The sequence below is a fragment of the Phalacrocorax carbo genome, chromosome 3 (assembly GCF_963921805.1).
Source record: "Phalacrocorax carbo chromosome 3, bPhaCar2.1, whole genome shotgun sequence".
Lineage (NCBI taxonomy): Eukaryota > Metazoa > Chordata > Aves > Suliformes > Phalacrocoracidae > Phalacrocorax > Phalacrocorax carbo.
The window spans coordinates 126,330,722-126,449,999 of record NC_087515.1 but is presented as its reverse complement, the minus strand read 5'-3'; the positions used below and the strand labels follow the sequence as shown (position 1 = coordinate 126,449,999).

General features: G+C 45.9%; 2 protein-coding genes and 1 long non-coding RNA gene across 3 annotated transcripts; 1 reads left to right on the top strand and 2 right to left on the bottom strand.

Annotated features, from left to right (window-relative positions):
- Nucleotides 1-43,711: 43,711 nt before the first annotated feature.
- SOX7 (SRY-box transcription factor 7) lies at nt 43,712-48,833 on the bottom strand. The gene is made up of 2 exons (XM_064448271.1): nt 48,577-48,833; nt 43,712-46,114 (listed from the first exon to the last, which is right to left on the bottom strand). The coding sequence occupies exons 1-2, from the start codon at nt 48,800-48,802 to the stop codon at nt 45,216-45,218; spliced, it is 1,125 nt and encodes a 374-aa protein (XP_064304341.1). The 5' UTR covers nt 48,803-48,833; the 3' UTR covers nt 43,712-45,215.
- A 733-nt stretch (nt 48,834-49,566) lies between these two features.
- LOC135312698 (uncharacterized) lies at nt 49,567-56,546 on the top strand. Its single transcript, XR_010372390.1, has 2 exons — nt 49,567-50,307; nt 52,161-56,546. It is a non-coding gene; the product is annotated as an uncharacterized LOC135312698 (long non-coding RNA).
- Nucleotides 56,256-118,383, bottom strand: PINX1 (PIN2 (TERF1) interacting telomerase inhibitor 1). Its single transcript, XM_064448270.1, has 7 exons — nt 118,309-118,383; nt 112,582-112,691; nt 110,189-110,281; nt 109,379-109,457; nt 105,686-105,778; nt 102,989-103,065; nt 56,256-57,597 (listed from the first exon to the last, which is right to left on the bottom strand). Exons 1-7 carry the CDS (start codon nt 118,325-118,327, stop codon nt 56,998-57,000), a joined length of 1,071 nt encoding a protein of 356 aa, XP_064304340.1. The 5' UTR covers nt 118,328-118,383; the 3' UTR covers nt 56,256-56,997.
- Nucleotides 118,384-119,278: the final 895 nt, after the last annotated feature.

Here is a 119,278-nt window from a genome sequence, read left to right as displayed (position 1 = left end):
AGGGCTTGAATGGCAGGGGCAGGGTAGCCTTGAGGTGGCTACTCAGAAGTCCTCATTAGCGACCTGGATGGTGACAGAGGACACCCTCGGCAAGTTCCCCAGTAACACCAAACTGTTGGGAGCAGCTGATGTGCTGGAGGGCAGGACTGCTGTTTGGAAAGACCTTGAAAGGCTGGAGATACTAGCCGACATGACCCCCAGGAGAAGAAAACACCAACCTTGCGTCAGGGACAGTAAACCCCCATGCAGCAACACAGGCATCAACACATGCTACATCAACACAGCAACACATGCTACAGACTGGTAGCATCTTTGCAGAAATCGTGTCCCAGTGGACAAGAAGTTGAACAGAATCAGCAGTGAGCCCTCATGGCAAGGAACACCATTTACATCCTGCAATGTAGTAGCAGGAGTGACCTGAGCAGGCCAAGAGAAGTCATAACTCCCTTCTGCTTGGCTCTTTGGAGGCCACATCTGGCCACTGTGTCCAGGTTTGCTCTCCATAGCACAAGAAAGAAACCGGCATACTGGAGTAAGTCCAGCAAAGGTCACCAATGTGATAGAACAAAACAGAAGCACATGATGTACAGGGGTAGGGTGAGAGCACTAGAATTGTTCAACCTGGAGAAGAGACCTGGAGGCATTTGTATCATTGCCTGTAACTACCTAGGACATGGTTATAGCTCTGGCTCTGGGAAGAGCCAGACTCTTCCCAGAAGTGCATATTAAAGCGCTAAGATGTGGCAGATACAAGTAGCAGCACGCAAAATTCCACTTAGGTATTAGAAAAAATTCTTCCTGACAGCAGTCAAAAACTGGGACCCACGAGGTGGAGGAATAGCCAACCCTGGAGATATTCAAAACTCAGCCGAGCAACCTGATCTATGAGTGAGTGGCTGTGAGCGTGTGGACCAGAGAACTGCCAAAGTCTCTTCCATCCTAGATTATTCCTGTCAGTGAAGGTAAGGCAGTGTCTTCAAAGGTTGTCTGCACTCTCCTTGGCTCAGGCTCATGCACTAATTAAGATCCAGCTAAGTGCCGGTTTAATATGATCCATCCATTGTAGCAATCTGAGATGTTCCATCCTCAGAGAAGTTTTCTGTCATCTGAAAGAATGTTCCACCTCTAATTAATTTAACACTATCAGCTCTCCCCTTTTGTGATTACTGGATTTTCTTTTAAGAAATTTAAATATTAATTTATAAATGCGAGGGAGATCTTAGTAGATAAGGGGTTTTGTTGTTGTTCTGGGGTTTTAGAGGGCTTTGGTGTGGGGGGGTTGTTACTGTTTTGGGTTTGTTTGTTGTTTGTGTGGGTTTTTTTCCAAAGAATGTGTTGCTTTTTTCTTTATTTGAGTCCATATCAGTTGAAAACAAGTCAATCTTCAAAGCACAGCAGTTCAAATTTCCAGATATTCCCTTCAATGCAAAGGATTACATTGCACTTAACCTAGGTAATCAAGAAGCCCAGCTTTCTGGAGGATAACTTTTAGTCTCTAGTATAAGATTCACCTACAGCAAATCTCCCTCCTATTCTAGATGCATTACCTAATTAGTTTTTCAGCCATAAACCACAATTGCAAAGCAAGACAACCCTGTGAAATTGCTAAAAAATAGGGTTTTTTCAGTGCTCCTTACTTTTAAAAGCATTTATTCTGTAGACAGCATCTCTGGTGCTGATACATCAGTCTTCATGGACTTAAATTATGAACTTGAGTCCCTTCAACATGACACAAAAATGCAGTTGAGAAACATTATTACTTTGCCAAGAGTCACCCTCACCATGCAAGTAACAGGTGCATTTATGAAGTCGAAGACCAAAGTTCATGGTACCAGTAGCAGTTCAGAGAATAGGGACCGAGCCACAAAGACCTGGTTACAAGATCAGGACCTCAGACCAGACAGACCTTATCGAGGTTGGGTCCTCAGCTCTACACCGAGGCTTTGTTCAAACTCCTGAGTAATGAGCTTTGCTCTCTGCTTAGAAGGAAACATAAGGATAGTTGCACATGTGCATGACAATAAAACAAGATGACGGATGCCACACAGAGCATCTGCTATGTTCCCTTGGTGAGCAGAAAGAGACAGGGACATGGTGGTGCGCGTTCATTGTTCCTTCCCCTCCATATCCTGTTGTCTCCCATCAATCATTTCTCTGAGTTCCTCAATACAATCATACTGTAACAGCTCTCCTAGGATGCTGTTAATCACAGTCCTCTGTGAAATTAAAGCATTCCTCCACTGACGGGATCAGAGAAGCCCTAACAGAGGATTGTTTTTTCCTTTGCTAAAGAAATGTAGGATTTGTATTTCCTAAAATGGAAACAGGGGCTTAAGAAACCAGAGGCAGAGAGGCCAGTTCTGCCACATGCTCACACCCAGCTGTGGTCTACAGAAGTAACAGCTCCGAGACACAGCCCTGATTGCGCGTGCTTCTGCAACAGGTTCCGACAGCAACAGTCGCGTCTGGTGTTTCAGACTGCACACAGATCAGCTCCATCAACAGTTCAGAAATACTGCTAGAAGTTGGGGACAACACTTTTGTTTCAGAGGGTACTAATGCCGTACTCAGGCATTTCCTAAGAATATTGCTGTTTTAAAGATCCAAGATTTTAGGTAACCTGAACTGCCTTTTACTCACATTTCTGGCAATACTAGGGAGAACAGCTTTGCCTTTCCTTTTGAGGTGGGCTTGAAGTTTTATGTCCAAGCTGATCTGCATGTTTGTTTGTGCCAGGAAACTGGTAAACAGATGTGCTGTTTATCACATCAGATGCAGGTGACAGCATGGCAAGATCGCAGCAGCTTGCCAAGTTCTGGGCCAGAACTGTAGAATTGACACAATTGACTACATAAAAGGAACAAGATCACAAGAACGTATATGTATCGCAAAGATTAAGTGTGGTGTGATTAGCAGGGTGTGAGCAGACAAAAGTCTTCTCATGAGGACTGCCTTGTATGCATGTCCCTTAATTATGTGTTCGCAGCCACACAAGGGGGCTCTTCCACCTCCCATTTCTCATTCCAGGGCTGTTTCCATCTCCATGGAGGATATAAAAGCTCAGGCACAGAAGAAGTTTTATAGACAACCAGCTGGGATTTCCTAGGCTGGGTAACTCATACACACCCACTCCCCTTAACAACCCAGACTTTGCTTCCTCATCTTCCTGTCTGTAAAGGGGAATGAAGAAAGAGATTGAGCAGAGCTCATTATCCAGGAAAGCAAAACAGCTGACTAGAGTGAGCAGCTGAAGAACTAGGAGTATGCACAAAACCCAGGACCTGAGGCAAAGCATGCCTAAAAAGTGACACCCAGGAGCCAATTACTGAGAGATGAACGAAGAAACTCACCACAAGCTTTGAAGAGGTTTCAATCTACAACAGGATCTGGACTTGGCAGCTAAAGGCTATGTGCCAGTAAAAGAAACTCACTGTAGCTTCCAGCAACTGCAGGTGTTGGAAGCTTTTTTCCCAGTCTCCATGCAAACCCACTCAACCCTTCTTCCTCAGGACAGCGCCCAACTCTGCAAACATGCAGGCACTTACTTCAATGGCACATACCTCCCGAGTTCAATGTGGGGCTAGCCACATGCGCAACAAAACAACCACTTCCATCCTAGTGTTTTCATCTGCCGTAAGGCACAAGTTCATTTCCTCTACACCACCATCATTTCCCAATTTTACATTTCCAACAAAATGTTTCCTTGATATTATTAAACTTTTGGTGGTGACATTTGCTTTTTTCTACATGGATCTTGTTTTTCTGACCATTTCTAACATTTCTGGCCTCCTTTATACTGTTTCTCTTTCCATTCTAACGTCCTCAGTTCCTTCCAAATTATTATCAATTTTGATTTTTATTAATGTGGGTTTGTGCTCTCAAAATATTATTTCAAAAGATATAAAAAAAAATCAGATCCCTCCACATTTCAACATATACTCTTTCTCTCTTACTTTTCCAATACGTTTATTACTGAATCTGTGGACAGCTTTTATTCATCCAACAATATGTCTTCTAAAACCCTTTGAAAGAATATTCCAAGCCAAATTAAGCACTGTATAAAATCTGATGAAAAGTAGAAGCAGTCAAGTTTCTCTAGCATCATGTATTTATTTGGCCTTTTGTCTACAATCCTTCTGCCATACAGGTGTGTACTTATATCTGCCTTAACATCTGTTCCATTATATTAAAAGACACAATTTCTCACCTGGAGTCAGTCTCTCCTTTGCCTTTGAGTAGCAGGGATAAAGAATCAGGGATATTATCCCAGCCCTTTCTCCTTTATTCATCCCAGTCAGCATCAGTCGCCTTTGGGAAGTGATACAGTTGGTTTCTCAATTCAGTCTCTAATGTCCAACATGCAAAGCTAATCTTTGTGCTTTCCATTTTTTTCAGGGATTCCTCCACTTGTTCTTTATAATTTTTTTAATAGTGACTTCCTTCCTCACTTTAAATCCTGTCCAAACTACTCTCCTATAGTTTTCTTCTTTAGGAGACCTTTTTTTCTAAAGGCATTCAATAACTCAACCAGTTTTGAACCATTGTCCTCCTTTTTTATTTACTAATGATCCTGCTTTTTCCACTACTTGGTCTACCCCTGAGATTTACAACCTTCCAATTTTACTTATTCCTGATTTTAATTCATGTCAGCAGAACTTTGACCCCTCATCAAAGGTAGCATTGATAATACTGGTACCCTGGCCAAAGTCTAAATTTGGCAATTTCTGCATGCCTACAATTTTAACACAATAAACTCTTCTTTCTTTTCCACAGCTATTGAATCTCAGTGCCAGATTCACAAGTTGGATGAGCCAGCCGGACTCACTGGACCTTACGAGATCTCCTGGGATCAGCGTTTGCCCAACACCTGCTCCTTTCGGGCACTGTGCAGGAGCAAAGGGACAATGCTTTCTCTCCGCCGCCAGCTACGTGACAATGGCGGGTATTTCCTACGCACAGAGTCTCCTCCCAGATGTGTTGGGGCCATTCTGGAAGAACAAAGTGTTGTGATGGGGTAGTACAGTCAGGTGGCTCCACAACTGGTCAACCCCAAACAGGGTCAGAGAGCTCATGTGCGACCAGGGAGCAGGACAAGGAGCAGCCTGGGCACTGTGGGACAAATATAGAATCATAGAATAATAGTTTTGGTTGGAAGGGACGTTTAGAAGCCATCCAGTCCAACCCCCTGCCGTGAGCAGAGACATCTTCAACCAGAGCAGGTTGCTCAGAGCCCCGTCCTGCCTAACCTTGAGTGTTCCCAGGGATGGGGCATCGACCACCTCTCGGGGCAACCTGGGCCAGGCTTTAACCACCCTCAGCGTGAACAATTTTTTCTTTATATCCAGTCTAATTCTCCCCCCCTTTAGTTTAAAACCGTCACCCCTTGTCCTGTCACAACAGGCCTTGCTAAAGAGGCTGCCCCCACCCTTCCTACAGCCCCCCTTCAAGCCCTGAGAGGCCGCAATAAGGTCTCCCCGCAGCCTCCCCTTCCCCGGCTGCACAACCCCAGCTCTCCCAGCCCGGCCTCGCAGCAGGGGGGGCTCCAGCCCTCAGATCATCCTAGCCAAGCAGGATACTTTGGGCTCGATGTGGATATCTGTAATGTTTCTACTTGAGACAGTCAATCCAGGCTTCCTTCAGAGTCGCCAGAAAGATATGGTGTCTTTTAGGCTGCGTTCATCTCATCATGAGCTAGACGTCTCAGATGAACGGTATCTTAAAAGTATTGTTTCTCACCACTGTCTAGAAAAGAAGCTCAAGGTGATAAACACAGACAGTGACAACAAGGATGTTTCATCAGATATGTATCATTCCTTGTGTCCTGTCTCTAAAATACCAGAAATGAATACTTGAAATGCTGACTAAGAAGGGAGAGGAGGGAGATTCTCTGTGGCTTACACAGACCCTTCAAAAAACTTTTTTAAACATATCTTTTTAAAAACTGGATGGATAGAAATTACCAGAAATGAACACCTGAAACACTGAGGAGAAGAATGAACCAAAAAAAATACACATTTTCTCCCGGGTTGATGTTTTAAATAGCATTCCTTTGATATTTGAGAGATTAGAAGGTAAAAAGAGCTTTTTTAAGTTAAAGGAAAAATTTTGCTTTGCATTTTTCCTTTTACTCTTTCAGAGCAGCTGAAAGAGTGTTTGGGAAAAAAAAAATAAAATAGAGATTTCATAATGAAACATTCAAAACTTCATGACCAGAATGGTTCAGGCTAATTTCTAACTACAAAAATCTCAAAGTGATAAAATACCTAGAAGGCTCCACATTTGAACTTGACATAAAAAACACAGTTTAGTAAAAGCCACCTCCTCTACTTGAGCTGTAGCTGAGATCCAGCTCTCCTCCATGGCAACGGACACAGTGTTTGCTACCCTTGGTCTGCTCTGTGAGAGACTGGCCATCTTCTGCGGCTTTCCCTCCACTCCTTCTCTGAACACCCCGGTACTTCTTCCTCTTCCTTGTTCTCTCTCCCACTGACATCATCCTCCCTGTGATGTCAGCTGGTGACATCATTCTCCACATTCACATTAGCAGGTGTAACTCTCCACTGCTGGGTCTCTCCTCTCCTTCCTCTGAGCTCTTTCCCAGATGTGGGTCTGCCAACCTTTATCACGGTTGAAAGAACACCTCCTTATCTTTCACCACAAACTCTTCCCTCACCCAGCCCTCCTTGCTGCGAATAGCCCGCACTCGTATGACACTCAAACTCACAATCTCCGTGTCGTGTTCAACACCTACATCTCCTTCACACCAAACACTTGTATCTGGATTGTTGCCAAATCCTAAAGATTCTTGACTGTAACCTCTCCAAAATCTCCTGCCACCCCTTCCTGCTAAAACACCTATCTGTTTCTGAGTTAGCTTATCTCAACCTTTATAAACTTTAGCAGCTTTTGCAATATTGTGCAAGGTCTATTCAAGATCCTGCCCATAAAATTATTTGCTGCTGCAATCTGGTGGTTTCCCTTTGATTTTCAATGTTTTTACATCTTCCTCTACCAGCCTCATCAGCTCAGAAGATCTTCACCTTCTTTCTTGCTCCTGCTTCTCCTAAAGACTGCCAGGGTTGGCCAGTTCAGCCCATACCTTGCAATCCACGGAGCAGAAAGCGTTCAGATACTATGGTAATAGGTGACATGTGAAAGCGTAGGGGAGATTTAGTCCTTGCTGCCGTGCACCTCCCTTCCCTGGCCTCATACCCATCCTAAAAACACAGATCTTCTAAAGCATGTAGGAGTTAACGCAGAGCATATATAACACCGCAGTCACCAGTCAGCTCTTATCACTGCCATTCCCCAGCCTACATCTGATCCTCACCTGGATTCAGATGTGAACACTGCCCCATTTGTCCCGTCTCTCACTCAGAGGCAGATGCGATAAGAAATAGCAAGATTATTTATTAAGGAGCTTTGTGTGCCTTTGAGGAAGCTTAAAGTGATAGCGTGTTGAAGTGGGTAAGTGAATCCCCAACAAAAGGAATAACAGGTCTGGAAAAGTACTGCAAAATATCTAGGATTAATTGCGCTAATTTTTTTTTCCATGGGTTGGCCAAGTGCCACGTTTTTCCGACTTCAGCGTTCACTTTGCCTGAACTTTAATGGCAAAGGCATCTGCCAAATGTGCTTATGGGCTTGCTGAGGTGTTCATGGAGGGCAAGTCAGAACTATCTCCCCGCAAGACCTCATGGCCAGATCTCAGTGACACAAGACTGGCTTGTGCAGTCAAGAAACGAGGACAACACCAGGTGACTAAGCCGGGTTAGCTAATGCAGAAAGAATGCAAATATGACGAAACCAAGCCACTGAGCAAAAGAAACCTTTGAGCCATTTGCATGGGATAATTCCGAATAAGCTTTGATGCAGCAGTGAATATTCCCTCAAGTAGGTCCAAAAAAAATTCCACCAAACTGTTGTCATTTGTTGAACCAACTGTAGTGGCTGTCAGTTAACTCTTACGTTTAGGATATGTCTCATTATTCTTAGGTGCAATTTTAGTACCAAAAGTTACTGTAAATGTGTTTCTTCCTAGTAACGCTAGATCAAATATTCTAAACTTACAACTCCGTAGTTTATTTTTATCACCTGTCAGAGCCTGATTGCTTTCTGGGCTCTGAAAGGCAGCCTCTGCTCTTCTGTCACTCCCAGTACAACTCCACACAGCCACTGGAGGTTAACTGGCACCTGCCCTTATGTCTCCATAAGGCAGCAAAGAGTCCAGTTTTCACTCTCGCAGCTTTACCTACTGCACCAGGGTAAAAAGTCTAAAACCACGTTTTAGTCTAAAACCATGTTTGTTTAAGGAGTAGAACTGGCACAATGTGGCTCTGGGATGTGCATTTGGTCTGTTGAGTAAGCAGATATCATTTCTACAGATTTATTGCTCCTTTGGATTCCAGCAGTGCTCTGGGGCTGCTGCTGAGATGGCTGACGGTAAATGCACGTGTTAGGACATCCACACCACCAGCCAGCACGGGCCCAGGCTTGCAGTCAGGAACAGACTTGCCAACCACCACGCTGTGATCAGGCATGCGTGCACAGAGAGGTCACCTCTGCTCTCTGGGTGTTGTAACACGAGCCAGCCTCTCTTTGCTGGGCAACATCCAGGTGGTCCTGCATATGCCATAACCAGATATCCAAGCCTGGCTCCTTCCAAGCGTGTTGTGGATGCTGAGACCCAGCTGAAGTCCAGCACAAAGGGAGGGTAGAAAGCAGGCAGCTTGGGGAGCCTGCAGTGCTTAGGCTGTCCCTCCATCTCGGAGCTGTGTAGACACAAACCTTAGTGGTAGTCACAGTGCCCTGAGCATCGTAGAGAAAAGGCAGGCAAAGCTTAAAAGGGAAACTGAAGTCCTGGCAGATCAAGTGATTTGCCCAATACCAGTTATCTGGCCATTGGGACAGCACTAGGGACACAACCTTTGTCTCCTTGGTCCCAATATAGCGATTTACACTACCTCATTAAAGCAAAGAGAAAGAGATAAAGCCAACTTCTGACAAAAGTACATTGTTTCCTGGCGAGCTGCTCTGAAACAAGCATGGAAGGATTTGCACCACCATCTCAGTAGCCCACCTATCCTGCTAAGCCTTTAAGTATATGCAGGACTCTTCTCATGCAATCCAGGGCATCAGCGTCAGTGGAAACACCTAAGAAAGTACCGCAACAAACTTAACTTCCATGCCCTGCAGGAGAAGGAAGACCGAGAGTAACATTGGACAGCCACAAGCCTGCAGGATGCCGACAATTTTGAGAGGCTTTGGAGAAAAGCAACAAAATGATTGAAGGGTTGGTTAGATGAAGGAGAGAGAAAAAAAATGAAAGCACTAAATATACATTGCTTGGCCAACTAATGCCCAGGGGAATATAAAAGAGTTGGCAGGCAGGAGGGAGCTGAGAGCCAAGGAAGAAGTAGGATCTCCATTGTTAAGAGCCCTCAGCCCTTGTAAGTGAACAATGAGGAATGACTGTGCTGCAAGCCAGGAGATAAGTTAGGCTGAGGGGAAGCTGATGAGTGTAGGCACTACACAAATAGATGAAATCAAGTCCCTTCTGAAACAACATTTTTGGCACTAGCTGCACCTGGGTTTTGATTTTCTCCTGTGTTTTTCATTTTCTATGTGGTCAAAATGTTAAGGCGCTAATTCTTCCCAGGCGTGCAGAGAAACTGCTTAATGTAATGGGATAAAACTCAGAAAAGGGCAAGTGAGGTCATTTAGATTGGAATAATCTTCAAATGAAGTAGTGGAAGCCCCTTCTCACAGGTTGTTTAAAATCAGACTGGGGGTGGGGGAAAAAAAAGTTGGTTTTTTTAATGGAGAGTAGACCAGGGGAAAAAAAATTGCACTGTGAAGGGAAGAGATGTTCACCTCTCCAAACAGACTTTTTAATATATTAAGACCACCTAAGCTGTATAAGCAACATTTTACACTTCAATGTACAGTTTGTCCCTCTTTTACATTAATGGGCACAAATGAATAATAACAATTGATAGCAAAACCTCACCTATTGGCCAATGATTCAGGTTTCTCCAAGGCACAGAAGAAGACATCCATGATTACAAGGAAATAAATTAAAGAGACGGGGAAAAAAAGCTATTAAAACTCCAGAGGAGAGCCAAGGGAGATCCAGTGAAGCAGGGAAACAAACCAACAAACAAATAAAAAAAAACCCAAGACACCCAAAACTAAACAGCAAGAGATGGAAACATTATCCTGTGGCCTCAGTTGCTGTAAGGAGCAATTTGAGGGAGTAGAAGATAAATACCAGTCAATCACCATCACAACCAATAACTCATAGTGATTATAGGCAGGCCAAGAACCTACTGTAGTTTCAAATGTTCAAAAGCAAATATAAATCTTGGTCCCAGCCTCACAAGAAGAGTCACAGAGATGGAGAAATTCCCAGATCAGGAGTGTGGCCACCAGGCAATATTCTTCCATAACAGACAGATGAAACCAGGTGGGTTTTGAGCAAGAGGCAATGGAGTATTGCCAGGTTCCTCTCTTCAAAGCCTCAATGGGCTGCTAACCTATGACCTCCTGGTAAATTTATATCAGTACTACTCTTCCCTTCTGTGTTAGTTCAGCCCCTAGCGATATGCAGCCCTGATATTATGAGTTTCCTAACACCATGTATAAAGACCATAAATGAAAGGCCAGGAGCTACGGGATAAAATTCAGTGCCCTGTACTATTCAAAGGGTCAAATCTGATGATCTAAATGACCCTTATGTCATCAACTATATGAACCTCTCTTCAGACCACTAAATTATTTCATTTCTTAATAGTAATTCACTAAAGAACTGTCAAGGGTTAATGACCTTTGGTTTGTATTAGCCAAAAACCACAAGACCCCTCTTTTAGCTGTACTTAGAAAGACTGAAGGGTTGCCAACAAAAGAAAAAGAAAGAAAGAAAGGAAGGGGGAGGGGAAAGCGCCTTGTGGGCTATTCAGGTCTTACAGAGAAAATCAGAGCATAAATTCTGGTTTAGACTTCAGCTGGGGTTGTGGTGAAAGTCACAATCTCTCCCATCGGGGACCAGTGTTGGAGCAAGTCTGTGACCAGCCTGGCTCCTTGCCTGGGCAGCACTGCTTAAAACGGACAGGAGTCCCCTCTCTGTGCACATGGGCCCATACCTTCTTACGGGCTTGATCCACTCAATCTCCTGTTGTCCCTGAATAGCACAATAGAGACTTGAAGTGGCCATAGTGAGTTATATCATGAAAGCTGGAATCCAGCTCTGGTCAGAAATGAGACCTGTTTGTTTGGGAAATGCTTCAATGAAGATGGACCCAGAGCCCGCTGCAAAGCCTCCCAGGAAAATACAAAAGCAGCATTTGGAAACCTTCCAGGGATAAGATCTGCATTGCTCAGCAGAGCAAAATACAGCCACAGCTTGATCACGTCAGCCACCTTCCCCCGTAAATATAAACTCTTATTTACCATGGGCACCTATTTCTCCCACATAAACCTCAACCACTTCTTACTTTCTCAGTAAGAAACAAAGATGTAAGAAAAAAGGACAACAGAACTACTGAAAAAAGGCAATCAATGCTAAATCAGACCTCCTGCTGCTGCCTGCTCTACATCACTCCCGTATCTCTCTTGTTGCTCCTTTTCCCTGTATTGATTCGCAAGTGTATAGAGGGACAGAGAGAGGCAGACTCAACTCACCACAGCGAAGGTAATCCAGGTACATAACTCTGTTTGGGTCAATAATCCATCCCAGGTCAGGCCTCTCTTGAGCACTCACAGCAGAGATCAAAAGGCAGGCAGAGAAATCTCCCTGCTTTCTGTTTCTTAGCCCTATAAATGAAAGAGGGAACACTTCTGCTCACTCGCTTCCCACACAGGGGGATGGACCCCCACCTCCCTTCCTAAAGCTTTACATCTCTCCCCTTCTTGCAGCTTTCTCTACCGCCATGTGCTCCCGTGCACAACCACTTCTCCAGATAAAAAAAAACCCCAGGCTCTCCTGCTCTAGGGTAGCCACTTGGAATGGGATTAAGATGAGCAGAAAGGAGCTTAGAGCTGGATGCCATCTGCGGTGTCGATAATTAACTAATGAGGTTTTAAAGGTGTTTTTTTCTTGTTCCTCATACACATCTCATGACTGAGAAATTTGCATCACTGTGTGCATCATGGTCTCTGATGCTTGACAATTCTGACCCAGAGGCTCCTCCTCCGTACGCATGTACTCAAGTCACGAGCTTGAATGCAGGGGAAAAGCTAGCTCCTAGTGGCAAAGGCTTTCTTGCATTTTCTGATCACAAAGGCCATGTATTAAGTCTCCAGCCTGTGATATGCAGTAAATAAATCAGATTAAATGATTGCAAAGGTCCCTCCCAGCCTGAAGAAGACTTCATTGATGGCAAAAAGAAAAAACTCAGAATCCAGGACAAAATTTCATATATTCCATCAGGGAACATTAAAGGGGACCTATAAATGATAAGGAATGACAAAAATCACAGCCCCAGAGAGGCAAGGGGAAACATTTTTGCTCATTCACCAGTGAGAAAAGAGGCATCTTCAAATTCTGGTATTGTCTCCAGTCAGGCCAGATGCAAAGCCCAAATGTCCTAATGCCCAGCTCAGTACCTTCACCCGAGACCATGCTTCCTTGCCAAAAGACTCTCATTTTTTTCTTACATAAAAACATTGCCTGTCCTGCAAAGCTGGAGTGCTCTGCAGTCCCTGTTAATGATCATTCACCCAAAAACTTTCCACCTAGTGCTGAGGCTCCATTCTCATTTCCTCATCTGGGCTTCCTTTGGGTTGGACCAAGAGCATGTGGAGATGATGGTGCATGGCTGAAAAGAGCCCAGCCCCATCCCCCTGACACCCACCCTTTAAGTAATTATAAGCATTGATGAGATCCCCCCTCAGCCTTCTCTTCTCCAGGCTGAACAGACCCAGGTCTCTCAGCCTTTCTTCACAAGGGAGATGCTGCAGCCCCTGATCACCTTGGTAGCTCTGCGCTGGCCTTGTTCAAGGAGTTCCCTGTCCTTCTTGAACTGGGGGGCCCAGAACTGGACACAGTACACAGTCTGAGATGTTAGGTCGGATACTGACCTCTACCCATAGGCATCTAGAGTTAAATGAGATGGGTGCCCACTTTCAGCCTGCCCAGTCATAGAGGGCACATGGGGAGAAGCACTTTCCAAAAACTTTCTGTACCCTAGAATGAAAACAATTAGCTAACTGCAGATCTATCATCCAATAATTGTTACTATTCTGGTGGTGATCAGGAATCCTAATTGCAAATATGGCTTTGGTGATGCCCATCTCTGACTTGTTACTCTGGTGATGTTACTGTTTGGCGATGCCCATCTTTTATTTGTAACTCTTTTAACAAGGTCAGGTGCCTTCTCACCCCACCTTAGATGCAGACCAGCTTCAAGCCCAGCAGCATGAAAGCCAGCAAACATCGAAGAGGGGTTCAACTCTGTTACAACTTTAGGCTCTGTTACAACTAAGCCTAAAGACAATCTGTGGATGCCTGTGAAATAAGTTAGAATTGTGCTGAAGTAAGAAATAGTACTGTCCTCTTTGGTAGCTGCTGTATTTTTCTTTCGGGGAGGGAAAAATTAGGGAATAAAACTGCAAGTATTGGAATTTCACCTGGGTGAAGACAGACACCTCTGGGCCCTCTGCTTCAGAATGAGCTGAACCATTTTCCAGCTTTCCAACCATTTCTGTTGACCATGTCTCACTTAGGAGGAGCAACATCATATGCAAAATGCATACAGTATAAGCATAAAGAGTTCAATATTTGAGTTTATACAATGAATCCCATCCTTACCCCACATGAACTAGGGCCATAAATAAGTAGTCCCAGCAATTACAACCTACCTTCAGGGGCTTCTGTTTGTTCTATGTGAAGATGACAGGGAGAGACCTCAGCCAGCTCTGAATGACCTTTGCGAGTGACTATTCCCCCACTGATCACAGACCAGAGGCTGTTTGCAACGTATCATTCAACGGTCGGAACTAAAGCAGGATCTAATTCTGCTTGATTTGCCCAAAATAATACTCCAGAAGACAAGGCCAAAAGAATTGTGGTGTAAAAAGGTTTTCCTTTTGCATCTTGTACCCCTGCCTCCTTTTCACCCTGTCCCATCTGAAACTTAAATCACATCTGCAGTGACGTTCAAACTGTAGCTGAGAACAGGGCTCACTTGAGGCATGTGTGAGGGCTCCACATGTTGCAGGCTATAACTTCAGGCAGGTGTCATGCTAAATCTCTCAAGGGATTGCTTGCTGTTTATCATCGGAATGAGGGGAATCGCTCCAGCTTTACTCTGTGCAATGGCTTTGTAAGTTAAAGCTGCACATGATCAGCTTGACCTTATGCTGCTGTTGTTGGCTGGGTTTTTTTTTCCAAAAGAAGATTACACATTGAGTTGCTCAGAGTGGGATTTCCAGCACTTTCCTGCTCCAAGATTGTCTTAATAATTAATTGTTTATTATCATTAATTGCATTTTGGCAACCTCCCTGGCCTATTTTAGCTGTAAATCTCCATGTAACTTCAAGGCATTAATGAAAACGGACTCAACTGCAGAAGTGGCTGAGGATTTTTTATTAAGTGTTAAGGGAGAATTTGGGGGGGGAAAGGTATTTTGGAAAACATGTTAAGTTTGAGAAAACTCCTGCTGGCAACATTTCTCAAAATCATGGCTGAATCCTAGTCAAATCTACAGGGGAGAGGAAACACCCAGAGTGGGTAGCTATTAACCCAGATTCAAGCCTTTTTAATAAATTAACAATCACGCTGTAGGTCCCAGCTCTACACCACAGTGGCTGACCTGACCCTGTCTCCTCGGTGAATAAAAAGTCCTATAAGGTCTTGAGCCCAAAATAACACTGCAATGTTCACCTGCATTGAGAGTGAGAGAAAGACAGATGAAATGGCACGCTGAACGTGACACAGCGGCAGGTCATGCAACACACCCAGGGGTCTCCTTTCCTAATCCCCCTCCTCCATTAATAAACACCTCTTGCCCCACAGTGAGACGTTTAGCAGAAGACAGGAGAAATTTGCTGACTGAGAGACAGGGAGAGCCTAAGCTCTTTGACTCCCATAAACCCCTCCTTACGTTTGGGTATTATTAGCACCTGTTTCTAATCCATTATTTAAAGGTTTTACGCTTAACAGCTGAAATTGCCAAGGGTCTTAGGTCTCACTCAGAAAAACTGAGTACAGTACAATTGGGGTTACTTTGGGCAAATCACTTACTCCCTATTCACAAAGGAATATAAGCCAGCGCCTCATATCCAGGAGGTGCTTAGCTTCCTCCTGGGTTGTCCTCTGCTGAATAGGGCCTCACTGTCTCTAGACAGCGTTATTTTACACATAGCAAAAGGATCTTGGTCCCAGACTCCCAGAGGTATTAATCTAGATGTAATTGTGCTGCACAGCAGAAGAGAATGAGCGTAGACCTCCCTGTTTGTCTCAGTTATCAGTTACTGCTCTCTACCGAAATCACTCCCAGAACTAATAATGCTCATTGCAGTCCTCGTGTGTATGGCGGTATGTCAATATTGTATAATTTTAGGCAGACTGTACTTAAGGACTGGTTTGCTCAGATGATCCCAACTGTGGATGACCAACTTCTAGGAGGACTATTAAGCCTGGGTTTTGTCAAGACTAAATGAGGACCTCTGGAGAGTCTAGAAACTTAGGAAATACAGCTGCAGGCAGACCTCTCTCCTAGCTACAGCAGATTCCTCTTTCCCGTTGAGACTAAATGTATTTCTTTGCCAAATCTCCCCTCCACACCAAACACACATCCTACTTCAGCATTGCAGGGTCACTTGAAAAAGCTTTTTGTTCACTCCTGTGTTTTATAAAAATAGAAACACTTGAAAACGAAACAAACTAGGAAACCCAGTTCTGTCCTGAAATGCAGCTGTATAAATGCATTAAACTATTGGGGTCAGCACGAGTGAAAATGAAGTTACTCAGTTGCCCTCTGCTCACGTTCATAAAATGGCTCTGGACATGCACTGCTGGGAGTGGTGGAGGAATTTAGCCTTCAGCATCTGAAGGGATTGTCATGTTATTCATTCAAGACAGGGGCAGTAAAAATGAAATTGTTAAAGGAGCACAGGTAAAGTCAAGCACATTGGATGAAGTTTATCACAAAGGTGTTGCTTCCCCTAAGGTGGGAAGCACCTTTCTGAACCCAGCTAGGTGGCTCTTCTGAACCAGACCACAGGCAATGGCCGTGCTGTCTTCTGCTGCCCACCAGCACCAAAAAGACTAGGCACATCAAGGGGCATAGCAAGGAGGCCAAAACCACAGGTCTCAAAATGCCTATCATCTTGATGACATTTGACTGGCAGGATGGTGAGATTACCTTGCTTTGGTCCGTTAGAGAGATAAGAGATGGCAGTGGGATGCTCGAGCATCTCCCCAGAACTCACCTTCTGCCTGGGCCCCTCTCTAAGACCAACTCCAGGCTCCCGGAGGGGCTGTGACCACAGTGGGAGGTCTGAGCAGGACCCTCCATCATCAGTGACTCTTTTGGGTGAACCAAAGGGAGAGCTGGAGCTTTGCCAGGCTTTGCTGCACTTATCTTATCTTGGCTGGAGCGCAGCCTCTGACATATCTTCACAGCTTCATCTCTTAGCCCTGTGACACAACCAGGCAGAGCCTATTGACAGATGCACAGGGTGATATCGCTGCCTCGGTCCAACACCCCTGCCCTTAGCACGCTCTCTATGTGGTGGGCTCTGAGATTAGGATCTCGGGTGGCCGTTGTGAGGCAGCTGAAGTACCACAAGCCATTTTGGGCTGAGGTGAAGGTCTCTGGCCTTACGGCAGTTACACGTGCAGTGGGTAATGGTAAGGGTTTTCAGGGCTGGATTTTTTTCATCCTCCAAGGTGCTGTCTCTTGCAACAGACTGTACAATGCAGAGCGGTGGGTGCGATGCAGAACACAAGGGCAAGGGATGATAGACCTTCCCTACTAATCTCCTTGTACCCAAAATCTGTATAAGAGAGAACTGCCTTATATGCTAAGGCATTAATGTATTAGCATTAAGAGCATTAGGGACTTGATTAGTAGCACAGCCTTCACACCCCCACCCACCACATGACCGTGCCTTAAAGGGCTCCATCCTTGCCTGGTCCTTGTGCCTTCCAGCAATCATTCATCATCTTCTGCAGCTATACTAAAATACAGCCATGTATCAGTAACAGGCTTGATGTCTCCTGTTCTCCTTAGGTGATGCAAGCTCCTAGCAGGAATCTGCTGCTTTGCAAGCAGTTTTGACTGATTCCTATAGCCATATCATAACACTTCCACTCTGAGATCTTGTTTTCTCTTTCTACAAAACAGAGCTTTTCATGGATAGTTTTTTTCCACAATTTCCACTGCTTCGGTCTGAATTCACCCAACCAAGCTGTAGGCATTTACCAAGTAAATGGAGATCTTCCTTGAGGAAGAGCCTTGCTGGGAAAAATGCAGGCTATGCAGAGGAGGTGGAGGTGGTGGGACATCGGATGTGGAAAGCTCCTGTATTCTGAGGTACAACGCATCTTTCTCTAAATCTGAACCTGAGGATTTGGCCCCAGTCATATCAGCACATGGGGGAACCTCTCCCACTCATCCCAGGAGCTCTTTGCTACTTTGAACCGTCTGAACTCCAAAAAGTTGTGATGGAAATGATACTGCTGAGTTGGACACCAAAATCTCCAGTGCACTCCTGGCTGTGGCGTAGTCTCAGAATGTTCTAGCGCATGTTCTGCAACTGGGACACGAACTCTGACTTCAGCTCACCTGGTGAGCAAGCCATGGTTAACCAGAGGATGTAGGACTTGAACACACCAGCCAGACTTTGTGTAAATGCACCTTCTCGTGCTGGAGGATCTCCTTTTTCCTCTGGAATGTACACACAAATGACCACAGGAGCAACTATTCTGATAAACAGAAGGACTGGGAAGGGACAGGCTTAGAAAGGTGGATAATCCCAGATTTCAGTCAAAACTGCCACTGATTCTTGGTTTAGAGAGGAGGGGTAATGATAACCATGATTTGCTCGCTCCAACATTTTCATGCACCAGATTTGGAGATGCAATAATGATACAGTGCAGGAAGATGACATCTCTAGTAGGAAATTAAATGGTGCTTGTAGTCATTTTCTGGTCCTGAAGCCAATTGTCAGAGCTGGCAATGTCCACAGTACTAAATTTCCACCAAAACAAGGTGAACGCTTCCTAAGTGTGAGGGACCAGGGATGGTCTTTGGCCCATGCTAGCCCCCCACTCTGGGCCTGGGACTTACTTGGCCTAGAACAAAGCCAGACCTGGGATTGTGCTAACTGTGGAACAGTGTATATACACCTGTTACCCCGTAGCCTGTGCCCTACTGCTGATTAATTTGCCAGTATAATCACTTTGCTGGATTCAGAGAGAAGAAAAAGCTGGAGCCTAAAAGGAAAGCAAGTAACATGATGAAGAGGCTGGAGAGGGTTGAACCTTGAGAAAGAAGGAAGCTGACTATGGTAAGGCTCCTGAGTGCCAGAGGGGGTGTGAATCAGTGCAGAAATGCCTCCCCAAGGAAATGCTACCACATGCAAACAGGGGCTTCTTGCCTACACATCCACCAAACTTGGCCCTCTTGGAAAAACTTGTAGTGGGAGAGATTTATTCACAACTCTTGCAGCTGAGGACATTTGACACCTCCAGGGGAAATGGCCTGGATTTCTCCTGGCTGTGTTGGAAAGAGAAATGCCTTAAAACTCCCCAACACAACATTACAAGATGTACCATATGTCCTTTTGGGATACAAAATCCACCCCATCAGCTACTTCACTGAACCTCTGCTCTTCCCAGATTGTGTCTCTTTTTTTTTCTCCCTCTCAATTTCCTTTTCCCCCAAGGACAAATCTGGTTCACTTCCCCTTCCTCTGGAAACAGCCACTAATAGGAGTCAGTAGTTTTTTAATGGGGCACCAGAACTTGGCTCTGGCTTCCAAAAGCCTCTCACAGAGCCCAAATACCCCTCCTGACCACAAAAGGAACCACTGCAGAGAGATGAGGTGGGAGCCCTGGGTGGGAGCCCTGCAACCGACTTTGGGGGTCTGCAGCATAGTGTCCACCTGGATGTCTTCTACAACAGCGGTGGGGAAGATGGAGGAGTTCCTCAAGGGGATGAAAGGAAGTGGAGGGCTAAACTCATGTGGTCTGGGATGATCCATTTGCCTATTGTGTCTCCCAAGGGTGGGAGAAGCTGAGAGGAGACTAGCACCCCAAGACCAGCAGAAGAAATAACCCAAAGTGTGCACTTTTGATGCACAGTTTTCATCTGAGCATTCAGTGATTTGTTACACCTATAGAATGGTGGTCAGTGGGCCAGATCCAGACCATGGGATGGCCTTGGCTCAGGCCCCTTTTGGGTAAGGCAATAGGGGATGCCTTTAGCCCAGCACATGAAACCCAGCCTCCCAGTCTAGCACTGCCAACCTTCCCTACCCTATCACAAGTTCTGCACCTGGTCTCCCTGCAAATCACCATCTGACCTCTGCAACTTGGTCATCCCCAGGTTCATCCCACATACACTTAAGTCCTTCCCAAGGTGTCTAAGTAAGGCATGTCACAACCTTTGGGCCTTCCCTGCCAGTGGAAAGGAAAAGATGCCTCCAGAGAGGTTTTACGTAAAGAGTATGAAATGGTTAGCTCAAAATCCAGGCCATATCAGGCAGATGTTGCTTCAGGGAGGAAGAAGAATTTGCATCATGGGTAAATACAGGGAGAAAAGTCCATGGTGGTCTGAGAGATGCCCCGGGCTGGGAAGGGTTTGTTGGAACTGTGGTTGCTGGGGACACCAGGAGCAGCCATGCTCTGCTATGCTCTGGGCAAAATGTCTGGGAGCGCAGCCTGGCAGAACAAGTCTGATAGGGTTGCTGGCACATTCATACCGGTGTGATTGGTATGAAATCATGCCCTCACCCTACCTCCCAGTGAGCTGCTGAAGAGCTTCCCTGTTTTGTAATAAAGATGACAACATCCATCCATCACCTGCCAAATGGGGATCTCAGTGCGGCGGGTAAACATCCCTGCGCTCTCCTGAGGCCGGCAGGCAAGAGGGGGTCCTTCCCACTGCTCCTGCCGGTGTGAGGCAAAACGGTGCTCACCCCTACGCGTGCCTGTGGTTCGCTGTGGCAAACTACTTAACACACACATACTTGCAGTGCTGAGGTGTGTGAGAATTTGCTCCGTCGTAAGACTGGCACAAGGGATTACTGTTTAGCTTAAGCAACGTGGCTTTGGGCCCCGGTCTCAGGTTCTGTCCAGACGCTTTCCTTGTGATGTCCTTGTCCCAACCTTTTCAAAGTATACTTACACCACAACAGAAGTGAAAAGTTAAATAAATACTGAGACTTCAGTCCTTTGCATAACAGCAAAAAATATTGCTACTTCTTTTACTTGTAGCTTACATTGTTTTGGACTTACATATGTCCTTGGACATCAGGTCTCGATACAGATTCCCCATCACAGTAGTATTAATCTAGAGTAAGGAGATTACAGTTGAAGGAGCTACTAAGGTTTTACACCACTAAAATTAATCCAGAATTCAACCCCTCGCTTCACTCTGAGTATTATAATCACGTATGACAGCCTGGCCGGGAGTAAGAAACTGGCTCTGCAGTTTGGCAGAAACCTGGCTGTGCCACTGCTGCAAACCCAGCAAAGTGCAGATGGGCTCTTCCCAGTGAACAACGATAGCCTTTACACTTTTCTTCTTCCAAAACCACTGTCTCGATTTGTTAACCCTCCACCCCTGCTGCTATAGGCATGTTACTGCCTTGCCCAGCTCTCACTCTTCACTGAAGTGGCCCCGTCAACTCTTTACTGAGATGTATGAAGATTCTTAATGAGGTATTTTCTACTCATTTCCAGTAGTGGAGTCCCATGAGAATCACTAGGAGCACACTGGTAAATATAAGGAGTGAATTAGCCCTAAAGTGTGTCTGAGTGTGTGTATGGATGACCAGACCACTTACTTGAGTCACTGGCAACTTTGGCTACTACTATAACTAACGTCAGGTCCCTGACATGGTTTCAGCATGACCTTGCACCACTCCCACAAACAATTTCCAGGTGTGGATCAGGGATTACTACAGACCACCCTGCTTTGAAGGCTGAATTTGACAGTGTGGACACGGCCAAACCATATCAGGTGGACCAAGGCCCAGAGAACGGACAAGGCACTGTTTGATTTACAGATATTTCAATAAACTCTGTTGGTCGTGGCTTTGTTGGATATGAATTGGTATCTTGAGGGCTTTACCCTGCAAAAACCTCAGTTTCCATTGTCTTGGTTTCAGAGCAGGCAAAACCACTCAGTACTTTAGTACTTTGAAGTATCTGCATTGTTAGGGCCATTTATAAACATCATCAGGCAGTTTATTTCTTTCTCACCCCCACTTGCTGCCAAGAAATAAATTAGAGTTAATACTTCCCTTGTTTGCATATGAGATAACAGAGTCGCTTCACACCGCTGGGTGTGCCCAGTGTGTACTCAGCACAGCTCTGAGCAGCGATGGGCAGTCACCTTTGACTGTGGAGCTTGGCGTGCACTTCCTTAAAGCTTCCCTTACTGGAAGTGCTGGGAAGAACACCTGCAGCTGGGGGCTTGTCTTGGGCTCTTTGCAGCTTCACGGAGTGATGCAGTTCAGAAGGGACCTCGGGAGGTCTCTGATCCAACCCCCCCCATTCAAAGCAGGGTAAGTCTGAAGTTAGATCCAACTTCACAGGTATAACATTACTCAGGGTCATACCCAGCTATGTTTTGAGTATCTCCAAGGATGGAAATTCCCCAACATCTCTGGGTACCTCCTCCAATATTTTATTGTCTTCATGGTGAATTCTCCTCAACCCCCACCCCCCAGTGGCTAACTGGGATTTCTGTTCTTGCAATCAAAGTCCATTGCCTCTTTTCCTTTCCCTGTGGATGTCCAGGAGAACCTGACTCTGCCTTCTCTATGCCCTCCCATTAGGTAGTTGAAGACAGCAATAAGATCCTCTGTAGACATTTCTGCTTATGGCTGAACAAGCGCAGTTCCCTCAGCCTCTGCTTTCGCCTCCTAACCATGTTGGTGACCTTCTGCCCGGCTCTCTCCAGTTTGACAATCTCCTCCTTGTGGAAAAGGCCAAAACTGGGAAGGCCCAAACCAGATACAGTATTCTGGATGAGTCTTACAAGTACCAAGTACTTCCATACAAAGCATAAGTCTTCTATTACACTATTACACTCTTCTATTATACTCTATTACACTCCAGAAGGTGTAATAAGGATTATCCTCCTCCTGGGCTGGTTTTTCATCTACCTCCTTGGTATTGTGAAATTCTTTCTTACATGAACTGATGCATGTAAGGAAACAATCAGATCTAAGCTAAGAAAGAGGCAAGGATGATCCCTTTCTCCTTCATCCCTCCACTGAGAATGAGGAGAATGGAGCAAGGGACGAAAGAAACTAGCAGCAAAACCACATCAACACAGCTCAGCAGGAGATGTCCACATAACGGGTGAAAAAACAGTTATCTGCACTGGATGGAAAAAAAAGAGGGAACAGTACTATGGCACAGAGATGTTTTGCATGATATGCGGGTTGGCTTCCCGTCTCACTCACCTTTTGGAGGTGGTCCATGCCCACCACATGGCTAGAGAGAGATAGCAGGCTTTTGTTCTGATGCTGGAGTAAACCTGTTTGCCCACGGGGGTTCTTAGGGTACTTCTGAACTAAAATTAAGATGCCGCTAATGCGTAACGCAACACAGAGATGCTGCCTGTGCCTGAATAGTACTTGGATCCTCTCCCCTGCCAGGCCCTAAGCATCATATTGAAGGTGCTGAAGATAATGTACTAAACTGTCCTGGGTTAGACCCTGCGCAGGGAAGCCTGAGAGATTAGGTATTTTGATGCTTACAGAGCTGTTTAATCATAAGATAATGCATGGCCTGTTCACAGAAATTAGGGTGGGTCCCGTTTGCATAATGTTGATTTCAGAGGCGAATTAATCTCACAGACAACTTGTTTCTGCTGCAGATTTCATCCATTCAGCATATTCGATACGGGATCAGATCTCAGTCTGATGCAATTGTTGGAGGGTGGATTTTGAGAGGAAGGAAGGAGGAAAAGAGAAGCGCAGCCAGAAAGGTAGTTGGACTTTACTGTATAATTGCTCCTGGATTGCTAGGTTTAGGCAGAATTTAGCCAAGGCTTTATAACTTGAAGGGGATCTTTGTTTCTTGTTGATCCTTCCGATCGGAGGAAGTTTAATAATAATTCATTCCTTGTTTGTTCTGCAAATAATACAACTTCAGTCATTCATAAAGTATCCACCCCCAACACTCCTGTACTTCTTGCCCCACAGATCTTACAGTCTGACTACCTTCCTTACAAAAATGCATCCATTCATTACTTTCCCAACACTACACAGGATCAGAGCACCAATTTTCAAGCATTTCCTTTGAAAATCTATTCAGGACATCCACTGCTTCTTAATGAATTAATTAAATTTTAATTAAACATCACTAAGAAATTAAATTTCCCTTCGCAGTCAGCTGGGTCGGGAAGGGCCATGGGGCATTCTGACGAAGTTGCAGCTTTTCTCAGCTTTCAAAGGGGAGGGATCTATGCTGATTCATTCATAATCAGCCCATTAAATAATGTATGGAATGCTAATGACAGACTGAGTCCTGAGAAGGAGCCAGAGTGGATTTCCACAACTCTTTTTTTTTTTTTTCTAAGGGTAGGAGTAGAGAGGGGAATTAAAAAGTCTCATTTCAATTTAAGAAGCCAGGATGGAAAATGCAGCTTTGAGGATTTTGTGAGTTCCTGACAAATATTTGGAGGTGCTATTGTGTGGTGGTTTTTTATTTCAGAAACTGCCTTCTGGGCTCTCTATTACTACATTTTCTCCAACCTCTCACTGTAGGAGAAGAACTAATACTTGAAAACAAGTCATGAGACAGCTTGTGCGCTCACACAACCCCCACAAGTCCCATGAAGGAGGAAATCAGAGATGTGGGCTAGTGAGACAGAGAGAGGAAGCCCTGGGGGATCAGGAGCTCCGAGACATTAGGAGTTGTAGGGCTCCGAAGAGGACTCGCTCTCGTATGACCTCTACAAGCCTAGAAATTGTCCCTGATTAGAAGGGGATTTTTAACAGAAACCCTGAGGTTAATGGCTGTAACTACAGCTTATGGCTTTGGTTAAACTGTAATTTTAGGCTGCCCTAAATGACTTCATATTCAGAAAACAGAAAGGTTCTTCCTGCCTTGTCCCAGTGCAGGACATCTCCAGTGTGAGGGCTGGAGAAGCAAAGCCAGCTGAAGCACAGAAAGAGCTAAGCTTGGCAGCAGCCAACATCTAGATGAAATGGGGATGAAAAAGCAAGTGTCTGAGTAGCAGAAACACAACCTTTCTGGTTCATTCCTGACCTTTACTGTCCTTTTGGAAAGGAAAGGCAGGACAGTATGTCTCCGGGATGAAGCCATTTTAACTGAAGGTTTGAAGGAAGAGGCAGAGGTGAGGAGTTAGGGACAGACTGTGCTCTCCCTCTCATCCTACCCTAGCCTTGGGTGCAGCAAATGGAGGTTGCAGCAAAACGGTGGGTGACTGGTGATGCAGAGTGGAGAACGGAGCAAGTGCAGAGGTCTGTGTTGTGTATGGCCAGGACATCAAGAAAGAGGGAGTCTGTACAAGACCCACAAAAGTCCACGATGGCCATTTGGCCTGAGAGCAAAAGTCTGGTGAGGGAGCAGTGGGCTCAGATGTGTCCTGCAAGTGAAATGTCTTTGGTGGAGAAGCACAGGAGGGACTGAGAGCTGGGAGTATGGGAGAGAAGAGGGTGCTTCTGATCACTGGCAAGAGGGGCCTACCAAAACCTTCTCTTGGAACATGAGTCCTCCCCTCACCGTTAAACAGTAGCTGTAACCATTTAACACACCTCAACCAATTCCCAGATGCAGGTCAGGAGTCAACGCAGACCAAGGACCATTCACAAGAGGCAGTTTTGGAGGGGCCACCTGATTTTGGAGGCTGAATAAGTAAAGGCATGGCCAGATGATGCCCACTGGCATGAGCGTGAGACAGTGCTGTTGCAGTTTTTTTTCACAGCACAGGTATAGCCAGAGGTGTGTCCCAGTCCAGGACACAGCCAGCAGAGGAGTGTCCATGTTGCCTGGGGTGTTACTACAGCCACCTAATAGCTCCCTGCATCCCTTCCTTCCTCTTGACCCATTGCTGAAATAAAAAGATTGGCATTGGTTACCTCCACCCAGCTCTGGGTCTCCCCTGGGAACTATATTCCTGCTTTTTAAGATATGAATAGGAATTGTTCATTCCCATCTATCCTCCAGCATGGTTTCAGCTTGTTCTTCCAAGTCTTCCTACAATTCCCCACTTACCCTACAACTTCTCCCTGCTGTTACTTTGTGTGGGGCATGTTTCCAGACACCTCCCTCCATACTGTGCTGCAGCCATTCCCCATGCCGTGCTCTACTGAACTACAAACCATGAGTAGGTATAAACACCAAAGGTATCAACTTCCCTCATCATTTTTTTTTCATAACTAAGCAATTTAATTGACTTTCATCCCCTCTGGGTTTACACCACTACGTAAGGATCAGCTTCTGGCTGGACCAAGGGCCATATTCTACCCTGGAAGCCCCAGAAGGTGCCAGCTCCTCATCATGCTTCCAAGAGTTTGTATTAAAAGTGCACTGAAATGTATTAAATACAAGTTCTTTGTGCCTCAAGTGTATAAAATACAAGTTCTTTGTTTGCTTTGAGAAGAAAAGGGTGTCACGGAGAATCATAGAATCATAGAATGGTTTAGGTTGGAAGGGACCTTTAGAGGCCATCTAGTCCAACCCCCTGCCATGATCAGGGACATCCTCAACTTAGATCAGCTTGCTCAGACCCTGTCCAGGGATGGGGCATCGACCACCTCTCAGGGCAACCTGTTCCTGTGTTTCTCCACCCTCATAGTAAAAAGTTTCTTCCTTATATCTAGTCTAAACCTACCTTATATTTAGTCTAAATCTGGACCTTAGCAGACCCATGGGCTGTGCTCCATCTCCTCAGCTGCTTCTGCATAAGTACATAGAAAGGCTCAGGTCTCTTACAGACAGTTACCAGTAAGTTGTGTGACCACAGCCCAAAAAGCCTAAACATTAAGTAAATTCAGCAGCTGCAGGGTGCTCAGGACTTTCACTGTGAGCTTGAGATCTCTTTCCACTTCAGCTGAGCTTCGGTGTCCCCTCAGCCGGTTTCTTCCCTGCAGGTCTCAGGGTGGAAATCACAGCACCTCATTCTGGTTTGTGTGGTGCTGCAGTAAATCTAAGGGTAATTGTTTTGGCGGAGCTACCTCACATTGACATGGGTGTGATTAGGTGCTAAAAGGGTGCAAGAAAGGGGTGGAGTAAGCTACATCTGGTGGGCCTGAGCTTACATGGAAGGAGTTGCACTGAACCTTTGGGGGTTGCACTCAATGAAACCAGCATGTGGTCAGAGAAAGACCATACCCTAACATTAATGCATTAACTGAGTATTTGAGCCTCCTGGATCCCCTGTTTGTAAAGTCCTTGGGCTGAAGGACTTTTCTCTTGTTGTTTTGCATTTATAGAGAAGCTGGCATGGGGCATTGCTGGGCCCTGGCTGAAGTCCTCTGGCAGTTCAGTGATGATACCACTACTCACCCAGGCAATAAAACACCGGTGGTGAATCTGGACCTTGTCTCCTCTGCTACAGGCTCTTCGTGTGTTGTCGGGATTCACTGAACCACAGGAAGCATGCTGGAGCCAGCTAAATCCAGCCTCGCTCCTCTTGCTCCCCTTTATATCTTATGGAGAATACGTTGAAGAATACATTGGACTATGAATGAAGGGCGCTTTTACAAAGGACAACTTGTCTTATTCTAAAATAAATGTCAAAAAAATCCTGGCCATCTCTGGAGGAGCTCAGCCCTCCCCTTTGACTAGAGGAAACTTAAATACATTAGCTCAGTTTTAGATTTTTAGGCTATGCCTCTGCCAGCAAACTAGGGAGTCCCAAGGCACCAGTGCTGGAGTGTCTTTGTCCCCTCAGTTAAATAGCGCAGACCTTGGCATGTTTTTTTTCTCGCTGACCAGCACTGACCCAGGCAACTCCTGTGCACGTTTTGGGAGTTTGCACTGACCAGAGTGGCTCCCAACAGGCAATGGAGCTGTACCACCCTAATAAGAGGTATACTATTATAATTATTTCGGCAATGAATAGGATAGTAGTATTTAGATAACTAATGGAGATACAACTCTGAGTGCCTAAATTTAGGTGGGATAAATAGCACCCTACATTTTTTTCTGTGATCCTAAGACGGATGCTAAGGCTTATCCGGCCATTTTCAATACAAGGGCATTCACCAATGCTGTGAAAAGGACTGGGCATAAATTAGAAGCAGGGGGTGGATCTCTGGCCTTCAGTTTCCCTGAAATAATATTAGCAGTAATGAAGATAACAAACAGTGATTAATTCTTTCTCCTCTTGCCTCCCCAGATGTTGTGCCTGTTTCAGTGCTAAGCACTGCAGATTTGGTGTTGCACAGGGTTGTGCTGTACTGTGCACCTTGAACAAATGTTGTTCCCAAGACTGGCTGACACCTGTGTGTCACTGTGATGTTGATAACACCCACATTTCACCTCCTAACCTGCCGAGAAATGTGTGCAAAGCTGCAGGATCTGGGGACTTATATATCATATGTTTTTTGCCATATAATTCCACAAAGGATGTAGGCTCCACTTTTACACATGAACCTATGCTTGCAAAAGGTTGGTGGGGTAGTCAGGCACTTTGCACAATAATAACCTGTCCCCATTCATCCCACAGGATCCCTGACAGATTTTTGTGTCTAGGCAGGATGAGGGGTACACAGTCAATTCCTGGCCTCACCACCCCTAACACCATTCCCATGACATGACTCATCTGAGGATATCAAGCCTGAAGAAAGTCCAGGAGATGTGCCTCCACGTGAGATCCGTGTGCATCAGGCTCCTACATCTTCATGTAATTAAGCTCTTTCAGATATTTCCCATCAATAAGCAGCAAGGGAATGGCGTACTTAATCACCACATCAGTTTATTCAACACTGCTTCACCTCAGTTCCCCAGTGGGCTTGGCTATGCTTTTGCCATGTGTTGCTGTGGATCTGCCTTCCTAGCCAAATATTTTCATGCTAACAGTTTTATCTCCCAAGGCTCAGCCTATTTCTACAGACATTTCTCCCGTAGGACTCCAATCTCTCTCCAACTTATTACTGTCACCTTGGAGGAAACAAACAACAGTGTGTGTTCACCAGCTCTTTAGGATTTTGCAGAGAATAACGGATGCTCCCAGTTCCCTTAAGGAGGAATTATTATTCCCATACTGCAGACAGGTTAGCCAGAGCTCACCAAGGTTAAGGGACTTGGCAAAGGGCATGTAGTGATTTGGTGGCAGAAGCAAGACTGTAATTGCGGAGTCCTGACTCACTCCTTTCATAATTACTGTCTGCCATTAACATAACTTAGACTGTAGGGTTAGGAAGTGGATCCCCATTTCCCTCAAGCCTCCTAACATATGTAACCCCCACATCCAATTTCTAGAAATATTCCCTAATTCTATAGAAAGATACAACCAAAGCAGCAATAAATGGACAGTCTGAATTGTTCTCTCAGTTTAGGTTTTCATAGGTCTTTCTTTAACAAAAAGCTGTCCTTCTGCAAATAAAATTTTTTCTCATTAAAAAATCTATATTTTTTAAAATGGGGAACATGTCTTCTCTGACACAGTTTTGCTTTGTTTAACTGAAAACTGTAATCCATCAATCTTACATGTTTATTGAAAAAAAATCATATTTTTGGTCAATAAAAAATTTGTTCACCTGAATATAGTAAATGTTTAAGTAAAGAGTGCTTAAAGAGGCTTTTTAGTCATAGAATCGTTGAAGGGTTTGGGTTGGGAGGGACCTTTGAAGATCATCTAGTCCAGCCCTACTGCTGTGGGCAGGGCTCTCACTAGAGCGGGTTGCTCAGAGCCCTGTCCAACCTGACCTTGAATGTTTCCAGGGATGCGGCATCCACCAGTTCTGGCAACCAGGCAACCTCTTCCAGTGTCTCACCACCCTTACCATAAAAATATTCTTCCTTATGTCCAACCTAAATCTACCCTCTTTCAGTTTAAGGTCTTTGACTCTTGTCCTGCCACTGCAGACCCTGGTAAAAAGCCTCCCTCCATCTTTCTTATAAGCCCCTTTATATATTGAAAGGCTGCAATAAGGTCTCCCTGGAGGCCTCTGATCATTTGTGCCTCCAGTCAGCTGGGAAGTGATCGTGTGGCAGAAACCTCATCTCTTTCCCAGCCCTGTTGCTGTGATGCTACTCCTCCAAACACTGGTGGGCTTTAAGATTAGGCGTATTTTTTAATTTCCTCTCACTCCCCCTCAAATATTTCCCATTCAGACAGGACATGGTAGGAACAGTCCTATATTAGAAGATGGCCCCAGCAGAAATGTTGGGGTGGGGTGTGATCATTTGATCTCAAAGAGTTTATGAGACAGACTTCCCAGTTAATACCCTTTCTCCATTGTCCATAAATAGTCTCTCAAGACAGTGTCTGCTTTATAGACATTAGAGATAAGCTTCAGCTCGCCTACCTTCAGCTGCCTCTATTATGATCAAATGCCACTCCCAAACTTCGGGAGATATATAACCTACCTGTTCAGGTTCTTTCCTTCCTCCCAAATAACTCCAATCCTTTAACCTTGTAACACCTTTCAGCGCAGAATGCTGAGAAATGAGGATAAGAGGGATGCTATGATTTGCCCAGAGTCCCACAGCAGGTTATGGCATGACTAAGAAGCAGCACCCAAGAGCCTGGCCCATCCTGAGTAATTCTGTGTCATGCAGATGTCATGCTGTGCGGAGCTCACCTCAGAGCACGCCTTGCAGACCATGCACTACTGATAGGTCTTGCCCATGTAGATGCTCTTGTGTCCAGCAGTACAGTTGTGTGCTGTGGCCGTATCCTCAGGAAGAAGAAGTATTATGGTGTCTGAATTCAATGAATATCATCAAAATTATCTGAGTTTCTCATCTTTGGGACTTCTTCCATGCCCTCAGATTGGATTGAAACTGGTAAAAAGACTTATGGATAATGGAGAAGGGGGCAAAAGACGCGGATAAATAGTGATTGCAAAGGTCACACTTCCACGGCACTCTAGGCTTTTTCTATTTTTTAAAAGATGAGAGTTTTTGTGAGACCAGAAGGGCTCACAGTTGGGCATTATTTTATTTTCATTGTGTTCTCCTTAATCTACTAAAACTAAATAGGCCTTCAAACTGGTAGAATCTGATGATGAGAGTGAAGCCCAACTTGACAAAGAAACTATTACAGCTCATGGAAACAAGTAAATAAAGTGCATGGAAACAAAATTTAATTTTCTATTTCCTATGGCTGTTCTGGGGGAGCTTGGGTATTGCTATAAAAAATGTTGGTTTTTTTTAAAAAATATGCATCATGCCTTTAAAAAAAGAACCCAAGCAATTTCACTCTGACTGGTCAGTCACCACTTTTATTTTTCCTTTATGCATGTGGGGCATTGAAGAGGAAAGAAGAATGAAACAGTTTTGCACCTAGAATTTTCTTTAAGTTTCTTTTTTTTTTTTTCCTTAGAATTATGTTTTCTGCAAGGAAATCATCAATGGAAAATGTTTGACCAGCTGTACTCTTATCTTTAGATCTGGAAACACATGCAATACATGGAAATCCCCACCTTACTTGAAGTTTCAAGGAGGTGACTGGATTTTGTCCTCATACTTCTTTTGATATGAGTAAGTGTTGCAGTATTTGCTTTTGTTTGCTATCCATCCACTCCAGTCCAAGTGAAAATACAGGAGAATTTCCCCTTTTGCCATTACAGTGCATGATCACTGTGCAGGGATCTGCAAAGTCCATGCCTGCTGATATTTTGCAGTCTGCTGAACAAAGCCTCAGTCTTGGCTCCTTCTTTTGTCTTCAGGGAATTTTAATCTGGAGATTAACTTCCAGCTTGCAGGAAATAACAGAGACAACCTGGATATATCTCAATATGGACTGGCCATCAGAGCTCAGTCATTTGCACTGTTGTTAGCATAATCCTTGGCTTGGTTTTGGCCTCAGCCTGCTGGCCCAGACCCAGATGATCCCCAGCCATAGGTCAGGAGTCAGCTCAGCCCAAGGACCATTCCTGGTAGGTTGTTTAGATGCAGCCACCTTGCACTGGAAGGAGTTTATCTATACGGACTTCTCCAGACCAGGCCACCAAGGCAGACCAAGGGCACTGGTCCTGGTTAGTCAGCCTGTAAGCAAGCATTTGGGTTCATCATGGACTGGTTTTCTTTCTCTGAGGTTAAAGACTCGAGTGCACCTTTGTACCATGGAGCAAAGTAGCAGAAGGGTCTTGTCCTTCGGTGAATGTTGTCCTACCAAAATCCTTGTCCACCTGCTTTACTTGTCAAAATCCTCTAGGCAGAGGGTACTCGGTTATCCTGGAGAATTCTTAAACAAGAACGGGTTTAACAGTTTTTTGGAAACAGCAGCCTCCCATCCTCTCTCCAGCTCAGGTAGGAATTGCAGGAAATATAATAATAAAGGGGAAGAGGAGGTTAAGTTGCATTTTCCAGTCAAGAGAACGTCAGCTGATGCTAATAGCTGCTTTTTTTTATTATTTTTAAACAGTATGTGGTGATAACTGCAGGATTGTTGCAGGCTCATTTAGGCCTGCATTGACTCACCTTTAGGCACACAGCTAAGGTTCCTAAAGGATTTAGCTGACTAGTCTCTCTCTGGCGTCCATGGAAAGAGGTGGCCTCCTCTGGAAAGCTAGAAAGAACTCAAAACAGGAGGATCACCCTTGGAAGACCCTGTTTCTCTTCACTGGGCTGAATCCAAGTCTCACGAGCCATCAGAATCTCTTTCCATGTCTAACCATCTCCCAGACAACCCAAGTCTTCCAGGACGAAGTCTCAGCCTGTGAGTGGAAGCTGAGACTGCTCAAGAAGAACAACTTGTGTGGTTACTTTCTCAGCGTGTACTCCAAACATTTCCACCTCTAACAATTCTTGCTATGGCATGAGACAGCTGTGGTGGCAGAGCTACACCAGCCTGGAGGTCTGTGTGCCTCCATATGCCCTCCCACTGGAGGATGGCATGGATGTAGATCTTGAAAATCACCATTAGCACATTGCTGTCCTGTTGGACACCAAGACCTAAAAATTCACCTATGTGTTGCTTCTGCAAAGGACGGTGAGAGTGGAGAAGGATATCATCCTGGAGAAAGTATACACAACACTGGAAGACCCAGGAATGAAGCTGTATATAACAGTAATCCCCGCTGTGTACTGAGAGATGCCATTGGTGCAGCACTTGAGGCAGACTAAAGGGGTTGGCGATGGCTCCAGCCCTCTGCCACCAACTCATTGTCCAACCTTTTTACCTCTTCATTTTCACCCATAGGACTAAGGGTGAGGATGAGGTATGGGACTTCTCTTTGATGTAAAGAGATCTGGTTTTGTTTGCCATCCAAAGCTGTTGAGTTTGGAATTTCTTTGCTCCTCTGCTTTTTTGACCAAGCTTCAATAGTAGGAACTAATCTATCTGAGGGCAACTTCTAATTCCTGATCACTGCACCTCCTGCGTATGTCCTACAAAGGGACTGCAGTGCAAAATCCTGCTGTTTCTCCAGGACAACAGCACTCTCAGCAGGAGTGGTGGGTGCAGAAAGTCTATAAGATTTGTACAGTCTGGACTGGATTGTCACCTCTGGTTTTATTTCATACCCCAGCCATGAAATGTTGCTAATGCTTAGGGAAAAAAACCACATGTGCAAATAATAAAAAAAAATAAACCCCAAAACCCCAGACGTACACACACACACACATGCAGACCTGCTTCGGCTTGTATTACAGGTTCTCAGCCCTGGAGCAAATAACTTGGGAAATTTAATTAAACTTTAATGAGGTACTTTGATTGTTGGGCCGTACGCCTAGTGGAATTAATGTACAATGAAGGGGCGTCTCGTCATGCTGCTGGCAATCGCTGGCAAGTTCATGTAGAGCAGAGCATGTCATCCTAAATCACCTTTTGAACTTGGGAAACCAGCAGGGAAGAGGAACCAGGAAGCTCTAATGGGTCATTTAACTACAGCAGATCCTTCACATGTGAGTCCTATAGATGAAGAAACTCCCTCTGAACAGCTTTTGGGACTTTTTAGGAGGCTGGGGAGTGGAAGCCAGGCACGGTGGTAGTGGTGGTCTGGGTTGTGGGTTTCTTTCTCTTCTTTTCCTTAGGTAGGCAGGAGCCTGGATTGGAGGGAGCTCTGGCATGGGAAATCCTGGGAGAGTCAGTTGGTGAGCAGGGACCTCCATGGATCCTCCCCAGGACCCTGGTGCACAGCTACTCATTAACCAGAGAAAAGCATTACTTTATCGCTAGTGGAGATGTGGCTTCTGTTTCACATGAAGGGGTTATTCAAGCCCTCCTCAGCCACCAGGGAAAGGCTGTTTTGTAATGTAATGCTGGTTCCAAGAGTCCCACCTCCTTCTCCCTCAAAGTTAGGCCTCCATCTTGGAGAAGACCTGTCATAGATCCCATATGGGATCTCCATACATCCCTTTCAACCTCACATTTCAGTGAAAAGCTCCCGCACCAGGCTGGATTTGACCATCACCCCCCCTTGGCCTACAGGGTCCCGCAGGGATTGGGACACTGCATTCACCAAGGTATCTTACCACATAAGATGTAGTAAGGTAAGGAAAGGATCCCTTTTTGAAAGGATGCCCTCTCTAGCCATCCAGGAAGGCGAGTCCCACATGCTGGGAGAGAAGAGAGTTATCAGGTTTACAAAGGAGAATCATAGGACAATACGAAGGCACCTCTGGAGATTTCCAGTCCAATCCCCACGCTGCTCAAAGCAGGGAAAGTTAAAGCAGATCACTCAGGACCTTGATGAGTTAAGCTTTGACTCTCTTCAGGGATAGAAATCCCATGGCCAACTGTGGGACCTTGTCCACAGGCTTAACTACTTCCAGAATTTCTCTTGCTGCAATTTGTGTTCATTGCCTTTTATCCTTTTCTGCACATTCTCTCCAGGGACTCTCTCTCTTCTCCAATAAGATAGTCTCTGTGCCTTCTCTTCTCCAACTTGAGCAAACCCAGATCTCAGGCTCTCCTCATACATGTGTTTCAAGAGGATTACCAGAAAAGATAACTCTCTGCTTCGACCTATGTCAGTTTGTCAACAAGAAGGAACTCTAAAAAGAGAAGGCCCAACCTTCCTGCATTTCTGCTTTCTCCTTCAGAGTCTGGAGGCTTCATGACAGAGGTGATCAGTGGCAAGGTGGAATCCACACATGAGATTTTCCAGGCTGAGGTCCAGACCACCTTTGAGATCCTGGAGCTGAGACTCCAGAAGAAGACACTAGTTTTGAAGCCATCTGTTTCAAGGCAAATCTAGAGATCCCAGTTTAGAAATACAGTCCTGCTCTGCACTCAGTTATGTCAGCGTTATAATCAACAGATACGGGAGGACGACCAGGCAGTGTCTTTCTCAGAGGCATGGAGGGGACAGGTATTTTCAGCTCTGGGCCTCACTTGTATCATTCATCACAGACAGGCTCCTGGGAGGACAACGGTGTTTATTTGGAGGCCTGCATGAAGTGTTCACAAAGGGCTTGTTAAGCCTTACTTCATCAGGAAGCTAAGGGTATGTTCTAGTCAGGGCTCTGGTGTTGCACCGGCCATTGGAAAGTTAGAAGCGGGTGAGCTCTGTCTTCTCCTGACTCGCAGCAACCACAGGGACATGGAGGTCTTTGCATGTCTCAAGGTGGCCAAACTGTAATGAATGTCTCTGCAGCCCCACCAGATGCTTCTGTGCGCATTATTGTAGATCAACTCGTTATTGCAGATCAATCCTCAAGGCAAGGTCTTTACTTTCTCTGGTCCTTTTACTCCATGTAAATGAACCGGAGCCGAGCTGGGAACACTTCCCAGGAATGCGAATGCCTAACGCAAAGCACAGCATGAGCTCTTGAAACCTAACCGAGATGTGGACAAAACAGAAGGTTATGCCTGCACATGCCAAGTGATCATGTACTGTGTTCTTGGAAATCTGGAGGCCGCTGAGCCAGTAGCTATATTTCTTGGCATTTCTATAACACCATCCACCCAGTCTTACAAAACCAAGCTGTCAGTGCATTGACACGGCTGGGAGCGACCAACTGGTTTGTGTTCTCCACTGTTTTTTCAGCAAGACCCATTCATTCCTGCTTCTTTTTTCAGCAGACAATAGAACTTTGCTCTCTGGGCAGTTAAGGATGTATGGGACTCTGTCATACATGAGGGTCTTGCTGTGCAGGGCTCTGGATGAATGCAGAACCAAAAATGCCTGCCCAACCTTCATTTCTCCTCCTGGTGCCAGTGTTTTATAATGCAGATTTTTTCTACTTCTCATCCTATTCAGTGTCAAACTAGGATTGCTCTACTGGGTGGACCAGCTGTGTGCAATGAAGGAAGACGTCATGTCTAGGACCCTTGCCTTGTTGGTTGAAGACACAAGAAGATATGAAGTGAATGATGTAGGGAGTCTGAACAGGCATGGATGTTATTCCTCAGTGTTCAGATGGACACAGGCTGCTCTGAGGAACCTGATATGTCTTTACCTCTGCCATTCAGACTGTCCACCAGGGCTGCTAGGGGACCACTCTGCTGGAATCACTGGCAGCAGGTCTTTTATTTTCCAGATTCTCAGCTTGTAACCAGGGACTATGGTGCAACTAGAGTCAGTCTACAGTGTAGACTGCCCTTGCTGCAGGTAAGAGCTGAGTTGCTGTGTACAGATTGACCAGTGGGCATCCAGCATCCCAAGCTGACAGGCAACTCCTCCATCTCTCCAACACCTTGTTTCACTGGGGTCCAAGGAAACGGCTGAGCTTGTGCAGCACCAGGGCATTGGCAGGACAAATATCAGGAAAGCATCCCTACCTGAATCCTCTGCTTTTACAGCAGGGTACATAGAGCAAGCAGAAAATGAGGCCCAGAGCTGTGCATCAGGTGAAGAGAGAATGAATATAACAACTGCTAATTACTGAGGTGCTGTGGTCTAAGTTCAGCCATTTAAATGAAGATTTAAAGGAAGAGATGGAGATTTAAATTAAGCCATTTAATAGAAAATGCCCCTCCTCATTGCAGGGGGTTTGGACTAGATAACCTTTAAAGGTCCTTTCCAACCCAAACTATTCCACCATTCTGTGATTCTAAATGATGCCTTTGTTGTGGTGTTCAAGTTGGGAGCCCTGCTACCCTAGGATCTCAGTGGAGACAGCTGGGCATGTCTGGGAAGTAAATCCCACCTTAAATCACTGATCAGACTTGCCCAGATCTATGCAATCACTGGGGAGGGACCTGGCAGGCTCAGTTAAATGTTAAATGTCAAGTGGATGCATCCAAATCTGCCTGTGAGCTGAAAGAGGCAGTGGTCCAAGGCGGGGAAAAAGTTCATGTGCAATCCTACAGTGTGATCATGCAATGAGTGCCTTTCGCTGCATGATCACATCACGGGGTCTCCTGCAGCTCCAGGTCTCCCTCAATGCTTGGCACCTGGAAGGGGCAGGGAGGTTGCCCAAACATGCTCTAGCTTGGTGTTTCCTAATCCTGGAGCACTTGACTCTGCAACTGTGGCACACTTCTTCCATCCTAGCTCACACAGGGAAGGGAAGCAGGAATGTTTTCTAAGGTTGTAAAGAGCCCAACAGACAAATCCACCCAAATCCCACACTCCAGCATTACCCTAGGGCCCCAGTCTGCATCTATACTCATAAATGAAAAGGTCTGGGCTCAGGAGTACACATGCTACTGCAATGACCCTCCAGTTATTTGTAGCGTGCTCTCTGCTGTGATTTTGGCCCAGGTCAAGTGGCACTGATGAAACCAGTGCCCAGGAAAGGTTCAAGGCGAGCAAAGGCCAGGGCCCATTCGCAGCAGGCTGTTTGGGTGCTGTCGTCCTTTTTTTTGGAGGCTGGGAGGATTTAGTAGGAAGGACGAACCAGGTGGGCTCAGAGCTGACCTGTCTATTTTCCTGCAGAGATGCATCCACATGATCCATTGGGACCTCTGGAACCACCATGCCACTGGGCCACAGTAGGAGGCTGTCACCTTTCCCAGGCCAGCTCCGAAGGGGAATGTGGGTCATGTTGAGGCTTTCACCAGTGTGTGCTGACAGCTGTGGAAAAGGAGACCAAGGGATGCTGCTTTCCCCAGGCCATGGCTAGTCTGGCCTCCGTCCTCTGGCTTGGCCACTCATGGGCAGCTCAATCATTTCTTCTGCACCATTGGTCCCTCTCCTGTCTGTTTTCTATTAACAGCCCTTGGCCCTACTGTAAGGTCTGTCATCACCACCTGGTCCAGCAGATCCTGATGCCACTACTCTCACTTTTCCAGTCCAGTCCCCAGTCCAGAAGGTTCCTTCCACTAGTCTGGTCCTTTTCTCCTCCATCTTCTGGTTCCTCATCCAACGTTCATCCTTCCAGTCATGCTTTGCTCCTTGCCAGCCCTATCCTTCCTTGCCAGACCATGGCTGTTCACACCCACCTCCTCCTTCCTTGGCTGCTTTCTCCAGCCTCTTTCACCATCTAGACCTGTCCCCAGCACCCCAACTCCTTGCCTCCCGTCTCACCCAGACCAGGTCCCACCCCAGGCCTCCCGTTTGCTGCTGGCAGTGCATGCCACCATTCCCACACCCACCCAGCATCCCTCGGTGTCTCCTCCACCCACTCTCCCCTCCCATAATGATAGTTTAAAGCTGTTGAAACTCCACAACACAAAAGTGTCTCTCTGCTGCACCTGCCCCCAGTGCTTGACAAATATTCCTGAACTGAGGCAGACTGGAGCTCTCCAGGCTGGAAGAGAGATGGCTAAAGGGGTGGGATATGATATATGGTTACAGAATCAAGCATGGCCCAGAGAGGGTAAATAAGGAATAATACAACTGGAGAAATACAGCATCAAACAAACCTGGCAGGTGGAAGGATCAAAGCAGAGGGAGGAGGTGGTTCTTCCCGTGGAGTGGGGATGTGAAGGGTACTAAAATTTTAAACCCACAACTGAGCAAATGTAAGGAGGAAAATCCCACTGAGGATGAGTTAAGACAGATTGCTCAGAAAGTCCAGAGCTGCAGGTGGTCTGAAGAGGCAGAGATGCTGGGGTGGATCGCTCCATGTGCCCCATTCTTATATTCATCTTCAGACGTGCTTTCCTTACCCCGTCAGGAACAACATCACAGGCTGCATTGGCCTTAGGTCTAGCCAGATGTGACCAGTGTGTATAAATATATATATGCCATATGTCCTCTGTGCGTGTATATATATATGTCTCTCATATCATATCATATGCCCAGATAAGGGCAGGGGGTGAGTGGGACCTGCTGTCCTGCCTTGGTACCCGATGCCTCCCGCTCCCTGGGATGCTGGGAGGGAGCAGCAGGATTGTGACTCAGCCCCCACGTGAGCGGGTTTCCTTCCTGCACCGCCAGCCCAGGCTTCTGATGTTTTGTTCGCCGTGAAGCTCTGGGGGCCAAGTGGGAGCTCCTGGAAATCAAAGGGAAAGAACAACATCTTGGGCTTGCTGAGGCGGGGTGCGTCCCAGGAGGACACGGTCGGGTCTCCAGCATGAGCCTTCTTAACCCCGAATTCTCCCTGCATGCAGCAATGCTCCTTGGATGCCCTTCAGCTGCCGGCAAGGATCCTCACGGGCTTTCCAGGCTCTGAGGAGAAGGAAGGGAAGGGGCTTCCCCCTTTCTTCTTTCTTCTCAGGGTGTCCCCCAGTCCTCCCTCTGCCCCACTGGGTGGGAAACAGGACCCCCAACAGTTCCTCTTGCATTGAAATGGGAGTAAACAGGGGTGGGGAGCCAGCTCAGCTCTTGTTAACCACGCTGGATCAGAGATTGCCAGATTTTTCTCTGTTATCAGATTTCTATTGATGCCAAAGACAAAGCTCTTGGTCAGAAATTGCTCAATGCTGGCAAAAAAAATACGCCTGGTAGTGCCCAGACTCAACTGTTTGGCCCCAAGGCCCCCCAGGTTGGTCCGGCCACATCCAAACCAGGTGGCCACATCCAAACCTTCCCCTGGGATGTCCCTGCACACCAGGGTTGGGACAGGACTTGTTGGCCTGGGCTGTGCTGGGGACTGTGTGAATGGTAGCATTAGAGGGCTGGGGATTTTCCCTGTTCTGGTTTTTTGACCAGTGTGAGCCTAGTGCAGGTCTCTCCATGTCCCTTCCAGTGTCCAGAGATGACCCTGAACACTTACCCGCCTTCAGGCACTGCAGAGGTTTTGGCTTGAGCCCTGTGGAGAGTCCCAGAAGGGTGGCAGGATCGCACAAGCTGCATTCAAAAGAGGAAGGTCTGACCAGCACTGGATTTTACTTATTTATTGCAGAAAGATGGAGGATATCCCCATTTGTGTCACCCCCTCCGTACCCACTGCACCACCTCTCCTTCCTCCCTCGCCAGCTGGGTGTCACTGGGCTGTCAGACCATGGGCACACCAGCCATGGAGGCTGGTGTGGGTGGCCTTAGCTCCTGCCTTGAAGGGGCCCTTCTGACCAAGTCCTTCCTGGGGGCTGGATCTCCTCCAGGTGGGCACCAGAGGTGACGTGCTGAGTGCAGCCAGGTGGGTTGCAGCCGAGGTGACTCTGGGTTGATGCTGAGCCTGAAGTGCACAGGGTTGAGCTTGCACTATCCAGCCCTGGCCTTGTCTCCCCGGCTCCCCCTGCCTTTGCCTTGGCACCCTCCCAACCCAGCCCAGTGGGGAGGGAGAGACCCCAGCCTGCCCAGCCTACCCATCCCCTCCATCTACCTCCATCTACCTCCATCCCCTCACCCCTGTTTTTCCTATTCCCAGCATTTACCCTCCCGCACGTAGCCCTGGGGGAGCTGAAGGATTGTACACAGAGGGAGAAGTTATTTTTCCTTGACATAAACATCCAAGCCTTTCCTCAGCCCCTTCGCTTGAAACGTGGAGGTAGGACCTGGACTCATAACATCCGGCAGGAGGGGCTGGCCTTATCTGCCAGGAAACACTCAGCTCCGGATACATCCTCCCCTGCTCCCGGCACCCCAAGCAGCTCCCATTGGCAGTGCCGGGCAGGAAACCACTCAGCAGCTTGTCTCATTCCCTCCTCTGGAGAGATGGGAGGGAGGGCCTGATCCTGTCCTCCCTGTGTGGCTCCCTGCGGGGTGCGGCGGAGTCGGGGTGAGATGGGGGCAACGAGAGATGGAGGGGGAAGGTATTTACTCGTGAGCAGAAAGGGGTTGACAGGGACAAAAAAGGATTTTTGGGGAGTTGGTGGTGTCGAGGGGCTCCCCTAAGCTCTGCCACTAATTTGGAGGGTGACCTCAGTCAAGTCTCCTCTCCCCCTTCTCTGCCTCTACTTCCCTCCCCCACCTTCTGTTTTGAGAGTGATGGAGGGAAAATAATAATCTCCCAGCTAATTTCAGCATCCAGAGCTCCCGCATGGCATGGACACCCCTTGTGAGAAGGGCAACACGCACACTTGGTCCTGCTCACAGTTTTGGTAAGATCATGCCCCGGTGCTGGACAGAAAAAGGATGGGAGGGAAGAAAGTAGTATCTCTCTTTTACAAATAAGGAAACTGAGGCACGGAGCAGCCACATGGCTGCTTGTTGTCGGGGTCTACCCCGGCCCGGTGGCACTGGCACAAGCAGATGTGGCCGGTGGAGCGAGGATGGAGAGCAACCACCACCTGCTCAAGGGATGCAAAGGAAATCACCCATCCTGGGAGGGCCAGAGCATGACACACACAGCAGCTCCCGGCCAGCCCGAATCCCAGCACTATCCGGGAAGGTGACCTCATCCCTGTTCCTGACGCCCAGCACCATGACCCACACAGCCACAGGGGCCAAGGGCTGACTGGGGACACCGGGGGCAGAGGACTCACACCCTGGCCACCTCCTGGCAAGGAGAGACCCTTTTTCTGGCCCAACCTGACACCCCTGAGTGGGAGCCCAAATGTGGCATGAGGTCAATTTATCCCTTCCTGCAGCTCTGATTTGATCTTCCGCTGATTCCCAGACAGTCCCAGCCTGGACAAAGCAACCCACAAACCACAAAACTCCTTAGTGTGCACAGAGATAGCCTTGGGCTCACGGGTTCAGGATGAGGAGAGAGGAGAACCATCCCCAGGACTGATGCAGAACGAGTCCCACTTGTGGTGGAGACCGCCTCAACGTCCGCACACCACCATGGCCATCAGTCATCCACAGGGATGTCCACTGTCCAAGAAAAAAAGGTTCCTTCCCACCTCTGTCAGCCACTTATTTTCTGGCCGGTCTCTTCAGCAATGTCCTGCATCCCAAAAACATGCTGTGGGGTGGGGGGCAACCCATAGCATTGCATTTTCCATCCTGCCAGAGAAGGGGCGGATGGCTCCGATCCCAAATTGCATCTCGGCTGCCAGTGTCCTGGGAGGTGGAAGCCAGCGGCTCCCGGTGCTGGGTGTGTGCCCGGATCTGTCCGACGAGGCCTGGCTCCCAGGGAGCCGCACCTCGCCTTGGCTGCGGCTCCCAACGCCCTCGGGGGGCCCCAGCTCCCCGTTGGGGCCTGTAGCTGTTCCTGACGTGCAGAGAGCACGGGGACACACTCCCACCTCTCCTCACGTGGCTGCAGGTTGAGCAAGTGGGGACAGGCTTGGCTCACGGCAGTCTCCGTGCATCCCAGCCCGGCGGGCTCCTTGGGTCTGGGATGCATGAAGAAACCCCTTTTCTCAGCAAAACCAGACTCCGGCCACCACTGCACGTGCTGCTGGGAGCTCTTGGCGTGGGCTTTGCCTCCGCCAAGCCCGATTGTGACTCTGTCTGTGAGAAGGGAATGGGGAGAAGAGGGTTGCAGGGTGTTTCAGTCAATCCCATCACTGCTCGGGGCAGGGGAACAAGGAGAAGCCAATGTCCCAAAGAGAGGGTCCCCTCGGCAGGATAAATGCAACAGCCCAAATCAGGCATGCTGGTGGCGATAGCATGAGCTGACCTTGTTGGGGGGGCTGGGGGATGTGCTCTGTGGTTCCTCACCAAGTTGAAAACTCATTGCACCGTTCTCAGCTGCCCCTGCAGCAGACCTGGCTGAAAGGGACATTTGCAGAGTGCTCTGGGGCGGGTGTCCCTCTGATGCTGGGAGTGGGTGCCCCTCTAACACCCTGGGGGGGATGGTGACCCTCTAACGAGAGCCTGCTTGGAAGGGAGCATCCCCCTGGATTTTCAGGTTGAAAGGCAGATCTAGGTTTGGACACATGCACTCAGGCCACCCCACCTATGAACAATTTTTAATGTCCTTCTGGGGGGGCTGTGAGCATCCCTCAGCCCTGGGGCACCAGCGGGATTGTGGGCAGAGCAGGAGGTGGGAGGAGCAGGACTTCTCCAGCCCTGCTCCTGCTCCTGGCGCGGTCCCACGTGAGTCAACACCACTGGGCAGAGAGGCCAAACAGGCTCATGGCACCTCCTTCCTTCCAGCCCTGTTGGGCTGATTCACAAATCCTCTTAGAAGAGCGATGCTGCCCCACCTGGGCCGCTGCATTGGCCATCTCGGCACTGCACCGAGCACCGCACCCTCGTGCTGTGCTGGTGCAAGAGCCACCGCAGTCCATGGTGCCAGCAGGACACCCAAAGGCATCCATTTCATCCCCCCTAAAAGGGAAACCAGCTGCATGTGGCCAAGGGTGGGTTTGGATGCCCGAGCGACGGGTAAAGGAGGAGACAGCATGTGTGATGGGAGGGCTGTCTCCAGGGGGGCTACGAGTGGGGGACACAGGACGACCATAAGCACAGAACAGGGGTATGTTGGTGCCTCCCCAAACACCCATGCAGCTTCCCACCTCCCGGGACCATGGGCTCCCTGAGTCAGAGATAAGCCATTTATGGGAGTCAAGCCAGCCCAGTTGGGTTGGGTTGCCTTGGGTTGGGTTGAGTGACCCCTGGAGACCCCTTCCAGCCAACACATAAGCTGGCATCATGAGGAAACTCGCTCCTTTGCTTTTTGGGGCCAAGGTGGACACAGCCTAGGAGGACACTGCTTTAGCAGGTGTGCGTGGCTCGACCTCGAGGACCGCAGGGACACAGCTTAATTTCATGTCTGGCAAGAGCGGGCTGTGATGCCGCTCCACGCAAAGGACTAAGCTTTACTCTTTGCTAGTGATGCCTGGAGGCCACCAGCCCACACCCACCTACAAGAGCTGCCTTCACGCAGCTCCCCAGATTTGACCCACACTCCATTTCGCAGGCCTCATCGCCTCGATCTGCGTTTGCACCATGGCCCTCGTACCTTGGAGCATCTTAAATGGTGCATCAGCACAAACCGTGGAAGACAGCCTTAAATGCGAATAAAAACCACGCTCCAGGCACTGGCTTGCGCTCCATAAATAGGCAACACCACTTGTGCTCACCAACACACCGCAGGCAAAGCTGTGCTTTCACTGTAATATCTACACAGGACCTGGCATTAAAAGGTCGTGTTCATGAGATCAAGGCCATCGAAGTGACTTGCTGCCCCTGAGACACACCATGAAAAGCGAAGGTACGCACACATCGTGCCTCGAGTCGGTTTGTTAGAAAGCAATCCACAATTTGTAAAGATAACCACAGATCTGTTTTATTTTAAAAAAATGGAAGTAGAAAAGTTTGGCTGAAAATACCAACAAAAAAAAAAACAAACTAAAAAAATAGCACTCACACAGGAAATGTTTCTGTTTTGAAAACTTTGTCAATAGCTACAGCAATTTAAATCATAAAACAATCATCGTATAAAAACATATTTATTTAAATTAAATATTTTATGCAAACTCATATCTACACTCATTCAAAATGCATAGAGTCACACAAAAAAGATGGAATGTATTAGCTTAAAAACCTGTGAAGTTGTGGGGTTTTTTAAGTATTATTTGCAATTATTATTAATACACGTTCAGGACTGAAATCAGAAAATCATAGCTGCGCTACTAACTAATCATTACCAAGTGCCATACAGTAAACACTAAGATTAATCATGTCATATAACTGATTTAAAATAAAGCTTCATCTTTATGAAAAGGAAGAGAACTCGAGCAATACAAAATCCGAGGGGAGGAATAATGGAAGGAATAAATCAATGTACAGCTTTATTACAAGCAATAATACGCCGGAGTTAGAAGAGGCATCGGGCACTGCGGCTCAAAATGCGAAGCGTTTGCCTTCAAAAGATGTTTTATAAAAAAAAAAAAAATACGTGTGTGCTACATCATCACCTCTTTGCCCAAGTGCTCGTCCCAGGACGTGCTCCCAGCCCGGCGGGGAGGGCAGCTCACGCCGCCCCCGCTTCGGGCGCGCTTTGGCTGGGAGGCCAAGGGGAAGCCATGGGTGGGGGTGGATGCTGGCCTGATCCTGCCCTTCCAAGCCCTGACCTTACCCTCCTCCGGAATGCACGGGCTGAGCACCCTCGGGGCCGGCTGCCCCCCTGCAGCCCCCCGCCGCGCACCCCCGGGGCCAGCCCGGCAGCATCCCCCACGTCCAGTGTCCCCTCTGAGGACGAAGCCCCCAACTCTTGGTCTGGGGACAGGGGGACAAGGCAGGTTTAACCCCCGCCGGTCCAGTCAGGCAGGTCAGGGTGGCTGTAACAACACCGATACCAGGAACCGAGAGCGGCTTGCAGACCCTGCGCCCTTTTACCAAAATCTTCCCTTTTCCCCCCATCCCTGCCTTTTCCCCATCCAGAGGGTTTTGCTCCTGCCAGGACTTCAGACCTGCTGTTTTCAGGGTGCTGCCGCCCTCCTGACTCCAAAGCAGAGCTAGGGGTGCCCCGAAATGGAGGGCAGCCTCCCCACGCTCCCAGGAGCATCTCTGCCTTGGAAGAGGGGCTAGGCCAGAGGGCTTTGGCATTGGGAAATGCCCGCCGGCCCCGTTCGGAGCAGGGCACTTGAGGCTTTGCACCAGCGGTGAGCCAACGACTGAAAGCCTTTACCTACGCCACCGAGGAGACTCCACGGCCCTCGCGGTTCGGACCCAGTCACCCTGAGGGGCGGCGAGCGATGTCCCCGGGGAGCAACGCCTCGTAACACTGTGTCGGGTCCTTCCTCAGCCGGTCCAGGCGGCCCCGGCCGGGGGTCTAGGAGACACTGTAGTTATTGTAGTAGGTGGCCGTGGCATCGGCAAGGACGGAGATGAGGCTGGTCTCAGAGGTGTGGGAGCTGCCAGCCGCCGGGACGTGTCCATTGACCAAGACCCCACTGTGGTGGTCACCATGGCCGGGGTTGTTGAGATACTGGTCGAACTCGTTGCGGTCCATCTCCCCCAGGAGCTCGGCTTGGCTCAGCTGGTCCAAGGTGTCAAAGCCGTGGTGGTCGGGCGGCGGGGAGAGCTGGCCCAGGTGGGCATGGAGGCTGGGGGGGTGCAGGGAGGGGAAGGCAGGCGTGTAGTAGCTGGGAGGAGGAGGAGGAGGAAGGGCAGGGCAGCTGGAGGCTGGGGGGATCATGCAAGTGGTGGGCTGCGGCATGGGGCTGAGAGGGTGGTGGTTGCATGGGAGGGAGCTGCCCGCGTACTCCGGGGAGTAGGTGGCTCCGGCAAGGTGGGAGCGGTGATGCTCGTCGGGGCACGGCGAGGAGAAGAAGCTCTGCTCGGGGTCTATGGCGTCCAGCGGAGACATCTCGGGGGGGGTGGGCAGCCCGTAGGGGTAGGTGTCCACGCTGGTGCTGCTGCCGCTGCCCGGGGCCTCCCGGTATCCCCGGATGGCTGGCAGCCCTGGGCGAGGGGGGTACTCACCCGGCCCCTCTTTCTCCCCCCCGGCCCGGCCGCAGGTCCGCTTCTCCGGCACCGCGTTTTGGTCCCGCGTCAGGCTGCCCAGCAAAAACCCGGGGTCTGCCCTCTTGCAGATCCGCTTGACCTGCTTCTTCCTCCGGGGCCGGTATTTGTAGTTGGGGTAATCTTGCATGTGCTTCACCCGCAGCCGCTCGGCCTCCTCCACGTAGGGACGCTTCTGCGAGAGGCTCAGAGCCTTCCAGGACTTGCCTGAAAATGAGAACGAAACTCCCCTTAGTGCCCGCGGCAGCTGCACCGGGGCGGGAAAGGGGGCTGCCACCCAAAGCTTGCGGCACACAACCCAAGGGCGAGGTACGGGCTCCAAATATCTGAGCCGGCACGCATGGAGGAGGCAGCCCGCAAATGCCACAGGGAGATGAGATGTCAGTGGGAGGATGAAGAAGGTGGGTATTGAAGCTGCTGTAGGTCCACCAGTTCCCCCCTTCCCAAGTCCCCAGACACTCAGGGTTAGCTGAGCCCCGCTGCAAACAAATCAGGGCAAATAATAAACTCCCCCAGTTCCATGGCCTGATCTTGCAATGCCTCTCTGGGACGGAGAGCCCGGCTGCTGAGCGGGGACGGCCGAGGCCATGCCTGGCTGACCGGGGGGTCAGGATGTGGCGTCCCTGGACGTGGCCCAGCCTGTGCCCAGGACTCGCACCAGGGTACACGGAGACCCGGGTGCCACAACCTCGCTGCTCCCTGTTTGAAGTACACAAAATGCCCCCAAGACACAGGACAGAGAAGCAGCGCCGGGGGCGGGAATGGTTGTATCCCATGGTGAGGCTACCCCAGGCTGTTCCTCCGGGTGGGGGGGAGAAATGAGGATACGGATCAAAGCGTTTGATGCCTTGCCATTGCCAAAGAGACGGCAGAAATAACACTAATAAGCTGAGATGCTGCATGGCAAAGCAGTGAGGAGAAAACCCAAACCTCCAAAGAAAACACCGCAAAACTGTCCAGGGAAACACAAACTTTGGGTAAGAGGTTGGGCAGCAAAGCTGTGTTGCAATTTGGGCAGCTCTTTCTCAGGCTGTCTGGGCTGGTTATTTCTGTTTGCCCTCTTGCTTTTGCATAAAAAAATGGGGATTGGGATAAGCGGGAAACAGTGCATGGGGAAACAAATGTGTATTTAAAATGGGGTGTGATCGCCAAAATGAAACAGCAGAAATATCACCCCACCACCCCCCTGGACATGCAATATTGGGGTGGGGCTAGTAACTTTGGGGACAAAGTGGGACAGCAAAGACAGGACAGGAAAATTTGGGGGTCCCTCATTGCACTGCATTGGGGGATCCGTGGCACTGGCAGCCCGGGGGTTTGCACCCCATCAGGGTTTACACCTGAGGGGTGGCAGGGTGTGCACATGGGTGCCTGTCCTCTGGGGTGTGGGAGACCATCAGGCTTTGCACCCTGAGGCGTGGCCGGGTGGGTGCGTGCAGCCAGAGTGTGGGTGACCACTGGGGTTTGCACCCCTTGGGGTAGCAGGGTGGGTGCATGGGTGCCTGCTCCCTGGGGTGCAGGACCCCATCAGGCTTAGTACCCCACAAGGCAGCCTGGTGGAGGTTGTCCCAGGGTGCTGGACCCGGGAAGGCTTTGCACCCTGCAGCGTGGCCGTGTGGGTGCACGGGTGCCCACCCCCTGCCTGCCAGACCTACCTGCACCCCATGGGATGGCTGCGAGGATGCACGCACCCCAGGGTGCCACTGCCAGACCCGGGCAGGGTTTGTACCCCGTGAGGTGGCAGGGAGGGTGCACGGGTCCCCCGCCGAGCAGGGTTTGCACCCCCGGGGATGGCCGATGGGTGCAGGGGTGCCCGTCCCGGGGTACCGAGTCCGGACAGGGTTTGCACCCCCGGGGATGGCCGATGGGTGCAGGGGTGTCTCTCCCGGGGTACCGAGTCCGGACAGGGTTTGCACCCCCGGGGATGGCCGATGGGTGCAGGGGTGCCCGTCCCGGGGTACCGAGTCCGGACAGGGTTTGCACCCCCGGGGATGGCCGATGGGTGCAGGGGTGCCCGTCCCGGGGTACCGAGTCCGGACAGGGTTTGCACCCCGGGGATGGCCGATGGGTGCAGGGGTGCCTGTCCTGGGGTACTGAGTCCAGAGAGGGTTTGCACCCCCGGGGATGGCCGATGGGTGCAGGGGTGTCTCTCCCGGGGTACCGAGTCTGGACAGGGTTTGCACCCCCGGGGATGGCCGATGGGTGCAGGGGTGTCTCTCCCGGGGTACCGAGTCCGGACAGGGTTTGCACCCCGGGGATGGCCGATGGGTGCAGGGGTGTCTCTCCCGGGGTACCGAGTCTGGAGAGGGTTTGCACCCCCGGGGATGGCCGATGGGTGCAGGGGTGCCCGTCCCGGGGTACCGAGTCCGGACAGGGTTTGCACCCCCGGGGATGGCCGATGGGTGCAGGGGTGTCTCTCCCGGGGTACCGAGTCTGGAGAGGGTTTGCACCCCCGGGGATGGCCGATGGGTGCAGGGGTGCCCGTCCCGGGGTACCGAGTCCGGACAGGGTTTGCACCCCCGGGGATGGCCGATGGGTGCAGGCACCGCAGGGTGCCAGACTCGGAGCAAGCTCTGCGCCCCCGAAGAGGGCCGGATGGATACACAGGCGCCCCCCCTCCCCCCCGCGCCGTGTCGCCCCCCAAACCCCCGCACCCCTCCTCTCCTCACCGAGCATCTTGCTGAGCTCCGCGTTGTGCAGGTCGGGGTTTTGCACGGCCAGACGCTTCCTCTCGTCCTTCGCCCACACCATGAAAGCGTTCATGGGCCGGCGGATGCGGCTCTCGGAGCTTTTTTCCCCCGGTGGACAACGGGGGGGCGGCCCCGGCGGCAGCCCCTCGGCCGCGTCCCCCTCCAGCCGCTCCGGCCAGGGGTAGGTGCTGAGCAGCGCAGCCATGGCCCGGCCCCGAGCCCCCCCCCCAGCCCCAGCCCCGAGCCCCCCGCCCCGCTGCGCTGCCCTCGGGGTCCCCGCGCAGTCCCAGCCTCCTGCCCGGCCTCCCCCGTATTTATGAGCTCCTTGGAAAAAGCCTCCTCCAATGACACCGAAGGTACTCGCTGCTCCTCCTTGTTTGCAAACTCCTGAGCCCCGGCCAGGATGGCGCGGGGAGAAAACTTCTCCCCACCCTCTGCCCGGCACCCCCTGGGGAAGCAAAGAAGGGGGGGCAGCACCCCCCAACGCCCCCCCTTCTGCTTCCCGCCCCCCCCCCCCCTTTTTAGATTTTATTATTTTTTATCATTTTGCCCACTGAAAGGCTGAGAGAGCTGGAAATGGCCCTGCCACCCCTGCACAGCCCCCGCCACCCCTGCGCAGCCCCCGCCACCCCCCGCACCTCGGAGCCCCTAAAACTTCAAGGCTGAGGAAAATGCAGAGGGGAAGGATGAAGGGACTGAGATTTTTTTTTTTGGGGGTGGCCTGGAAAGAAAAGGGAAACAGCCCCAAATGGAAGGTCCCCATAGGGGTGCAAAAGGTCCCCTTCAGCCCCCGCCCCAGGCTTTGGCAAGCTGCAGCGGGCCTGTTTGCGAGGGGAAATCAAGGCACGGGTCCTGCCCTTTTCTCTCGCACCCCATGCTTTAGCCACTAGTCCCGCATGAACTTTGCCACCGTGTGTGGGTTTTTACCCAGTTACCCCCAATTCCCCCTGTATGGGAGGGGAACCGGGGCCGGGTGAACCTGCTGGCGGATGCTTGTCCAGCCTGGTTGGGCTCCGGAATGAGCTTTACAGGGGTGACCAGGAGCAGGTGATGGGGCTGGGCACAGCCCGGAGGGACTGCAACAGCCCCAGTCGGTCCTCACTGCCCATCCCTGGGACATTAGGAAAGGGCTGGCCTGATGCTTTGCAGCCTTTTTCTTGCTGCTACATTTTATGGAGCGCTGCCCCATCCTGCAAAGCCACCCCAGCCTGGCTAGGATGGAAGCGCCTCCGCCATGCGACGGTATTTCCCACTAACCCCGGTTTGGTGCTCACGAGGGCAGGAAAGTCACCCTCGAGAAGCGTTCCCCCAGCTAGGACGAAGGATCTCCAGGAAGGTGATGGGACCAAAAATCCCCCAGCAGGACCCCCTTGCCCAGCTCATCCCTGCAACCTGCCCTGAGGAATATATTTAGTTGCTCGATTCCTTTATGATTCTGACCCCCTGACATGGGCTGCAGGGCTGCAGCGGCTCCGCTTTGACTGATTGTGGATTTCCTCTCTGCGCTGCCAGAAAGCCGGCGAGCCGGGGCGCGAGATGGGAAGGCATTTCCTCAGGCTGCCCGGCCGCTGCCCCATCTAACCCACGCACGGAGGGGAAAAACCCAGCGCGGGTCCCAAGCCCGGGGTGTTTGTGCAGGTAGGCAGCGATTTACCACGTGCCTGGGTGTTCCTATTGACTCTTGTCAGATTACGAGCGATGGAGAGCGCGGTAAGTAAATATAAGCTATGTGGGTTCAGGATCCGCCTGGGTTTCCTGGTCTCTCCCCATGCTTTGCACAGGAGCAGGAACCCCGAGGTGCTTTCTCAAGGGTTGTGGTGATTTGGGGGTCTGGAGAGGTGGGAGCTGCCAACTTCGCTTACAGCAGAAGCAGCAACAGCCCTTTTGGAGCTTTTCCCCGGAACCGAATTAAAACCCTGCGGAAGCAACAACATTTTCCAAAGGAACTGATTAAATCTATTAAGCTATTTACAAGTGGGCTTGATCAGAGCTGTGTTATCTGGGAATACAACAGGAAGGCAACTTCTCTTAAATCTAAAAGGCGCAGGAGATTTCCTGGTCTCGGGACAGATTTATAAACCCTTTACACACACACTCATGCAGGCCGGCACATAGCAACTGCCTTTCATCTGTGTTTTGGAGCCATGCGCGCTCCTGGGGACAGCCCGCGCCGTCCCAGGCTTTGCACAGCGGGCTCCGGTTCTCTCCCAAAGTCCTGCCTCACGCCTTGAAGTGCCGGGATGCGGCCGGGAGAGAGGATGCCCAACCCTCCATCCTGCTCTGAACAGCTCTCGTGGGTGCATTTTGCAGATGGGAGTTGCTGCAGAGGTTGGCAGCAAGAGGTTGGGAAGAAAAACCCGTAACATCCTTTTTTTTCCTTTTTTTTTTTTTTTTTTTTTTGGATTTCCCTCTAGTAGGGGTTGAACGCACTGAAAAACAGATTGCCCGAAGTCACAAGGTTTTATTTTTGAATACGGCGTTTCGCCGCTCAGCACTATTTACCTTCAGGACGCACAGCGCCTGGGCATCGTTATTATAAAAATAACGGCCTCTATACTTGAGGCCCCGGAGGCCAGAAAATTTTTAGTAGCAGTACAATATATTCCCTCAAGGAAAAAGGAACAGATGAATTCCACCCGGCCCCTTCTAACACGACATGCGGCAGCGCCTCCATCCTGCACCGCGTCTCCAAGGTGCGGTTGTGCAGGATGGGAGGACAAAAAAAATAGGCTGGGCGAGGATGAAGCGGCGGGACCTGCATCCACCTCCTGCCTCTGCCGCAGATGCCCGGAGGCTCTCGGGGCGACTCACCTCCTCTTTGCTATTCCCTCCGCATCGGGGGGGTAACACCGCGTTGTTGAATGCAAATAATAATAATAAACACTTCTCTTTTTTTCCTCCCCCTGTCCTTGAGCACCTGGCATTCTGATTGCATTAGTAAGATGGGTTTCATTCTGCACCCTACCTAAAATGCTGGTTAAACCTGTCCTGTAGGAAGCTCTGCATTACATAAAGGCAGCTGGGGCCATGTGAAAATGCCACCTTTTTAATTGCGACCGTATCGGGGTAATTAGCAGCAGTCTGGAAAAAAACTCATCTTTACTTTTTGTGCTTACCTTCCTGATTCTGGTGCAACGCTTACCTGTATCTGGGGCACGGGAAGAAGCAGAGCTCTCACAGGGCTTGGAGAGCAGGGAAATTACGGCTAAAAGCTACAAGCTAAAATAGACCGAGCAGACAAAGGGTGGAAGAAAAAGCTTTGTTCTCCCCATTTTCACGGATGGGGAACAAGTGGCAGCAACTCCCATGGGCCAAGCAGAAAAGCCGTGACTGAACCCTGCTTTCGTGCCGTACAGGCGAGACCATCCCCGCTCTCCAAAATTATCCCTTTTTGGCGCGGATCTGACATTTTACCCGGCTTGCAAGCGGCGGGGTCTATACTCACCCAGTAACCTCCCCACCCCCCCACTCCAGAGACGTTCAAATGTGTGAGAAAGTGCAAATCCTAAATTAGCTCGATATTCACGTGTTCCTTAATTATTGATGAACCTCTCGTCTCCCAGGGGCAGGTTTTGCAGAGACAGCTGGGGGTTCCCAGCAGAAGAGCCGGCTCTCAGCGCTGCGGCTCCCAGCTGCTTTGCCACCGAGGCACAAGAACCAACCCTGCCCAAACACCCGTCCTCGCTGGGTCCGCCAGGCCTTCCCCAGGGACCGCTGCGGGGACCATTTATTTGCTAGGAGGAGAAACCACAGCTTTCCCCTTATCTACCCCCAGCAAGAAATGTAGGCCAAAAAAAAAAAAAAAATTGCTAAAATTTCCAGCACGCAGAGAGTCATGGTGCTGAATATTTCTGCTCTTACTATTTTTAAAATGCAGCTTTAACGGTTATAAAATAAATATATTTTAGTCCCTTTAGGTTAAAAGGGACTAGCAAGATTTCCCTCTTGCACATTAAAAGTTATAAAAATGGATTAAGCTAAGAAAAAAAAGTATCTCAGAGTGACTCAGAAGCAGAATTTAAGTTCTCACTTGCTGAGAAATCGAGCTTCGATTTGGCGTTGGAACAATCTTCTCACCTCTGCCACCACGAAAGATTTTTATTTTTACCATATTCGCCAGTCTCACATCACTGAAAGTTTGCTTCTGCAAGAGGAAGCTTGCTTATCCCTGCACGGGACAGGGACAGGGACAGCAGCCTTGGTGATCGTCCAAGTACTCCCAGCTCTGAGCCTTCCTGGGGTTCCTCGGCCGCTAACGCCGTGCCGAGGAGATTTATAACCCTTCACACGTAGCAAACCTCACGCTGCCCCGGGACGAGGAGGAACCAAGCGCAGGACTGCTTCAGAAATCCTCACGCTCTTTGAGGACATGCTATTATAAGATCTTTTTATTTTTTTTTTTTAAGATAGGCGTGATGCTCTGCAATGTTTCCAATAGACTTTGTGCGGTTTTCCTCTCGGAGCTTCCTTCCTCCTCTTAGCGCTGGCAGGTTTGGAGGTTTTGTGACGTAAATTGTGCCTTTTGAAGGTGGATGCTTCAAGAACTTCAGTCTTGTGTGTTTAAACAGGAGAAAATTGGTTAATTACATTGGTGCATTCAGCTAATTTTCTTTGCCGAGAGCTGATTATCTGAAAGAAGTCGGCACCAGAACTACCTTTCGCCTAAAGGAAAACCGCGTTAATTGAACGCGACGCCGAACTGGATGGGCCCCCAAGCGCATTTCTTCAGTTTCACAAAACAGCGGCCTCTCAGCTGCTATCTAACGGACTGAAATTCACGCAGACGCAGGGATACGGGGTTCTGAAACCTTAATGGGCCGTCGTGAAACTTGCACTTAACAGCATCACGCAGCTATGCTTTGAAAGAACGCTGGTTGTTACTGCTTCTGCGTGAAGCGCTCGAGCTGGTGCCATCAGGGCAAGAAATCCAAGGAACGGTGCCCGTTCCACACGCCTGGGTTATCACGCCGCGTGCGCCAGTGCGACCTCCCGTCCTTGGCTCCAAGGAAGGCTCTGCAGTCGGACACAGCAAAATCGAAACAGCGGAAGCCCATAAAGCTCACGTAGGCTTCGGTCCGATGCTGTCACGGGCTACTTTTCCGTGGCCTCTACTTTCCGGGACACAGTTTTGTGCTCGCGGGTAATTACAAGCACAAAAGCCAGCGCATCTATTGCTGTTGACAAAACTGCAATTGCAAATCACGTAGCTTGGCACGCAGCAGCCCCTGCGCCGGCAGCTAATTTCAAGGCTCAAAGCGAAGAATGGAAGTAACTCATGAGAGACCATCATCTGCGGAAGGCTTCCGATGTGAAAAGGAGAATGTCTTCGATGCCACCGGTGACCCGGGATTACTAAAAGTGAAAACTTTTTCATTCCTACGCTGTGTGTGCATCGCTCTCGAAGCGAAAGCCGAGTGGCGACTCTCATTTTGCTTCGTTTCTAGGTAATTTCACTTGGAGGTAACGCAACTTTGTGCCGCAGTGTGTGAGTACAACGGACAAACGTATGGGGAAAAAAAGACCTTTCTGTTTAAAAGTCTTATTTTCACAGAACTGAAACCAAGTCATGTCGTTGTGCTTAAATTCTGCTAATTTCACCATCTGGGTAATGATGTAATTCTTTTTCTTACGCTTTCTAAAAAAAGACCTTCTTGCCAAACCGGCGTTTGGTTAAAACAGGAGTCGCAACCCGCTATAAACAAAAAAAACCCCAATTTATTACTCTGAAACGTGTTCCTGTTGTTTCAATCATCCATTTCGCTAGACAGGATCTGGTGAGAAGAGCTTTTCGGCGAGTAATGCAGGGTTGGCCGACCATTAACACGCACAGAGCGGAGCAGCAAAATGCATTGCTTGTTTCAAATGTTTCAAATGTTAGCCTATTATGAATGTTTTTTTCCCCTACAACCCTTATCCTGCACACGCTACTTCTCTTTGAGCTTGAAGCACCTTCGAATCCCACGTTTCCTGGGATAAAATGAAATTCCCACTTCTTCTTGTACAAACAGAAAATCTTCTATTTGTACAATAGAAAATCTTCTATTTGTAGCTGACATTTCAATCTGAGCCAGATTTAAACCTTAGGTATACCGTGCTTAACTGGAGTAACGCCATAAATTTAAAGATTTATTCCTTGGTTTTGTTCCTTCTATAACTAACACTGGAATCTGGCCAAATACTCCTAAGAATTAGCACATAGAAACTCATGGAAGATTAATACCGAGAACAAACAAACAAGCCCGGCAGTATTTGGAGAAGGAAACCTTATTCCATGACTAGCACCTTTTTAAATTAAAATCCCAGAGAGACTGTAAAGTTTAGCTGCTTAAGAGTTAAAAAAATAAAAACAAGAAACATTGGGAACAGGCAGGCTTTTGGCTTCTGCTAGCAAACAAAAATCCAAACTCGAGGTGAAATTCGGAAGGCTGCTTTGAAGGGCATCCACAGAACTTAGGATGCTTCAAAAAAACATGAAAAATTCTTTTACTGTCTTCTTCTGTTGAGATGATTATTTTTTTTCCACCTCAAGCACGGAGCTTAGTCACAACTTTACAGCAACCTCATGGTATTAAGTGGTATTTTGTTTAAGGAAGCCAGGGAACAAGCCCAGCCACAGCAGCACCGTAATGGCTAGCATTTGTACAGCACTGAAAAGCAAATGCTACGAGGTTTAAAAACTGCTGGCATGCCAGCAGGGAACAGAGAAAGGCATCTTGTTCTCCCTTGAAGTAAGTAAAACTACAGCAATTTTGCTGCAATGAATGCGCACGTCCTGTGGGCAAGAAAGGTGCGTTACGGACCAAGATAAGTTAAAAAGGAAGAGTTCGGCTGCAGCTAAAACATCTGAAGCCATGTGGACTGCGTGCTGCGGACTAAGCTTCTCCCACGGGACAATAAAGGCAGCTTAAGGAATTTTTTTTGGTATTAACATTTGAATCTTGACAATGTTTTTCAAACCACGTTAAGCAACTCAACTGAGCTAAGACAATAATAAAAAAAAAAGCGCCCATTTTATTCAGCAGAGCACGCCAATGGGATGTTTTAGATTTATACTGATGAAACACGGCCAGGCCCAGAGTGAAACGAACAGCTAATGGATACGAATTCTGGTCAGCTACCCTGGGTCGCGCCACGGCAACTGGCTGGCGTGCAGGGCTGTGCTGTCAGCGTGCCGCGGCCAACGCAGCACCAGAACCAGCCTCGAGGCCGGCGAATGCTTCTTCCCAATCCACCGCTTCACTTCCAAGCTCACCCTTCTCTTCTGACAGCATTTAGCCAAGTGAGACTGAGATGCCAAAATCCATCCCGAATGTTTAAGCTCTCATACAAGAGTGCTGAGTTCCGGCATTACTGATTTCCAGGTTTACACATAGAAACAAGCTCTAATTTGGTTATAAATCTAAACTGCAGATTTTCAATGGATAAATGGCAATGCTGATGCATCTGACCAGCTACGCTTCTAAAATCTGTCAGGTCTCCTAACTTCACAGAAAACCTTGCTCCATCCAAGGCAACTTTCTGACTTCCAGGCGCAGCACTGAGGGTACCGCGAACACTGCCTGGGAACCAGGGATTTAGATACGGTTAATAAAGGCACAGCTCCTTTAGCTTTGTTGCAAAGTTACAATTGCTCGACAGTAGTTAACTACGGGCTAGGAAACAAAGGGAGGTTGGTTTTTTTTTTATTTCATTCTTTAGCAATGACACTCAGGCGTAAACCTTTAATAAGACTAAGTATTTTGTGAAGCTGCAAAAATCAATAGAAAAATACGTACAGCTTTGCAAAACGCCTCCTGTTTCCAGAAGCAGAGCTGGGCTATCACAAGTGAGAACAACAGTGGCTTTAATAATAAAGGCAGTGGTAGGGTGGCTTTTTCTTTTTTTTTTTTTTCACTGGATTGAGCAAAACACAGTCCGTGTAAAGCCGCAGATAGTAATTCACTGGCTTTCACAGTCCTAACCACAGCAGTTAAAACCAGGCCTGATTTTGCTTGCTGTTACCTGACTTGAACGGAGCTGCACCAGAGTGACTCTGGGCTGAAGGCAGCATCGGGGCTGCTGTGTGAAAACATAGCTCTTGCAAAGCCACCACGGCGAACCGTCTGCCAGACTGGAAGGGGCAAAGCCTGACTGGTTTTTTATCAAGCCTTGCTTTGCAGCCTTGGCACTGCACATGGAGACCTGTTTCAGCATGGCACCGAAGCTCATATGTTGGCCTGTCACCGTGTTCTCCCTTGAAAGAGCTATATTTAAACACAGTCCGCGGTTCCAGCTGGAGGTAGGGCAGTGTGTTCAAGACTGGATTACAACGTGATGTCCGGCTGGTGTGTTTACACAGACTCCTCCTCCAACATACTGAAGTTCAAATCACTTCAGAGTCCCAGCTTGACCATTAGAAGGTTAACTGTGCTTGTGGTGCTTCTTTTTCTTTCTCTGTGCTCCTGCGATCCCCTCATCTGTCTCCTCTTTTTGCCTTTTGTGTTTCTTCTTATGGCGTTTCTTTTGCTTTGCCTCATAGTCTTTTATGCTGAGATCTTCGCCTTCGGATAATCCCACAAAAATTTCCCCATTGCCCATATTTTCATCACAACTCATGTTTTCCCCTTCGTCCCGCTCTTTATGTTTCCTTTTCTTTTTCCCTGAGTGACACTCATTTAATGGAGCATCCAGTTCCTTTCCATTCAAGCCACCTATCTTAGACTGTTTCACTTTTGGTTTCTCACAATACTCTGTACTCTCTGCCTCATCTCTCTTCTGCTTCTTCTTTTTTACTTTGGTTTTCAGTTCTTCTGAAGGCTCCAAAGCTTTGTCAGCTGTCGGGTGGGAATCGTCTACCTTTGTTTCTGTTTCATTCTGGGATCCCTTCAGTTTTGCCATGCGCTTAGCAAAATATTCCTGGACAGTGAGAACACTCTTCACAGTATTGTAACCGTCTGCAGGCTCAGATATCCAGTCGTTTCTCTTCTTCTCTTCCTGAGACTTGGGATCAGTAATATCCTCCTGCAGGTGAACAAAGAGGAGCAGGAGCGAGAGTCAGAAATAACGGCTTTCAACGTAATGTTATTTTTTTGCACACTAATAAGGAAAACATTTAAAAACCATAAGGTGCTTTGAAAATGAATTGTAAAAGTATGGGCTTTGGCAGGAGCGAGAGGCAGCCCTTAATGCAAAAGCTTGCGCGGGTTTAGGGGGAAGAGGTGGCAGTATGGAAGGCAGCAAGAAAATACAGAGCAAGACAATCCTCTGTTGTTTTGAATGTCTTACTGTTTACCTACTCCTGTGCAACTCACGCAGATTACGTATAACACTATCATACTCGGTGTATTACACTCACTTTGCAAAGGCACATGTCTCTACAAGATATAAAACAACACGAAAAATAACACAGTATGATCTATTAGCCTGTGGCATAAAGGAAACCCCATGCCTGGAATACCTCTACAGCAAAGTGCAAGAACTTATGATGTACGGAGCAATCCAGCATTGATGCATCTCTTCCGTCTTATCAGATCTTTAGAAATGTTTGTTTCGTAGCTGGTTTACTGTCATTGTGTCCTAGATGTTGTTATTTAAACATGCTCCATTTGATCATACGTTATCAGATGGCAAAAACAACATCACAGGTTGGATCTTACAAGGCTTCTGCACACACAAAATAAATAGCTGCTGAACTCTAGCTGCAGGTGAGCACCTATAAAAAGAGTCTAGTATCTAGAAAGTAAATATAAAACAAAAAGCAAAGTGTAGCTCTGGAGCTGGATGTTATGTATGGCACGAAGAGAACTGACTCTGAAAAAGCAACGAACGCAACAAGATGCAAATCCATAACTTGTTAAAGTATCTGTGACTTACAAAATAAACAAGCCGAAAAAGGCAGCTGAAGTTCAGGCTTGTTTACATGGACACTGAAGCACTCAAAAATAACCCTTTGCGGCATATCCTTTTGCTTGGCAAAAGTCACAAATGACTCTTGCAAGTGTCCCAAATTTTACATTGCTGGTTTTTTTTAAAGCCTTGTATGACCTGCAGGTAACCAAGCACACCCCCGCGATGGGGAAAGCGGAGCCGGTAAGAATTGCACAGAATCCTTACCGACATGCTGCCTACAACACGGCTCTTGAACAGGAGGTAATCCACAGGTATTGCAGTCAAATGTGGTGAGTATGACAGAGATACTCCACTGTTCTTCCATTCATAAATGCACAGACAGATAAGAGCATCCACTCTACCCATGCACCTTGTACGTGAACTGAAGCGACTATAAAATGCAACCAAATCAGAGCAGTAATATTTCACACCCACTTTCACTGGCATAAACTAATACACGGGGCAAAGGCCAGCAGAAAACTGGGAGACATAAACCCACTTATCTCAACACTTTATAGTTATTGCACGATGGTGTAGATAAGTGATCTGGCTCTCTTCAGGGCATCGTTAAACTTGCTAGCTGAAGTGGGGTTTTATTAGGGTTTGTGAGGTTTTGCAGGTCTGACTCCTTATGCATCCATAACCTTTACTCACGTGAGCAGGAATGCAAAAATCTGTGTCATTAGTGATGCATTACGAGTAGTGATTTCCTCATGCATCTGCTTTCAGGAGAGCTATTCCAGTGGAACGAAAGGAACACTACACTTGAGATTCCAGTAATGTTTGTGTGAGCACTTATAAAAATTAGGTACTTTTCTTGTAGGAATACCTTGTAGTGCACTTTCAGGTAACTTTATGAAGTAACTGAAACTTCTGGCTATTTGACTATTTGACTTCTGGCAAAGAAGTCTGCAAAGAGGTGCTGAACATGGGGGGGAAAAAGCATGTATCTACACACATCTCTACGTAGATTTTACATTTGAAAGGGGAGCCACAGTAGAAGACAGAATCCACAGAATAAATGGCTTGAGATATGTCTGTAGTCGCTCTTTTTTTTACTAAGATATACATCCCAAGTCAAGCAAGCAGCGTTAGTGCAGAGCAAAAGCAGACGCCCTGCTAAAGCAGAGTTAAATGGGTCACTTTCTCCTTTTCCTTCTACCCGCAGCAGGGTTTTGACACCCTGTATTGCAAAATGACAAACCGTCTCCCAGGTTTTCTGCCACAGATGCCAGCCAGAACAGTTTCCCTCCCCACTCCGATATGTAAAACCTACTTGTGACCAGAACACCAATTACCCCCTGGCCAACCAGGAAAGGATTTTCTCATTCCCTTGGTGACTTCAAGTCCTGACAACTTAATTACTGTAATTGAAGGCAAATATTACTTGAACTCTACACATTTCTTTTATAAAATACATTAGGCATAAAAAAATGTTCTTTTGGTTAAGCTGAGGAGTTCAGAAGGTATGCATGATCCCAGAAAATAAGAACCTTGCTCAGAAACTCCTTTATTGATAAGAATTTTAATAACCACGGGCCACTGAGCACAGAACTAACAGGGCATGGAGACAAGCAAAGAGGTGCCAACCCTAGAAAACCTCTGAGTTTAGGAAAAGCTTATGTGAAACCATAAATCACCTGGAAGGGCTGTTAAATGCCAGAAGCGTTCCCCCTCCCGTGATGTACCTGTCTGAGTAGCCATGGGAACACCGCTGAACTCTAAACGTGGTTTTTCTCTAACCTCTCGACAGGAGACTCACAGTTTGTGCAACTCCTCCCCCGCTTGCCCAAAACGCGCATATAAAAATTTCAAAGAAAAATAAGATGCACATACTTAAATGCGTTCTGGGTTGCTGCAACTTCTGAAAAGCAATTTATTACAGAAGATAAAAGACGGAAAGAAACACTCCTGCTCCAAAGAACTGATGATCACGTAAAAGGAAAAGAGCAATCGTGCTGTCACCGGTGGGAGGCCTGAAGGTTGGGCTTTGGAGAAGATACGTTTGTCCACACCACGAGTTCCAAAATTGCCAACAAAATCGGGATGAGAAGATGAAGTTAAAAGGGGTTGGGAATACTGGCACGGAATTGGTAGGATGGTCCCAAGCAAGAGAAAAGGGCTGCCTGAAACATGAGTGTTAAATGTGGAACGATTAAGAGGAAACAATAGGAAAATTCAAGGAGAGGTTGGGAAGGGCACAGGAAAAGATGAAGGTCAGTTATAGCCAGAAGTCCCCTGTAAATATCACCTGTTTATGTAATCAGTTAAATGTATGGAAAATAATTTGAAGCCCATAAAGCACTCTAAGTACCAGTGGGTTTGGGTTTTTTTTCTGCCTGCTTTCTTCACTTGAGACACACAGTGCTGATTTAACAGTGAAGTTAGTGCACTAAACTTACAGAGCGAAATCCTGGTTCCCCTGATTCCTGCAGGATCAGGGTTGCACCTCTAAGGCATCGTACTCTCAGAGCATCTTTCAGCCGCAGTTATTTAGTGAAGAAAAAAATAGGGGATTACAACGTGAATCGTAAACAATTCAGATCACATCCTGAAAACAGTTTGGTAACAGTAGAAGCCCAAAGTGGAAAGTATTTAGACACCTCATGAAATCAGATGAGTTTGAAACCCAAATATCTTTGGAGATTTAACACCTTAGGTTGAAGAATTAAAATCCAAAAAGAAACACTCCATCCGCATGTCACTCTGGGAGGAAAAGCGAGATATAACCAATCAGCAGAGACAAAGGGTGCCAGTACCAGCAACAGAAGCAGCTTGGATTAATTCAGTGACGTTTCCATCCTCTTCAGGCTGCAAGTATTTCTTTCTCAGCACTTAAAGCTTAGAATAGGGAAATCAGAAAATCTAGTCTACAGCCTCAGATCTGCCACATACAAACTACAATTACTTAAGGAATTTCACATGCCTTTGCTTCCTCGTTCGCAAATGAGGGGGTACTAATTCACACGCAATTTTGTTAGCTCAAATTCACAAAAATGACACAAAAGGAAAAGCTCAGAATGGGTGAGCATAAAGGCAGACTGAAGCTAAACTATAATTTCGGTAGATTCTCACTTAAATTACAAAATATCGGCTAGATGAAGTAAGTGGAAGCTAAACCTCTAACCTGAGTTACAAGGCAGTCGCACGATCGCTCACAGCTTTAAAATGCAACAACCCCTTCCTGCAGTCTGGCTGAACCACAGTGATTAGCTACTCTTTTTGCTGAGAAACCATAACAATAAGATTAATATAATCCAGTTGTGTTTCTGCCACTTCAGATCCTCACCGCAGAGGTGCGTTGGTATGACCCCCATGCAGTGCACAGAACTTGACAGGCAAGAACTGAGGGCATCCCTGTATCTTTCTAACCCAGGTCTAGTTGTAATGGAGAGAAGCACAGCAGATTATTCATGACGAGTCACTCCGGAGCTTTGCAGACATGAAGGATGACAGAGTCTTGCTTTAAGGAGCTGACAACTTAAAGTTAAGTATGAGCATAAACAGTTGGATTGGGATCAAACAGGCAAGAGAGTGAACAAAGACTTGTAGCATGATGAGGCTAAGCAGGATTAAAATAAATACATGCATAAATAAGGCCACGTACCATCAGTTCTGAAGTCAATTCTGGCATACCAACAGGTACCCAGGAGGCTCCAATGTCTTCAATTTACCTGATTAAGACTGGTACACTGCAGACAGCATCTTATGAAGAACTAATGATAACACACTTCCAGTACAGAAAGGGATGATGCAAAGAAAAAAGGGAACCATTTTCCCTGTGCTTATGAGGAAGACGACAAGTAGATGTAAATTACCAACATGAAACTCTGCTAGAAGGAGAAATCTGTCAGCATATATGCGAAGCCTCAACAGCCACTGGGAATCTCAACCATTAAAAACAACTCAGACAACTATCAGGAAAGCATTAGGTAGAGTTAATCCTTGCTTGGAATGGAAAATGGAAGATCTGGACTCCAGAAGCATCTTCCAGCCCTGTAATGCTTTAAAATCTTAAGCAGGGATATAATTTGACCTCCTGATAATAAGAGAGGGTTTCATGAAAGAGACAAAAAGCAGGAACCCTAAACCTGCAAAGAAATAGTAACAGTTCAGGTCACCTGCAATTTCCTTCTTTTGTTGGCCCTGGTATTCTAATCACCAGGTACCTCACATAACCATAACAGGGTTTAGTTTTGCTACTATTTACACTGAGTGCCAATATAGGAAGGAATCCCCTTCTGGGAAGCGGAATGAAAATCCTGGATGTCTAATACCCGGCCAGGCCATATGACATGATAGCACGTTTTAAAAGGACACGTTCCAATTACTGTTGAGAAGTATTTTCCTGTTTGACTCTATTAAAATACAGTCTGTGCTAGAATACATTGAAAAATCAGCTGCTACCTAGCAGTTGGATATTAACTACTGTACCCCACATGAACTATCAGCTCGGTCTTTTCCCCAGCAAGGACAAGGAGAATGGTTAGGAAGTAACTAATCGAAAAGGGACAAGGGAAAACTGTTTAAAAATAATCCAGCCATTTTCTCCATGGAATTATAAAGATCCATTTTTGCCCTCATCTGCAACCACAAAGGGAAGAGCAGTCAGACTGCTCCTCCTGCAATTAAAAATGCCCAGGGATTTTATTGTAATAATTCTCTGCTTAGAATAATTTTGAGGTTATTCAAAGAACCATTGACTGGAAGTGACCTCTGGACGCCTTTGGTCCTGCTTTTTGTACTGCCAATGCTAGACCAGGTCAGCTTTTTGTAGCGGAGTCATGGAAGCCTCCAAGGACGGAGGCTCCACAGCCTTTCTGGATACCTGTTTTGATCTGGCACCGTATCCTGATGGGCGGGTTTGACTACCACATAACAGCACCCGCCTCATTCTACTGTATAAATCTATAGGTGCTTGGTTTTCAAGCATCGGATCTGCTGACTCCGTTTTTTAATTTTAGTTTTAAATTCCATGGTGATGTGTTTCTATTAAAACCGCATTCAAATTCTCCCAGGCAGTCTTGTAATTCTATTTTATACTTTTTGCCAAAAGCTCATCCCTCAGCAAGTGGCCAATTTTAGCATTTTCATTTATTCTTATAATACACACATAACTGCTGCTAAAATAGAAAGCCACCATCTCTCTTGCTGAGTGTGATCTCTAGGTATCCAAAATGCCATTTGCTTGTCATATAAACAATACATTTTTACTGTCGTACGACATACGAGATCCCAGCCTGCTTCCATCAGTGAAACTGGAGCCGTACAATAAGCTCTAATACTCAGCCGTGTTTTGCCTTCAGCCTGAAAACAACAGCGTAACAGGAAGCAACAGGGTTGCAAAAGTGCAACGGATTAAATTTTGGCCAGAGACTTGATTACAATGATAGTCATGGGGATTCATTCCAGCTGTCATCATCAGATCCCAGTCAGTCCTACAGTACTAACGCTTACAGTACTAGCAGTTACACCACCTGTATTTCTCATGTCAGCTTGGGAACCCCGATACCGTGTCGCATGGAGCACACAAACTTCCTCCTACTGTTCTTACACTTTTCAGGAAAAAAAAAAAGCATTCATTTGAGCTTCAGCAAACAAAGGTGGACAGTAAAATCCACGAGCAGGAGGCAGCCTGGGAAAGGCTAAGGGAGAATACAAATGGTGAGACTACACACGAGAGGTGCGGAAGACTGAGGGCACATAGGGAAGAGTTAAAAAATAAGCACACTGCAGAGAAGAAAAATCCTTTTTATATCTTGAAAGAGAGACACTTAGATATCCTTGTGACATCTCATTTCACTCTAGCTACACTGCTGAGGCCAGCAAAACCTCTTTTCCTTTGCATTTCCTTGCAAATTACATCTGTGCATTAGAATGAATATAAACAAAACTAAAGGAAGAGATTTCCCCTAGGATCTCTCTATTGGCACGATACAGAGATCCAAACATAGTGACTTCATCTTCCCACAAGCACCTAAATCAGTTCTAACCGTTCTGTTCTCACCTTGAATAACAGAGGAAGTATGGTCCGGCAAAGCAAGCCCAGGACTGGGAAGGTCACGTTTCTCAAGTTCTCTTCCCAGCTGGGGGGAAACCCTGGAGAAGTTACTCCCTCCAGCTCCGGCACAGGCTATCAAAGCACAAAACATGCCTTATCAACTATACGAAACTCACAGCAGAGTTAAGAGTTTCATTAAGCGTTTGTAAAGTGCTTTGAGATCCTTGAAAGAGGTAGCAGAGATGTGCAAGGCACTATGCAAGTACTGAAATAACCCCGCTCTCCCACTCACCCGACAGCGCTACGTGGCTCTGACACTCAACCGCGAGCAGACACATCTCAGTTTTTGTCTGTTCTGATAGACCATATAGAATCAAATCATCAAGAGACTCTCAAATATAGTGTTTTAAAGGAGCGGGCAGGACTATAATCAGATCAATGCAGACTGGCCTCTTCGTCCTGCACCCATGCTCTGAGCGTCAGTGCCTTCGGATGTCCAGGACAGTCATGCCAGTGGCGTAGGTACTGTTCACGTGGCAGTAGCACTGCGAGGCGCTCCAAAGCAATCCAAGGCTTCACATAGTAGTTTACTACTGCCATGTCATTCCCTGGGCACTCCTCATTATCCCTTTGTCATGTGTGTGAAATAGGCAGCTGCTGTTAACCCTTTCTAATCAGGATGCAGAACATCAAACCCTTCTTGATTCTTAGGTTCAGGATTTCTTCCTATACGCCCCCCAGACACAGAAGAAACTGAACGGACTACATGAGAAGTAACAAGTGGGCTTGGCCAGCCAAACTGTGAATACAAGCAAAGGTATTAAGAAGGGCTCTGAAGATTTAAGATGCTGAGATAAGCCACTGAGAGAAAGGATGCAATAAAAAAATCATTGGAAGTACCCAGAGGAGAGAAAGGACTTCTGGCAGCAATTCTGAGAGCAAGCACAGTCAGCATCACAACTTGGCTTCTGGCGGAGGAAACTACATGTACTTTGAAATCTGAAAATAACACCTGCCTATGTAAAACTTCGCTTCTATCTCTTTTCTAATAATACATGTAGAAAAGCATAACCATGCATAAATAAAGTGCCTCTAGGAGCATTTGAAGCAGATAATTTAAATGGCCAAACCTTCACTCCTGACTCCTTTCCCCTTCCCCTTAGAAAATGCTTCTCAAAAAGGAAAATACACACTTGAAACTCTTCCGCTTCTTTGCTCAGAGAGGGCAATATGCTGGAGTGCTGATCCACGTATCGAAATCAAGTCAGACCTCTGCGCAAGGGTACAGACATTTCCTGTTTTTCAGCACAAGCAGCGGCCGAGGAGCTGCTGAGAAATACCTCGTGTCACTTTTCAGTCACTTATTTTTGAAGTGTGCCTTCATCGTGACTTTGTTCCTTTTCTCTAAGCAGGTGTGAAGAAGTATTCGCAGCACAGGAAAATGAATCAGAACGTTACAGCTTAGAGCAGCACAGACCATAAATACCCGCAGAGCCCTCCTACCCGAAAGCGCGCACACTAAAAGACAGATGTAGAAAAACCAACACAAACAGCAAAAATGAGAACTGAAATACAACTGCACGGATGTGTATGCACATTTTTTTCTTCTCTCCCATCTATAAGGGTCTGAAGAAAAGAGTTTGTCTGAGGAAAGGGATATTCTTCAAGGAATATCAGGCTCATGCAGTGTACCTATAGTTCCTATGGATCTTACTCTTGTTTTCAAGGATTCGCACAGTACAGCCCTGCAACTGGAACCAAGGCAGGTACAATCTCCCTGCCGCCTTCTTTCACAAATTCCTGCTTTTTTTTCTGCATTGCTGCTTTTAGTTTCGGTGCTTCCTTGCAGAACTATTCCGACAAGCCAAGTCCTCAGATCAATTCAAACTAGCACCCATCCTCTCCCCCCACAAACCAACCCAACTCTTCTACGTTACGCTTCATAACACTGCTCCGTTTTCAAACACAGACGTAAGCATTTAACTAACCATATTGCCTGTGTCCTACCTTACCCTTTTACTCTCTGATATGTGTAACATCCTGCCCTTGTTCTGTCCATCATTTTATTGTAAGCTCTCTGGGGAAGTAATTAGCCCACATGTGAGCACTATATAACATAATTAACAAATAATAACCACCAAGAAATGTAGGCCAAAAAAGCAAAGTTATCAGAGCAACATTTCTGCAGAGACTTGTATTGTTCTGCATTCACTTGCAGCATTAGCTTCCAGGTTCCTGGAGGCACGTATTATACTCCAAGCAGCATAAAAGCAAAGGTGAACACTGTGCTTTAAAGAAGACATAAGAGGTTCTGATTTTATTTGGATTTACAGGCTTTGCTATTTTTCCGCATTCATTAATATTACCAGCAGTAAGTATTTGCACAGAACACTACAGTCAATAAATTCCAGAATTTGAGGTGAAGGGCTTGCAATTTGGTTCTAAATTAACTCTGGCAACAAGAGTAACAAAGGAAGGAGACACAGGATGACTGTAACCAAGAGCAAGATGCAACACAAACTTCATAAGCGGCATCATTTAGTATGGAAAAACTACTTGAGGAGGCAAGGACAGAACCTCCGGTCTTGGGTATTCATCCCCACGCTCCCCAACAGCCAGTAGGGAATGGCAGCAATCATTGCTGTCCTAACAGGGAAAGCATAAAAACTCCCTCTTATTTCAGCAGGAAAAACAATATTTCCCATTCCTGAGGCTTCCTACCGTAGGACAGGTATTTCAGCCTCTTGCACGCTTGCTAGAAAGTGTACAGAGTCCTCACAATCCCCTCAATGCCGTCTCTGTCCCCTTGATACTGAAGATTAAGTCTGGCTGTTAACGTGCCAAAGCAATTAGACAAAAGTTTCTAATAAGCCTGAAGTAGACTACCCACTTCATGGGGACCAGGGGAGCTAAGGAAGCATAGAAAAGGATGCAAGAAGGGAAGAAAAGGAGACAGGATCACTTTGGCGTGGTTATTGGGATGAAGAAAGATGGCACTTGAGATGTACAGAGGAGGAATAATGTTCAGGAAATAAGAGGGAGAAAGTATAGGATTACATCTCCACATTTCTCATTCTTGAGCATGTTAGTAGCAGTGACCATACTCCGAAATACTGATCCAGCAATAACTCGTCTTGAAACACCAAATCAAGGTGGTACCTACTGAGAACATGACAGTGAACAGATTACTTCAGGCACAAGGCAGGTGGTTAACTTGTCATCAAGCAGCTGGCACTAATTTATGGGTAATTCCTGGAGACTACAAGTGCCAGCATGACCTATACAGCCTTGTAGCCTGAGCAAGACAGAGTATGTATGCTGTGACCTGTAACAAAGATGCTGGTTTTCATGGTCACTTAGTGAAATCTGCGATCTTTGGCAGAACACTGGCTCTATCAACCTGCAAAACAACTCATCTGTTTTAACCTATGCAAGCAAGCCATTTGAGGAGAGAATAGCTTAGATCAGCATGTACAGTATCTACCTTACCAAGGCCTGCTTTCAACCCTGGAAAGGTGATGGAACAGTTCATCCTAGAGGTCATCTCCAGGCATGTAGAGGAAACAAAGGTTATCAGAAGCAGTCAACATGGATTCACCAAGGGGAGATCGTGCTTGACCAACCTAATAGCCTTCTTTGATGGCGTGACTGGCTGGGTTGATGAAGGGAGAACAGTGGATGTTGTTTACCTTGACCTCAACAAGGCTTTTGACACAGTCTCCCGTAACATCCTCATAGGTAAGCTTAGGAAGTGTGGGCTGGATGAGTGGAGAGTGAGGTAATCAGAGAAGGCTGAAGAACAGAGCTTAGATGGTCGTGATCAATGGGGCAGAGTCTGGATGGAGGCCTGTCACTAGCAGTGTTCCCAGGGGTCTGTGCTGGGTCCTGTTCTGTTTAATATATTCATCACTGACCTGGACGACGGGACAGAGCGTAACCTCAGCAAGTTCGCTGACGGTACCGAGCTGGGAGGGGCGGCTGATGCACCAGAGGCTGTGCTGGCACCCAGCGAGAGCTGGCCAGGCTGGAGAGCTGGGCCCGGGGGAACCTCAGGGAATTCAACCAGAGCCAGTGCCAGGCCCTGCCCCTGGGGAGGAACAGCCCCCCGCACCAGCACAGGCTGGGGGGGACCTGCTGGAGAGCGGCTCTGCTGAGAGGCCCTGGGGGTGCTGGGGGGCAGCGAGGGGACCCTGAGCCAGCACCGGGCCCCTGGGGCCAAGGGGGCCAGCGGTGCCCTGGGGGGCATGGAAAGGCGTGTGGGCAGCAGGGCGAGGGAGGTTCTCCTCCCCCTCTGCTCTGCCCCACTGAGGCCACAGCTGCAGGGCTGCGGCCAGGTCTGGGCCCCCCAGTGCAAGAAGGGCAGGGAACTGCTGGAGCAAGGCCAGGGGAGAGCTGCCAAGGGGATCAGGGGCTGGAGCATCTCCCTTGTGAGGAAAGGCTGAGAGACCTGGGTCTGTTCAGCCTGGAGAAGAGAAGGCTGAGGGGGATCTCATCAATGCTTATAAATACCTGAAGGGTGGGTGTCAGGAGGATGGGGCCGGGCTCTTTTCAGTAGTGCCCAACACCAGGCCAAGGGGCAACGGGCACAAGCTGGAACACGGGAAGCTCCACCTGAACGTGAGGACAAACCCCTTCCCTGTGCGGGTGCCAGAGCAGGGGCACAGGCTGCCCAGAGAGGCTGTGGGGTCCCTTCCCTGGAGACATTCACCCCCCGCCTGGACGCGGCCCTGTGCCCCTGCTCTGGGGGTGCCTGCTCAAGCAGGAGGTTGGACGGGTTGATCCCTTCCAACCCCCACCAGTCTGTGATACTGTAATGCCAAAGAAAATCTTAACCATCCAAGTGAAGAAGCCAGGTCTTGTGCTTCAAAACTAATAAATAGCCATATGACGCTGAGACAGTTTGTACCCCTACAGTCAGGGTCTTATCTCGGCTTTTCTGCTCACAGGCAACCCAGCTCTGATCTCCCCAAGCATTAAAGGTGAAGACATTTAGTTTATTTGTGTTTCACATCCGTACCTGTCCAGACTGCTCTTGGGTTTACATTACCTTCCTCCCCCGGGAGTAAAGAACCTCACTTTCCACCTTCAAACCTCTCCTCAGCCTTCATTTCCTTTGGCTTGCTCTCCATGGCTGACTCCTGTGCTTCTGCTCTGCTTTGCTTGCCTCCCTTCAACTTCTGCATCTTGCAAACCATAGCCTTGATTTCACACCCTCCTTTGCTGCCCACCTTTTTTTTTTTCCCTGCTTCTATAATTTTGACCTGTGTGAGTTTTAGAGACACATGTCTTTCATTATGCTAAGTATTAGCTTTATGTTACTGCATAAAGATTTAGCAGTAATGTAAAAAATGACAATGAGAAAGTCCCCATGCCTTTAGAATTTAGATTTCCTAGGATTTTATTATTAAATTTATGTAATGGACTACAGGGATTGGAGTACTCTGTGGTTGCCCAGTAAACCACACAAAACACATAACCTGTGCCTCAAGGACTTCCAGGTTAGAGCTCTGAGTGGGTACAAAACAATACAAATAATTGCCCCGCTAGGCGATCCCGCAGGCAGCGTGCATGTTCCAAGCTGGAACATCTCCTGGCACAGGAGCTTTGTAAAAGGAGTGGGAATGGGATGCTTATCACAGCTTAACAGCAGACTGCTCCAGGAATAAGCTGCAAAATGAAGAGGAGGCTAAGGAGGAAATGTCAGATTAAAGGAAAGATCTGTTTGTTCCCAGTGTCTCATTTGCTCCTAATACTCTGCTGCCTAGAGGTAAGCAAAGGCACAGCGTAACCCACAGCTGCTGCCTCCAGCCCCTCAGCCGCGTCGCGGAAAGCTGTTCTGCTGAGAAGGACGTGGTGTTGGTCGGGGTCTCACATCCTTAGTAGAAGGCTTGGAGTAGCTCACCCAGATGCCCTAAGTGTACTGAAGCAGAGAGAAACCAGATGCCAGACAGCACATTCTCGCTTTGCATTGAGCACTAGAAGAGTGTAGAGAAAAGAAGAGCCTTGCCCAACAGATCTGAGCAGCCTAGCATTTAGCAAGAGCGCAGAAGCTTTAAAAGATTCTGTTTACCCTCAGTTAGACACTAAGAATCCACACTTAGAAGCTGCTTTCTACTTTTCCTTAACTCCTTTCAGTCAGTCTTCCCTGCTCTCCGTTAATTAGGTGAGCCCTCTGCTAATCCCTTCTGCAGAAGCTGGGTGGTCCCTCCATCCCGAGTGGAGCTCCACCAAGTCAGCCAGTCTCAAATCTCAGCGGTGACTCAGCAATGCCAGCTCAGTTTTCTTTCTTTCCTTCATTACCCCACGCTTAATGCCATAAGAAAAGCAGGGGGGTGGAGCCACTGAGTTTTTAAAGAAGTCATTCCAAGCACAGATGAAGGTCACAGCTACTCCAAGATCTGAGCTATGTTTTTAATTTTAAAAAGGATAGTTGTAGTAACTCTAACCCAAACAACTTGGCTTCCTGTAGCTTTGCATCTTGTGGCTGGATGACCCCATATCTAATGAAGCACAAGTTCTGATAGAAGCTGTTCCTGTGGTTACGGCATTCATAACGGCTTTCCTCTGTGTGGATTCTCTGATGTCTAATAATACAGTTGAGCCCAGCTGGGAAAACAATTTGTCTTTCCTTTTTACACGACCACTAATTTTCAAAAAAAGTAGGAACTTATATTTGTAAGGCTGTTGGCTGCCTATGTAACGTGGCTGAAATCAGAGTAGACACACGGCAAGAGCATATATGCTTAATTGACCTGCAAGCCAGGCTTAAAATGAGGCCGCACTTCAAATAGTTAAAATGACAGCAGAAGAAATTCAATGTTGGTAAATATAGAGTAATGCACTAGGGTGAAAGATAACCTAACATTAAACAGTATAAAAATTAGGAAGTCAGGAAATACTTCAGCAGCCCATCCAGCCTGCCACCGCCTCTGACAGTTCTGTTCATCTAAAATGTGGTATAAATTAGTAGTTGGACAACTTTACAAGCAGCATACCACAGAGATACAGGTTAAAAAGAAAATCCATGCAATGCTGGTTAAAGAAGTCCAAAGTCCCCAGCAGTAAAGCATGCCAGCACTGCTTACCATTAACGCACGTTCATACTACCTTTAAACTGGTTTCTCAGACGTACCTCCTTCACGCGAACATGATTTGTGCTAAAGCGTAGGTGTTGATTTAAGCTGGAAGTGAGGCTCAATGAGAAATAGGGAAACAATAATGACAGCATAAACCCGCACTAAAGGCAATTTAGAGTAACTGGCTGATTTTGTGCTGAAGCAGATGAGAAGCAGTCACAGAGTCTGTTCCACCACCTCTGCCGCAGAGGAAATCACCTCTGGAAAAGGGGCAATAACATACAAATGGAAGTGGTGAGGGTAAGGTGCAGATGGCAACCATTAACACGACTATTTTTGCAGCAATCAACACCTCATGAAGAAAGAAAGAATCCATGCTAAGTCATAGGTGGTAAGAAGCCAACACATCACTGAAGAGGAGGAATTGTTCAATTATTGTTCTGGGTATGAGCATTGCAAATGCAGGCACTAACATCCATGTTACAACCTGTTATCAACCGCAGCATGCTAAAGGGATTAAAAGCTAACGTCGCACCACCATTCCTCTTTAAAATCTGTGCCAGGCCAGGGTCTTCAATTTCGCAGCTTAAATATCCATAGAGTTGCAACATCAGACCAACTTTGCTCCTAATGAAAGAGGTGATTCACTTCCCTTCAAGGAGCTGCACCGTAAAATGTTGATTAAAGCGCAAACTGCCCCTCAAATTTAAAGCAGAGTGAAAAAGAATACAAAGTGAGATGTAAAAGATGATGGGAGTCGAGGGGAAAATCAAAGCAGAGAATTCACCAGGAGGTAGAGATTTTATCAAAACGATTGGTTCATTAGGCAGAAAATTTGACTGTGCATTAACACTGTACAGTAGTGGTTTTCGTTAGTGAGTTCTTCAGGGCAGACACCTTTGTCTTTAGACTTGTAAAACACCAATTAGTATCTTGGGCAGACTACAAACAAATCAACATTAAAACAAAGCAGTGAAATAGAACCATTTGTATATCCTGTTATGCCTGGAGTCACTAGGACAGACTCAACTCTCTGGAGAGAGACCATATTCTCTTTCCTCTAATAGTCTTGCCCGTGTGCGCTCCACGTCTGTAGCAGTTAAAAAGCACAAACTCTGATTTATCTCTCTGCTTTGGTTCAGGAGGAGTTCACCATAGGATGCCACTCTGGGAATTCTTGTTATACTTTTTGTATATGTGTATTCAAGCTAGCTTTAAATTAGTAATAGTTATAACTGCAGGAGCAGAGTCCTCTACAAGCTGCAAAGCCCACCCAACATTGCACAAGCCAGCTCAGTGGCATCAATTCTTCCCCAAGATGAAACCGAGGGTATCTGTTACACATCCTCTGAAGGGATATGGACACATTTGTGAGCTGAAAGACTGCTGGAATGGTGCTGGAGGACTATACAGGGCTCAGTCTTGTCCGTATGCTTGGTCCGGGAAGGGTCCCTGACACAAACTATCTCCAGAAGTGTGCGGGGGGTTTTGTCATGGAGAGAAACAGCTCATTCACTTCAAAGCAGAGTTTTGGAGGGAACTTACTTATGAGGATGACTAGTCACCAGGATCCAGGAGGGAAAAGGAGGACCAAATTGTATCAGCAAAGGCATACACAGTAACTCAAGAGAACTTAATCCAAAGCCACGGCAAGCTTCCTTTTCAATCTGCCCTACCCAAGACAGCATCTTCCCCCAATTTCCACACACCCTTTCTAAACTGAAAAAGCCATTTAACATTGTTTAACTCTCTAAAATATGTTCAGAGGAAAGGCCAGACACAGCAAAAATCTGTTGGTTTCGGGTTGCAATAATGGTTAAGACACCAGACTTCAGATTCAGAGTCTGAGCCTTCCCCTGATTCACACTAAGGGCTGGCCAGGTTGTACTTGCTGTAAGTAGAAAGATGGTAGTTTAGACTCATGTGAAAATATGCTAGTCACATGTCTGCCTGGCATGTCAGAAGCTATTAAAACCCTCATGGAATTATTAAGGCTGGAAAAGACCTCTAGGATCATCAAGTCCAAGCCCTGATGACCCCAGAAAGCCCCCAAATCCTAACCAAGGCTACAAGTGGGAAGGCATGATTTGGGGTTTACGATTCCTATAGCAACCTTAACGTCAAAGGTCAGAAAAGAATAGCAGTCGCATCTCCGTGTTCTACTCCCCATGGTAAGGAAATTAGGATCTTAAACGGCAGCAAGAGAGATGCAGTTTTAAGACTTGGAAGAGCCTTCCCATGTTTAGTCAAGCACACAACAGACTTCGCAGAGTTTGTGGAGCTCATGCAAGAGAGGCACCCATGTAGTGTATTTTTTTTTTTTTTTAAACACATCTGTCAAAACTCATGTGAGCAGAGCTGATCCCTCTTAGAGAAACGGTGGTGGATGTGATGAGCCCTTAAGGTCCTTTCCAAACTCACCTCCCATGAAAAGAAACCTAATGCACCAAAATGCAGGAGAGAGAAATTAATAGCTGCATGCTACGACCGAAAAATGGGTCTAGATCATCTTGCACCTTGTCCTGAGAAGCTCTGGTGGACAGCAGCTTGGTAACAGAAAAGGGAGAGATTTAGAGATCTCATGAAAGAGTTAAACATTCAGACAGGTAATATCTGAATTTTGAAAGAATTTGGCCACAAGAGCTACTTCCCTGCAACAGTTACAAGAAGCTGCTGCCAATGTTAACATCAGAAGGCAGATACTGACAGGTTTTTTTTGCCCAGTCAGATGCCGGTATTGACACTCATTTAGACAAGCCAGTACAAACACGTATAAAAGGACATTTTCTATAGCAACGGCTTCTCAAGTAACTAAGGAATTTACTGACAGTCATGAAATCTCTGGCAGGCGGGTGGAAGGTGGTGGGGTTAGCTTCCCAAATGTCCTGGGGCACGGAAAAGCTGATGCGACTCACGTAACAACGGTTCCTACCACGCTGCTGAAGCCTGAGTAGTTTGAGAGATGAGTGACAGCCTCCCCGAGCTGTGCAATACGCAACAGGAATTATTGAAACTTGGTAACGTGTCCTTTCGGACAGTGGCCAAGTGATGTGGAGGATGGGTGATAAATTAGAGCTGCAAGTCAGGCTCCTCATGAGAGGACAGAAAGTTTTGCAGAACGAACAACTGCTTGAATCTTTCCTTAGACTGGAAAGCAAACAGCAAGTCTCCTTACGAAAGAGTTAAGACCGGTTGTTACAACTCGAAGCAATAAACAGTATCCCTTCAGTGGGAAAGCCTCAAAATCCTTTACCGGTGTTAGACCTAAACGGGACCAAACTATTGTGAATAAGGGAAGCTTGCAAAGAAATACAGGTAACAAAGGTACAAGTAACCAACGGTGGGTAGAACTGCCATCCGAATTTCTGGCTCTGCATTTTATGCCCCAGTTCATAGCATGCCATCTAACCAGTCACAGCGTAGCTCTCTGCTAGCGCAGAAGGTAAAACCGATTCAGAGAGAGGAAGCTGATCTAATTTTGCAGTCTAGGGGAAGGGTGAGCTGTGCACAAGGTGCGGTATGTTCCCTTGCACGCTGGGATCTTCACGTGCAGTGCTTGGACCAGTCTCCAGTTTTCCTGTCTTGAAGAAAAGGCGATGTGGGTGTAAGCTTGGAGCTGAACTCCCACTCGAGCTGCTCTGCTTCTCAGAAGACCAGCCTCAGGATTGGAATTTGAATCCAAAACTGCCAAAATTTATGCCTTTAGTCTGTCGCTAGTTTGAAGGCAGAAAAAAACCCTCAGCCTCAGCAAATTTCATCTGGTCTCAGATTTGCAACACACTAGGAAAAGATTTTTGCAACTCTCACCAGCAGTTGTGCTTTTGTCTTTAAAGCAGAGCTGAAAATAATACCAATCCTGAAGAGCTGATAGCCATGGGAGAAAGACAACGTGAAAGGTTCCAAGGTGATTTTTTTGTAAAATACCAGAAGAGAAGGTCTGGATAGGTAGCTGACAGTCTGCTATAGATGACAGATTAGCCAACTCTACAGGGTACAATTTGCATCTGATTCATGGGGACTGGAAGAGAACGAGAAAGTTGAGATTATAATGAGATTAATCATACGACTCTAGGGATCCCATTCATCCCTCTGCTGAAGGGTCCTAGAGCCGCTTTGTACTATCTGAGCTGCATTTAGGAAGTTATTTGGGGTTCACTGGGACAGAAACACATCTGATTGGAAGCAGGGAAGAGATAACAGTTTGCTGGTTTTCCAATCAAAGCCAGCCTGTATCAGAGTTATGAGACCACGAGCTGAGATTAAGGACTGTAGTAAACCTCAAATTCCAGACTGGAGCTGAAAAGCTTTGACATTTCATGCTAATAATTCATACCACTCTCACATTTACCAGGAGTGACTTAAAAAAATAACAATAATTAAAAAAAAAAAATATCAATCAATCTGGAGGAACCGTTCTGCATCCTGAAACAAAGGGAAAGGATGAGATCATACCTATTTCTTCAGCCTTGGTGAGGTCTCAAAGTTAACTTATGAAACAGATGAGGAGACTTGCATTAGCAAGGCATGCCAATGTCATAGCAATAAATAAATGTTCAAATAATAAGGCTGCACCTTCAGCTGATGTGGCAGCACACTACACTGCTGTCAAACTCGGGCAAACTGCATTAGTCCCAGGATCCGCGGGTAATTGAAGATCTGGCGCCACATTTACCTGAAGGTAGACTTCAGAGCTCAGCCTCTAGACAAAGTGCTGGGTTGCCAGGCAGGCAGTTAATTAGAAGAGAAATTCTGTGCACTTGCAAAGTCTCTTTCCCACTGTGATCTTCTGTGTTGAACTTGGCACTATCATGGAGTTCTTGGGCTGTTCTACCAGTAGGGACACCAAGGCCCAGAAAGCAGCGAAGCAGTTTGCCCCGAACTGTGCAGCATCAATATTTGATGTGGGACTTCTGCGTTTGTTCCTGGATTTCCAGTCCTGGGCTTTTGCCACTGAGATCTATTTCCACACGTGGCCAGAAGAAGAGCTGCAAGCTGGGGCTTCTTTTGCCAATCTTAACGGTGAAAATTAGGAATGAAATCTAACTATTAAGTGAAACAGAAACAAGCTGGTCTAACCAATGCATAACTGTGTTTGTATTTTCCCAATATTTGGTTACTGACCTAGAGTCACAGTTCAGACCCTGGCTAAGATCCTGAGGTCCAGTCACACTGGGGCTGGGCAGTCCTGGTGGAAGGTTCTCTTTGCTCCAGTTCATATTCCTCTCGACTTAGACCCTTAATTTCTAGGTCACATAAAGACAATACGTAAATGAAAACCTCTCATGTTCATCTATAAGGATGTTCACTGTCCAAATAACCCCTTCTTTGAAGACATTTTTTGTCTGACCTTTGTTCCAAATCTGATAGTTTTATGAAAATCAGAGTTGTGCTCTCTTAGGAAAAAAAAAACAGTTAATTTTTTTTTTTTTTCCGTTTTGTAAACTTAATTCACCTTCTGGTAGAAGTCTAAACAAACAATAAGGAGTCGTGCTGAATTTATGCCCTTTGGGAAGAAAAGAAACCCACAAAACGCGACAATGTCTACAGAGATGTCTATTGGCCCAGCAGTTATCAGAAATGTGTTGGGTTTGGGTTTGTTTTTTTGTGTTTTGGGTTTGTTGGTTTGTTTTTTTTTTTCTGGCACAAAACCAGCTTTCTAAACAGCCAGTGACCCACTTTCACCTAGCTGGCCTCTGAAGTTGAGAGAAGATTCGTACCCTCTAGACGTTAGAGGCTCTGTTTGAAGTCACTGCTGTCAGGAGATGGTCAGTTTACGTCTCCTGTCCTAGGACAGGAAAAGGATGCACTCTCAGCTCCATGTGTTGCAGCAAGATAAGCACAAAGATTTCTGTCCTATGCCCTTATCAGCTTTTCCTGCTACTCTCCAGAACAGACACCACCAAGACTGGCAATAAAAATTAAACTTGCTTAAGCAAAAGGAAAAAGAAAAAAAGAAAAAGAAAATCTCAAGTACTTCTCATAACTGTAATCTGAAAGGTTGACGTTTTGGGAAAAATTTCATGTTAGGCTTTTTGGGAGCACTGAAAACTACCTAAAATCTTCTGTATCCTCAGTATAAACTGATCTCCTCCTCCAACACACCCAGGATGACTTGCATTTTAAAACATACCTCACTAGTTAAATAGCAGTCTTTACTACATGAAAGACAGAACTATTCCCCTTGCAAATAAAACCAATTAGCTGGCAAAAGGACATTTCTTGCATATGGAAATTATATTGATATACTAAAATTTTTTTCCCATGGTTTCTTTTGCTTTTCAATCTCTCTCTGCTGTTCCCTCCTTCTCTTTAGTTCCGTCCTTCCACCTCAGTTACTTCATGTGCAGAGGACAGGCTAGACAGAGCCTCCAAGGACCTTGGTTTATCTCCTATCTTTCCATCACCTGCCCATATATGATTTAATTTATGGGTGCTTCAGTTTCCACCCTGTATAAAAATTATTGTTAAAACATTGTCATCCACACATGAGATGGACTCAACATCACAGCAGCATGTTGGTCCAGTAAAGGGATTTTACAAAATTAAAGGTTTCTTTATCATCTTGTGGAAAAGGCCGTTGTGCTTCCCAAATTCTCCTCAAATACTCTGGTGGGTGAGCAGCACTGTCAGGGTCATACATCCATGCCTATATATCTATGTTGTGCTTTTGCCATCTACTGACACAATCAGTTTTACCCTACAGGGATGGTGCAAACTGCCTGTGTCGTGCAGGCCCAGGAACTGGACCCCACCATCCCTGGCTCTACACCAGTCGCCCAAGTGATAGCAAGTGGCATTGACATTCATCACCCCAGCTGGACAGATACACATCCCAAGTGCCCCTTTAACACATCAACACCTCTTTAGGAGGCATCCTCAACTAAGACTTGAACGTACAGGTGATAAATACCTTCCAGACAGAAACCAAGTTCCCAGTCTCTCTACAAAGTCCCATTTTCACCTATATCAACGTATATAAAACCAAATACCATTTAGCATATACCCAGATATCATTGCCACATGGCATGGTTTAGAAACATCAGCAATTGCTCTTATGCTCCTCCTCAGCCCTCAATATACATAATTATTAAAATTATGACTGCTGACTATCTATTACTGCCTTTCTGAAGTACCAAAACCCAATCCATTCTTGCCCACAGAAAGGAAATAAAACAGCAGAGTCATTTTACACATTTAAAAAATTTTTAGAAAATACACCCCATGTAATTGCAGCAGCTATTAAATGCACATCACAGAAGTCATGGGGAGCCATAAAAACGAGGGGACAACTCTACTGTTGGGCAAGGTATCACTGAAAGGCAAGCCACAAGAAAGCCATTGGGTAGTTCAAGAGTCCTGACTCCTAGACTCGTTTCTGCTACTAATTTCTTGTAGGGCAAAGTACTTCAGGTAAAGCTTAAAACAACAGTCCAGTTTCATTGTTAGAAGGACACAAGATCCTCAAACATATTAACTTTCCAGGTGACCTAAAGGCCCGTCTACATACCTACACAGAAGAACATCTGGAGATCCAAAATGAACACAAACCACTGAAGCTATGACCCATGTATTGGTTCTTCAGTGCAGACAGGACTTTCCTGTTAGGTAAACAAAGCAGCTTCTAAAATTTTGCTTTTAAAATTAATATGCTTCTGATACATTTTACCCTTAAACCCAACTCAATATCCTCATTAAAGTGAAAAATAAAACACTTCCCTACATCCACAGAATACCGAAACTTAGTTACTCTTTCTGCTGTTGCGTAAAGTTCTCGAAGGGAAGATGTTGATATATTAGCATTTCTCTAAGTCACTCTGGCATTTCTCTTTAAGTTCTACTACAATACAGAAAAATCTACTCACTCAAATCCCCTGCAGCAATACGAAAATGTGGAAAAGACTGATGATGAAATGATCCTTGGGCAAGACAAGTACTATGGTGATGGCATCAAAAATGTCAAATATTCCTTCAAAACCAATCTGGAATGAAACAAGTATTTGAAGATCCTAATCACATGAAACTAGCAGCAGCATTATGCAGGGCATTCTGGATAAAACAGCATGAGTGTGGATGTGGATGTGTCCGGGTGTGTTTATCCCTAGATATCAGAACAGGAAAGGAAGAGCTGAAACACTTGTCCAGAAAATCCTCAAAAAGCAAACACAGCCAGGACAAATTTAGAAGCTTTACTTAGCTGTAATATCAAAGGCAGAGTTGACTGTAAAAGCAACCACATCTCAAGAATGGCAAAATAAACTTACGCAAGTCTCGGGAGGAAAACACTGATCAGAGACTGGATATTGTTAACTGCTGCTGTTTTGGTTAAGTGAGGTCCTTTTTGACACTACTAAGATAGTCTTGTCAAAGAACAACAAAAATGAAAAGAAAAAAAAAATTACAGACACCAGCCGTTTCAGGGGGAATCTGTTTGGCAAAGCCCGGCTTTGAGCTGGTGTCTGAAGAAACAGAACTCGGAATGAACTTCCTGTAACATTTTTTTTTATCTCCTTTGGAAAAGCAGTATAGGGCCTTTTGCAAATTTCGGTAGCCCAACCGGCAACTTCTTTCATGATCAAAGCAAAAGTCTGAAGCACATCTGAAAAAGATTTTCTGCAAAAATAAATACATAAAAAAAATTCATGTTCAATTCAGAAGAAAGTTTCCCTAGCAAAAATTAGGCTTTTTTTTTTTTTTAAAGGGAGGTTTCCATCAAATAAAATGAGCCAGAAGTGACACATTCTAATAATCTCTGTTTTAAAGGCATGCAGTTTACATAGACCTATACCCATTACCTGGATATGACATCGGTGTACTGAAATCATGGTTTGAAACTACATGACCTTCTATACAGCGTAAATTAATCTGCTTTTACATTACGCAGAAGAGGATTTACCTTGGTTTCTGAAAAACATCCGGACCTCTTCTCTTACAGTAACCATAATCACAAACTTATGCTCAGAAATAGCGTGAATTTAGATAGGAGTGTGGCATCTGCCCAGCTCTGCCAAAAAAAAAAAAGAAGGGGGGAGAACATCCTGAGCTCAGTGAGCAGCTTGCCTTGAAATTGCTGCTCCTTCACCTGGGGAAGTCTACCTTGAGGATTTTGTAAAAGCAATAAAGCATGTGTGTCAACATGATCTATACCATCCGATGGATAAAACTGGCTTCAGAATTCACCCTCAGAGTGCCAAACTCCCGCTGTCTAGATATTCAGAAATTTAAGTGATGTCAAGCAATTTCCCTTGGCTTAAAGTAATGCCGGTAGACAGACACTCTGACGCCAAGAGAGGATGATGGCGAGATAGTACGTCCCTCTCATTTTCACAAGAACTCGAGGGAACTGCTCCCATATCTTTTGCAGAATTAATCAAGATAAGTTAATGTGTGATAACATGTATCAAGCGCTCCGAAGGGAAGAAAACCTGAGCAGTTTCTGGCTCTCCAGGATTAACTGTAACAGCTCTCCAAGAAATACAAAGCTTTCCTTTTCTGCCCTGATCCACCCCCAAAACGGAGTTCATACTGTAGAGTCTGAAACCCTGAGGATGAAAGTATAAGGGATGTCACAGGAACGAGACACGATGGAGGAGCATCTCGTAATACAAAAGCATTAACAGGCTGTTGATGCTTTTGCACAAAAAGGTTTTACCCACCCTGTAAATGCTCCTCCTTCTGTTACTCTTAAATACTCCAGAGGAATAATACGTCAACGGTTTTTGCATACACATGCACAGACATTTGGAGATACTTCAGAGAGGCCTAGACTATATTTTGTTACTACATTACTCATGTGAGGTGTTTTATGTTAAATGCAAGTCAGAAACTATTGGAACATTTGATTTGTGGGGAAGGTAGGAAACTGGAAAGAGATTTTGATAGAAACCACATAAATTGGAGTAAAAAGAGACTACTACCCCTGCACACGCACACCGCACACACTCTCTGTAACCTAAGGGTACCAAACGAGCTGCTGCCTTCCCAACCAGTCTTGCCCTTCGTCAGATATCCCTTTTTATTCTTCTAAAAGCTCTTTTCAGAAAAACAGAATGAAAAAGACGAGCTTGACTTCTACTTGCCCTGTAACCTAGACTTCAGCATGCTGGTTTGTGAGACACCAGAAGGTGGGCCACGGGCTGACTGCAACCCCCCCCCCATGCAATCCGTTCACACTCAGCTGACGGGGACGAGTCAGTACACGCAGGCAGACACAGGCAAGAACCAATTCCCCACAGCAGTCAGTACCTAATTAAAAAGCTAACTGAAACAGTAAAATGAGGGTTTTGTAAGATAATCTGGTTTTGCTTACTTCAATGTAAACTACTTCGGTACCTCTCTCGCCCCCAGCTGCCAAACACTTGGAGGTAAGATAGTCTGCAGGATGTTTCTCTCAAAGGGGCTATGGTCCTTTGATTAAGAGCTGGAGAAGCGCTGCCTTCCCCTGTGTAACACAGCAATTAACACAGTTCTCAACCAGCTATCAGTGTCTAAAGACTCTAGTATCAGTGTAGCTTTATTCATCACAAATGAGGGACTTTGCAGATTCAAGAAGTCTTCTAGCCACATGACAGTAACTAACGCACCAGGAGTCACATGCTAGCAAGCAAATATCTGCATCGAGTGCTTTGAAGTGTTCAGAGGGAATTCCCAATGAGTGCAATGAATTAGGTCTAATTAATAAGCCATGCTAGCAAGACATGGTCTGTTTGTGTATCTGTGCTCAGGATCACTTCTAGGCGCACAGAGGCACCGATGTGGCAGGCGAGCACCAGGCATGTGTACCTTTATACACAAGGACATCACATATGAAGAGTTAGATAGCCAAAGGCATCTAAAAATATCACCACGTATTTTTACAAAAAACTGCTGTTTGAATGGAAAGCTCTCATGCTCCATTTTCTCACCTGCACCGTTCACAAGGTGACATGTATAAGAAGCATCCCTGATGGTGTGGATTAATAGAGCAACTTCAGAGGATGAGTTTCTACCCAGGTATTTATATCACCTCCCATTGTGAGTGAGCTGACTGTACTTATATAAGAAACTGTAACCCAAAAAAGGCAGAAGTGTCAATGCATCAAAAATGAAATCAAACAGGAAAAGAATTCTGAATTTGCCTATTTTGTATGCAGACACATTGGATACGCAATAGCCTTCTAAATGAAAGGTGATTTGACCGGCATATTTCCCTGAGGCATAATTTGCCTCTCTAATAAAACAATAACTTCCCGCTGTGCAGTCATGAATATCACCTCAAAAAATGCATATTTCTTTAATCCAGGAATATACGGACGGATAAAAAAAACCTCCATTCTTATATATAATGAATGAACAAGGCAGCAGGGCTGAAATCAAAAACTCTTCCTTAGTACTTCAGAGCTATTCTTGCTGGAGATTAATCGTGAAAAACTAAAATCTTTCAGTTCCAGGTGTGTGAACCTGAGTTTTGAAACCTGTATTACACAGAGACAATTTTCAGAGCTAAACACAGAAGTCTATGGGCACTGGAGGGATTACTGTAACCCAGATCCACAAGAATATTTAGGTATCTGACTCTTTCAGCACCTTTGGGCATTTGCATACTGATACCATTTTAGCTGTGCAGCTACGTGTTACGTTTTGCATAGCACCTCCTCTCATGCAGGTCAGGCTTCTTCAGAGATGAATCAGAGGTTTGCAGGGGAGGCGGCAGCGCTCTACAGGACCACATCTCATCTGGTACAAAAATGCACAGGGCCAAACAAACCAGAGATTTGTGGTTAAATTAGCTGAACGCTGACCTGAGAAGTTCAATTCTACTTTGGCTTCAGCCACAGAGCACACCGATATGAAGTCATGCCCTTCATTTCTATTTATCTTTTTATAAGTGCCTGTCAAAAACCTTGATCTGAAAACAATTCAGAGCTTTTCTTAAGAGTAGTACTACTGTGGATACGTGTGGCTCTATGATCTGAAGTAGTATGAAAACAAAAAAAAAGCTGAGGTCTCAGCTACCTCAAGCTGCAAACCTAAAATCAGCAGTCATCAAAATCGTCACACAAAATGGGGCAGCTGCACCCAAATTACTCCGAGGCCGAGATCCTGACACATGCTAGCTTCCTAAAACAGGCCAGGGCGTTGTATGCCACCGTCATTTGGCCAGGGGCTATGCTTCCAGTTTAACAGCATGGAGAATGGGAGGACAGCGAACAGGTTGGTAACCCAGCTTTTTAAGTTTACTATTAAAAAATACAGTTTTTGAGCTGTGTAGCCCATCAAAAGGTTGGGCTTGTAACCTCTCCATCTCATAGCGACATTGTGAGGACTGGGACAAGCGAGGGGGGAATTCTCCTTGCTCAGTACACACCTCCAGGTTTTGATGCATCTCCTTCAGGATATAACAAACTGTCCTCTGCAAGTACCTGATCTCTTCCCCAGACCATAGAGGAAACGCCGAAAAGAAAGGATGTAGACACTACTGTAGCAAACGATGTAGAAATCCAGCAAGAATATTCATAATTCTGTCTTCTGAGCAGAATTTGAATTCTATGTAGTAAATAAAGACCACGGCCACACCCTAAATGAAAACAAAATACTGAATAGTTGTTCATGATGTGAGCGCTATTTCCAGAGAAATGAACAGTACATAATTATGCAATTAACAATTATGATTGTCTAAATAATCTGATTGTAGAATTGGAGCGTCTCAAGTTACATGATCAATCTCAGATTCAGCGTGTCTATTTTTTTCAGTACTTCCACAAATTAGCATTTCAACTAGGTTCAGTGTGAGATATTCTGTATTGAGAACTTACATAATATAGTGCAGAAAAATGGATGAAACGAACGTTACACTCCTAACTGTACAAGAAGCGCATTACGTAAAGGTCTCTAGGAGACGCAGTCCGATCTCTTCAACCCACACACGCCACGGGCTCAGCCAGCTCGCATCCATGCTCGGCAGCCTGCCCAAACTCTGTGAGAACATGCAACCCCAACCTTATCTAAGTACAAGCACGGGATTCAGCTCACAGCTTAAACATTCCTTGTGTGACATCCACACGTGTCCTATGTAGGGAAAAAAATGAAAAAATTATATATTTTTTTTTAAAATTCAAGTATGGTCAACAACAGCCTTATGAAGTACATGTAAACTTTTTAAAGGCATCAGAGAAACTTCTTTCAAAGCCTTGCCATTAAAAAAACCCATGAGCAATGTCCTCTCCCCCAACAAACAATTTTCAAATGACACCAGGCAGTAATTGTGAAACATTTCCGGATTTTGAATACAACCAAAACACAAACGTCCACTTTACTAAAAACCAATGGGAAAAAAATTTGCATTGGCCTGTTTGGCTCTTTCCACTGGGCAGCTCACTGATTTCAAATACACAGAAGCTAAGAGCGCTCTGTTTAAATATCACCACAATACTTCAGCCTCCACCGAAACTTAGGAAGCCACCCTATATATGTGATGTTAAAGCAGTAATGGCTTTTACAAGTAAATGTTTCACTGTTTGCCTTATGAATGGATTCTTTTTGTTGAGTGCCCCTTCAAGAATCTTCTGGAGACAACGAAATTTTTAGTCTTATGGTTTCCACCTCAGAATGGACAAACCCCAACTTTTCTTTCAGATAAAGCCAGCTATTCCTCCAGGCGATGACATTACCTCCGAACCATCCAGACAGGTGCTGAAATCAGTGTTGCAGGGCTTGCAAAACAGAAAGTCACTTCCCACTCATATAGTTAAAACCTGTCTGTAGCCTGTTGGACTCCTCGGAGCAACTAGATGCTCCAATAGTTTTGGCAATACACGTTCCCATTTTCACTGGGGTTAGCCAGAACAAGATCAGACCACATTCCTGTTAGCCGACTCTGGCCGTGGTAACCTACGCTTGTGTAACCTCGGGTACAAAGGCAGAAGTTTATCTCCACGTCTCAATGCAGCTAGCTCGCTCTGCAGAACCACCTGCAGTGAAAAGAGCAGCTCAATGAAGAGAGCTCCAAAGGGCAGCCCACCGAAGCGAGAGTTCAAGGTCATTGGCTTGATCCTCAATAGCTTTCCTTAGTACCAGACAAACATTTTAGAGACTGGAGTCAAGCATTCATGGCGGTTAGTCTCTACTGCAGCAGGGGAACTCCTAGCTGCTTGAAGGAAGCTCCTGCGAGACAAGCTCTTCACTGCAGTAAGATCCTGCCGATGCAATCCATCGGCCCAGGAAAATGCAACTGGCTACAGTTGTAAGAAACCCATGCGCACCTGCAAACAGCTCAGTGGTTTGTTCACACACCACCAGGTAAAGCAGGAGAATAAGTTATTCCTCTTCGTTTACAGAGGAAGAAGAATTAAAACTATATTAAAATGGTTTAAAGGTGTTTCGGAATAGCTTTAACAGGAATTAGGGGGAGCCCTCCAACCAGAGAGCCGGTGCCTGGGAGTTATCAACCCTAGTAATCTCTTGAATAGAAATTTAATAATATTCTAATATATTCTAGTAATATTAGAATAAAATATAGCAAACCCTATTAACATTTTTAAATGGCAAGCAACACGTCTTTTTGCTTATGTTTTTGAATGACAACTGAACAGCTTGGGTCCCTCCCAGCTGGTTACAGGGTAGGGGTGCAGTACACAGCTCTTCACACCACAAACCTTCCTCTCCAGCAATTTAAAAACTTATAGGGGAAAGATACTTTGGTTCCAGTTAAAGCCAGAACAACCACCTTTCAAAATGATTACTTTAGAGAGGTTTCTCTTGGTTTAGAAGCCATACTCTCCTGTCACAATCTCTGAATCAGTCTCACATCTATATTCTCTCAAACACTTGCTGTTCAGGACAGCCTTGGGAATCCTAGGCAATTAAACCACCAGGCCTCAGTTTCCCTGAGTGGAGAGAACTAGCAAATGTATTACAGGACTATTAAAGAGTTAATTAGGTAGTGCTTCGTGCATCACAGCTTCACTGTTTCAGCAAGTCTCCAGTAACACCTAATTAACAAATCTCCGGTGAGCTGTTTCTCAGAGCGCTCAGCATTGGCGCTCCACACGAACCTCCTTTAACGTGCCCGCCATGCTGCTACGATGCCCCTGCTGCCCCTCGGTGAGGACATATCGTGATCCTTCTGGCTCGCTTTAGGCTGTCATTCATGCCCCCCCCGCCCAATAAAAAACTTTATTTACTAAACTTTGGAGCATTTGGTACAAAGCAAAAAGCAGCAAGCTACATCAAAGACTCCCTATTATCACTCCCTAGTGAACTGTGAAAATATAAATTCAAAGCTGACAAGCTAGTTAGACTTTTAACTAAAATCTGAGCGCAATTAACTTTAACCATGCCACTCTGCTACTGTACTTCTGGCACCAACTTTGAGAAGTGGCCCAAATTCTTCTGAGGAACAGAAAGACCATTTATCTACTATATTTATTCAGGGCAAACCTCCTCCTCCGTGTCAAGCAGGGAATGTAGCGCTGCTGACTGTGACTGGCAGTGATAAAGGAGCCGGTATGATTTTCAAACAAGTAGCATGTCCCGCTTTCCCAAACGTTAGAGGAAAGTGAATAATATGCCCTCCTAAATCAGAGCCGGCTACCGATTCAGAGACGCACACTGGGGAAAAGGTGCCTATAAATTGCTGGATGTATAAAGCTACTGCCTTAAGAAGGCCTTCTGCTTGGATCTGCCACGTAAAGGTATTTTTATTTGCAGAAGTTGATAAAAGTGATTCAGAAGGAGGGAGAGAAGGATCGTTTGTCTACGGTAAAGTTAGGAAATGGCATTAATTTACAGAATAACTTGTATACGCGTGGTGCCTTCCAAGGTTCCTTGCGGTCCTATGCGCATTCTGCGTACTGACCATTTTAGTAGCACTAAATCTGTAAGACACTGTCACAAATGTAACGCCTTACCTAAGCATCCATATGGAAAGGAAAATAATATAAAACTTTCGTACATTTGCAATATATGGATATAAATGGAGAACTTTGTAACCAAACCTCAAACCATTCCAAATATTTATATTTAGTGGAAGCTTTAAATCTGGAAGCCCAAATCATCATATTCAACAGAAAGAGGTGACCCTCAAATGCACAGGTCATACCTTGAGTGGGTTAAATGGCTCTTCACTGGTGCTTTTGTCTTCCCCTGCTTCTTACATGTTACATCACTATATTTAACCTCTCAGCTAGGATTAATCTCCCTCTACTTGAGGCATCTAGCTTAACTCTGAAACAATTGGAGAATGTTGTCTTGACTCCATCATTATCAGCAAATCTCCACAGCAACGAGATATCCTGAAGGACAAAACATGAGAGCTAAGTGGGTACCTCTTGCATGACACCCTGAAGATGATTGTGTGTCAGAGCCCTTGAGTGGTATTAAACCCCACGACTCTCCCTTGAGAGCAATCTCATGTTTTCTTTCAAGGACTTCAGACCCAGGACGACAGAGATTTCTCCTACCAGCCTGACAACACAGGTTCCGGAAAAATTGGTTACTAATTAGGACAAAAGAGTTTTGCAGCTTTCAGTTCAAAACTTCTAACCACAAAGGAAAAGCTTCTTGCAAAGTACAAAAGGTACTTTACAGATGTCATGGCTCAGTTCTAATATTTTGTTGCCTGACCTCAAGTTGAGATAATTTTTTCCTAGTTACCAACCTTGCAAGCTTCCTCCGAGAGTGCCAACAGTTCCCATCCCTTCAGCCATCCTTGCCATGTTCCCCATGCTCTCTCTTTCAAGAATATCGCCAGTATTTTTTGACTTTGCCCCACAATGGTTTGGGCCCAGTGCTAGTTAAGCTAAAAAACCACACTGTACACTAGTGGCTGAGGCATATGTATGCTGCTTTTCTTCAGCTGACTGCAGCAGGGTCCTGGGAACAGAAACATCTAACGTCTCCATCGATCTACCCAAGCTCTTCTATGCTCACCTGAAGAGCATTTTGTCCCACTACTACTTACAGGAAAGAAAGAAGCTTCAAGACTAAATGAAGTTTAATTCTGTGATTTCAACAGTATCTGCAATAGCCCTGCAAGCCTTTAGGTATTATCAAGCCTGTGGAGGTGCCGGACTTTGAGGCACAGAAGGCATCTGGGACACGACAGGCTCTGCAAACCACGCTGTGAGTTCTGTCGCCCAGGGCCAGCTCTGCGGGTTAAAGCAGAGGGGCAGCATCACCACTACCCTGGAAGATTCCCAGAAAGTAAGCACAAGCCAGGACTGGGCACGAAGCCCTCCATTGTTATCAGTAAACTGACTTTTGTGAAGTCAGTTGCCAGGAGTGACAAACCTCTGTTTTCTAGTAGCAAGTGTTAAAATCAGAACACCCAGACTTTTGTTGCTGAAGAGCAAGGGCTGTACCGCTGGGCGTCTCTTGGAGACACCCATTTCCCTACGACAAGGAGGAAAAAGGAACAGGCCATATTTTGTGCCTTTGGATGCGATCCATTGCAGTTGCTACACACAGCATTCCTTTCCCATTTGGTAACTGAGAAACACTAGGCTTATTAAAAAGAAAAAAAAAAAAAAAATAACCCAACCCCGCAGTGCTGTGGTTGGTAAGCGCTGGTCAGAGGAGGTCTGCTGTAATGAATGGATGTCAGAGAATCAGCAGCCCAAATGATACATTAAGTACTAGCTGTCAAAACAAGGGCTGCTACTTCACTTGACCAGAAGCAACCATTTATACAAACACTCCTGCAGGTAGATACTTCTTCACTTCTTGCTTGACCTCAACTTTCCAAGATTCACAAATCTGCAGGGTTACACACCCTCGCCCTCAGTCGTGCAAGTAACGTGATGCTCTGGAGCACATTTCCCCCCCTGCCCCCGCCATCCAGATTTTATGTAAACAGCCCTGCTTTTGCAGGGATTTCAGAAAAGCCGGAGACAGTCACGCTTCGGGACTCTCTGAAAGTTTAATTAAGTTACAATGTCCTAAAACCACAATATAGCTTTTATAGGCGCTATGGCTGTAAAGTTCAAAAGGTAAACAGGTAAGCACATACAGTACACTTCAAACAGCTCTTCTAGTCTCCAGAAATAACCATCGGGAGCAGCTGAAAATGTATGATATACTTTGCACTTAAATACTCTCACTTCTCATCTAAGTATTTCAATGCACTTCATAAAGAACTACACACTTATAAATTAGGCTAATATCACCTACACGGGGGGGTGTGAATCATCCCCAGATTTAGCGATTGTGAAATTAGGATGCAGAGAAGTAACCTGACCCAAGGCTGCATAACCTGTGAGTAGGACAGTGGTGAAAGCAAACCAAAGAGCCCTGACCACAGGCTCACTGTGCCTCACCTCAGCCACACTCCTGGGATCCACTGCGGGGCGATGTCCTCTGCAGACAAATCCATCTTGGCATAGCAATGCCAAGGGGCTGAGAGAGCAGCAATTAATAGAAGGCTTAACATGGCGTAAGTTAAAATAGGGACATTTTGCCTTCTAACGTCTTAGTGTGCAAGTTACAACAAAAACACTTCCTCTTCCAGTCGCTTGCTGACGTGTGAGATTACACAATTTTCTCTCATCACCTCAAAGTTTGGCCCAGCATTCTCACTGCTTTTAAGATGAAATGTAAATGAATGCCTAAGCTTTCAGCATTCGCACAGTCACAGATATTAAGAGGCTGAAATTAGGTCACTTCGTCCAACACTGAATTGCTCCCCACAGAACATTCATTCTTCAATTCAAGAGGAGAAACGTTTTTAGGTAGAAGCAAACTTGAGAACTGGATAACCCGACCGTCATGTGTTTCGTTATATCACTGCCCCAGATTCAAGCCGAGTAGCACCAAAAGGTTTATATAAGCAGACCATTATGGTGGTCTTCGTGGAACAATTTGAGTTTTGAACTGATGCCATCACTGGATGGAATGAGAAAATAGAAAAGGAAGATACCTAGAAAACTTCATAACCCACTGGGCTAAATGTGTTGTTACTGATTAAGGACCTGACATTGGGACGAGCTGAGCCAGGCATGTAAAGATTTGAAGCACTACGGTAATTTGAGAATTGTAGGAGAAAATAGCTTCTGTTTGCATGTGACGGCAGCGGCATATAGAGTTAACAGCCCCCGATATCCTGTGCATCAGAACAGAGTTCAGGAAGTTGTCTTTGCTGCTTTCTGTGACACTTTTCATACCAAACTTCTTAACACATTAGTGGTTGCAGAGAAATTCCACATCTACTGCTATCCCGAGGACTTTACAGTTATTTTACTGAAACCTAGGAAGTGTTCCAGATACCCTGGAGTGTTCGGTACAGCCCAAAGTGCTTTTTGAATACAGTTAAGAGTTAAAGGAGTAGAGTTAAAGGAGTAGATGAGAGGTGGGGAAGGTCAACAAAAAAACTCCTGCTTAATTACTCATGCTGCTCCCCTTTTTCTCCTAGAAATATATGAACCATACTCATATAAGACATCAAACAAATATATACACACAAAGGGTTACCTGAACTAATAAATAACTAATAATGGATGATTTTTACCCCATTATGAGATACAGTGTTCTAATGAATAATAATAATAAAAAAGCACCTGCAAGCTTGCGCTACACGGCAACAAGATGTTTGTAGTAATGCCTGTTTCTCTAACTGCAAATATTTACTGCCAAACATACAAGTTGACTATTTTAAATGAAAATAATTTCCTTTAGAAATTTTCCAAAGAAAATGAAGCATATTTTCTGTGAGCTAGAAAGCATTTCATAATTAGCATTAGCCTTTGACTAACTCACGGTACTACCGTAACTTTCTTCTACTCCCAAGCTTACAGAAATGTTGTAAAAATGTATTGAGAATAGGGAATTTTCTTTCAAGTACTGAAGTACTGAGTGACATTTAAATTCTTCAATATTCCGGAAAAATAGGATTTTAGGGCAGACAGTATTTTTGATCTTCTCTTCGTTTGTTAAAAAACAACCTGTAACACGCAGGTGGCACAGGATCTAGTTAGCCTGAGCTGGGTTCAGTTCTGCTGCTGTCAACAACATGTCCCAGCACTCGGAAGAAATCGGCTCATGGTGAGAACGGAGCCAATTTAAAATAAACCCTAATAAAACAGAAATAATACGAAAGAACTAAATTATCAGAACTCTTCAACCCTGCGGAAAGCCACCCTCTGTCCCCTCTGCTGTCCATGGTCAAGTCATCCCTGGTCTTGTCCTTTTCATGGGAGCTTAATTTCAGTGTAAGGGCCATATAACAAAGTATTAGCACTTAACTTCAGCTGAGGTAAGCGCGAACTGGTCACCAAAAGAGCCCTGGTGATTCTGGATCCTGAGGGACACGAGCATTTTCTACCAGCAGGTTAAAACTCATCTGTGCAGAACCTTCTGGAGGTCCGTCACAGACTACAACAAACTTCCACAGAAATTAATTATCATAGACAGCATCATCTTCTGCTCCAAAGCCAGAGCACACTTCAACTTGTCTTCACTAATACCCACTGGGTTCATATTACTGAGAGTCTGCCAAATCAAAACACTTGAATGCACAACCAATTTCCCCCAAGGAGAGAAAGAACGAACTACGCACAGCAGACAGACGTCACATCCCTTAATCCAGCGTTACGCGCATGGAAATTTCAGAATCCGCACAGCACGCTACCCAAACACCTTCCAACTCGGCAGAACTCAGGTTTGCTTGGGCTCCCCCCTCCATTGCCTTTTCTGTTGCTTACTTCAGCTGTTAGACACTTGCTTCCTTGCCTTCTCCTCTCAGCAGCAGACAATCTGGCTTAGCCATCAAAATTGAACAATATTCATGCTTAACACCAGATCTGAGGTCCTTCGCCAAAAGCATTCTGTGACGGAGAAGAGCAAGCCATCACCACCCAGATACGGGCGACCGACATCTCATTTTAAAGATGATGCTAAGCAAACAGCGTGGAAGGTACCTGCTATATCCCACTGCACAACCATTCTCTCCCATCATAATCTTCCTCTTTTCTTAACAAAGGAATACATGCAGTTATTAGCAGACAGTCAAATTAGTGACTTTAGTCAGCGGGTCACATTTGCCTATATATATATATACACACACAATATATATACATATACACACATACACGCACGGGGCAACACTACAGTTATTCAAAGGAAACACACTGAGATTGATGACAGTTTGCAGAGTGAGGCTGTAGATGTAAGGAAAAACCACAGACAATGGATTTCTTGACTGTGTCTTATTACTTTGAGAAAACTCAAATGAACCCAAATTAACTTCAAATTGACAAACTTTTCAAACATGTCAGGCAGCTGAAGTGAGGTCAGAGAGAGGAGGGAACACCTCATACACTGTCAACGTTACCCTGATGGGGAAATTTACCATTAAGTCACCCTCCAGCACTAGATATTCCTCCTGATCGGGGAGGAAAAAAAGCAAATGCTCACAGCTGAAGAAAGAACAGGTCAGTTGAGAAGTCAAAATACTGGATTGGAAGTAGAAAATCTTGTTTCTTTGATTTTAAGCACTTCCTCAGGATGAATCACTTATTTGGTCCAAGTTCTGGTTTGCTTAACCCATCTGAACCAACCAGCAGTTTCATAACCAGTTTGATAAGCCAAAAATCAGAAGACACCCTTGGAGAAAGGGTAGACACCCTTTAACTAAGTCAGCAAAAATAAGACTGTGCTACAAACATCCAGTCCTTCTGCAGGCTATTTGAGTGGATCCAGCAGCTGCCTTAGAGGGAAATAAAATTCACCCTATTCCCTGATTTCTGAGAGAGAATGCATGCTGCTTTTTTCCTCCCATTCCCCCAGCAGCATTATTCCCACAACATACCGATCCCAAATGCCGTCTCACGCTACCCGTACTCCTCGCACACAGAGGAATAAGCTCCTTTGTGCAAAGGACCATCACCTTGGCTCCGTGCCACACCGGCAGAAGGAAAGAGCACGCAGTACGCTCTTGCACCAGGGAAAGCAGGGCAGGTAGCAGCCTGAGAGATCAACTTGTTGTCAAGAACTTGCCCACCTGGCTTTAAAAATCAACAGGAAGCCACCTGCTTCGTTCACACTTCCATACACAAATCCTGTTATGATCGGATCAAAAATGTACTTTTCCTTGTTTTGAACTACTGCAGTGGAATTTTTTATTTTTTTTTTAAGAAAGCTCTTTGATCACACAAATATTTTTTAAAGGAAAAACCAAACAAAGCTATCCTATAAAAGCACAGGCCCATGACGAAAACTGTTTGGGAGGAAAGGATTACATATGACAAAAATAAAGTTAACTTCGTTCTCTAGTACCTGAGCCTGTATTCTTAGGTACTGGCATGTTACTTTCTCACAGTGTACACACAGTTAAGAAAAAAAAAAAAAACAAAAAAAAAAAGAAAAAAGCACGATTCAGGTTTGGTTTGTGCACCCATGTAAGCAGCTATGCCAAGCATCATTGTTTTACGGTTCCCTACATGGTTACATTGCTTTAACGCTATTTATACATCCCACCCATAAGAGTGGTTCCAGATCACTTTTTTTTAAAGCTGGATTCCCTCCACCCCCCTTTTTTTTTTTCCAACTCTTAGTGAAGAATCCCCCTGGGGAACCATCTTTTCAGGCCAAGATGTTACACAGATGACAAAATTCAGCACATCGATGCCAAAATTCAATACTAACTGAATCAGGTAAGATGAAGTCTTTTACCAACACAGACCTGCATCTCGCTTCGTATGTTTTCCCCAGTTATTTCATTAGACCCATTTATGGATGTCAGCTTTGTTCACGCGGTGCCTGAGGACTGGATACAACCCACTGAACAGTCTCAGTATATTTACATGACAAAAAGCTGTGAGCCGTTCTGATTAGAGACCCACTCAATCTCAATACAAAGCCATGACAGTGATTTTTGTTCTTCCCTCCCCTTTGGGGGGGAAAAAAAAAAAACCCCACCCTTGAGAGTTTTGGGGTTTTTTTTGCAATTCAGAAAACAGAAGAATTGCAGTAGTAATGAAGTTCTGTTTGGGCTTTTCCTCTTGAAAACTTTCCCAACCTAAACGTTCCCACAATGCAAAAAGCAAGGGCAGCAAAAATACACCTCCAAAAATGCAGTGCAGCTTTCACACAAAGTGTAGTTAAAAAATGACTAAGTTTTCTTGATATATGAATTTGTGGGTAAACCATTTATCAATGACCTGTTTACCTGTGCAGCAGAGTCCCTCAAGCCGAGGGCCATGTCATTCCCCTTTGACTGATTAATTAGCCAATCAAGGGATATTTTTCACTGTGAGGCATGATGGTTTATTCCAGCTAATGCATGGTCTCTAATGGTAACACATTAAAGCCAACTCGGCTCTTTAAGCCTATCGAAGTGACCAAAAGGGAAGGAGAGAAGATAAATCAAAAAAGCTCCCTCCAGTTTTGCTTCTGTCCCTAACAACCCCCCCAAGGAACTAATGCTAGAGGCAAGACTCTTCTCCAATGAAGACAGAAGAAAAAGCACCATTTCTTCCACATCAGGAGATGTCTCTTCCTCTCCCTCTCTCTGCTGATACCTCAAAGAGCAATAATTTATCCTCAGATGATTAACAAGGTGCTTATAGAATAGGCAACAAAACATCAATACTTTGCTCTTCCTCCTTTTATCAAAAGCACTACTAGGACACCATGCTGGGTAAAGTGATTTTTACCGGTGCTCCTGGAACAATCTTATCTGCATGGGGAAGTATTAAAAATATGGCCCAAATTAACACCTTGAGCCCAATTCATTATTTTTTGGACTCGCTATATACGGTCTTACAAGTTACCAGGCTCAGAGAAACAGGATTTTAGATCTACTAAAGTAGATGCTAGTCTGTGCTGCCGGATTTGCTCTACCTGTGCCACTCGTGTACACTGAAGATGCGTGTAGCCCTTCAGCTGCATTGTCATGCTGTCCTCCTTGTGAGCTCGTCCCACCGACCCGCACTGGCTGCTCCTCAAGCCCGGGCAAAGGCCTGGTGCTGCTAACTGCTGCCAGAACCTGGTTTTGAGGAGTTTCTTTCTTTTTTTTTTATTTTTTTTTTTTAAAGGAAATAATCCCTCTGGCTGTTAGAGTCCATGGTATGCCGCAGAGCAAAGCTGGAGAGGCAAAAGAAGTAACTGCAGTATTACAGAAGTAGTAAAAAGCCTCTACTAATGGCAATTTTAATATATTTAATTCAAAAGGTCAGAAAGAAAAACCAGAACAGGTGAGCACACAAACCTAATGATATCCTCCAATACCGATGCTGCAGAACAAGGTGAGCTCCCATCCAAGGCAAGGAGAACTATGAGCTGAGTGTTACCATTTCCTAGATCACAGGTCTAATAATCTGTAGTGAGTAAGCCCTGCTGCTCAAAGTCGCAGTGAACTAGAGACTGACAGAAACCTTTCTAATCAGAGGCAGGTTCCTGCGGATAAATTCCAAATGTGTAAAAGCACCATTATATTGCCTTGCAGACCCTGCCACTGGGTCACCAGCCCCTTCCCACTAACCAACATGTAAAAAAAATAAATGTAAAAAATGCTGCCTTCACAAGAGCCGAGTAGGTCAAGAGGGTTGAGCAGTGATCACACGCTTACACGAGCACATTCAGCTTCTGCACGGAAGCAGAATATACTCAGGATATAACTCTGTGGATAGGATGCACCTCACTGTCAGATGCCCCTACGATCAGTGAGGAAAGAGGCGTGTATCTCTAGGAAGGGTCTGGCTTCACACACCTTTACCATCTTCGGAGACAGCGAACGCATCTCTTTGGGGACCTGTGCCTCATCACTATGAAGGGGGTCTGGAGAAGACACCTAGGTCTTCTACCAATAAAACTGGGTGGGATTAAATCCCACCTTTTTTACCCATGTTTTCATTTGCCTTGCTTCTTGGTAAAATGTTATATTCACTCTTCTGAAAGACACAGAACACATTACTTCTGTGCTGAAATGGTCGAGTCATATAGAGGAATATGCGCTGGGCAGTTCTAAGCTTTAACCCCAAATCTGATAAACTCCGTAGCCTAGGAATAATTATAATACCTAGGCACAAGATACTTGGTGCCTCAAAAAACACAATTATTCTCTCTGACAATAAATGTACAATAAGAAAGAAGGAAATATGTTAAAGACACTATCTCGGTGTTTTCCTACTGTCTTCCTCCGGAACACACTGACAGCAATTACATTTTTACTCTGATTTCTTAAGGAAGCAAAGTTTCCATAATCATTCTGCCCAGACATTTGTGCACATCACGCACTCCTTTCTCTCCAGCAACTTTTTAATCCAACCTAACAGAAGCTTAGAGATTTCAAAGGCGTTAAGACTCTAAAATATTTCATGAAAACGGGCAGCTGGGCAGAGGCGGCCAACAGATCAGCATGCACATGGACAGGGATTTCAACATGAGCTCATCTCCTTTAGTCACGCAGGATCCAAGCACAACATAACCACAGGAAACCGAGCTTCAGTACTGGAGCTGCTCACAGAATGACTTGTTGGGAGATGTTTTACTGAAACCAATTCATCATTGCCCATTCCAACGGGTCCAAAAGTGTTAAATTGTGGGGGTTTTTTTGCTTGGCGTCACTTACTAAGGAGCTGGGATTTCCCTTAGGAGACTCTTCCACTGCCCCGCTGACATCACTGCAAGGAAGCCTGCTGAAGAGTAAGCCTGTGTCTTCCTTTTTCTGATTGAAGTTCTCACCCCCAGTACCATACTTGGCTTTTGCCTACCCTGATTACTATCCCTTCCCTTCCTCTGTTCCTCCCTCCCCTGACCCCCAGATATTTATAGGCGGAGAGGTCATCTTTTTCTGCCTCTTTTCTGAGATGAACATATCCAGTTCCTCCACTCTCTCCTTCTAGGACATGCCCTCTAACCCCGTCGCCCATTTTACTAAACCCTTTTGGACTCTCTCCAGGTTTTTGATGTCCTTTTTCTGTTCTGCTTCTCAGTCCCAAATACCTCATGCTAGCTATGGTCTCCAAAGCAGAACGGTGAAAAACCAAAGTTAATTTTTAACTAATTTTTTCTCTTCTGCAGTTTTTTGTTCCCCAGCAGTTTTGAAAAAAGGGAAAAGAATATTAATTTATACGCTACCTCTGCAACAGAGACTTCTGTCACAGGTTAAAAAAATAACCCAGACTAAACTTGCAACTTGCCTGAAAGTCACAATTGTGAAACCTGCAAACACCAATATCGCGACTGGTATTTTACAGAGAGAAGGTTGAGGTGAAGGGAATTACATCAGTTTACCCATAGCTTCAGCGAGCCCATGGCAGAGCCAGACTTTAATGGATTTTCAGTTATGTCCCTTAAGATTAGCCAACATGCTTTTCTGATAAGTGCTGGGAAATGTAAGTCAGTTGAGGAAGTTCTGCAAAATGTGTCAGAAGACAATTTCCTGATTTAAAAAAAAAAAAAAATATGTGAAAAAGCAACAGGGCGGATAGTTACATTTCTAATGACTAACACTGAAGAAATCACCACAAGCTCGAGACTTTCGGGCTACTTGGATTAGGTGGTTTAAGGGAACTTACGCAGGTTTAGATCCAAGTTACAAAAACTTGGAGGAAGCAGATTACTCATCAAATGACCTGAGCCACGGAAGCGAGATGGATGCAAAATATTAGGTTTTCTCTGCATCTCAAACCGAGTTATTACAAATGCGCCAGCAAATCAGAACTACTCCCCCAGCCCCCAAAGCGAAATCAGTGCCAGAATCATGTTGTGCAGCAACCAAATTGGGACTGTCTGTAACTCATTCCCAAATCCTCAGTCTCACTCAGGAGCATTTTCTCCAGTGATAAGGCTTCATCAGGAAACACAGCTGGATGGAGGAAGGAAATTCTGAGAAGCAAAAAAAATAGTGGGGGTTCCAGGAAGTTCAACCAGATAGGAACTAATGGAATTTGTTTTTCTGTCTCCCCAGCTCCCAGTGTTTCTGAGCAAGTGAGAAAATCAGAGGGAAAGTGGGGGCAAAAAAAGTCTGGCAGATCTTACCCTGCAAAACAGGTCCTCACTGCAGGTCTCCAGAGAGCATCATAATTACAATTCAATATTTTCGATCACTTACTCTCCCTGGGAAAAACTGCAGACGTTTTCAATTTAGGTCCACTCCAAAGCCCAGCCATTGTTTTCTTCCCCCCGTTTTTTTGAATTCTTGGGGGTTTTTTTGTTTCTTTTTTTTTTTTTTCAAACAAAGGTCCCTGCATTGTTTATTAAGGAGGTTTTAGCTGGACACAAGATTTATCAAAAATAATTTTTAAAATACTGTTATGTTTAACATTCAGGAGAATTAAAGGTTGCAAGTGCCTATGATTAGTAACACATATCCCAGAACCATCACAACAATAGCTTAAACTAGTATCTTGGTCTTATTACTTCTAGAGAAACTCCTTTTGACCCTTAGTGGCAAACAGCATTTCCTTCCATATCCTTTGCAATTCCACTCTTTTGCAATCTTTACAATCCTCTAGCCAACTCCCTCTTCCTTTGATAAGGCAGATAATCCAAATTTCAACATCCCCACTTACTGTAGTAGTGTCAGTGGGAAACGAGAGAAAAGATCCATCAGCCAGACCAGTCCTAGGCTACTGAGGCAGTTAGAAAGTTAGCCTGAGATGTACGGTTAACATCTACAGTTTAGACAGCTCGGACTAAGCTAGCACAAAACATCTTCTGCCAAAGACTACTCCACAGGTCAAGATCATAAAATGATTGCTAATGACTATACTAGAAAAGACTGAACACAACTAACTGGAACAGTGTCTCTGGGACATACCTGATTTGCTGAGACACCGCTTATCCCAGCAGCAGTTCAGGGGTGACAGATTTTTGACAAGCACTTCAGAAGAGCCAGGATTATCTTGCTGGTCCAGAGACCATGTCACTTAGCCTTGAGCTTTTCCACTAGTTTCCTTTTGACCATAAGCACAGATGGAGTTTCCTGGGTTTCGTGGTTTCCCCCCCACCTTTTCCTAATCTTTAAGAACAGTTTGGTGTAATGCCAACCGACCAGCCAGGCCTACTACCACAGTGATGATGCGCATCAATATAATAAATACCGCTGCCAGCATCTACTGCACGTTAAGCCATTTTAGAAACAGAAGAGCTCAAAGGCCGTGGATACCACAGCTTTTAGGAATAACAGAAGCTCCTCATCTCACACAGATGAAAAACCTGGCCATAATGCCATCAATGGTGTACCTACTCAAACATTTCCATGCCTTCCACCGTGTCTCTGATGCCTACAGAACTGCAAATGATCACCCAACTGAGTCTGTTTCCAGCATAAGCGTTTTGTGACTCCGAAACGTTCCCATCTTCCGCTCCTTAAGTGTTCTTTCTCATCCATCCACTGAATTTTGTCACAGGCTTAAATTGGAGGCTTTAAGGGAGGGAGATACTCAAAAACTCAGTTGGACAAGGTCCTGAGCAACTTGTCATAGCTGGCGCTGCTTTGAGCAGGGCGGTTGATCTGTAGACCTCCTAAGGTCTCCTCCAATCTCAGTAATTCTGTGATTCTATGAAAAGCAGTTCCTGCACCTTTCCATGAAGTTATACCCAAGATGGCTCTGATCCTGGACTGAAACAACTGGAAATATAGGAAACAATTATGCGGAGTATCTTGGTCAAAAGATGACAACTCTACTGCGAGCTGAGGACAGGTCATTCAATCCAAATCAAATTTGTACTGAATGCTTCTCAAACTCCCTCCCTGAAAAAAGAAGGGACCTCGGAAGGAGCCTTAAAGAGGGGACCTCGGAAGGAGCCTTAAAGAGGGGACCTCGGAAGGAGCCTTAAAGAGGGGACCTCAAGCTACAGGATCAACACATTCCAGGTCCTTGCACCATCCCAGTTGCAACTACAACTGGGCGCCTGCCATCAGATTAATTGATAGCAGCAGTTCTGACACCTCTGTAAGTAAGGAAGCTATCCTCACCTACTCTGAGCAGGGACAGCAGAGTACAACCATTACTGATGATTGCAGGAGCTGCAATTAAAAGGGGCTGCAGCCTACCACAGCCTGAAGGCATACCCCAGGGCTCTGACGGACACCAGGACTCTTCCCACATTATCTCTACAGAGGAACAGATACGAACAACTCACTTCCAGGAGAGTGACAGCACTTTCCTGCTCCTGTAGTGTGTGCTCTGCTACATCATGGAAATGCCCGGAGCCTAGGGAGTTCAGAACGGAATGCAAACGCACACAGAGGACAGTACTGCAAATCCTCACAGAGCAGATCCATCTGTGCTGCCTTAAGGACCAGGCTCTGGAACATGATGGAAAGGGATCATGGGAGTTCATGGGTGCAACGAAATGAAATTGCTCAGAGCTGGAGGGCCTGAGCAATGCATTTTTGTTCTGTGCAAACTCCACAGATCTCTGATCCATGAAGAAAAGGGGGGGCGGGGGGAAGGGAGGCAATTGTGCTGCCTCTGGCTTTCTCTCCCTGTGGCTGCTTAACAGCAGATGGTAGCCAGAAGACGACAATGCAGCTCCAAATTACATTACCTCCTGCCTGTATCTGCATGTGGAAATCTGGGTGCTTAACAGGGAACAGTCCTGTGACTTTTTGCCAGAACCCTAAACCATTAGCTTAGTGTTCAGCGAGGGGAAAAGGGAAATCTGAACAGTAGCTATCAGCCAACCACTGCATCGGTCAAGGAATTAGAAAAAGCATGCACAAACTCATACACCCTTCGCAAGCAGCCATAAATGCACGTGATCTGCAGTGCCTATCAACAAAAGAACAAATGCTCTGCAGGATTAAGTCCCAGAAGTAACAACAGCACCTTCCAAACTTATTTTTAGTCTCAAAAGATACTGGATGGGCAGAGAAAACAAGACCAACTATCTGGAACAACTCATGGGTGGACAAAATCTAATCCCGTAAGCACAGCACTGTTGATTTGCATTAATTTCCAGTTTGCCTTGCTTCATATTGCCCTGACAGCAAGGGAGTTATCCATGGCATATTGAGGTGATCAGAAGTGTTAATCAAGGGGGCTCCGATGGTACAAGTTTACCTACAGCATCTGAGAGCTCCAATAGCTCTGACGGACTTGAAGTCCCCAAAGGCTTATTTCAAGACAGTAGTAAGTTAAGACGGGTTCTGTTGTGGCTGATGGCCTCCTCCCAAGCTCTTACCTTTCAAGCCAAACCATGTGACTTGTAACAAAGGTTCATACTGTTTTCCACAGTGGCAGACAAGACAGGACAATTCTTAATTTGTTTAAATTTCTTCTAACCTCCCAGTTTAATTAACTGTAACCGTATTTTTGTAGTTTAGAGAACAGTACTCAGAAAATAGACTGTATATTTTCCTCTGTCCTACCAATAACTTCAAAATCTACAGCACATTCACAGAAATTCTAACACATGGGACAATGGCAAGACCAAATCCTTCAAACTGTTCAATTCAGACACCCCACTGAAGTATTTTTTATTTTATAGTCAGAGGTTTTTTCCAGTGAAGATTCCCCAGCAGATCGCTATTTGCTCTTCACAAGCTCCCCTGTCATTCCGCCTAGCATTTACACAGCTACAAACCTTGTATTACTGTCACTACTATCCAGGATCTCTCAGCATGTTCTTCCCCCTATTCCTCTCCTCCCAAAGTTCAGTGGCCTACAGCAATGCTGCAGAACAATTTTCAAGGGTACCGCACAACGAGCAAGGTGTCAAACACAAACAGGGTATTTCAGAAATTTCCATTCAGTTTTAGGTCCAATCTTTCCCTCTAAATACAAGGGACTTCAGAGGCCTTTGAACCAACAGGGCAATTCTTGCTATGTATTCATTCATGCTTTTCTAGATGTTATCTTTTTCAAAGGATTCTTCTGGATACATTAGTCACAGTGCAAGAGTGTTATTTTAGATACTGATATAGCAGGCCTCTCCTCTGCCAGTGCAAAATGCTAATGAATACAAAAATAAAATAAAATAAATGCTATTACTAACCTTGATCTCATTAAACAAAGTTAGAGAAAAGTCTTCTCATTAAATATTTACCAGTGTTCAAGCCATCTTTGAGTCCTTTATTCAAAGATGAGCAAGACTTTGCAGCTGCTTGACCTTTCCCAATTACTGTGAAGATAATTGCAGTTTGCTGAGGTCAGCCAGATGCTGCTGAACATCAAATTTTATTCTGGATATTTATGCAACTTTCAGACAAACCAAAATTGATCTATTTTGCGATGTATATTACGTAACAAGTGTAAAGTTAGAATAATGAAGAAACCTAACTCCAAAGAAGTTACATCACAATAATTCATAGAAGTATGTACTATATTCACGCTTATTTTGTAACAGTTCAGAGCACAGCCCTCCACCTGCAGCCTTCACGGAGAAAGAACAGTAATTTCACAAGCAGAAGACCCCTTGCTTTTGACGGGCATGTGGTAACCTCATTAGCAGAAAGAGATTTAAATATGATTTTGTTATAAGGGAAAATACGCAAGTAAACAAGAGAAAGGCGAAGCTTCTTGTTTACCTGTGTCTTCATACTCTTCTGTCGCTTCCCAAATATGCAGGACAGATCATGTTCACTGCGCGAAGAGAGATCCTTACCTGAAAGGGGTAAGGGAAGGAAAAAAAACACCACAATCTTCACATCTGGTGATGACAGGTACATTTTGATAACACAAACCGTGACCCATGGAGGTAGAGAAATTGGTTTTGGTGGGAGAGAAAAAAAAAAAAATCAGGAGAACGCTGAAGACACTAAATGAAGGCTGACCGTGGCTCCCACACCCGGTAAGAAATGTGTGTGTGTAGAGGGAAAAGGTGGTGAGGAGACAACCACAGCCTGCTGGTGCGTGCCCACAGGGTAAACACATAACAGCAGCTTGTTTCCCCCCACCTGACGCTGCAGTTGTCATGGCAAAAGGAGGGAAGCAGCCTGCACTACGCTAAAGGGAAAGAAGAGTCGTAACCTCCTACACACAAGAAAAGTTCAAGGAGAAACTGCACATCTTGGGATTCTCATGAGAATTCCCCGTCTCTGACAGTTAGGGAGTTATAGCTCCTCTACATAGTGTAAAAATAAAAATCCATCTCTACTCAGTGGGGGCTTTTCTTTGATTCATGAAATTGCTTCCGAAAACCAAAACCTCCATCTCTGCACACACCGGATTATTGCAACTTATAACAATTTCAAGGGTGAAGCAAAGATTTCTCTAAGTTCCAGCAGGACCACTATTCCCACCTGACTGCTGTGTGGCTAGCTGAGTATCAGACATGGAGCAGGGAGTGGGAAGAAAAAGGGTGTGATGTGATAGTCTGAGATACCAGCAAAAGTTTAGCCAATTCCACAGAGCAGAAGCCTTTATGAATTGTCCACAGCCTGTCTCAGAAAATTCACTTGACTGTCCGATTCCAAAGTCACTGGCCTCAAAATGAAACTAAGCACTTGGACATAAAAGAGAAAAAATATGATGATTCCACCTGTTTCTTCTTCTCGGGATCCTTAACTGCCCACAGAGGGTAGGCAGGCACATCAACCTAGCGGAGAGCCACCTTTCTGGTCTCTCTCTAGATGCTCTTTCCCAACCAAGCCGGATGACACTGGTGGCTGTTTTCAGCTTTATCTTGGCCAAGGCTTGGAACACAAGACTCACGTTCCTGCTGCTCCTCCTCTTGCCCTACACTTTCTTTCCCTGCCTTCCCCTCTCCACGCAGATGTATCCCCCCTCTTTTTATATCCTCTAATAGAAAACCAACTTAGCCAGCAGTCCAAATCTTTCGCAGCGTCACAGTGGAACAGCTACTAGACAAGCAATTGAAATCACTGTCTTAATCTCGTATTGGTGCCTGTTTCCCAGATCCAAGCGTGACTGCTAGGGCTACGTGTGGTGCCTATGCTCCTCCAGCAGTGAGGCTACAAAATAGCAACGGGAATGGAAGCTGTGTTTTCTATCGTTGCTGCTCCCTTCTCCCGCTTTTGTGTGAGCTCTTCTTGTTTAGTCTAAAAGGAAGCAGGATCGGACTTGAACAACAAGGGCCGTAACGACATTAGCCTTCTGCAAATAACTTTTCCTTTTTCCGTGAAAAAAGACAGTTTCCCTGTTTTAGACCACAGAGGATACAATCAAACGGGGGCCTACCTTATAGAAACACTGCAGCCAAAAAAATAAGGGATATTGTTAATACAAAATCCTTTCTCCATATTTCAAATGCTCGAGAGACACTTATTTTTTCCTCTATATTTAGTAAAAGGCTAAATCCAAGTCGAAATAAATCCTCTTTGCTACTGCCTCAAACAGGCCATGGCCTCTGTACTTGCAAGCCCTGAACCAATTTAATTGTTTAACGTTGCAAAGTGGCAGGGTCATGTTAACAGGTTTGACTTCTAGGCTGAATTATTTAATCAAAAACCCAACCCCCAATATCAGAACGTGGTCTCTATTCGGGTATCAATTACTTCTGTTTTAGCAGAAGAATTTGTTATCAGAAAACACAGACCTTTAAGTGCAATAAATTAGCCATGTGTGGAAACCGATCCTATCCACGCACTGGAACACGTACATCTACCCACACCAGGTGCGCATGTGTGTGTGAAAGGGGAACGCAACCAACACAGAAACAGAGCAAGGGATCAAACATTGGTCAAGAGCCAAAAGCAGGGATGGCTGAAATAAAGTCATCGCTCTATGAAAGAAATTACTAAACTCCATGAGTTCTTGATATGAGTTTTTGTGGCCACCAACCGCTGTCCTAATTTATCCAATAAAGCATCTGATAGATGTAAGAGGGCTTTCCTCTTCCTGCATTCAGGTTTAATCTGATCACTGATCTTATCCACATGATCTCTTAGCAGGGGTTACTGGAGATTGCAGAGGATAGTGCGGTGCAGATGCCCAAGTAAGTCTGTTACCACCTTTGCCTCCCCCTCCCGTCCCCTGCCCACGCACAGATCACTCAGAATATTTGCTGTTCCTTTATTCAGCTGATGGCTCCTTCAGGCAGAAGTTGTTTTATTCAACAATATCAGCCTAAAGCCATCCAAAATTGTCAAAATAAAGAGGAGCAGCGTATTATAGCTTTAAGTAAGTAGCTGCAGGGGGTATTTCTAAACCAAGACTTTACTTGCCAAATTTAGACCCCAGAAGGCAACAGATCACCTTGACGCATTTTTTTTTTTTTTCCCTAATCTTGGCTAGAGCTTATGAAACAACATAACTCCTCTTACCTTTTGCAAACTTCATATAATGGACACGTTTCTTGGAAGATTTGGATTTTTCTTCGAGACTGAACGTCTTCTTCTGATTATCCACTGAGGACTCTAAAAAAAAATAAAACCCAAACCAGTTCCAATCCTATTAGAGACACTCTAACCACCAAATTCAAACATCAGTGTATTTAACTTTCTCTCTGAAAACCAAGGCTCAACAACATGTCACCATGTATTACTGAAGGAAACATGAGGAGTTTTGTCCGAGACATGTTCCTGCTTGATTTTTTTTTTTTGCCACATCCCCTTCCCTTCCCATTTCCAACCTAACGTAATTTGAAAAGGCAGACACAGGTACTTCAGGTCAAAGGCAAAGTCTAATTTAACACTATTTCTATGGTAAGAAAAGAATAACAGGTCAGGGTTTATTTTGCTGATCGTTACAAAATATCTCTGGTGCCAGAGTCAAATACTGAACCTGACTGGGTAGGGAGAAAAAGGGGGAAAAAAAATATCACACAGACGGGCTTTCTGCTTCTAACACTACACAAAGTGCCTCAATCTGGACATAGTCTGATACATCTGTGTAAGGAAATTAAACGGTGGCAGAGCTTTTCTGTCCCTGAGGCCAGCTAGAACAAATTGCCACATCCATATTATTTAATTTTCCTGGCTTCCAGAAGAGGGGCTGCATCTAAACTGTCCACTGCGAATGGTCTCTGGGGTTGGTTAAGTCCCAGATTCAGTCAGGAGTTGTTTGGAAGAATGTTAGCTTGTGTAGGTCAAACCCCGTGAAGGATTAGTCTAACTATTTAACAGCAGAGATATCAAGTTCCCTTGCTGTAGCAGGTTATTTTACTGGTACAGAGGTACTCTTTGCACCCACAGAGCCTGTCAATTTAAGATAAATTCTTAGAAGGAGGTAACCTGCTGCCTGGTTAATAACTACTTTATTGGTCCTGTCCTGAAAAGAAATAGACAGAGCAGAGAATCCTGTGGTGCAACTCTGGAAAAGGCTACTCTGGTGAGATTTTTTTTTGCCTCCCAGTGGCAACTGGGATGGGTAGGGAACTCAACCCATACCCTAAGGGCCAAGTTGAGTCACATTTTTCATATGATCCCACCCCTGAAAGCTCTGCAGACCAACCTCTTCTGACACTGGAATTACAGCACTTCACTGTGTGACAGGTAGAGACACCTGATGATAGAGTCACTGACCTAAAAATGAAATCCACAGCCTGCAGTGGGAGAGCTGACTACCAGAAAGCGGTCTGAGATCTCTTCCACCAACACACCAAGCCCTAATGCGAAGAGGAAGGTCTAGCAAACCCAGTTTTAGACAGAGTTTGCACTCATCTTGAAAATCTTCAATAAAAAGGGTCTACGAGAAAAATAAGCATCACAGCTAAAATATCCTGACCAGAGATGAGGTTCTTTGGGCCTGCTCTCGGATCCACTTGTACCAAAGGGAACGTTACACAGCAAAGGATTCCCACAGGGCTTCCTCCTCCACATTATACTTACAGCAAAAGGGGCAGCAGCACCGCCTTGTGCCTTCAAGGAGGAATTTCACTACTGAAACGTGCTGGTATTTGCATTTGACAGGTAGGTACATCCCTGTGTCTTCTAGTGACTGGTAAATCCCCTGACAAACTGAGCTAGCACTGCAGGAATATTAATGTGCTTTATAAGGCAATTTAGTCATGGCAATAAAGCCATGTGTCATTTCCATAGCAAATCTGATACAGATGAATATTCCAAAGCACCTTACAGACACGGCCAGCATGTTGTTGCCCCACTTTATGACCGGAAAGGGACACAGTCATCATCCCAGCAAAAAAGCCAGGAATCAAAACTTCTCTCTAGGTGCTCAGCTAGGAAAAAGAAAAAGAAAGCTAAAGCCATGTACATCAAGGGTATTTGAATGTTGGCATACTAACCACCACGGGGCCCTTCCTTCCCGATCTCTAATTGCAATCCAGCTCTGGCAGCTACACCAGTTATTTAAGAACAATGAAGTTTTTCAGCTGACTTTTAATGCAATTTGGAACTGGATGATGGCCAATAATGTAACATTTGATTCTGCAGCACAGCTGCAGGCAGAGTTATCTGGATGAGTTTTGCCAGTTTAAACAATTGCCAAAAAAACCCCAAGTTTCAGAGCAATGCTTGCAGCCTGCAAATCACCAAACGTGATTCTGACCGGGAATTTTCAACGTGCACCCAAATTTATCCTCAGTGATTGAAAACTCCTGTCCCAGCTCCTGAAAAGATCAAGGGAAAATAACTGAGTAGAACAGGGAGAAATACGGTTTTCAGGGGCCACTTTGCATAAGTACAGATGACCTAGGGAATACTGCACAGATTTAGGAACAAGACAGCCTTGCTCAATGAACCTGCCTCTGTGCTGACTCACTGTGTCCTTGGGCAAGTCATTTCAGCTCTCTGCTCACCAGCTTGCAGGTTTCCCACCAGTTACACCTAACTGATCTTCCCATGGCTCAAGTTGGAACTTGGGTAGGATTTAGTTATAAAAGTAGAAAGGAACTTGTGGAATTTCCCTACGATATGCTGTTCTACCTCTTGAGGACTTTAACTAGAGCACCTAGCACTGTGTGGCCTCAAACCATGATCAGGGCTCCAACGCACATGGATAACTTACACTGCATCAGGTTCAGAATTTTAATCCTAGTTCTCTAAGACTAGAAACCAAATTTGATCCTTCTTGCTAACTGATTTTCCTCCTCTTTCTATCTTTCCTCTCCTAGAAAACCTTCCGTGCTCAAATGTTAAGAATGAATGAGTTCCTAAATTCATTAAGCTGGCAATTCTGCCACTAGCAGCACAGGATTGCCGTGTCCTATCAGAAGCCGTTGGTTTAACAACACCCCACAGAGAGTTGTTTAGATATATGGTCAGAGTTTAAACTAGTCTAACTAAAGGAAAGACGGTAAATAAGCCACCTGATATGTACAATTCTTTCTGTAAGCTCACACCCACCAGTTTTGCGTAACTTCATTTTTACAAACCAAGGTCAAACTGTACAAAGCTTTTAAAAACTAAAAGACTTATAAATAGCCCTTTTGGGAAAGTTGTAGAGTTTCCCCACTTGTGTGCTCTACATCAGGGCTACAAAAATCACAGTATACCCCACTCAAAACAGAGATGCATAACTCTGAGTCAAAAGCTAAGAAGCAGCTCTCTGAGGACAGGAAAAGTAGGTATTTAAGAAACCACCAGAGCATGGAAGCCAGGTGTGACAGTTCATTAGTAAAAGGATGGCAAACGTATTGCAATGGTGAGCGATTCTGTTGTGAACCTTCATACTGGCTCTGGTTGCTTTATATACAAGCACTGCTGTAGCACACCCCAGCAAAAGGTCCCCCATGCTGTGGTCCTGGATAAAATAAACACGTTCAAAATCTTATGTTTGCTTTCCCCAACAAAAAGCCTTTAATAGAGGCCTGACTGAGAGCAAAGCCCTTCCAATGAGATCTACACATCCAGGCAAACTTTAACATGGTCATGGGACGGCAACGTGTCCTTTGGCTCCCACTGATTTCAGGGGAGAAGGGGAAGAAGGGGGAGTTGTCAACATCAGCAAGGAGACTATTAGCAGCCCAAAAGACTGGGCCTCAGCTAGCCTTTTAAGACAAAGAATGGAAACTCTGCTAAGCTTCCAGCATCTGATTGAGAAAAGCATGAACCTACCTGTTTCACCCTGTCCGTGGCAATCATTCAGTTCAGCCAGAAGCTGGTTGAAGTCATCCTGATGAGCAATCCAGTTGTCCTGTAAATATCACCCACATGAATACAAGGCAAACATTTTCAGAACAAACAGAAGTTTTGCTAAAACAGATACTAAGACTCTGCACTCTAAGAAGAAACCTAATTGTATTTACTCAATCCCTGTTGGTGGAAGGGACCCTCAGAAGCTCCGCAGGTGGCAATGCTAACAGCTTCGCTACAGTCACTCCAAAGTGCAGAAATGATAAGGGTTGTGTTTGTAAGCCCTGAAACAATACTGAGCTGCTGTTGGCTCTGCGTGTCCCCTGTCTGCGTAAGATGTTTTCAGAAGTAGGCAGGAAATACTAGTGTGATTTTTTCCAGCAACAAAGATGTTGATTATGAGACAAGCACCTTTAGAATCACATTTTGCTCTGCCTACGTACCTGAACTCCAGTCAGAAAGGTGACTGTATCAGGAAGAGGGACAGAAGGCATACAGCTAAGCTGGGCAGAAGATATAGTGAGAAAGCAAGTATTTCAGTGATTTGCTTGAAAACAATAAAATCTCTGAACAGCCTGCTCCCAGAATTCACTGTAACCTTTCCAAGCAGGTACTTACACCTGAAACATCCAGCAAAGCAGAACTGAACCCCAGGTCAAGAGTTTCTGCAGAAACATCCACATAGTTACATGCCGCCACCAGACGCGACAACAGATTTCACTAACATCCCGTTACAAAGATTGTGCCTTAGCTGAAATGGAAGCCATTTCCTTACCTGGGTCTAGTGCTCACCTCGTAATTGATGGTTGCTCCTAACCCCAGCATGTTGTTTTTCACCTGAACCTTGATATGTTCTGTATTTCCTTGCTCCTGAGCCCCAAGACCCTAATGAGGATTTAAGGGTGAAAATGTAAGGATTTTGCAGCAGTGACTAAGCAGCTAGAGCTTTTGTACTGTAACACAGTTCGCAATGAAATACAGCAAGAAACCACAACTTAATATTTATTTGCTTGCCTGTAAGTGAATTCATTCACAGGCATTAGCACACATGAGATATTAAGGTTTTTTTTAATTTACTACTTAAGCCTCCAGCGAAGTATTATAAACACTAAAATAGCAACAACATTAAGTAGTTGGGTGATTAATCAGGAAGCCACCTGACATTCCTAGGCAAGTCCAAAGTGTTTACAATTTTAAAACAAGACACTACATAAAAAGAACATGCCTCTCACCAAAAATACCTCCGTCATTGGGAAAGCAGCTGCGCGATGGCTGTAAGACAGACGCCACATAGAATGTACCGGACAGAACAAAGCTATATGGGAGGGAAGTGGAGGGGGTGAGGATCAGGCTGGAGCTAGCAGGACCTTAAGAACTTCTTCCATCTCATTCACACTCATAATGTGATGAAGATACTGGAGCAAACATTGGGTTTGTCTATCCTAAAGACCATCATCTGGGAAGCAATCTTTAGGCCCAGTATTATCTTTCTTAATTGTACGATCGGGGGGTGGGGGGAATGACAAAGCGTGTGGTTTAGAACTTTATTCCTGGTACCTATCCACTTCTTCCCTAATCCATCACCAGTAACAAATCATCAGTAAGGGTATGGCTATAAAAAACGTGTAAGTGGTGGAGTAGCAGAGACAAGCCCTGTGGATAGATCCTGGGCACATCTAATATTTGAAGCAATGAGCCATATCTGAAAAAGGCTATTGCTATTACAAACCCAGTAGAGTTTATTTGGTCAGTGGGGTGGAAAATTTACCTTGAAACTTCTGCTAAGCAAAAAGTATGGACGCAAGCAGGACACTTGGCTACACATCCTTCCGCGAGCCAATTCCAATACAACTAATAACAGCAGCTTAATTTCACTGCGCAGATGGGCTTTTGCCCATTAATTTGGTCAAGGTAAGGTTCCATTTGTCTCAGTTTGGAGCAGAGCGGAGAAGTAAATCCTTCTCGTACAACTATAACTGTTGTAAAGGAAGACTGGGTCGCTCAAGTAGGAAATGTTGTGAAGATAATGGGGGGGGGGGGGGAGCAGGGGGCGGGTGACAGACAGAAAACAATACGAAGCCTTCCTTTCACACCCTGACACGAAGTGTTCATAATGGCAAAGGTGTTATCCATGGTCAGTGAAGCTGGCTGCCTAAAATACAACCAGAACATTTAACAGCATTTTTTCTACTCTGGTTTAAATATCTATTTCAACCTTAGACACATAAAACACCTTTGCACAAAAAGACGGCAGTCAAGCTCCACACCCTTTAACAGCCTGGTCTAAAGCCTAGTGAAACCAATGCCAATTCCTTGACTTCAGCAGCCTTTGAATCAGGTACCACTGCTTGTTCGTGAAATTAGAGGTAGATAGAAGCCAGATTTATCCGTGCTAGCTGTAAGCCAACTGAGGCAGCAGCAGGCTACGCTGAGAAATCCACCAGTAGGCTTGTTTTTCTAAGTTTTAATACATTCACAGAATTGAGAATGGTCCTAATTTTAATCCTCTTACAAAACAGGCTAGGAGAGGACATCCAGGAGCAGAATTAAATAAATATTGTGGGGAGTTTGCATGCATTCGTTACATTAAACACGCTGACATGCAGGCCCAAATCTCAGCTCTGCTGAGGTACCTTTGTGGAAGTTAAACTGCTTTTAAGAGGCGTTTGAGATGTCTGCAGCTCTCTGCACTGACCTAGAGATTATTCCTAGCACCAGAAAGGAGCCAGTTCACCCCACACAGGTACAGGCTGGAGCCAGGAAGGAATACAGCTCGCATAACGCTGCATTTTGGCCATTCAAGGAACAGATGAGAAGTACCCTTTAAAAACAGGTAAAAGATTAAAGCAGGTCCTGGAGTTGCTTTAAGCAGTACCAAAAGCCAGAGAGAGAACTGAGGACATAAAGGCAACTTAAAGCCTTTAACCATCACCTGATTTAATGCGCCAACTCCTGCTCATACCTGGGGACATTACCTTGTCAAAGAGAGGAGAGAAAAACTGGAAAGCAAGACAGGCACAAGCAAGCACCTTTGTAACAAACCATAAAAATGTAACATTGCTCAAATTCTCTGTGTGCTTAAGAGAATAAATCAAACAGAAAGAACATGGCAGTTTTAAACACTGAGATTAAGAGTCCCCAGTAGCCTTCCACCCTTCACTAGACAACTCTCCTTTAGATCATACCTTTCCTTTGGACCAGCCCATCTTTTCCAGCATCTTCTGGCCAAATTTAGATTCATCTTTACTCCAAGCGCTATTTCGTGGATCCACAGACCACTTCTGCCTTCTACGGGCTAGAGCAGGAAGGAAAAATTCAAACAGGCTCTATTTACATTTCCACAGCATTTAATCGATTTGAAAAAATCTCTTCACTGAGAAAAAAAACCCAGAACTTATGCCAGACTAAATACATTTGGGGGGGTTAATTTTACCAAACCTTATATTGAAAAAAAATAACCATTTAATAATTGCGTGAAGAATGCCAAACTAAAATTGCAACAGAAGTTGTCATCCCTAAGGATGGGCTGCAATTCAGGAAAGGCTTTAAGGGCTACCATTTAGGTGTACAGGCCTAAATCCCTTCTTTATTCCAACTTCGTTTTACATCTGGCTTCCACATGAAGTCTACAGGGGATGAGACTTCAAGTGCTGGCTTTCCCAGTTCTGGACAATATCCACTGGCCAGTCTTCCTTTTCACCAGAACATAGAATTAATATTTGCCTTCATAACAAAAGCCAAGTCAAAAATCAAACATAAGCGACCAGAGAAACTGAATCACAGAACACAAACCAGTGGGATTTCAGCTTTTTGGATTTGCCACAAAATGGTTTATTCGGAAACTGAAGAGTCAGCGGAAATTATTGCAGGTGTGAAGAGATCCAAACAAGAATCAAGGCTCCTTTGTCCTATGCAGACGACTAAAGAAACTACAGTCCCCCAGGCCCACATGCGTGCGCTCGCCTCTCTCATCAGGAACAGCTTCATTGAAATCAAGGAAGAAAAGCTAGCACGGTTAACCAGTCGCTTTAAATGTGCACCTAAACATACGCAGGAAGACAACCTAAATAAACAAGACAAGCAAAGAATGGGAGACAGGAAGATTACAAACTTCATTAAACACGATGGGAAACAGTGGATCAAAAATGACCAATTAACCCAAGGCCGTACAAAGTCAGGGAGAAGCCAAGTCCACGGAGGCGCTTTCAACATAACCAGGAAATCATCCTTCCCTAAAATGCAACACTTAGGATTTGGGCCAGAGGGACAGAATATTACAGGGATGTTTGACTCATTTTTTGCCCAGTTCTGTTCCATTCTTAAAGAAGAACTAATACTGTCAGAATGCATGACGGTTGGTTGGTTGGTTCTTTTTAATGTGCGTCCTAAGCTTTGAAGCTCAAAATAGGTGCTGCATGGCAGCCCCACAAAAAGTAATAGTCTGATAGAGAATTTCATAAAACAGCCCATAAAGAAGATTTTACAGTAGGTGAAATGACTGAGTATTGTGAGAGGAATCCACACAGGACTCGCTTGGCTCACTTCTCTACAGGAAAACAACAACTTCTTTCCAACAGGCAGCCTTCAGAGAAGCATCTACTACAAGCCGTGCCAGTGCTGCTAACAAAAGGTGTTAAAGTGCCACTGTGGACTGTGATTTTAACGCGCCCAAGCAAATCAGGGTTCCCTGCTGCCCCACTGAGAACAAAAACTCTGGCTCCCTTAGCGACACGGCTCACTCATTTATTGCGCTGTTTGAAACACTGACCTAGGAATTGGGGACAATCAACGTGCTTTGCCATCTTCCCTTACCCAAGATGCAAATGATCTTTAAGGATCCAGATTGCCAGTCGTTTGTGGTGGGGAATGAATTAAAAAGCTATCGAGCTGGCAGCAAAAGCTAAGTCCTATAAAAACAGGGAACGCCTTGGCTGTTGCTTTTGTCTGTAGCTGACAGTGAAACAACCAACATAAAGGACAATAAAAAGAAGCAAGTTAATAGAGGTTACGCTGCCCAGCCGAGCAGCAGCCCTCCTTTTCAATCCTATTTCTCAATTTATCCCTTTGTTTAAAAATCTCTCAATTAACATCAACTTTCCCTCACTCAGCCACCAAAAACAAATTGTTCAATGCCTTTTTTTTAAAAAAAATGTAACTATAAAAACATTTTAAGTATGCCCATATTCTGTTATGGTCTCTGTAACTAGTTCCCCAGGTGGTGACTTTGCAAATCCCAAGAAATGAAATTCAGTGCAATTCTTACAGTTGTAAAGCTGCCGTATGTATCTAAGGATTTGTCGACGCAGTAGAGGTAATCCATGTCAACAGAATGTGTGAATTTAAATTAACTTCCAAATTGAGTTGTTTGATGTAGTTCAACTAATCCACTTTAAAAGTTAATTTGTATTAATTTTCCTGAATATCTCTCTGTAGAGAAGCCCTAAGATGTTTTGCTCCCAGGAGGACCTTGGTAACAAAATACAAGGGCACCTAATACGGAGATTTCTCGAGCATGAAATTTTATGAGACCTTCCCTTTTCCAGCTCTTTTAATCCAAGTATTTCAAACCTCATAACTCCTGTTATGAGATTAATCCTCACATTGCTGCCAGGTTAACACACTCTTATTTTCAAATATGGTAAGCTAGACGCAGGAAAATAAAGAAACTTGCTTACATCTTTAGACGAGTATCTAAGAAAGACAGGAACAACTTCATGCCACACACAGCAACCACAAAATCATCTCTCCTTCCCAACAAGCAACAAAAAAAGACTGTTTAGTCAACGATTTATCAGGAATGTTTGTTCACTGATGTCTTAGGAGTGAGAAAGGAAACAACATACTATGTTCCAGCTAAAAAATTCAGCTCAGAAGTGAACACCAATCTTCTGGGCTGCTCATAAAATGATGCAAGACAGTAACGCAACTCTGGGCACGCAGCACCATCCAGTGGAGAAAAGCGTAATTTCTTTAGACACTTCACTTGGATACCCTATGATTTGGAAAAGATCAGTTACTAAACCCTTTCACCAAGACTAGCTCTGTGCCTGGAGCACGTGTTTAACGATCATTTCTGAAAGTTCCTATCAGTTCCCACCCAAACCCCTGCTGTGAGTCCATACATGGTGATAACACAGAAGAAAAACAGGTTAAATTTCTCCAATGGAAATGGAATGGAAAAAAATATACTGCCCACAGAAGGGATTTCATTTTTAATCCATGCTATGAAACCCATCATTGACACACACATTTTTTTCCTGATAAACACCAGTAGGAGACAGTTAATCAAAGTTTATTAAAAGTTAAAAAGAGTTAAAAAATAAGTGAAAAATAAAAGCTAACTCTTTGTCCATTTCTGCAATTGATATGTTATTTAAATTCACACTACACAAGCACAGGATGACTGAGTTTGACTTTTCTCAGCTCAGTTCACAGCATCACAGAAGCTGGAGGGACCTCTTGAGATCATCTGCTTCAACCCCCTGCTTAAGCAGGTCATCCAGCACCGTGTCCTGTCTGGTTTTGAACACCTCCACAGACTGATACTCCACAGCCTCTCCGAACAATTTGTTCCAGCATTTGGCCACCCTCACAGTAAAAAAAGAAGGATTTTCTTGTGTTTCAATTTGCACTCGCTGCTTCTTGTCCTGTCATTGGCTACCACTGAGAAGTTATTTCAAGTCCCTGAAACACATCTGCTTTCACAGCTGTAGTACAGCAAATTAACCCCTCCAAACTTTTTTTTTTTTAGGAAGAATATTAATTAAAGCACCACAACTTGATCCAGAACTGCAAACAACAATGCATGTGTGTAACACAGCTTCACAGTTTTAACTGCAGCTGAAGGTGATGAACAAAGGCACACAACTCTGCAAAGGTCACACCCAGCAACTGGATTAGTTTTTTTAAGGCAATTGATTTCAGAATTCCCTACATACAGAAGTGAACTTAACACAACATCGCGTTACTGAAATGTGACGTGTCGAATTAAAATAATTAACAAATTCTGAAAAATGGTACCAACAAAGTTTACATCTAAAATAATTAAAAAATTACATTTGTAAATGCAAAATTGTTTTCCTCAATTCACACTTGTATTTTCCACTGGAAACAGTATTTTCTAATTAGTCATTATAATTAAGTCCATCTTTCCTGCAGTCAAGCAAACAAATTCATCAGACCCTGCGCTCTCACGTTAAGGACGTTCTGACACCAGTAAGCTTACCAAAACCACCTAAGGACACTAACAATACTCAGACAGAAATATATCTGTCCTGCTGCATAAAAATCTACTGTTGAGAAGTTTAACCTTTCTACTCATACAGAATTTTACATTTACTAGAAAAGGCTACTTTACAGGAATGCATGTTTAATGCGGAAGAGAAGGCAACAGAAGTTTTTAGTTCCCACTTTGCTCAGCCCCAAGAGAGTTCTCTTTGCTGATCTGAAGAGCTTTACCTGAGAAACAGTTATCAGTCAGAATATTCATCCAATGTTTTAATCAATTCTTTTAGATACGGGGAGCCTAAGTCCTCAGTCACTTCAGAGATAAGAGTGAAGCTCAGTTTGATTCCAATACCAGGAAAAAGTTAAGCAAAATTATCAGGCTACATACACTAAAACCTTCAAAAATTATTCACTCAGCAACACCCTTACACAAAAGGAATAGGACAACCACACGGTCTTACCCCAAGTCTTCCCATGAGTTCAGTGGATTTACTTGCCTTTCCTGAAGCACTCGCCTACAACCCCTTATATCCCACTCTCACCTTTACCAAACCAGAATATAGCTGATGTCCAAAGCTCCCTGCAGACGAGTGGGCAAGCTAAGCTCAAATGCTGCATCTGGGTGTGATCAAAAGACCAGTACCTACATAAACACAGCTCCGCTGAGTCCTGCCAGCCTGCCACACAGCAGCTGGCACCCCAGCACAGCACTGGCCCCAAGACTTCAGAGTATTTGTCCTCCAATCACAGAATCATTGAAGTTGGAAAAGACCTCTAGGATCATCAAGTCCAACTCCCAACCCAACACCCCCAGACCCCCAGGTAACCCCTAAACCGTGTCCCCAAGTGCCACATCTGCACGGTGTTTGAACCTCCCCAGGGACGGTGACTCCCCCACCTCTCTGGGCAGCCTGTGCCAGGGCCTGACCGCTCTGGCAGGGAAGGCATTTTCCCTCATATCCAACCTAAACCTCCCCTGACGCAGCCTGGGGCCGGTTCCTCTCGTCCTGTCACTGGTGACCTGGGAGCAGAGACCAACCCCCCCCTCACTCCAGCCCCTCTCAGGCAGCTGCAGAGAGCGAGAAGGGCTCCCCTCAGCCCCCTCTTCTCCAGGCTAAACCCCCCCAGCCCCCTCAGCCGCCCCCCAGCACACTTGTGCTCCAGACCCTGCCCCAGCCCCGCTGCCCTTCTCTGGACACGCTCCAGCCCCTCCAGGCCCTTCTTGTCCCGAGGGGCCCAAACCTGAGCCCAGCATTCGAGGTGGGGCCTCCCCAGGGCCGAGCAAAGGGGCCCCATCCCTGCCCGGCTCCTGCTGGCCACACCAGTGCTGACACAAGCCCGGGTGCTGGTGGCCTTCTTGGCCACCTGGGCACACTGCTGTCAGCAGTCAGCCAGCACCCCCAGGGCCTTCTCCGCCGGGCACTTTCCAGCCCCTCTGCCCCAAGCCTGGAGCGTTGCACGGGGCTATTCTGACCCAAGAGCAGGACCCGACACTCGGCCTTGCTAAACCTCAAATCTAATACCTAAAACCCACCACCGGCGCGGCTCGGGCCCCAGGATAACGGCCCTTCCTCGGGCCCCCACCCCGCTCCCCGGCCATCGCCCCCCGCTCCGGTCCGCGCTCCGCTCCGCTCCCCGGCCATTGCCCCCTGCCACGCCGCCTCTCCGCTGGTAACAGCACTCACGCTCCGCCAGCATCGCCATCTTGGGGGCCTCCCTCCCTCCGCGGCGCGCGGCGAGGAAGTGCCTCCGTGCGTCACCTCCATGGGGGGACTTTTGTGACTTCGGACGCAGAAAAAAGGCGGTTCCATAGATGCCTGATTAAAAGTCTTGAAGCAAGTGAGCGCAGCGGCCATACGAGTGGAAACAGAGGGTGTAAGCCAGTTAAAATTCTACTAAAGATCTCAAAAGCCGTGTCGAGTTGCATACTCTCTATTCACATGCGTTTTCCGGCGGATAGTGGACAGGCACTATAGCGGGCAGCCGAAGATAGCGAACGGTGTTGGCGGGCTCTGCCTCCGCAGCAGAGGGCAGGCTGTGCCCCGGGCTGCGTGGCTGTGCTTGGGGCTGCCCCGGCGCTCTTCCAGCCCATAAAGCCGCTACAGCCCCGACTACAGCTGGTGGGGGTTGGTGGGGTCCCTTGGGGTGTTTAACCGGTCCCACAGGCGGGGGTCGGGACGCTTCACGGTCTCCGCGGGCGGAGCCCGGTGTGAGGGGGTTCTTTGGCGGGGGATGGGATGTGCTCGCCGTCGCCTCGGGGTGTGTGGTTAAAAATAACTGGGCACGGGCAGTGTGAATCCTTGGGGGGAATAAATATCCCTGAACTTTGCCAAAGCCGCTCCTGTGGTGGGAGGGAAGGGCGGCGGGGGGACCGCACATGCCTGGTGCAATGTGCCCCTGCCTGGCCTCTTGTGGTGCAGCTGAATTTGTCATGGTCGTGTCCCGGGACAGCCTTTGGAATAACTAGGTAAAGATGTCCGACAGCAGCGGCTTGAAGCCTTGTCCTGGTTTGAGCTGGGATAGAGTTAATTTTCTTTGTAGTAGCTAGTGTGGGGCTGCGTTTGGGTTTGTGCTGAATACTGCCTTGATAAGACACCGATGTTTTAGTTGTTGCTAAGAAGCGCTTAAACTAGTGAAGGACTTTTCCAGCGTCCC

Excerpts from the sequence above, each read along its gene's own strand:
- SOX7 (XM_064448271.1), bottom strand. The coding sequence starts at position 48,802 with ATGGCTGCGCTGCTCAGCACCTACCCCTGGCCGGAGCGGCTGGAGGGG. Across the intron at positions 46,115-48,576 it reads GGAGCTCAGCAAGATGCTCG|GCAAGTCCTGGAAGGCTCTG; the intron begins GTGAGGAGAGGA and ends TCTCATTTTCAG.
- PINX1 (XM_064448270.1), bottom strand. Across the intron at positions 110,282-112,581 it reads TGGGCTGGTCCAAAGGAAAG|GGTCTTGGGGCTCAGGAGCA; the intron begins GTATGATCTAAA and ends AATCCTCATTAG. Across the intron at positions 57,598-102,988 it reads AGAAGAGTATGAAGACACAG|GAGGATATTACTGATCCCAA; the intron begins GTAAACAAGAAG and ends GTTCACCTGCAG.